Raw genomic sequence first — 143,636 nt, 5'->3', positions numbered from 1 at the left:
GACTTGTCTCTCTCTCAAAGTGCTGCTGCCTTGAAAGAAGGGACACGTGGCCCTTGCATTTAAATTTCAACCGTTTCTGCAGGACATGGAAGTTTCAGTACTTGCAGTTGTAGTTGCCACTGAGCGATTTATGCACTGCACTCTTTTCTTACCAGTGTACTCAACTTCGACTTTAGTCTTTCACAAAATCATAAGTTGCCGTCTCTCATTGAGCTCTCTCCACTATCCCATGGGATCGACAGGCACAGCAGCAAGGTGAAGTTGGCAGCAATCCGTGGTGGTTGTCGGAGCCGAGTCCAGGACTGCTACCACATCCTGACAGCCACCGCTACAGTCCACCGAATGCCAACAACAACAATCCTGGCAGTGGCGTTCAATTCTACTCTCCCTGGAACCAGCCCAGTCCGTGCCAGCGACCAGGAGGTCACATGACCACAACCAATGGCATCACTCAGGTGAGGATTTTTCCTGCCTTTGCTGGAATACTAACATATAATTTTCGATGTTGTGAAACCTACTGCACACTTCTGTTTACACGCATGAATAGATCGCGCTTCGCAAGTCTTAGAAAACACTTATGGGCGGGGCTTTTATTTTATGCTCCAGGTGTGGTCTCGATGTACTGCTCTGACGTCATCGACGTTGTTGTGACATCATGACCCGGAGTAATAAAATCAAGCCTCGATATAAAGAGGTTGTACAATTAGCGAGAAACTTCGTTATATCGTGCATTTTGTTGCATTGAGGTTTCGATAGTGCAGCACTAAAAAAAATGCGGTTAGTTCCACATCATGAACACCGTTGAAACAACGAAGCTGATGCCCCCTTCCCCAGGCTATTGCATTTCTATGTTTTGCACACGCTCTGGTTGGCCGCTGTTGAAGATGTTTAACTTCAGCTTCTCTTGCACGGGCATTGGCGTTAGTTCGACAGCATTGCGCCTGTTCCTGCGCAAGCTCTTGCTGACGCTCACGTCGGGTGGCTTCTTCCTCGGAAGAACGAGGAATCATGGTCATTACGGAAAAGCAAATTGCTGGACACTGGCACATTCACTTATACTCCTCCTAGCCTCCCCTCACCCATCTTTGCGCACCTCTCATTGGTTCAACATTTTCGCTGAGCCTCGACACTCCCCTTCTTGGCACGCCTCACATTGGTTCGCTCTTTCCACAGAGCCTCACCCTCGCCCGTCTTTGAGCAACTGTAATTGGTTGGCCTCGGTAGGCGAACCCCGTCCAGCGAGAGTGGGACTTGGTAGGAAGGGGAAGGGCTGTGTAGAAAGGTTCACCTATCCGCAGAGCCTTTCCCATTCCTACCAAGTCCCACTCTTGCCGCACCGCAAGGTCACGTAACCAGTGCTACGCTGCCAATGGACGGGCATACTTCAACTAAGAACAGCTTTGCTGTTAAAAAGCACCATAGCTTCCCATGTTGCGGAAGGAATGAAGCACCAATGAGATGAACACAAGAAGAGACATGGACAAGCGCTTACTGACAAAAAGGGCATTTCACATTAATGCAGTATTTTTGTAAGTTTGTTGACACAATCCAGGTTCTTTCTTTTTATGAAGAAGGCTTCTTTCAGCTCACGGGCTATTCCGTCTTCACTTCTGCTGTACCAATGTGAAATGTCCTTTTTAGAAGAAGCCATTTCACATTGTTGCTTCCTGTTTTTTATGCTTTCCTTTTGGGCTTTCCTTTCATCTTTAACAAGAACCAGTGGAATGAACCTGTTTGTGCTTTGTCATTACATAGCCAGCTGGCTGATTTCCACCTGGCTTATGTCATACTTTTTCCTGGACTCGTGTACGCACAGTGATTTGCTGCGTGAAATCCTATACCCATCTCTTGGTTTGCCTGTATGTGTTCTTCATCTTTGCCGTGTACTCATGCTTCTGCCATCTAAACAACAGACCAAGTGATCGTATGGCCTGGTTCACGTAGCTGTCAAATGCTCCGTCACATCACGGTATCGGCACTCCTCATGAGTTGGCATTTTCTCACTGTTACCTTTGCAAGGATAGGACGCGGCGACATTGTGAGAATCGGCCAATGTCACCGGCGTGTCACTTTTGATGAGAGAATGCTGTCTCGTGATATACACCTGTTACATTGACTGTCACATGACACAGCTTTCAACAGCTGTGTAAATCAGGACTAATATAGTGTGTACCCTGTTACATTGCCTCCTTCTCTCTTGCAGTTTTGAAAACTACAAAAGAGTACCCCTTCTGGCAAAAACTCTGTTTTATGTTGCATTTTTCCGGGCCATGTATTTTATCAGCGGAGCTCTTTAAGCTTGAGTTTCAGCCGTGGCCGGCGACTGCTCAAAAGTTGGCACAGCTGTGCACAGCAAAGTGGAACCGTAGCACAGTATAGCATAGCAAGGGGGTTGGAAACGGAAGTTAGGGTGAAGCGGAAGGATAGGAAGAAGGGAAGGCCACCAGCTCTGCTGTTTCCTTAGTGTTTCCACCACTACACTCAAACCTCGATATAACGAACACGGATATAACGAAATATCGGTTGTAACGAAGTAATTGAAGAATGGTCTTGCAGTAGATACAGTGTTAGGAATACACTTTTATAACGAATTTTCGGATATAACGAATTTATTTTCATGTAAAATTTAACTTCTTTATAATGAGGTTTGAGTGTAGTGTGTAGCTGCCCTAATTTTTTTCTGTGGTCCCCTGTGAAACGTAACTGCAGGTCTCTACCGTGTTCAAGTTCATTATGCCAGAGTTGTACGTAACGCATTAGTATAAGTAATCGATTGCTTGTAGTCGGTCACATTTTCTTCTAACTTTGTAATATAATCAGTTACTTTTTTGAAACTGTAACGTTCTTGGTAGTTGAATTACATTTTCTTGTAATTGATTACCAGTAATGAATTACTTCTTTTTTTTTTTTTTCAAAATCAAGCTGTAACCAGTCTTCTGCGTTAGTTCTCTTCCCGAAAAATATGCGACCGCTCTGTAGGGACTCCCCCGTTCTGTCATAGGGGGAGTGCCTAAAGAGCCTATTTTTTTCACCTTTTCCTGGGCCTTACCTGCAACGCCTTACCTGAGCACCAGCAGCAGTGAAGCTTCACAGAGGACATGGACACTAGCATCGAAGCACTGCGCAACTACAGGCTAATGCACAAGCTGTCCTTATGTTATAATACCACCCTTTCCTCCAGTGCATGCATTGAGAGTGTTCAGCATAGCAGCTGTTCTCTAATGAGGAAACGTGGAAGAATAAGCAACGACAGCTTTGAAATACAACTCCTGTTGAAAGTTAACATGTAACAGTGTATCACAGAAGAGACAGTAAGCCTCCCAGCCTTCACGCAAGCCTCCAGCCTCTTCTCTACCATGCAAACCACAGTAGTTCGTTGTAGCTTGAGTAAACTTGTGTTATTGTGTTGCGGAAATAAAATTTTGAAGCGAAGTAATGCAAAAGTAATTGATTACATTTCTGTAATTTCTCAGTTTCTGGGGCTGTACCTGATTAATTACATTTTGAAGGAAGTAACTATAATTGTAATCGGTTACTTATTTTCTGTGACGTGTACAAGTCTACATTACGCCTATGTGTGACTCAAGCATATTACGTCTACGTTTTGTGATGTCTCAGTTTGGCCGCCAGCAGTCAGGGGGTGACGGCACGTCGTGCATGGGAAGGCCCCCTTCGGAAGGGGTTGTGGCACTCGACGACATGGTGGCACGCCTGGTGGACGATGACCAGGGCATGCCTTACCAGCAGGTGGCACGCGGACTGCTCACCACAAGGCACGGCGGTGGTGGTGGAGGAGGACACTACGAAGCCTCCACTGGACACGGATTATCCTTGGCAGATCTTGGCAATGGCAACGTGTGAGTTTGATTGCCTGATTGACTAATTAACCTTTTCACCGTCGGGTGTCTCTGGCCATGACGCACGCCCAGTGTCAGCTTGGTTTCGGGAATATCAGGGAAGCTTGAAAAAATCAACTTCTTGCACATCTGGTTGATGACTTGCACTCGCGGACAGTCTGGAACGTGAAGCATTGAAAGGAAACAGCGTGGGCAAGAAATCGCCTTTTTTCCGCATATTCTTGGTTTGCCGTGCATTCTTCCGGGTTAATGGCTCCACCGTGTCAACATCAGTATCTGATGTCGAGATGGTGCAGGTGAAACCTGCGGCAGGTGGCAGAATGACCTTTGCACCCGCAGTCGCACCCTTGTACTCGTAATGGCAGGTGCGCCGCATGGTCGCTCAGACCAAGAGAGTAGCGCGCAAAAAGCGACCATACCCTCCAGCAAAGAAAGTTGGGCGTTGTCTCTCCATACTGTTCAATACATGTACCAACACAGCACGGGCAGAAAATACGAGTTTATAGAAAGATTTGAAACATCGTGCAACCAGTAGAAACATGCTAGCTTTGCGATTCGACATGAAATTTTCAACCCACAATGGAGAACATACCGGTAAGTCAGTGACAGCAAAAGGGTTAATAAATGAATTGATCTGGCTTTTAAAATCACACTAGCGAGGCAAGCTATTTCGTGAAGTCGAGAGTCTGATGAAATCTCGTCTGGTCAAGAAAAATCTTTCGTGAAAATGGGAAAATATGCAGACCAAGGTGAGATTTGTTTCATTTTTCAATAAAAGCTGGCCTTTCGAACTCCACCTGGGACCTTGTTCACAGTGAACAGGCAAAGAGTCTGCTTTGCCCTGCTTCATGAACAAGGCTCCCATGTGGGGCCCGAAACGTGAGTTTTTAAAGAAAAAAAATATCTTACCTTGTTTGGCATCCTGCTTTCGCCAATGAGCAGTTTGAATTATAATGGTAAATGTAGTCTTGAAAGTACTCTTGAAACCTTCCACAATATCTAAACATCTACCCTCACTGTGCAAAGCAGGCTTCATAACCCAGAAAAGATAAACAAAAGATGAGTGGCACTGCCTCCTTGAAGTCTCTGCACATGAGCTTGTCCATTACATCATACAGGGTCTGTCCGTAAAGTAATGGGACTGTGTCTGGTAGAAAGAATTTATTGATTGGATTGGTACGTATTAGTATTTAAATTCTTCAAGATAGTTTCCTTGGGTGTCTATACACCGAGTACACATGATTCCTATGCTGGAAAGGCTCCCTGAAAGCAGTGGCATAGCCAGGGGGGGTAGGGGGGCACACTAGGCACGTGTCCCCCCCTCCCCTCCGAAAAATTTTTCCCCCATGGGATACAGAGCACAAAATGACACTTGAACCCATTTTCTGCCCAGGCCCAATGTTGGGTCAAGGAGGTGTGCCCCCCCCCCCTTCCCCCCGAAAAAAATTTCTGCCTACACCACTGCCTGAAAGTCAGCTGCCGTGACCTCTATCAGAGTCTCTGTGACAACCCGTTGGGTGATGGGAACACCGTCGAAATCATAACCTTTTAGGCTTCTCTTGCACTTTCAGGATAGGAAGAAGTCTGCTGGGCGCTCACAGCAGCCCTGAGCAAGCTCTGTGATATTCTGAAACTAGCAGTGACGTCTTTTTTCTTGTCGATTGAGATTGCTTGCAAGGCACTGGCCTTTTCTGTGACATCGGCTTCCTGAATGATTGCGATCGCTTTCAATAGAACCAAAAGCTCGTTGCCCTTACTGCTACCACCTCTACTGCTACCCATGCTTGTAACTGAACACCCGGCGACAAAAAAAGAAAAAAAGAGGGGGGTGCTGACACATGGCACTCGTGGTGCAGAATACGGAACTGCTCGCGCAATGGGATGCTCCCGTGTTCCCACGTGTATGCATCAGCCTCATGCTCTCCCTTTCCACTACTCCAAAAGCGAGGAGAGCATTCACGTGCACCGTTTCCTTCCAGCCGCTGCTGGAAAACGCGCTGCTCCACTTCGGCGGCCACACTCTGGCATGTGCACACGATTCGAAAAATGCATTCACAAAAGCCGTGTGCTAGTCAACCTTATGACCACTGGCACCAGAAGATGTCTCAGTTTATTGCCTTTTAAGTAGAGCTGTGCGAATAGCAAAATTTTGGAGGCAAAGCGAATTCGAATATTGAAGTGTGAGTGCGAATCGAATCGAATATTTTTCGAATATTTCTCGAATATTTTTCGAATATTTCTCGAATATTTCTAGAATATTTTTCGAATACTTCGAAGCAAAATTGCACAAGAAAAAGTTAGAGAGGATTCCTAAGCATATTCTCATGAGATAGCAACATGAAAGTGTTTCTTTTCGCTAGGTTGATGAAGCACTGGCGGGGTGGTGTTTCATAGTTGTCTTATCAAGAATGAGGCAATGTAGAGGCCGAATTGTATTTATGTACATGATTTGGTGCAGCCAAAGTGTTGCCAACAACACTTTACACGTGATAGGCAAAGATGCCATTTTCTCAGCTTCTCCTCCTCTTTCAACTTCTGTGGAAGGCCAACTGATGTGGCGGACAAGGGTGTGCTCCCTTCAAGTTCGTAGTTCCAAATCTGCCTCGTAGACGTCGATATGCAAGAACATCTGAAATTTTGGATGCTAAAAAGCTTCGGCTTCCGATTTCTCGGACTTCCTGCCCAAATTTCAGGTCCAAAACAGCATTAATTGAGCCCCCACCTCTGCCACATCTCCATGTCGGAACCAGCGTTTTCTTGAGTTAATACATTTGCGACTGTAGCAGAGTTTGAAAGGCAGTTTTGCCGCAATACCAAAGTGTGATAAGGTGAAGCATATTGAAAATCTAGGGACCACTTCCAATTGGACGTTGACTGTGTCTTTGCAAAGTTTGATCGTAACGGAGCTTGAAAGGCAGCTTTGCCGCAATACTGGGGTGTAATGAGCTGAGGCATATTGGTAATCTAGGGACCACTTCCAATCGGACGTTGACTGTCGCTTGGCAAAGTTCGACCGTAACGGAGCTTAAAAGGCAGCTTTGCCGAAATACGAAAGTGTAATGAGGTGAAGCATATTGAAAATCTGAAGGGGTCACTTTCAATCGGCCGTTGACTGTATTTGTCTTTGGGAAGTTCGAATAGTAAAATTCCAGTGCGAATTGAATCGAATAGCAAACTCTATTTGAAAAATATTCGAAATGCCGAATATTCGCACACCCCTACTTATAAGTCCTATTCATCGACTCTTGCAGCTCCTGCAGCAGAGAAGGTAGCAGCGACGTAAACGGCCCAGACTTCAGCTCTCTGGCCCTGGCATGTGCCTCGGAAGCATTTACCCAAGACGCCCTGAGCTATCTCAGCAGCCTTGGTGGAGGAGGGCACCAATCCAGCAGCAGTGTTAGCGATGCAAGCCAGCATCAGGTGCGTATCCGTTACTTCCCATTCGAAACTTATAAAGTGTGAGGGAAACAACATACAGGAACTCGGGAGACACGAGCACTGTATGCCATAGGTCGGCAAAAATGTGGAGCTCAGTCAGACTCATTCAAGAAATATATAGGGCTCACTCGGACTTGGACTCACCCAAGTTTTCCTCAACCGGACTCACTTGAACTCAGACTCGCAGCTCGATCTGAGTGTGAGTGAGCTTGAGTGAGTCAACTCATGAGTGAGTTTGCCAATCTATGCTGTACACACAAATAACAGTGTGTACAGCTAAACCTCGATAAAATGAAGTCACTGAAATCGGCAATTTTCTTGGTTAAATCAAAACTTTGTCAAGTTGAAACTTGGCCTCCTATGCTAAGCATGGGCACCGAAAGATTATTTTTTACATGGAAAGTGCCACAATAATGTTAGAGAATTGAGCAGAACCAGAAAAAAAAACTAATTTTGGTAACGTTTAGAAAATATTGCAACGAAGATGCGCGAGCGTACGGGTCGCGGAAGAAGAAGAAGAGTAGTGGAGCCGGCGCTTGGATTGTGTGGTTGGGTGAACCGGACTAGGCCTGTCACAGAAGTACGCTGCTCTTTCCCAATGCCCTTTCACCTCATCTGTAAATAAACACAATCACTCGTAACAGTTTGTTGGAAGGTGCCGGGTACATCGATCTGGACGACCCAGCTCTACCAATTTTGCGACGGAGCAGACGCTTGGCAGGCTCGAACCGCAGCTACCAGACATGGAGGACGCAGGAGCAGGCCATAACAACCTCGCCGCTGATGAGCAACACGCTCACCCGCCAGGACAAGCTGGCTGCAGCACGTCGGAACGTCAACCAAGGACCTTTTCGGGGCAGCCGGATGACGATGTTGAGGATTGGCTCAAGCACTACCAAAGAGTGAGTCGCAGCAACCGCTGGAGCACTACTAAGCAGCTCGAGAACGTGGTGTTTTTTCTCGTTGGCACCGCGTCTCTTTGGTTCGACAACCACGAGAGTGCATTGACCACATGGGACATTTTTGTGGACGAGCTGAAGAGGTGTTTTGGTGACTCGACTGCTAAGGTCAAGCAGGCGGAGCAAACGCTTTCACGCAGAGCTCAGTTACCTGGCGAAACATGCACCACCTACATCGATGCCGTCTTGAAGCTCTGCGGAATCGTGAGTGCGACCATGTCTGACGAAGATTAGGTAGGTCATCTCCTCAAGGGAATTGCGGAAGACGTGTACAATTTTCTTATCACTAAGGAAGACCTACACACACCTTCCGACCTAAGGAACCACTGCCGAGCGTTTGAAGCGCTAAAGAGGAGGAGAATCCTACCGAAATTTGGACGTCTTGACAATGTGCCCACGATTGCAAGTGTCAACCTTCCATCGCAGGACGACATCTCTTCGATTATAAGACGAGTGGTTAAGGAAGAACTTGCTCAACTGCAAGCTGTGGACACCGCCGGTGTCTGCCATCAGTGTGCATTCGACCAACGCCCCCATGAACCACCGGTACCTCGGATGCGTCAGAGCTACTTTGAGGCTCGCCCGAATTACACCGATCGGTTCGAACGAAGGAGTGAACGGCCACTGGAAAACCAGGAACGCAGGCAAGCTGCATCACGGCGATTTACTCCTCAGCCGCCATCTGCCGGCTTTTATCAACCAACGAGGTCTACCTCGCCGGAGACTAGACGCGACACCCGTACTTGCTACAACTGCGGGCTACCTGGACACATCGCTAGGTACTGCTACCGTCGCCAGCAGCGAGCTCCACGATTCAACGTGTACACGCCCTATGTGCCTGCTGGCGAGTCTCGACCATTTCAGAGCTCTTTCCAACGGCAACACGCAGCACGTGCTGACTCGCCTTGCTCCGACCGCAGCGTTACCCCACCACCCGCACGCCAGCAGCGATCCCCGTCCCCGCGTCGCCGCTCGGGGACGCCACCACCACTGGGAAACTAACTGGTGCGACCGATGGGGGCGAGGCCGCAAAATCATCTTCCGCAAGACCCCCTTGTGTTGTAATGGTTGAGAACAAAGTGAGTGTTTTTGTAGACAATGTGAGTACTGTTGCATTAGTTGATACCGGTGCTGCAGTTTCTATAATGAGCATGTCTTTTAAAAATCGCCTTGGGACGAAAGTAATGTTTGCTTGGAATCGGAGTGCTACGTTCCGCGGCGTAGGGGGAGAAACGTTGAGCCCGGTTGGTGTTTGTTCTGTTTTACTTTCTGTAGGAAATCAAACGTTTAGAGCTGAACTAACGGTGCTTGCACGTGCGACTCACGACGTCATTCTAGGTATAGATTTTTTGCGTGAATGTGGTGCCACTCTGGATTGTGGTAGTGGTGGGATTATTTTTCGTACCGTGTTGCCCTCTCCGTTGACGGAAGATACCGTTGATGACAGGTCGGACGTGTTTTCCGTGTCTCAAGACGTCTGTTTGGCCCCGCATACCGCAATGTTTGTGCGCGTAAACTCTTCACGTTCTTGTGCGGGTTCTTACTATGGTTTAGCCGAGCCGAACTTCAGTAACGCACTTAAGAAAAACGTTATTGTGCCTCGTTGCCTCGTGCTCGCCGTCGATGGTTGTGCCGATTTGTGGACTGTGAACGTTTCCGCGCAGCCCATATCTCTGCCTGCAGGACTTAAGTTGGCAAGCTTTCAAGAGCAAAGTACTCTTACCATACGGTCACTTGAACTGTCGGCGGCCGTAAAGAAACCCCACGCCAATTCGTACCCCGACTATTCTGCCAGCATTGACCGCATGATCAACAAGTCGCTTCCTTCAACTGAACGGTCTCTACTGCAGGAGGTGATCGCAGGCTACGCCTCAGTTTTTGACTTTGCCCAAGACGAGACGTCTACCGTTGCGCCACCGTCTTCACGTACGCAACACCGCATCTATACAGGCCAAGCACCACCAATACGCCAGAAGCCCTATCGCATATCGCCTTCCGAAAGGAAAGTCATCGCTGAGCAAGTTGAAGACATGCTAAAGAAGGGCGTCATACAAGAATCGTGTAGTCCGTGGGCAGCTCCTGTCATTCTAGTCAGGAAGAAGGATAATTCATGGAGATTCTGCGTAGACTATCGTCGCCTAAATGCCATTACAAAAAAAGACGTCTACCCTTTGCCACGTATAGATGACGCCGTGGACTGCCTGCATTCTGCCTCCTATTTTTCTTCTGTTGACTTGCGTTCTGGGTATTGGCAAATTCCTATGCATCCCTCAGATAAAGAGAAGACGGCCTTCGTAACACCAGATGGTCTTTTTGAGTTTAACGTTATGCCCTTTGGTTTGTGTAACGCTCCAGCGACATTCGAGAGATTTATGGATACAGTACTCCATGGACTAAAATGGGAAATTTGCATGTGCTATTTAGATGACGTGATTATCTACGGAAAGACTTTTCAAGAGCATAACCACCGCTTGTCACTTGTGCTTGAATGCTTACGCGAAGCTGGCCTTGTTTTAAACTCAAAGAAGTGCCATTTTGGAGAATGTCAAGCCCTCGTATTAGGCTTTCTCGTGGATAAAGACAGCGTACGACCAGACCCACAGAAGACCGCAGTGGTTCGCAACTTTGAGCAACCACGAACAGTGAAGGACCTGCGAAGTTTTCTAGGTCTGTGCTCATATTTCCGCCGATTTATTAAGAACTTCGCACAACTTGCCTCTCCACTGACGTCCCTTCTTCATAAAGACACACCGTATTTGTGGGATGATAAATGTGAGGCTGCATTTCAACAGCTGAAGTTTTTATTAACTTCAGGACCCATCCTGAAGCATTTTGATCCTGACGCTTTCACTGAACTTCATACTGATGCTAGTGGCCTAGGTGTTGGTGCTGTGCTGGTCCAACTCTGCAACAGCCGTCAGCACGTCGTAGCATATGCCAGTCGGACACTGACCAGAGCAGAGAAGAACTACACCGTCACCGAGCTCGAGTGCTTAGCAGTCGTCTTCGCCATTCAGAAGTTCCGACCGTATCTACATAGCCGCGAGTTCACAATAGTGACCGATCATCACTCACTATGCTGGCTTGTGGGACTTCGCGACCCGTCTGGCCGGCTGGCTCGTTGGGCGTTGCGCCTCCAAGAGTACAGCTTTTCTGTGACCTATAAGAGCGGACGATGTCACACGGATGCCGACTGCTTATCCCGCCTTCCTTCAGTACACACCAATGCTGACGACGATGACACTGATGACTATTTAGTTTCTGTCTTGTCCGACTTCCCAGATACCAGCAGCTTCAAACGTGAGCAACAACGCGACCCTACCCTGAAACCCTTGCTCGAAGCTGCACATAACTCCGCCGACAAGCACTTTACAATTTCAAATGGCTTGCTGTACAAGAGAAACTATTCAGCCGACGGCCTCCCGTTGCTTCTAGTGGTGCCAGAAAGCCTGCGCCAGGTCGTCCTTCGTTCTATGCACGATGACATAACATCCGGTCATCTCGGTTTCACACGTACGCTACATCGACTACGTGAGAGGTTCTACTGGCCGAAAATGTGGAAGACAACAAAACAGTACGTCGCCAGCTGCGCTATATGTCAGCGCCACAAGCAATCCACCACTGCCCCGGCAGGTTATTTGCAGCCCATCTCACCACCGACATCCCCTTTTGAAAAAGTCGGCATCGACTTGCTCGGACCCCTTCCTAAGACCCCATCCGGCCACCGATATGTTATAGTGTGCGTAGATTATTTAACTCGTTATACGGAAACGGACGCACTGACATCGGCCACAGCAGCCGCTGTTTCCTCTTCTCTGTTACAACGGGTCATATTGCGTCACGGTGCTCCACGGGTTGTCATCAGTGACCGTGGACGGCAATTTATCGCCGATGTGGTTGAAAAAATTTTGCGCCTCTGTGGCTCCTCTTATCGCCACACCACCCCTTACCATCCGCAAACTAACGGTCTCACTGAGAGAACGAATCGAACTCTTACGAATATGCTATCTATGTACGTTGATGCTAACCACAGGAACTGGGACGCCGTCTTACCGTTTGTTACTTACGCATATAACACCGCCAAGCATGAAGTTACTGGACATTCGCCTTTTTTTCTGCTTTACGCACGAAACCCACGGAGCTTTCTGGACACCCTCTTACCTTTCTCGCATGAGGAAGATCTGTCCATCGCTCAGACGTTGTGTCGTGCTGAAGAAGCACGTCAACTAGCGCGCCTTCGAACATTGTATTCTCAAGAACACAGCAAGAGTCGCTACGATGCCAAGCATATCCCCGTAGAGTTTTCTCCTGGCGACTACGTTTGGCTGTGGACTCCTGTTCGTAGAAAAGGATTGTACCGGAAGTTTCTAGCAAACTATTCCGGCCCATTCGTGATAGTCACTCGTCTCAGTGACGTGAATTACGTTGTCGCCCGGGTCACAGCCAATAACCGGCGTTCGTGCGTTACGCAAATTGTTCACGTAGCCCGCCTCAAAAAGTACCATCATAGGCATATTTAACTCGCTCGGCGAGCTTCATCTGCCGCCGGGGGAAATGCAACGAAGATGCGCGAGCGTACGGGTCGCGGAAGAAGAAGAAGAGTAGTGGAGCCGGCGCTTGGATTGTGTGGTTGGGTGAACCGGACTAGGCCTGTCCCAGAAGTACGCTGCTCTTTCCCAATGCCCTTTCACCACATCTGTAAATAAACACAATCACTCGTAACAATATTTTATGTTGAACCAGATTTCTGGCAACTACGACTTGATGCTGCACCAGCAGAGTGCTTGTCACAGTGGCTGTACAACACACGTAAGGCTGGAAAAAAAAAGAATGCAGGCTCAACAGCTGTGGTAGGAAGTGTTAAGTGAAGCTGTCGTGCCCATTCTGGCGAGATGGCTTGTCATCAAAACTTCAGGTGTTGCCCAGAGCTGTGCGAAGCTGATGTTATCATGCTCGTTGAACTGAACTACTTGCTGTCTACTTAGTTTGATGATCGTGCAACGCTTAAAACCGTCGCATGTTACAAAAATAAAAAGGCTTCCACCTAAATTGTATGAAAATAAGGCAAAAACCTCATTGCGGCGCCTTAGTTCACAGTGCTCATGTTTTCTTTCTGCATGTGATGTCACACATCGGAAGAATCTAGCAAGGGTGGATCCGTAAACGTGAAACTCTTTTTTTTTATCTAGAAAGCCATTAGGCAGCTTTTACAGTTAAAATTTGTGGGAGCTTTGTTGTTCAAGTAGTGCCTAAAATTTTGCCAAGGCCTGCCGTGCAATTCAAATTATCCATGAATTAATAGGAAGAGATTTTGAATTACATTGAGATTCAACTGTATTGGTTGGTGACTGTAATGAAGCTCTTACATTGAAACGAATGTAAATGGCCTTTTTCAATAATGGCTTATCAGTCTAGGCTGATATAGATGTAATGGTGCACTCACAGCAAGCTTCCCTGCTGAGCACTGAGGACTGCCAGCCTCTACAAAACAGCGATTCTTTGGGGCCTGCTTGGGCAACAGTGGCCGCCAGTGCAAAATTGCCCCTGCCCCCACTCTGCCACCAAAGCATGCACAACTCAGAGTTTGAGCCACAGCCTTGTGGAGGAAGCTATGGCCATGCAAAACCATTGCAGCAGGTGAGGCAGGATTTTGTTAACAGCTCTCTTTGTTACTTATACCAATATTCCTTCCTTGTTAGGGTTTATTATGTTAGGACTTTCGTTCAATGGGAAACAGAAAAAAGTGCGAAATGTCCTGTTGGTGCTCTTTCAAACCATGTCTTTCCTAACAATTAGTTGAAACCACTTATAACGATACTGGTTTGAATGATATGTTGAATACAGCAATCAGCAAGTGCTGTGCCATGAACCTGTATGTGTCTTTCATGGTTAAACAGACCACTTATGTACTTCAAGGTCCTCATGCTGTGTTATTGGTTATGCCGATTACCAAATCTGGCCCCTAGTCAGTGGCGGATCCAGGGGGGGGGCGATTGGGCGATCGCCCCCCCCCCCCCAAAGCTATAAGCCAACCCAACCCCCCCCCCCCCCGCTTTTCACCTCACCGAAGGCCATTTTTCAAAACGTAGAATTTTTTCAGGTGGTCGCTGTGTCCATCCCAATCCGAGACTAGGGAAGCACCCCTCACACAGCCCAGCGCTTTTGTTAAGAGCGAAACAGGCTTTCTAGAAAAGATTTCTTCTGCGTCCTGCATCTTTCAAATAGGCACCGACGAGCACAAGCCTCAACTATTTTGCTAAAGCAACTGCTGCCTTTATGGAAGCGAGCTAAAGTTTCCTCCCCACTCCCAGGGCCATCAGCTCTTCAGCAAAGCGAGGGGTCTTCAAATTCTCCCATCTTTTTCTCAGAGACAGGAGTGTGTTCTGTGTCATTCAAACTGGCATCTTTCGTCCCACCACGGCCGGGCTAGACTGCACGTGCGCGCTTGAGCGCGCACGTGCAGTCTAGCCCGGCCGTGGTCCCACAAAGCGTGCAGAACAAGTTACCTTTTAGTCAACCTTCAGCGGCTGGTCCAAAAAAAAAAAAAAAAGAAGGAAGGCAGGCAGTGGTGCTGTGAATTATATTCGCCAAAGTACCGAGCAAGCCTCCGAGAGCACGTGCGCGGGGTATAATCGAGCGCGACTCCGAAAGCTCCGTTTGACCGTCCTTAGGCTGCGGAGATAGAAAGGGCATTTTCTGGCAACACGACCGGCCAGAAAAAAAGGCAATGGGGAGGAGGGGGCGGGGTAACAAAGGGAGGCTTACTCCGAAACTACGTTCAAGGAATACTAGAGCTCGCCGTTGTGGGAATACTCATTTATCGAGCAGGTGGCCTGCCCTTCCCTCTTTCACCCTCCTCTTACCAACAACACTGATACGTGTTCCCCAATGTTTAGCGGAAATATGCGAAATTTTAGATAATGAAATGGCACTGAGCAATGCAACTGAGAACAAAAATAATGAGCATTTGGTTACTAACGTGAAGTTTTAAAGTTGGGCAACGCCCCCCCCCCCCCCCCCCCCCAACAACCAACCGCCCCCCCCAAAGCAAGCGCCTGGATCCGCCCCTGCCCCTAGTTGTCTGCACGAAAGAGAAAAGGAACACCCAAAATGCCGGAATAGAAAAAGAAGACATTGTGACTTGCACTGGCCATCTATAAACCACTTATTCATAGAACAGAGCCAGGTTCCCAGCCTCCGCGAGCCCCTCACTTTCAAGCACCTCTCTTCTGTCTCTTCAAAATACAAAAAATCACATAGTCTCTTATGCATTTGCCTAAGACAACTCGAAGGTGAAAGCCATTTTCTTGTTCTTCTTTTTCTCCTCAGTCGATTCTTTTAATTCCGCCTCCCCCTAAAGCAGGGGTCTCAAACACGCGGCCCGCGAACCTTTCGCTTGCGGCCCGTGGCCCGCACATGACTGTCTTCGCCCCACATTTTTCTTATTTTCTCAATAAGTATGTTCGTGAGCTACACAAGCATGACTTGTCTAAAGCATCGTTTCCGTGAGGCACCACATGTGGTCACCATGTGTCGAAACATAACCATGAAACAAAAAAAATAAGGCTTGCGCTCGGCCGCGCAATACTCGATAACAGTGAAGCTGGTCGATCAAAGTAGGAGGCTTTATCGGCTAATGCTAGGTCACTTGGCTAAGGCTAGGTTTCAAACTTGGTTTGCGCAAGGCTATTTTTCAGCATTTTATGGCTCTTGGATCGACCACATCTTTCTCTTCATATCAGCCGCTTTCTTGGTGAAGTAAGCTGGGTCGAATCGCCACCGCTTATCTCGTTCTCGCTCTGCAGCTCGTCGAGCCTCGCGATAGGCAGCATCTTCTTCAGGTGTACGGTTCTTCCTCGAACGAACCATGGCCAAAAACTGCCTCGGCACGACCAGGCACGGCTCTTTTATAACGATCCCGAGGGCATGCACATGCGCAGTAGGTCTGTTTATGACGTATTTAATGACGTCAATGGTTGCTAGGCAGCTCTTTTATTTAAAAAAAACTGGGTGCGGTTATACCTAGTCATTTCGGAAGCTTCGACATGGCTCCTCTGCAGCTGTTTCTATGGCGCATGCGCGGCTTGGCGTGACGTCACATCAGCTGTCGCGGTAGCTAGGCGTGGCGGGTTCCAATGCCGAGTGCCGCTTGGCAGTGGCTTCGCCATTGCTACTACTTCGGCTCATGCGTGGCTTGTCCTGACGCAGGGGCATATCCAGGGGGCAGCACACTGGACCCGTGCCCCCCCCCCCCCCCCCCAAATTTTTCTCTGCCATGGTATGCAGAGCACAAAATTACACTCGATTACACTTGCCTTGCTGGATCCCACGTCGAATCAAGGGTGTGCCCCCCCCCTCCCGAAAAAATTTCTGCCTATGCCACTGGCATGACGTCGTACCAGCGGGCGCGGTAGCGAGGCGAGGCCAGGTGGTGCACACAACGGCGCGGCGAGGTTTCTAGTGAAGCACAGTTAACTACACTCAAACCTCGATATAACGAACACGGATATAACGAATTATCGGTTATAACGAAGTAAATGAAGAATAGCCGTGGTAATACACACAGTGGCTAGAATATACGTTTATAACAAATTTTCGGATATAACGAAGTTATTTTTGTGTCAAATGCGACTTTGTTATAATGAGGTTTAAGTGTGCTTCGCTGCCCTGGCCCTTGCGGGATTAAATTGCGTGACTGTGGCCCACTGCCTGAGGTGTGTTTGAGACCCCTGCCCTAAAGCTTTCTGCACCCAACATTGTTGTGCAATGCCTCCAGAATCAGAGGCATTGCAAGCTTTCTGCACCTTCACCTGGTTTTGCACTGGCTCCGGGATCGGCCCACCTTTGACCAAGCGATGATGTGTGATGACGTCATCAAGTGATGGTGACATCACGTCATGATGACGTCACAAGTTTTGGCGACATGTGACAAGATGACGTCGCACGGGGACATCATCACATTATGATGATTTTTTTGCATCGCTCGTGTTGATGCTGCCACAGTCACTTTTTGTGTTTGATGAGGCATCTAAGGCTTTTGCATTAAAGGGACACTAAAGGCAAATATTGAGTTGACGTTGATTGTTGAAATAGTGGTCCAGAAACGTCGGTAGTGCTACTTTTGTGCCAAGGAAGTGCTTATTTTGAAATAAAATCACGTTTTAGTGGTCTGCATCACGTTAGCACACTTCAAATCACCTGCCTGAAAGCGGTCTTTCTCACGTCTTTCTCACGTCACTGTTGCCGCGCCCAGCGTTGCCTGCCTTTACTGCGTGGCGGCATGCACTGGCGGCGTGAACCATTCGGGCATCCGGCAACATCACATGCATGCGGCATTTTGTCGAACTTTCTGTCAGAGCGACTTTCACGAGCAAGCAAAACACACGCGGCAGTGCGTGATACCGAAACTACCACTGAGACGTGACCGCGTGAGCCAAGCCGGGCGCCAGGCGAAGCGCAGTTCGGTGAAAACGGAACTTTTGAAACCATGCTCCGTTCCCCATGGCAACGCCAAAGACAGTGATGTGATAGCTGCGCCAATTGCGCCAAACTGCGCCAAGACATGAAAGCTGCTACATCCTGCTACATCTCGGCTGTTTTGCGCCAAAACTGCGCCAAACTATAAGCACACTAGCGGAAAAACGTGTGCAGCGCGCCGCCGGCAGCAAAACGCGACACTCCAAAGCTGCCGCGCGGCAAAATTTTCGTGCCGCGAGAGGAATGTGTTCGTGCATCATTTTTCTCGGCACGCTGCCCGGCACTTTCTGTGGACATAACCATAACCAACATAAACCTCTCCAGACTGCTGCAAATTGGCGTGACCCCCCCAAAAATGCACCTTGGAAGGAGCGGCTCGCCGCGAGCTGGTGTGACCGCACTGCCGCAGCAACATAGAAGTAAAATTTCAGTTGTTAGTACAGCGACGTCCACGCCTGTCTTATTTTTGCACCTCTTTTTAAGTTCCGCTGCTCGAACGGGTGTTATACCCCTGTCACACGGACAACCTTAACCGTGGTTAAGCTGACTACGGTTACGGCTGACCACGGTTAGGGGTAGCTACAGAGCAGAAATAACAGCATGGTTTTGCAGCTAAAGCGACATGCTGCACAAGAGGCACATTGAGGCCACGAAGACGCATCGGAATTCAGCAGGTGTTCTGAAAACTCCAAAGACCTGCATATCAGACGTATTTGGACATGACAAATATTGCAACCCAATCCGATCCAGGCTCTTTGCGAACCCAAGTAAACCAATTTAGGAGGCGTTGATGTAAACGTAACCGGCTGATACGAATTCGTGAAATTTCCCAGCCGAATTCCACTGTGTCGAATGGGCCGAAATTTGGATGTTCCGAACACTTTTCCGCGCCGCGGCGGGTGATACGAACTTTGGTACCGAATCCGTCGAGCGACGGCCGAGAGCAGAATGCTGTTAGCTTCGGAAGTACGCGCGCGGCCAGTGCGCACACTGTCAGAACTGTGGTTATCGTTTGCCATAACCGCTGTGGGCGAAACCGCAGTCGCTCTTGACACTATCATGTATGGCGACGACGAAACTGACGGGACTCCGAAAGTGCACATGCGTCCAACGCCCACCCAGTCCAAGTGGCGCTGCTTCCCGCAAACGCCGCCGACAAAACAGCGGCAGATGTGATTATAGATAGCAATACAGGCGACGCAGAACGTAGTTTTAAGGCACGTGCGCAGCCAGCGCAGGCGGATTAAAAACGAAACTACCGTTTGCCGCAACCGCCGCGCACCAAACCACGGTCGCTATCAACGCGATCATCGATAGCGACTACGAGCTCCGAAGGTACGCGGCTAACGCAGCGGTAGATTAAAGGCTATATAGTCGTAGAAAAAGGCACGAAGCAGTGGTGTAGCCAGGAGGGGCGCACCCCCCCCCCCCCCCCGCCGCAATTATTATTATTTTTTTTTGCTATGGCATACAGAGCCCAAAATGACACTTGACCACATCTGCCTCCTGCCCGGCCCCCACTTCAAATCAAGGAGGTGCCCCCCCCCCCCCCCCAAAGACAAAAATTTCTGCCTACGCTCCTGGCACGAAGCCTTTCGGCTTTCGTGTCGATCTTCGCTTATCACTATGGTGGAGCGGACTTCACTTAGTTTTCAGTTGGCCTCATGCGAAGCTTTGACGCGCACTTTCCCGGCAGCCAGCTGCGCCGTCCCTTATTTGTCCGTTCACGTGTGTCCCAGAAAGGCACACGCGAGTTCTTTTGACAGAAATTAACGTTTTGTGCGTATATCGTGGTCTGAAAACAGGTCTTGCTAGTCTTTTGATGATACCAAATTTTGGGCGATACGAATATTGTCGTTCCACCTTCAGATTCGTATCACCGAGATTCTACTGTAGTTGGGAAACCCTACCTGCATTGTTAGTTTGGCCACTCTAAGCCATTATAAGACCGCAACGCCACTGGCAGCCTGCATTAACACCCTTGTTCAATGTTTACGCTTACGGGGCTGTTAGGTGATCCAATGGTGTTATGCAAACAGCCATTATTGGACAGAACTTTTTATTTCAAAACAGTTCCTCCTTATTTGACTGTTTTACTTGACACAGTTTATTTTTCCCCTTGGCAGAGAGCTTTCAGCTGATCCAAAAGCTGTTTTCCCTGCTCCCAAACGCGTTTTTGGCTGCTCCAAAAGCCCTTTTACCTGCTCCAAAACGCACTTTTTTCTGCTCCAAAAACCTGCTCCAAGACAGCTTCAGTCAATCACATCACTGCAAAGAGGTTCTTTCTTCCATGAATCAAACAGAAACGAACCAGCAGCATTTTACTATGTCTTTTGATGCACGGAAGGTTCTTCTTTTATTGCAGCTAATTTGATTACTAGTGATTAATTGTAGTCGGACTCTTTCACGTCATCGGGATCATCTCGTTTTGCTCATCGTGTGATACATTTAGCGTAATTTCTCGGTAAGTAGGGCACTGCTGTTGATAATATTGCCGTTTTAGACGTTGTCATACATTGAGCTTTCACTCTGACGTAAATTGTTATTTTCCTTTAGTGTCCCTTTAACAAACTGCGCTGTCGATGTTGCGTGTAATGAAAGATCTCATCGTGCACCTTGTACTGCGCTTGCAGCACAATGTACCATCGGACCCAAGCCCACGTGGGTTTGGAGGGGGCACTGGCAACTGTGGCGGCAGTTTGACAGCATCTGCGGCTCACGAGTACCGGCAGCGGCAGCAGCTCCTGCAGCACCTACTAACCACTACGGGGGGCTACCCCACACTGCCGCAGCACATGGCTGCCGTGGCAGCTGCTGCCAGGGAACAGCAGCATTTTCCATACTCCCCTCCATCCACCACCGACTCTCGGTAAGCGGCATCCAGACCTTCCAACCTCAAAGGGACACTAAAGTGAACGAATGAATTAGGTTCATACTGATAAATTACTATTTGGAAACATTATTTTCATTATTTCCGTCATAGGTTCACTAATGACAGAGCAAATGACCGTCAGATTCTCAGTTTTTGAATTTCGTGCCGAAATTTGTGCATGTCAGCATGACGTCACGCATTCCAAAGTGTTTCATAATTTAGGCAAATGGGCGTAGTGAAATTTCTTGAGAGAGAGAAAGAAAGGTAGAGCAAGGACGGGGAGGTTAACCAGGGTCACGGAGGAAGAAATAGTTAGGAGGCGAAACTCCCATTAGAACGGGCGTCGGCGGGCGTCCAGATAATGTCACGAAAAATACAAAAATAACATGCGCCGACGGAGGCACTTCAATTGGCGGCGCCTTGCGGCGCGAAGCCACAATCGCCAAAAAAGAAGAAGAAGCGCTGCTGGCTGGGCGAGCACGCCTGTGCGCGTTCTCTTTAGCAGCGTTCGTGAGCAGACGACAGCGGTGTTTGCTTCAGCGGGCACGCGAATTTTCTTTCTGGATTGCCTTCTCAGTAACCCCTCTTGTTCTGTAGCGACCGTGGCTGTAATAACGCTGCTGCTCTTCTTCGGCATTTGCTAGCCTGAGATTTGACGCAGGTATTTTGTTGAAACCTGCAAAAGCGGGGGTAAGTCTTGCAGGGAAAAGGTTGAACAAGAAACAAACGCGGCCGAATGCGCTCCGCGTCCATGCTCCGTGACTGTGGTGGAGCGGGAGCAACGCGCCTGGCCGGATCCCTTGGAAACCGAAACGGCGGCATTTCCCTTGCGTGCCACTAGACGCCGCCAGCATGAAGTGGCTCTCCGGCAATGTGACATTATCTAATCGCCTCAAGTAGCGGAGTTGCGCCTCCTAAATGTTTCTACCTTCGTGACCGGGGTCAATCTCCGGTTGGCTACCCTGTACTGGGGAAGGGGAGAGGGGGTGCTAAAGATACAAAGATAAGGAGATAGTTTGTAACTGCAGTACTAAGTCATGAAAGTTGCGCTGTCTAAAAGCAACGCATGAACGTAGCCACCGAACTGTCGCAACGTGTCATTCAGTCCTGTTTCTCTAAGGAACTGCAGCAACGCCCTCATAGCGGCTCATGTCGACATGAAATTCGTCAGATTCGAGCCCACGGATCTTACGAATTCCTGAAACTTGGCAAGTGTCTCTGGCCTCCTTACATGACAGTGCAGCTCACTTTTACCGATTAAGAACTAAGCAGGCCTTGGGAGACATTGTTGAAACCTATGACATCATACGGTGAGTTGGTGCGGAAACTTTAAGGTGATGTCGTCAACTGCATTTTCTCCTTTCGAGTTTTCTCCCTTACCAAGCGTCTTGTCGCGGCAAGAACGGTGCTTGTGGTGTCATGAAAGGGTGGCTTAATGATACGTGAAAAATCGATTTCCGCATTAGTGTCCCTTTAAGAATCTCTTAGACGACTTTTTGAAATCATGCATGCAGTTAGGCTTCAACTAAAGTAAATCATGAGCACCATTATTTAACACTTTCCTGTCCGCGCCTGTACCTATCGATAGCCCGCTATCGATAGTTTTCAACTTGAAATTTTGCCGCGCTACGAGCGCTTACGGACAGCCAACATCATCCATTGTATAAAACAAGAGCTATTTTTCCCGTTTCACCTGAGAAATAATCGCCTAGATGTGCAGCACAACTAATAAATATGCATGGATGCACTCTCTGCGAAACACGCTGCGCAAACCTGTGCTTCGCCGCAACACGTAACTGCATTGCACGGTGGCACGATAGCCACTAGGGCTAACGTTTTCTTTTGTATCTAAATAATGACTAGAGATAAAATGCTTATATTTGCAGGGATAATGGATATGGCATTTGTGGTTAAAATGTATATTTCAAAACTTCTTTTGTGTTCAATTGGTGCAAAGCACCATTGATGTTTTTGCAGAGTGTTCTCGTTTTTGTCAAACAGTTCTCTATTAAAGTTTTTTTTTTCCGGAAAACTCTTTAGAAATGTTTGCTTAAATATAATACCATTAGAAAGCGCATTTCTTGTTCTACAATTTCATATCATATATCAGAGTATCAATGATATTCTGTGGCAGTAGAAAAATTGTTTGCTAGAGTACCCAAAATTGGCCTATTTTCCCGCCGACACGAAAGTGTTAACCGAAGAACAAAGCACCGAAGTACTACGGTCACCTTTCATATCGCTGAATACACACATGCCAACGAAACTGCACCGTGATTTCAGGTGCCGTGGAACACTGTTGAATACAAATAAAATTGCATGCCATGTAGGAAAAATGAGGTAGTTGCACACCTCAAGCTCTTAATGGCTAATGGAGCAAGGGTCTTAACTAATTCCACTCCACTATGACATGTTTGCTTTAGTAAGCTTCACCTCAACACAGTTGTATAATGTGATGAGGCATGCTAACATTGGAAAGACTTAAGCCCAATGCAATGAAGCGTGCTGCATGCGGCCTATAACTCTTGCATGCATTGAATTGCCAGTTGTAGTATAATGAACTGTACAGTTATGCTCTCCAGGTGCAAAATGTACCTCGGTTCTAGGCTTCTGCGAATATTCGAACAGTTTGAATATTTGATCGAATGTTGCAGTATCCAAATTCAATTCAAAAGGAATTTAAATTATTCTAAATTTCGAAGTGAAGGTGGTTTCACCGCAGCGCAGGAATGCAATGCCGTGAAAACACGTATTCAGAGGGAAATCCGCACTGCCGTGAAGCCTCACTTCAAGATTATATGAACAAGTTACCCTCACATCAATTCGTTGTTTTTTAAGTTTAAAAGCTTGTTATACTGGCTTATATGCTCTAAGTATGGTAAATTTTAAAAGGTAACATATTTTACAGTTTATCACTTGCATTCTACCGAAAGTCAAATCCTGCTACTATTCAAAATTGCTGAACCAAAAAGAATAAAATTTGCACATGCCTTGTTTTAATTTAAACAAATATTGTGCAGGTCAGTTGGGTCATGACAAATATGCTCATTTTTCATTGTAATATGTGCTATATGCTATTCGAATTCAGTTTGAAGCTATTCGACCAAATCACTATTCGCTTCGAACCTAATATTTACTGTTCACACAAGCCTTCTCGGTTCGACTGTAGTGTTGTATGAAGATACCTTCATTGCGCCCAATATTTATTGAAAGTATAGCTTGTTACGCATTGATATTGGCAATAAACATATAGCAGATATCCTCTGTGAAGCGTGAGAGCAGAATATTGATTTCTGGCCACGATGGCCACATTTCGATGAGGGCAAAAAGCAAAAACACTTGTGTGCTTTGATTTAGGTGGACCTGAAGGAACGGAACCTTAGGCAGTCAGAATTAATCTGGACTGCTCCACTACGCCATGTCTCGTAATCATATCGTCACTTTGACACATAAGACCCGCAATTGATTTTTATTATATATTATTATTGGCACCTGCAGCATGGCACCTAGCTGTGGGGCTCGCCCTAACGTAGGACTGCTTCGGCCTAGTGGTAGCGGCGGCGGCATGTGGAACGGCTATGGCTGTGGCAGTGGCAACGGTGGCCCATACGAGCCAGCGGGCCTGACCAACGGCCTAGCGGTTGGAGGGAACGGCTGGCCAGTTCCACCGAGCGGCGAGCGGCCTTCCGACGTGCCGGCCAGCTACCACAACTTTCCGCGCAACCTAAACATCACAGGTGGATCATCTCGACATCACCACCACTTGCGCCACCCGCCACCACCGCCGCCGCCGTGCTGGCCTCCTGCCGAGCATCCCTCTTCCCAGTTTGGATGGCCTTGTGGAAACAGCAGCATGGCTACCTGGGAACAGCTGGCTGCCTCCAGGGGACGCCTCCTGACGACTCTGCCAGCCGCGGCTGCCGTCGCTGCCGCCGCGCAGCAGGCCAGCTGCTTTGGACCCAGGTTACTGCGGTAAGGACCCGACAAAAGAAGCCTGACGCTCCCTATATGAGCCTTGGAGTTCATTTTACAATTCGGTACCACAGTAGACTCTCGTTAAACGGAACCTGATGGGACCAGGAAAATATTGTTATGGAGAGATGAAGTGAAGGAAGACGAAGAGCGGGAGAAGCTGAGTGGCGCGTGAGTACATTGGTCAGCCATTTTGACTCTTTCTAGTAATGTACTCTGTAAATACATCCTGCATATACAGTAAAAGCTCGTTAATTCGGATTTCTAGGGACCGGAAAAAATGTCCGAAATAACCGAATGTCCGAATTAATGAATGGTCGAAATAAACACAATAAATGCAAGAGTTTTTTCAACATACCTTTACTTTACAAGGTAATCGCAGATGCGTCTCTGTTTTCGAGCATGAATTCGCGCGGACACAATTTTTCTGAGCCCTTCAAGGTGCTCAGCAGCTCGCATGCTGTCTGCAGTGCCAAAACAAAATTCTTTGAGGACGACGCGGGTCTCCGTGGCTTCCTTCACAGTACGAGGAGGCCTGTGTGGCTCATAGTGTGGCTGCTCCTCTTCAGGCTCTTCGTTCTCGGATTCGTCGGAATGCATCACTTCCTTGACGATTTGCTCATCAGTCAGCGAGCCGGCAGTGGCAACGCCATCAATGCCGATATAATCGTCGAGTGTCACTGCATCAGGCATAACACTTTCGAAATCCTGCCCGTCGTCGGCACCGCCGTTCGGCGACACTTCGGCCACTGCGGCATCGCTGGAGTCAGGTACAACAAAGCCACTGTGCCTGAAACAGTTGGCAATGGCGTGCACAGGCGTGCTCTGCCACACATACGCGAAGAATGCTAACTGCGCTCAGGAGATTCACGTCGTATTGTTTGCCGACGTCATTTCACTGGAGCTACTTCTTGTCGGGAGAGCCCATTTTTCAGGGCTCGCAAAATTTCTACTTTGGTGGTGAAGTCCTTGGCCTCGTACTTGGGCCGCTTCGCCGGCGTTGCTATTGGCGGAGAGTGCGTTCACACGAGAAGTCAGCACAAAAGCACCAACAACGATCAAGCTAAAGGAGCTGTACTGAATCGTTCCTCGATAAAACGGCGTTCAACGATGCAGCACACCAACGGGAACAAAGCAACAAAAATGACACCGCGCCATACCCACACGCCCACACGCTATCACACGCAAAGAAAAGGCGTTCAACCTTCAACCAGTCTCAAGTCAAGCCAAGCCGACAATTGATGTCCATGGCGATGCAGCGTTTGAGCTTCACTTTTGTTCCGAATGGTTCTTTTTTCGTTTTCGAGCCTCACCAGCGGCCCGAAAGTTGCCAAATTATCCGATTTGCGGTCAAATCTGTCCGAAATAACGAGCGCCCGGTCTCATAGAGTGTTGCATATATTTACAGGGACCAGATGACGTGTCCGAATTAACCGATTTTCCTAATTAAAGGGACACTAAAGGCAAATATTAAGTCGTCGTTGCTTGTTGAAATAGCGGTCCAGAAACCTTGTAGTGCTGCTTTTGTGCCAAGGAAGTGCTTATTTTGAAATAAAATCACGTTTTTAGTGGTCCGTATCGCGTTAGCGCGCTTCAAATCTCCCGCCTGAAAATACGACTTTCATACGTCACTGCTGCCATGCCCAACGTTGCCCGCTTTTACTGCGCGGCCGCCGACACTAGTAGCAGCCGAGCGGAAGTAGCGGGACCCACAGAAGCAACAACGGCGCTGCGGCAAAGACTTGCTCGGATGGGCACATTCAAAGGCTTCACCAAGTTGCGGTTGGTCTCGTAATCCTCAGTACGAAAGTGCAGCGAGCACACACGCAGAGGTTTTGACTGTTTAGCACACTGGCGCAATGGCATGACACTAAGCCACTTCGAGCGTAAGGGTTCATTCCGCGGCACCCAGTGAAAAGACACACCGGTTTCCTTGCTGCAGCACTGGCGTTGTGCACCATTCGGGCATCCGGCAGTATCACACGCATGCGGCATTTTGTCGAACTTTCTGTCAGAGTGACTTTCACGAGCGCGCAAAACACGCACGAAAGTACGCGATCCCGAAACTACCACTTAGACGCGCGAGGCACAGTTCGGCGAAAACGGAACCTTTGAACCACGCGCGCCGTTCCCCATGGCAACGCCACGGAGGTATTGTTTTCCATGAATCGAGCGGAAACGAACAAACAGCATTTTATTACGTCTTTTGATGCTCGGAATGTTCTTTTTTTTTACTGCTGCTAGTTCGATTACTAGTGATTTATTGTAGGCCGACTTCCATACGTCATCGGGATCACTTCAAAAATGTCCCACTCGTGGCGCTCATCATGTGATACATTTAGCTTAATTTCTCGGTAAGTAGGGCACTGCTGTTGATAATATTGCCATTTTTGAAGTTGCCATACATTGGGCTTTCACTCTGACATAAATTGTTATTTGCCTTTAGTGTCCCTTTAACGAGAGTCGAATTAACGGGCTTTTACTGTACTCAAACCCCTTAATAACATGTTCCATTTGACTGGAGTTGTATTCACTGATAGATGAACAGGGGTGCGGAATTCAACTATGGAACCGATCATGCTGGAGGCAGTTGTTCCATTTAAGCAGCAATTCCATTTAAGATATTTCTGTCTACTGAGAGTTTACTGTATATGCAGGTAAATGTTTACTTGAAGTACCGTATATTGCCGATTATAAGTCGACTCCGATTATAAGTCGACTCCCCAACTTGCAACCCCTTCTAGGGGAAAAAAAAGTTGACTCCGAACACAGCCTCATGCTGCGGCCATAGCTCACCATTAAGCTTTTCAGAAGAGGAAGTGATGCAAAGAAACATTTATTTGCCCGTGAAATATTGCTTACGACTCGTCGCCGCTTGAGAGAAGGATGCAGTCACGGTCATTGCCATCGTGTGAGCCACTGCTGCTGCTCGCCGTCGGAACGGGTGCCGGTGGTCGTGAACCCAATCTCGAACCGCCTCCTCAATGGCAGGGTATCGTCTGGACTTCGGTCCGCGAAAGGAACGGCGTGTAGCAGCGCACGCAAAGATCTTGGTCCTTTGTTTCCTCTATTTCCTCACGCATTTTTCCGACACATCAAACTTGCGCCCTGCTTCAACGTTGCTTTCCGACTCTGCGTAGAGGATCGCTTACCTCTTGAAAGCAGCGCTGTACTGTTGCCGGCATAGCGGTGGCATCTTGGCGTCCATTTGGCAGCGTCGCAAATTGCACACACCATTGCTCGCAAGCGAAGCGAAATGCAGAAATGGCGAACAGGCGTGAGTGCAAAAAGACGCGAAGACGCTTGTGGGCGCATGTGACTGGTCATGTGGATTAGTTCCCCGCGAAGTGTTGCCAGCCCACACAGCGCTGCCAGCTTTTCTGTGGAACGCCGATGGTTTGTCAACGAATCGTTTCTATTGTATGAAAACAAAACTGCAGGGCGCATCGCAATGTAAATTCCTCTTTATTCATAGAGCATCATTCGCCCTCTATCAAAGGTTTGAAATGCTGCTTTCAAGACCGTGTTTCTCAAGCAGTTCGCATTAATGCTGTGTGGCAGTGATTTTTAAATGCGCTCCGTAGTTTTGCCTTGCGTGGTTTCGCTATAGTTTCGCAATCATCGTGGCAGATCGCAAAAATGTCCGGCTCCAGAAGCGGCGCGCGTGCGTTTGGAGATAGCTGTTGCCGCGACTCCGTTGCCTCTGCGGCTGATGTTATCGATGCGTCGAATAGCAGGAAATCCGAGGACGACGACCTTTCGTCGGACCCTACAGATAAGTCGACTTTACGATTCCGTGTATAGGTCGACTCTGATTATAGGTCGACCCCCAAACTTTGCAAGGTCATTTTATGAAAAGATACGTCGACTTACAATTGGCAATATACGGTAATTGCACGATATGGAATGGCTGAGGCTAAAAAGCAGTCCCTTGCCGTTACAGGCGCAGCGGCCCTTCCAACGAGCTACACCTGCATCTGGAGATGTGCTACGAACAGTTTCACAGCCTGGAAAAGGAGCGCAAGAAAGTGAGCGCAGAAGCTTCTACATGCAGGGGCAGTGGGAATTGCATATGTTAACGCGGCACCAAAGTAAATGCAGATAACTCACATCTATTATAATTGTGAAGTGCCTCTATTGTAAATTTATTCAGTCTTTTAAAAAAAAGAAACCAAATATTTTCGGTATAGTTTCGATTAAGTCTTCAATAATTAAACGTGATCGACAGGGAATGAGCAACAACTTGCCTTCACCATGGCGACAACTGACAAAGATAACAAACCTTTGTTACCATAGATAGCCACTGTTTGACCACTGTGAATAATTTTTCATAAGTCACCGAGACATAGCCAATGCACAGATTATGTACGTTTTTTACTTAGTTTTTGTCTGGGGTAACTTTGATGATCCTATATTATATCACCATCCTTCAGCTTTGTTAGAGGGTGTTATAGGCCAATATTTGAGGCACATAGCAAAGGTTACGTAACGCAACTTAATTCTTTTAAAAATTATTATTATTATCCAGACGGAAGCTGAACTGGCTCGGCAAAACCCCGGGAAGCGCGTGTCTAGTGCCAACAACATCCCCGTGCCGCGGCTGCCCCCAAATCCGTCCCGTGTGGATCGCCTGATTGTCGACCAGCTTCGAGAACACGCTAAGGTGAGCGCCACCTTGTCATCCCGTTCCTCTTTGGCTTGCATAGCCAAACAAAAATTGTCGCTAGGAAAAAAAAAAATTCAGGACAGGAGCCCTTGCCCGATTTGGAAAATGAGGGCAAGCGAAGCTTTGCGTCGGCGTACCTGATGCGCTGCTCTTGCACAATGCCCCCTCCTAACTGTTTCCTTCCTCCATGCCGGGAATGGGATCTTCATTCACGTGCTTAGCAGCGCAACACTTCATTTGTTACTGGCAACGACGACGGCCATGTGTTCATATCCAGGCAGCACTGATATGCGCAACGTGAAGTGTCAAGTGACCGCGATAAAGGATCAGACTACCAGAAACGGCGGATCGCCAACAAGCTCACGATTGAGAGAGCATTGGTTATTGTAAAACTGCGTTTACAAATACGCATTTGACGGGCGCACTTTCGAGGGCTGCATTTCTGTACGCTTACCGTTGCAGGGTTTTTCGCATACAACGCCACCACTGAAATCTGTGAGTTATAAAAGCTTCGCTTAAAAAATAAAAGCCATGATACTGAACGCAGTAACGTTAAACTTTCTTGTAATGAGGTCAAATCCAAGACGAAAATACCTTTTTTTTCATATCTGGCATTCTGTTGGAACTGTTGATGCTGTTATTGGCAATAATAAATTTAGTAGGGGTGTGCGAATATGTGAACTTTCCAGTATCTTTTTAATAATGTTTGCTGTTCGATTCAGTTTGTACCGACATTTACTATTCAAATTATTCAAAGTTCCAGAAAATAAATATAACAGTTTCATTTGCAAAGCATCAAATCGCAGTGCTCCTAAATGGCACTCATAAACCAAATTCTGCTTGTGAACCTCAACCTATCGAAAAAGTTAATGGTCGCCACCGTACTGTGACGCAATTTTAGACTAGAATTTGCTCAGTCAGTGCCCACGGGCTATAAAAGTGCAGCGTAAAAGTGTCATGCACAGGATCGGCTTATATCATATTTAGTTGAATGCAACAATGTGCACGCAATTTTCGATAGTTTAAAATAAAAATGCACCTGAACATAATGTTACAAGATATTTTACATCTATGGCATGACCTTATGTTGACAATCAGAAAAGAAAAAGCATCATGCACCCTCATACAGTGCATAAATTATTCTACTGGCAGTCCCTTTCCTTCAGCGATCCAGTTTTGCTGGCTTTAAGGTCACTTCTGGATATGCCTGATCGCCTGCCAATTCAAGGGCCATTACTTTGACAAGCTCGGTCTGCCCGTAGCGGCTTAAGAACGTCTGCAAGCTTGTCGTCGAGGCCCGTATATTTATGGTAGTTTATCTTTCTCACACTGTGATGTATGAGCTGGCTTCGTCTCAATGCTTTGTGGTGCTGCTGTAGATGACAATGCAAATCGCATTGTGTAGAAAAACAGGAGTGCGTTCATTGCACGAAGGAATTAAAATGCATTTGTGAGCAGGGTCACTCTGGAAAAAATATTCAGAGCCCTTCCACTACTGCAAAGATGAAAGCCAGCGGTTGCGGCTGCACGTTATGCAGCAGCGGCTTCACGTCGTTTTCGTGCTGATTCAAGCTACTGTGCGCTGGCGCTCCTTCAATTCCCGCGATTCTTCTTCCGAGCAAACGACACGCGTCCATCCTATAGCGAGTCCAAAGGGCAGCTGCTGATCAAAGCGCTGGCGGGATCTCTATGTCACAGGACAAAGGGGCACAACAATTGGTGGGAAGTGCCACTGCTGAGTATCGTGACACTTGTGAGAGAGGCGTTGGCAACGGTGAGGAGGCAAAAGGCGAGAGGAACCGAAAATTGTCGTTCTATGCATTGTCTTGTCTGTAGACGCAATCAGCCGGAACCTAGGCATATACAGCTTTGCTGTAACATTGGCCCTGTTTGGTCAGAGTTTGGAATAACATCGTGGCACGGAATGGGTGTAATTGATGCGAGTAAGCCTTATCTGAAAGTAGAGGGTACTCTTTCAGGTGCTGACGTTGGTGGCCAAGATGGAGCAGTTGAGAGGTGCAGAGATGCACCCAGATGTGTACGCCAGCATAGAGCATTGGCTGGAGACATTGCGAGTTGTGCAGGCCTGCAGGCGTGATGAGATGATGCACCAGACTCACCGACACCACCGCCACCTGCTCAACCCACCTGCCCGCTTCCAAGATGACACCGGTGAGCCTGCACTGTTTGTCTGTGGGTGCACCAGCCCACGGAAGATTTTGGAGCGTGTGATTTGTGAAAGAAGCCAAGTGGTGTACCAACCAGTTTAGGATTTGGAGCACTTTTAAGGTGCAGGAAAAATTCTATTTCGGAGCAGAAAGAACTGTGTGTGGGAGTTGATAGGGAGCAGAAATAATTGTGTTTTGGTGAGTCTGCACTGTTCGTTTGTGGGTGCACTAGACCACGGAAGACTTTGGAGCATGTGATTAGCGAAAGAAACCAAATTCAGTGGCGGCCGAGCCAGTTTAAGATTTAGAGTGATTTTCAGTGCAGGAGGAAAAAAGAAAGCTGTTTTGGACCAGATTTGGGGCAGGGGGAACTGTGTTTTGGAGCAAATGTGGAGCAGAAACAATAGTGTTTCGGAGCAGGTTTGGAGCAAACAGAATAGTGTTTGGGACCATTTGGAGCACTAGAACAGCAAGTCTCTAACCTATTGTTGCATATTATTATTAGTACAGAAACAAGAAAACCTGCTTCTATGTACATAGGAGGCAAGGTCCACAGTTAGTGAGTGGCCATTAATTGCAGGCACACCACACAAACGAATGTCATATGCTGGCTTCACCACTGTGCATTGCATTGATGTGCATTTACATTCGTACACATCAAGATGTGCATTGAGATATGCATTGTGGTGAAGCATTAGTGACAAGGCAAGCATTGCATATACAGCTCTTGCTAGTGACGACATTCAAAACGTCATTCCAAGCACAAAAATAAACTTAACCAGAAAACCGTCTACTCACCCATTTAAAAAAAGAGCAAGAAAAAGAAGTCACGAATGAGAGATCCTTCTGTTCGCAATTGCTTGCATGCACAGGCTATCATTGGCCCAACTTATTATATGGCTGATGTTCCATTGAGCACGGGGGGCCAGGTTCATAGCCACTCCTGCCAGGAAAATATATTTTAGTTTATTTGTTTATTTCTTTTTGGTAATGATCGTCTTACATGATAAGAGGGACAGACAGATGGACAGACAGTTTTCTCGTTGAGTCAGCATGGAAATGCTTGTGCATTTAAAACTCGGTTGTGTCTGTTATTGCGTGTTTCTCATCGAGTGCGATAAGCTTTCAGACTAAAGACAAGTCAACTGCCAATAACGGTGGTCACATGTACACACATGTGGCAACTTTGGTTAGGTTGATTACTATGTTATGAGAAAAGCACGTTGGTGGAAATGGGGGATGGAGGGCGTCTGCGGCAATGATGGAAAAGCTGTTGGTGTGTTTGGTGCCGGACCAAGAATATTTTAGGCCAAAAACGTGCCATTTACATGTAGGCAGACTGAATAGTGAGATTTGATGCCAGACCAAGAATATTTTAGGCCAAAAATGCCCCATTTACATGTAGGCAGCCTGAATAGTCAGCTTTGGTGCTGGACCAAGAATATTTTAGGCCAAAAACGTGCCATTTACATGTAGGCAGGCTGAATAGTGAGCTTTGGGACTGGACCAAGAATATTTTAGGCCAAAAACGCCCCATTTACATGTAGTCAGGCTGAATAGTGAGCTTTGGTGCAGTGGTGCAGCTGGTTTCCACTTGGATGAGTGCAGCAAAGTGCTGACAAATACAGTTGGAGTAAAATGGCACAAATGGTGCAGCTGGACTGCACCATTTGTGCCACCAGCTGGACTGCACCAAATGGCCTGTCAAATGTACAGATATTTACTATGACGCACGTGTGCTGTTGATGCCACCGATTTGCTGTCGGAGCATGGATGGTGCATGCATGGCTTGCACATCACAGTTTAGAATGTCTACTAAGAAATTACAGATGAACAATAGATTCGGCTGTAAAAACAACGGAGCCTCCAAGTTGACCAGCCATTATGCTCCACTCAGTCAGCTCTGCAGTGATGCTATGTGGTGCGACAGTATAGTGTACGATCGCTGCTGCATAAGCAGGGATGCAACAGCTGCGCCAATTGCGCCAATTTGATACAATTCCTTATTTTTGCGCCAAGCTGAGCCAAAACCGTGAAATTTGTTAAAATTGCGCCACGCTGCGCCAAAATGCCCGACCAGCTTAAAATTTTCTCAGTTGCGCAAATTTGGGCGAGAAGTGGAGGCCGCGTTGGTCATCTGCAGTGTGGACATTGTCATCCAATACAGACGCGCAGACCCTAACCCTAACCCCCCGCGAAAGAAAAGAAAAAAAGTCAGTTTCACCGGAAGGACGAAGCAATGAATGTGATAGCATCAAATTGTAATGCTATACAAAATGAGGCTGGCAGCAAATTCTTTTGTATCCGATCTCGCGTAACTCTACAAAACGTTGGTGTAAGAGAATACGCCGTTTCCAGTGAAAGATGCTCTTTCTGCACAGTGTATTCGTATTGAGAGCGCAGCACGTAGCAGTATTTACGAGCCGCCCGCTGATGGCTCCTGAGATATAGCGCGTGTGCCAGCGATCGCGACGGCGCCCTTAGAATCAAAGTTCAAAAGTTGCTGCTCGAGCGACAGCCCCCCGTCCCTCTCTCGCGTCTTTTCATGCTCGTTCAAGGTGGGCGGGGCGTTTCCTCTATGCTTCGTTGGCAGGCTTCCCGAGCGGAGTGGTGTTATCGCATGCGCCCTCCGAGCGACAGAGATGGACTGGCTCGTTTGATATCTGCTTCAGCCGCGTTCGTCGCATGCACATACCGTATTTATACGAATCTAAGCCGATGTTTTTTTCGAAAAAACATTGTGCGAAAGTGGGAGGTCGGCTTAGGTTCGAGTATAGATTCGAGTACAATGATTAAGTTTTTTTTTTTACTGGCCTTACGAATTTCGGGGGTTGGCTTAGAATAGGGGCCGGCCTAGATTCGAGTAAATACGGTATGTTATCAATTTGGACTTTATACGGGAGATGACGGCAAAAACTCGTCGAGAGTGTCCATATAGTTGCTATCGCAATAGAAAAGGACAGTAGTTCTCAAATTTCCTGATGCTTGTTTTATTGCTTGCTGAACGCTTTTTAAGCCACTTTTGCCGCGGTACACTGGTGTCCTGCGGAAAAGCATACTGAGATTTAGAAGGGGCTATTAGTACTAGCTGTCAGGGACACAGCACATTTTGTTCCTTAATTACTCATTCGTGCATGCGCCATGTATTAAGAGTACTAGTATCATTGCTGACGTCTAAAAAATTATTGGCAATCATTTAAAGCTGCTGTGTATGGCGTTTCTACGGTCTTGAGAAACAATAGACAAAAGCGTATGCCAGTTTTCTTTTTTCGCTACCCCCACTTGCTCCTGCTTTACGAATCTCGCAAATTTCCTGGTTGCCAGGTTCGCAGGTCCACATTATCATTTCCAGTGCGTGTCGAATTATTTGAGAGGTCCCGCAAATGCTAAAGTGGACTTAGTCATTGTTCGCACTGCGGGGTGTCTCAACACACTGCTTTTATTGAAATAGCAGTGTTCATGTGCCCTGTGCACGAATTAGCTGATGTTGAATGGTTTTTATGTAGTTTTGTTTTCTTTTCTAAAAGTAAGCCTTCTTTGTTATACTGCTCCAAATTTGGGATTTCGGGCTAAAAAAGTCAGGTTTTTTTTTCTCAACCTGCTCCAAATTTGGATTTTTGCGCTCCAAAAGCAACATTTTCCTGCTCCAAAAATTGCTCCAAATCCTATTTCGGCGGTTGCACCCCTGTGCCGTTGTTGACATTACCCAACTATGTTAACACAGACTTGCACGTAATGTGAAATAATACAAACACATATCATCGAATGCAAAATGATATCTACAGTACCCATGGATTGAAACGTGACATTGTTTTTCTTAGAATACTAACGACTGCTATGTGCTTGTCATAACTACGTCATGTCACTGCAAAATCTGGCTGCTAAAGTTAACGTCGGCTCTGATGTAAGTGTTCGAGTCAAGATTATGCTGATATGACATGAACTGTAGACACTGGAAATGAAAGTGTGCATTACTTAGCCCTAAATTTTCGCGCTTCAATCCGCGAGTAAACTGTAAGAAGTACAGCTGTGCGAATAGCAAAATTTTCGGTGCGAAGCGAATTCGAATATTGAAGTGTGTGTGTGAATCGTATCGAATATTTTTCAAACATTTCTAGAATATTTCTCCAATACTTCGAAGCGAAATTGCAGAAAAAATGTTGGAGAGGATTCCTAAGCATATTCTTATAAGATAGCAACATGAAAGTGTTCCTTTTCGCTAGGTTGATGAAGCGCTGGTGGGGTGGTGTTTCATAGTTGTCTTATCAAGAATGAGGCAAGGTAGAAGCCAAATTGTATTTATATACATGATTTGGTGCAACCAAAGTGTTGCCGACAACACTTTACACGTGATAGGCAAAGATGCCATTTCCTCAGCCTCTCCTTCTCTTTCAACTTCTCTGGAAGCCCAACTGATGTGGCGGACAAGGGTGTGCTCCCTTCAAGTCCGGAGTTCCAAATCTGCCTCGTAGACGTCGATATAGAAGAACATCTGAACTTCTGGATGCTAAAAAGCTTCAGCATCCGATTTTTCGGACTTCCTGCCCAGATTTCAGGTACAAAACAGCATTATTTGAGCCCCCAGCTCTGCCACGTCTTTCATCTCCATGTTGGAACCAGCATTTTCTTGAGTTCATACATTTGCGACCGTAGCAGAGCTTGAAAGGCAGCTTTGCCGCAATACGGGGATGTAATGAGGTGAAGCATATTGAAAAATCCAGAGACCACTTCCAATTGGACATTGACTGTGTCTTTGCCAAGTTCGACTGTAACGGAGCTTGAAAGGCAGCTTTGCCGCAATACGAGAGTGTAATGAGGTGAAGCATATTAAAAATCTGAAGGGGTCACTTTTAATCGGACGTTGACACTATTTGTCTTTGGGAAGTTCGAACTGTTCGAATAGTAAAATTCCAGTGCGAATCGAATCGAATAGCGTTTAATATTCGAATTTCGAATATTCGCACACCCCTAGTAAGAAGATGAACACGAAACACTTCATTATGTGCACACTCAATTATAATGATGTGTAATCTGTCCAAATCTTGACATTTGCTTCGACTCGATGCAGATGTGCTTGCCTTGGCACACAGTATCCAGCAGCTGAGCCAGGCATCGCGCCGTGCCCGCACCGCCCTGTGGTGCGCCCTGATCACCACGCTGCTTGTGCCCCCAAACTCTACACCACTGCCGGCAACCGTCTCTTCCTCTTCCGCCTAGTCGACATGCCTACTTCGTCTTTTCTCCTTTTACCGCGCGGAAAAGGCCGTCGGTGCTGTTGCGGTTGTGTCAGTCGTTAGTCGCTGTGTGGCCGGCTTTCTTGTGGTTTTCTCCCCAAGGGGAAAGTGCACGCCACGGCTAGAGCGAGTGGAAGAAAGGCTTGAACAAACTTGGCAGGGTTTGTTTCAAAGGTTGGACGCAAGCCAGTCTGATCGTCTAACGTTAGCACGTCCCGGAGCGTATTCTTGAAGACAAATGTGTTCTTGTTCCCGTGCATTGCGGCTCACTCACACGCATGCCCACAAGCCAAAATGAAGTCTTCCTAAAGCCACGTTACAGTCACTTTAGCCTTAGCATACATAATTTAAAGGTAAAGAAAGAAATGTTATTTGGTACGTCTGAATTTTATAAACACACTGGCAGTGTACTTCATCATGGCTGTAAAGGTCGTTTCATTTGATGAATTTGTGCTTATTTAGAACCTGCACCGCACTGCATTGCGTGCCATGTTTTTCGGGCACTCCTTGTTGTTTGAACATTGGCAAAACTTAGAAATGCCGCTGACCAAGTTGCCAGGAAAGCAGCAGCAAGCACTAAACAATGTGAGCTGGCTTACCTCGGCGAGACTTTTGCTACGCTCACCCATTGACCTCTGCCAACGGTGAGAGTTGCTGTTGCCGCTATTGGCTGTACCTCTAAAAGAAGAGATGCACATTTCTTCTGCATCGGAAGAAACAGTTCTGCGAGAACACATGCATGAACACAAAGTGCAGACGAGCTGACTGCCTTCGGAACGCCCAACGCCGTTTAGCTCAGTAGTGCAGTTAGTCTGATCCGGTGCGGCGTATTTTAATTGAGGAAATGAATTCTTCCACTTGCTCATGTAGCTTGCTGCTTTCCTCTGTCATGTTATGTGGTCAGTGCCTACAAGATGCCTGTTGTAGGTTCCCCGCGCTAAATTATGAGCTGCCGAAAGAAAAGAAGAAAAGCTACAGGAATTTAGACTTCCTTTCAATAGAACCTTTTCTTTTTTTCGCTTCTGCCACTCTGATAATTTTTCAACGGACATTTTCTGACTGTTTCAAAGCACTTGGTATTGCCTTCTTTTTTTCTGTAAGGAGTTTTGCACTGTCAGATCATTCGGAATTTGTGTCTGCTTGCACCCAAAGGCACATTCAAGCTGGGTTAAACATGAGTAATATTATCGGTGAACTATTGATGGGCAAATGTGCTTGTGATTTCCATTGGAGCTCGGTACACCTGGGCGCCTTGTAGGCACTTGACCAGGAATCCCATTTTGTCATGTGTGCCTCTCTGCGTGTACGCTTATGCTTGTGTTTTTGCGAGGCTGCGGTGTGATTATGCTCTAAGCACATTGTGACAGTTCCTGTGCATGATGTTTTACCTTTGTTGCTTTTCTTCTTTTTTTGACACAAGTGTAGGCAGACTGCCAAAAAAGCTTACGAAGACAGAGCACTCTGTGCAGCCCATGTTGTGACAGCAACCGCATTACTGGTTGAGCTACCATGTTTTTGACTGCATTGGGAAGCCTGGCTGCTAGGTTATTGTTAACGACAGCGAATGATGGGCTACCGTTTGCTCTTTACTGGTTATCTACTAGTCTGTTTTCTTTTGTTTTGTTTGGTTGGTTGTTTGGTGCAGTGGGGCATTTTGCGTATTTCACTTGTTTGCGGATGTGTTTTGGGGATATTGTACGCATTACTTGCGATTGTTTACTTTTTAAGTTTGTTTTCGCGACAGAGAAGCTGGAAAATGAAATTTAAATGTGGCGGTTTTAGCTTCTGCACGCGACGTGCGCGGTGTAAATGAGTTTCGCGGCGGGATCTTCACTCTGTGAGCTTCGGGGTAAGTTGATTGCCAAGAGAATGACACAGCAATCAGCGCTTTGCGTTGGTTTGTCTGCGAGAACCTTATTTTTTGCTGGTTGTTGAGTCTGGTTGTGAATGTAGTAGGCCTGCCGGTCACTCCTTTGACACGCACACGTTGATGGCACTGTTTATTTTTTTGTCAGCTTGGATGTGGCATAGCACTGCATAGCGTTCCAGCACGATGTACTGGTTGTGGCAAACACTTGGCACAAGTGTTTGTTGGAACCTTGCTGCCTGATCAAGAAATCTTTTTGCCAACAGCAGCACGATATAGAAGCCTTGCTCCTGTTTCCTAATTAACGTCAAAGTTTAATGAGTAGCATAAATTTTTGTTCCTAATAGGCAGAACACACCTGTTAGAAATCCTAAAATAAAAAAAAATTAGCTGAGGCTTTTTGTATTTGACTAGTCCAGTATTGTCTGTAATGAAGATAACTTGGCATTCGAGCCACAAGCCAGTGCTGCATTTAAGCTGACCCAAAACAGTAGCCCACTGAAGGATACTCATGTCGACAAATTTTGAGTAGACCGGCACGGCATCGTAGCTTTTCTAGGTCTGTGTCAAGCATATGTGTGTTAGCGTACTGGTAGTACTCACTAGATGCATTCTACTCAACTCCACGAGGAGCTTCCTTATTTTAGATGTTAACTGTACACAATGTCGTTCCTTTCGTCACCTCGTGCATTTATCTGTTAGTCAGGACTAGCAGCTTTGCCTTTTGAAGCTTTCTTGGTGCGTGCCTAATCATATCCTGAAGCTGTTTAGCTTCGCGTCTGTTTTTCGAAACCCCGGTGACTGTGTAGTTGTGTCCTACATCTCGTGTCTAGATTCTTTTAGTGTTCCTCAACCTGTTAATTGTTGCATGTCCATGCTACACTTTCCAAACGTTTGCCTCTGCGTATGTCCAGGGGAAGGGTTGGGGGGCTGGACATAGGGTTCATAATTCTTTTTCGTTTTCTTCCCACATGTGGGGCTGTTCAGATACACACAGTCGCTAGCCAACTAACGAAGTGGCACTTTCCCACGGAAAAAAAGAAGCTTTGGCACCGGAACATAACAGAAGAAATGTGTGACGACGGCATCTATACTAAATGCTGATACTCATTCCACTAGTACTTACATATTTGTTTTCAGTTGTTTGTTTGTTCGTTTTTCTAGAGATTTTGGGTTTGACTAGTCTTCTTTGAGGCAATACTTTTTTTGGACTTCGTCACACGTGACGCAAAACAATTTTTGCGGCTGTTTGTGGTCTTTCGTAATATTTAACTGTCGGCGTCTGAAAATCAGCGCCCTCAAGCTTGCTTGAGATGCAGAGGCTTTCTTTGAGGTTTGGTGCTGATTGACGAAAATGAAAAGATGCTGTTAGCAGCCGTATTAGCTTTGGGTGTGCCTTTTAGCTTTTAATTCCTCACACCTTACACCAAGAGCAACGGGGTTTCGCTTTCAACGGGCCTCGTCGGGTGCTTCTTCAAGGTGTTGCCAAAAGTGGTTTCTAGTCTTTAGAGCTGAAGATATTTTGCACAAAAGCTTAGATCTTTCTTATCAGCATCCTAGCTCCACATTGCGGCCCAATCTCAACAAACGCAGAGCACAGAGCCTCAGTCATATGTATACCTGGGGTTTTCGTAGTGCAGAATTAAGGTCTGCCAACTATGTACTAGTTAGAACTAGTCAGAGCAATAGAGGGACAAGTTGTCATTTTGCGAGGTCACATAGATGCAAGAAGTACACCTGCCTGTTGTGATAAGTGTCTTTGGGTGTGCGTGTTTTCCACAAGCGTGTCGCCATGATTGTTCCTATTCGATTTTACTCTTCTTTCGCGATAGATGTGTGCAGTAGGCCATGTAAACGTGTCGTTTGTGGCAGCTCGGTTGGTGTTGAGTGCGTATTGTTGTCGTCTTCTCTTGCCACTGTTTGAACGCGGTCGTATGCATTTGCTGGATGGTGTGCATTGAATGGCATTTAGCGCAGACCACAGGGAAAGACTCTTTCTTTCATGGTGAACTGTTGACAGTAACAACGTCGCTTCACTGTTTGTAGCTGTGTTGGACCATGATGTGTAATGTGTGTTTAACTGTTAAGAGAAGAACTCATATTGGAATGGCAGGCTGGTTAATTTTTTTGTGCAGTACAGCTTTGCATGGGTGATCCATGCATATCCACTTAAGTTTTCTGAAACATATTGCCTGGCCTTGCTAGCGTGACTATCAAGTAAATAATGGAAAAAGAAGAAAGTCAAGAGGTGGGTGCTGTTAATACATAAACTATTAGGGCAAGATGGTATGGGACACTGGTGTCAGCCACAGTTTGAGGGCCACATTCTAAGGTGGTTATTGCCTTGCATCCAACAACCTTGGAAAAGACACAAGCACTCATACTCATTTTATTTTTATTTTTATACATAACTGCCTCCTCCTGGCTCCTTGAAGTGAGGGAAACAGTTGAAAAAGAACATTGCACAGAATGTGAACTTACACAAAAAAGCTCAAAAGTGCACATGAAATTGTCACAAAGTTATCTAGTGCAGCAGTTGACCTAAGCAATTGGAGTGCGCAATGGCTCATGTAATGGCCATTCCTAGCCATGCTTTCCAATCTCGAAAGGTGTCGTATTCCCCATCTCTTTTCTTTCTTTCTTTGCAGAGTTATAACTTATTGTGTGTTGTGTTAGTTTACTGACATAACTTAAGCACAGCTTCCCTCCATACATCTTTTGCAACTGTTGGAGCCCTTCACAACTCTTTCACTGGGCTGTGTTGTGCAGTTTCGAATGTTTATGTTCATTTTTCTGGCTGCAAAGGGATGAACAACTACGCGAACTACTGAAAGACTTTCTTTTTTGTACTCGCTTTCACCGAATAGTGTTGGACCCTTTGCACAAAACTGCTGAGCCAATAAATCTGGCTGTGCATTAGGGAGATGGGCACGCAATTAAAACAGGGAATGTATTATTTTTATAGTCACCGTATTTAGTGCATGTGTGTGTTAAAAGTAAAGTAGGAATAGGGGTCTTAATCCAGTACGTTTGAATGTAGTGTAATGTTGCGGCATGCAGTACTTCGCAGCACAATGGATTTGCGACATTTCACAATACAGTTCCGAATCCTAGCTCTCTAGTCATCTCTGATGCTGCAGTTTCGCTAGATCAAAACCCGCTTTTTGTCCCCAGTTTCGCACAACACGTGACAAATTTTCTGTCAAATCACTTCCATCGTGTCAGTTTTGCTGTTCAAGAGCTTGTTCAGATGTCGCTTTTCTTTTTAATGTCTCGTACTATTTGAGTCATTACCCGCGCTTGTGCGATGACCATCTGTACACCAGGACAGCTGTTTCACTGTTCATCCCAAAGTCCCTGCAGATGCGGATGGCATGCCTCCGCTCTGCATTGGTAAAGCTAGTCCTCACTCGTCCTTAGCTTCGAACCTTACCGCAGGAAAAAGAATGTGAGCTTAGCAAAGGGCACTACTGAATTCTCTCCGGTGTCTCGTCGCCCCATCCTCGCGAGTCTCTTTCTCAGTGGCTATAAGTTGGTTTCTCATTGGCTGCAGTCCGGCAGTTGCATAACTGCAGTCGTGTTTTCGTCATGACAAAAGCCAGAGTCATCACTGTAGCCACGGGAGAAAGAAGAGAAAAGAAAGACTTGCAAGGTTGTAGCTACTACCACACAGCCAGATTTCTAGAGCCCGAGAGGAGAAACTCTTTGTAATTGATGTTTATCCTGCCATCAAAACGGCTCGATGATAGACCACTTTCCTAGATGTGAACCAAGTATTTTCTGTGTTCCGACTCTACATACTGCTACTGGCTCGTTTAATAAAAATGCGACGATGACACTAATAACAATAAGATATATATTATATATATACAGTATATATATATATATATTGCCGTATACACATTCAGGCGTACTATTACTTGATAGTGGAAGTCAGTCAGTGAAAGTGCCTCGATAATTTTATAGCTTTTACAAGGAGAGCTCGACAGCACTGCAAAGTGACGGCAGAGCTGGTCCGAGTGTCTCTGCCAACCCCTTGCATGGTCGCTAGATGTCTCCGCTAGAGCTGCTTTATTGTTGTCATTGTTGTCCGGAGGTCTCCACACTGGCGGCTTATAGTTTGGACAAACCACTGATGTCTGGTGCTGTTTTTTCTCACATCTCTACCCTGTTGGCTACTGCACTGGATAAGGTTTCCCTGTCGCCTTTGCAAGCTGTTTCAGATAGCAGCAGGTCAATCTCATAGAGGTGTCAAAAATCCTCAGTGGAGCTGTAAAGGCTTCTCCGGAGCTTTGCCGAGTATTTTGCTGCTGCATGCACATGTAAATGCTTGCACCGATGTAACTGATGATTGCATTTAGCCTTTTGTGCATAGACAAATACACTAGCCTTTTGCATTTTATCAATAGTTAAGCCAAGTGTGACCTTATGCTACTTGGTGATTGAAGAATGTTTTTTACCATTCGGGCCAATTTGAACGTAAGGGCCAGGAAAGCGGTAAAGCAATACAGAGAAGTACCACTTCATATGGGTATAAGCTGGGCATAGTGAATATGTTTTGTGATCTATGTACTGTGGAGCAGGTCAAGCGTGCACAATGACATGATAGGTGTGCCACCTGTCCGCTCTTCAACATTCTATGTTCTATGTTGAACTGTGTCACTATCAGCTCGTGCTTCACTCCTGAGCCTCTTCGTTTGCTTTTAGCTATCATTGTAAAGCATAGACTTTTATTTTGACGTAAACGATCAAGACGTGTGTGGGTTTGGACTAAACTTGCAGCAGGCTTGAGGGGAATTATACTCAAGTGGTCAGCAGCTGCTGTGTGTTGACGCATGTGTTTGTCATATCGCCAAGTGAATCCTGTAAACCATAACTGCTGATGTTTATTCCTGGCACTTCTGACCGTCAGACCACAGAGCAGTAGCAGAGCAGGTTTGCAGCCGCAATCGACCTGCCTGAACAGGTGACGGCATAACACGCTAGGCAAAGTGGCATTTTCATTCAGCGTTCTTGTCCACACAAAAGACTGCACTTCTTCGTGCAATGCACATTCACTGGAAAATTCAGTAGGTACAACGCTCTGCTTTACTTTTATCTGTTTGCTGTCCTGATTTTATATGACCGTTACTGAGCCAAAATTTCTTGAGGGGCTTGTATGAAAATGCTATAATCTTTGAGAAATGAGCATCCTTAATGCCACCTAAAATCTTAAAATAGGCTCCTGTTCAGTTTGCATGCTTTCATTCTCTGTTCCTTCACATACTGGGTGCTTTAGAAACACTACATGGCTGGCCATCATAGTTCTTCTTTCAAAGCCACCTCGACAACTTTACTCAGGGAGAACAGGGGTCGTCCAAAAGCAAGTGTACAGTTAGTGATGCTGTGCTTCAAACTGAAGACCACGCAGCATCTTCAGGTGCTGTGACAGCTGAATTCGAAGAGATTGCTTTTTTTTTCTTGCTATCAATCCTTGGAGGAAAGGCACATCACCTGTTGAACACATGCACATGCAAGCACCACTGTACAGAGTGAAGTGTTGTTTAGTTTACTCGCTTACTTCCCAAAGTGTAGCAAATGCCGCAAAGTGTATGGGAGCTTTGACACTCGGTGCAGTAGCCAACAACCAACCCATGACTACAAGTCTATTTTCTCTGTGTGCATTCAAAACTGGTGCACCATCTTCAAACAGTTGCTGTTAGGGCAGCATGCTCCTAGTGAGGTTGCACTCTTTGGGCACACACATCTTCCGTTAGCCTGCCGTGACACACGGGCTTTTGCAGGGTCCTTGGAAGCTTCACACCGGCAAACTCGGTGGTTAGCCATTAACTTAAGTAAGGCATGTTAAATCTGATCTGATTCTGTACCCTGTGTTTCATGATTGCCCATTTTGTAATATGGAACAGAGACAATGCTTTGTGCACGCTGATGACAATGTGCAGCTTTTATAATTGCCCTATGCCTCCAACAAATTATAAGGGGATTTATTTACATGGTGCTGAAAGGCCACAAAGAAATGAATTCAAGCCAGGCAATGTGGTGTCATGCCTCTCACTAGCTGGGCTCTTGTCACAGAACTGCTTGTTCTATCTTCTTATGTGCTCACCAAATGTTGCCTCTGTTCTCCTATGCAGCTTGAAAAATGTGATGGATTTGTTCACACTCCTGAAGAATGTACGTAATCTGTGGTCTACTCTGCCCATGAGACTGCAATTCTTGTTTGGTTTATTCTGCTAGTGAATTTGAGTGCTTTATAGACAGACAATATTCAGGTTGTCTTCTCTTGTGCATATATAATTAAATGTTTTGCAGCTGTATTAAGCAACTGTTATGGCCTATTCTGCTAGACATCATGTACTAGGTGCCATTTTGTTTCCAGTTTGATCGCTGATAAGGTGGTAGCCCGGGCAAAAATTTTGTTTTTCTTGTAATTGCATTTGTTAAAGCGTACTGTGTCTCATTGACACTTATTGTATGTCTTCAAACTACTCAAAACTGTATTTGCTTTTGGGCATGCAGTTTAAACCTGTGACAGTTGCATAGCACTGCTGCTCTCTTTTTTAAAAATGGACCTAGTCTTTTGATAGATGCGATGTTGCTATGGTTGTGAGTTACTAGGCGCTTTATACGTCTCTGGCAGCATTCGCAGAGTGCAGCTGGCATATTGAACGGGCAGAACTGACCATAGTGTGGTGTCTTTCTGTGTCAGCTTTGAAGCATTTGGTAACATGTGCTACTATACTATTATGACGGGCTAATTTGGTCACAAGGACACAGATGCATACGAAAAGTGTAGTTATAACATTCACACCATACACTGATTCTCTTCAGAGCTGAAATGAAATATGTTGCTTTTATAGGGTTTCAGTGTTGCATTGCTTGAAAATGCATGACAGCTTTATGCCTATGATCTTTCAGAAAGACATGGAAAAGTGGTTACTTTCTCAGTTGCTTGTGTCGCAACACACGCAACTGCATTAAAACGTGTCTCTGTGAACTGCAAAATGAGGTGTGCGAACTCTATCCGAACTTGGACACTGTCATGCCCAATAAGCCAACAATGAAACCTGCACTCGCATGCAATCTTCTGGTGCAATGCCAAGCCAGGGTGAAGTCCAAACGAAATAAACTTGCGCGTGTGCTAGTGGCCAGACATATCAGAGCGGGGTGCTCATGCATGTGCTATCGATATTGTGATACTTACATCTCGCTGTGGTGCCGGTATGCATTTCTGTGTTTGTGTGTGAACAAAGCGTGCTTGTCTCATGTGTCCCTGCACTGGTAGTGCAACGTATAAACTATGTCGTACGTAACTGGATCACGTGTTACATGAGCAGCGCAGCAGTGTAAGTCGTACAGCAATTGCTGCAAAGATGAGCAGATGTGTTGGAAGCGCAGAAGAGTGTGCAGGTAAATGTGACAGCATTGTAAGTTGCCTCTAGAGATTAGAAACTCGAAAGTTACGTCAAAATTGAATGTGAAACCTTGTGATATGCTCCTACCTGTACCTCCCGCGCCGTGCCTGAAAATCTAAATGTGTGGAAAGCGAGAGTTGTCTCTGGCAACTTGTCCTTTTGCTAAAGCATTAGAGCATAGGCACGTGGCAGGAGACCCTGTAAATTTTGGTGGAAGCAACCTGTGTACATTTAACAAAACAATGTTGACATCGGCACCACTGCCAGTCAACTGAAATCCTCTTAAAGTCAACTGGGAACAATATGTACATCTTTTTGAATTTCAAATCTGTGAACAAATGCCCCTGTCTTGGGCATCGTGCTTTTTTGCCTAGGTAGCCTAAATCCTATAAACCACAGATACATTGGTTTAAACATTACATAGTGTATCTGATTAGAAAAAGTCATGCAGAGTGGGAATAGAAGGCTTGAGAGTCCAAATCATGACGCGTGATTTTCATTCCAACAAACATGGTGCACCATATACACTGCTCCGCTGCTCAGCTGTTCTGCAGATCGTGACACGGTAACTGACGGCAGCATGAATTTTAGTGGAAGGTCGACACCTTCCTGCCAAGTGTCTGGGTCACAAAACATGCAATACAATCAGCACCACCTTCGTGCGCCACGCTTGCTCTCCGTGCAAGCGGCTCCTCCTCTGTGAACCATACATGCATCGATCGACGTTGTCTGTTTGCTCTCTCATCGCTGTTGTTTCTGCAGTGTTTCCTCTTGGCTGTGCGCATACTCTAGACCCGACACGAGGGGTGGGGTGTCTTGTTTGTGTTCGCTCGGTGTGGCATACCATGTTCGTTGTTTGTGTGTACATTACAAGAGAGATACTGTGCTTGTGACATTCACGTTTTGTTCCTTTCCTTCCCTTTTACCGGCCAGGGTCACATGTCTGTAGTTGCTCAACGTTACATCACTCTCAGTGTGACATCTTGGCAGTGGTGGCTTAGCTAGTCGTTTTTTCGAAGTGCGTTTTTCTATTTACAATAAAGCACTGTTTCAGACTGTACAAAGCGTGTCTTTCTTAACTGGCAGCATACTTTGCAGCATGCATCTAAAACTAAGTCACATCTAAAACTGACAATGCAGCGACATAAAGCTCACCCATTTGTAATCTCGAATGCTTATGTCGTCAGAGGGTACAGGTTACACATTATGCACATCACATATGCAGTCTGTATGGCATATATAATGTAGTTTAGACTGCTGAGAATGCAATGAATAAGGTAACAAAGTATTGAAGCAATGAACAGCTGCTGCGCTTTGTGGCTCATATGCGTGCATTCCTGCTTGCAAGCACTTCACTAGTGATTCCCCACATTCCTAGTGAAATCTTCGTCACTCACAAGTTACTTCTTTTACGATAGATGGTACCCATGATCATGCTCGATAGAATATGTGGTTTTTTTCAAGTCCATTAGCTTGCTCATCTCCACTTGGTCGTGTTGTTCCATGTACATTTCTGGCTCGTCTTCGCAAAACCATAACAGCATTTGAGAGTTGATTTACTTTAGATGTTGTTACAGAATATTGGCTTGCTTAACAGATATCTATGTAAAGCTTGCTGTGGTTGCGAGCCCATGCCATGTAAAACTAGGATATTTGTGCGCCATCTCACAGTGAAGTAAAAGCTATTGGTCGCTATCAGCCAATCAGGATGAAAGATAAACGTATGACAAGCTATGTCAAGTGTCAGACACCGAGAGCGCAAGCCCTTTAATCAAGGCAATGATGATGGTGTGGTCAAACTGCATGCCAGTCTTCTCCACAATATATATGCAGACTCAACACAGATGATATAATGCAACCGAATGCAATGCATACAATTCTGCTTCAGTTTATAGTGACACGTATCATGCATGTTGTTTTCTATGCTCTAGACTGTTCATGAGCTATGTGCCAGAAAACAATAATCAGTTGAAATAAGTGCACATAAGGGATGCCTTATTGAGGGAAAAAAAAGATGATGTGGAGAAGTGCATGCGAAGAGATGAAAGACACATATAGTATACATATGTAACACAGCTGTCATCTTGTATGTAATTCACTGCCAAGGAGGAAGGAAAATGTTCATGCTGCTGCACGGAGAAATGTCACCAAGACATTTCAGACAAAATGGTCTTGCAAAATATTTACAGAATTTTCCTATTCATGAGCAAGGTAAACGCAGCGTAAAATCTCAACACTGCTCGAGAACATGAATGCCAACCAACATCACTGAATTTCAGCCTTGAGTTTATTCAAACATACAAAAACAGTCATAACGCTGGCAAAAAGATGAGGGTGTCGAAGTACTAGACTACCTTGAAAACGGGCCCCGACGAATAAGCACTAGGAAACCAGCAAAACGAAATATAGAACAATCGTAAAATGCAATACAGTATGTCTCTCTCTCAGTAATGTGCATGTGTGTGTGACAAGATATAAGCAAATGAAACGGGGAATTAAAGGGCTCGTTTTTCTTTGTTAGACGCGACCTTAACGAGCACTAACAGACAATCAACCCAAGGAAAACATAGGGGACATTAGCTCTAGTCGATTACGATGTAAATGTGAGGAAATTACAGTGGACGAACGGACAACTTGCCACTGGCAGGGACTGAACCTGCAACCTTTGAATAATGTGTCCGATGCTGTACCAATGGAGAAACGGCGGTGGTCATCCTACATATAAGCAGTGTTGGCGGTAACACGTTGCTTTTTTCAGTAACTTAGCAACGTACTTGTTACAATTAGGGAACTATAGTGGGTAACATACTTATGTTAACATTTTTTGGTAACGTGAGGTGTTGTGCTACTCGATCGTTGCTTTTTATTCCAATTATCCCGGGAGTTTTACACAAACTACCTCCGTTTCTTGGGAGCCACTTTCCTGGAGCATGCCTCAACGTTATTTTGTCGCAACGGCGGACTGCATGCTTTCGGCCCACCAGGCATTGACAAAGCGATCTCGTGCGAGGTCCTTCGTTGCACGGAGGGGAAATCGCAATGGGGAGAAAATTGCCGAAATTTCTTAAATGGATCTACTGGTTTCGGCCACCTTGCTATCGAGGTTCAAGTTGTCATGAATTGTCGATGAGGTGAAGCAAAGTACACCTCTCGAAACCGTCAAAAGCGAGCTGCCGTGACTCATGGCATAGTTACCCGCCTGAGTTCCAGCTCAACGGAGAATGACTTCTTTGGCAATATTTTCTCGACATCATCGCCAACTGAAGATGAGCGACTGTCTCGGTACCTTTGGTGCCCCATGACATCGCGTTGTGTGGGCCCAAGAAAAACTTTTCGCGCGTTCACTACCTCTTACCAAGTCAATACATGAATACCATCTAGCGCATAATTTGAGCGCCTCTTTAGCGTAGGTGCAGTCGTATTCAATAAGAAGCCAGGCAAGCTGTCCAATGGCAGCTTTGAAATGCAGATGTTGCTCACGTTCAGCAAGTTGTAGTTACATTAGGAAGTCGTACATGCAGTACTCTAGCACTGTTTGTAAACCTTGTTTTCACAGTTAGTTTTGCTTCTTCCTATCTGCAACTATATTTCTGGTTATTAATTCCTGAGCGAATGAGGCTGACCTTGAACACCTTATTACACACTCGCAATTTGTTACAGCAATTATGCAGGTTAAAGTGAAATAAAATTGTTTATGTGTGTAAATACTTTTTCCTGGAATTATGCCATTTAAGCATCTCCTTAGTGCTACAAAACTTGCGCATTAATTTTGTTAGTAGAAACACGCGATCATAATTGCTGCATGTTTGCAGAGAGTTCAGAGAGGATTTCTTCTCGGAGAGCGCTGATGACGAAATTGATCATTTTTCTTTGTTTAATTTCATGTTGAGAAAAATGGCTTCACCATGTGGCACAGAATTACAAGCCCATGTAACTGTACAGGCCATCCCATGTAACTGTACAGGCAATTTTCAAACACTATACTAGCATTGCAAAGGTACGGCGCATTTGTGTAAATTATTCTCGCTCAATCAGTATTTCCGGTAAAATTGTTTGGGCAAGCACTTTTATGTGAATTATAAATACGAGCTTTACAAAATTGTTTTTGTGGGTTCATGCAGCGAAGATGCACTGAATTGGAATCTCTGAACATAGAAGTAACGTCAGCTACTTCGGTTTCGTAAACGGTAATGCATTATCCATTTTTATGGGTAACGTAGGGGGCGGTAACGCGTAACTTTTAAAGATGATAGTCTTTCTTGGGGAACTTAAACGCAGACATTTTTTTTCTTTCGCGCAACGAGTAACGCATTTAGTTGCTTTTTTGCGGTAACGCATACAACACTGCATATAAGAACTTTTCACCTTGGTGCAACAGATCGCAACACATCTCGTTACTAAATACACTGCGGAATTAGAATTCACAGGCAGTAAGCAATCACATGCTCGTTTTCCATCTTTCCTTTCTTTTCATTGCATGTTTGGGGCAGATCGCAACAACCCGAGCACCCCGCAAAAGTAGGCGGGGCGCCCCTGGGACGACCTGTGCCCCCACAAAAATTCCGACCGTATTGCGAGTACGGTAGAGCCGGGCGTCAATCCGGCTCGTTATTTTCCTTACTCATTAGTTTAAGGCACGAATAGCAAGTTGTTCGGGAAATAAGACTGACCAACGACAACCGAGCTACATGCACAAAGTCAGCAGCATACTTCTTGAATGTTTACTCCAACAACAGAAACACTTCTCTATATATTTTACGCTTATATATTTTATATTTTTAATCTAACCGCATCTTTTATTGAATATCTACAATTTACTCTATTACTTTATCTAAAAGAATTTAAAGCTTGCATTCAGAACGGCTCACAGTTTGCTGGAATAGTCATCGCACCGAGATGTAAATGTTACTTGGCTTGGCTATAAAAAAAATGTGCTTTTATAAATCTTACCAAAAATTAGTTATGGTAAACATAACGCATTATACGTCATATTGTACTATCTTTTACGGACTCTTGCACATTAATTTGGCGAATTTTGCACCCACGAGTAATACTTTTGAGATTCGATGGCGCTTCGAGCTCTCCGGCGCACGGTCACCGGAAGTTAGAGCACTCGTCCCGGAAGTTCGGCAAATGGCCGCCGTGCAAGGCGTAGCTGCTGCAACGTTTGTGCCGATGTCGTTCGCATTTCGCCCGAAATGCCTGCTTGTGTGTCGTAAACTGTACGCATTAGCTAAAGTTGTCATAAAAGCTGTAACCACTTAGCGAATCAAAGTAGAAAACTGTCGGTTTCCAATAGGCACCAATGTGCAGACTGGATTATTGTCCCTCAAAGCTAGCAATGTATGTGTTCATCCACCATAAATTTTTCCTCTAGAGCAAAACTGTCGCCGTGGTGGCTGTGTGGCTACGGGGCTTGGCTGCCGACCCGAAATGCGTGGGTTCGATCCCGGCCTCGGCGGTCGCATTCGATGGAGGCGAAATGCTAGAGGTCCGTGTACTGTGCGATGTCAGTGCATCTTAGAGAACCGTAGGTGTTCGAAATTATTCGGAGCCCTTCTCTAAGCGTGATTCATTATCATACCGTAATTTCGGCTCGTAACACCCCAGAATTATTAATCATCCAGCAAAACTTACCCTGGGTAACACTGTCGCTACGTCCTGGTTACTAATATATTTGCATAATTTTGCTTACAGTACTGCGAAGGGTTCTAATGTATTCGTTTTTAAAAGTTGCAACAAGAGCAAGCAGTGCAATCACAGCAGGTTATTTTTATTCTCAGCATGCAGCAGCCCCGTACCGAACTTCCGTGCCGGTCAGCTTCTTTCGCGTTGATATCGAACTCGCTTATCGTCTTTTCGTGACCGCTGGTTCATTGTCGGCCTAGTGATTTTACGACTGTTAGTTTATTGTAAGACGTGCATATTTACACCGGTCGTAGTGTCCGCTCGCCAGCGTGAATTCCATTCGAGCTGCGCCTTGTGCGCTAAAACCAAGACAACAAGTGACCTTTTTCTTCCTTTTCGCTGCTAAATTCTGCTTCATATTCGCGTCGCATGTCTGCAGCTAAGTATTTGTGGTCTCGAAGAAAATACGTCCTTCAAAAATTCAATGAGGTGTTGAACTACAAGCCAAAATAACGCTTAGCGGCGGCTGTCACCGCGCAGCAGAACGACCCACTTCCGGGACGAGCCCTCAAACTCCGGTGGGCCGTGCGCGCGCCCGGCCATAGGTCCGTTCGATTTACCTGCACTGCTTGAACTGGTTCATGTGGTGCCGCACTTGGCCATTCGTTTTGGCAGTGCAAGGTGGCGCCCTCTGAACTGAGGCGTTCGTTTTAAACAAGTGCAGGCATCGTGCACGGCCAGTTCAGAGAAATCCTTGCACTGTGCTTGGAGGTAGTGCAGCTCGTGCACAAGCAGCCCGCGCGATTTTGCGCGAAAAATCAACCATGGCAGCAGACGAAATATGTGTGTCCGTAAACGGCGTGCTTACGAGGTTGACGGCGATCTTGGACGAAGACGGGAACCGCGCCCGCCAAGGAAATGGCTATGCCTACATGACTGCAGTATGTTTAGGCATAACCGCATAACTCCGTGTTGCGTGCAACACGTGTGTGCGTGAAGTGTTTGTTTTGGAAACTTTGAACCGGCAAGAATTGTTCGTTGTATAAGGTTGATTGTGCTGAATGTTTATTGAGCCGCGATTTATTTCGCGACAATTTGGATATTGTCGAGGCTGTTTGGCAGACTGTAGACACGTGTTTAGTTACATTTTCTGCTTCTGTTGATCCCAAATTTGTGCTCAGCATCGTTGCGCCCACGGCGGTGGCATATACTGCGCTTTTGAGTTGTCCAGCACTGAGCATTTTTCTATTTCTTCCGCAGACGGGGCAGTTATGACTGTGATATTTCAAACGAACAGCGGCAGACTGGGACCCCGTCGCCGGCAGCAGCGTGCAGTGTACAGCTCCAGGCACCGCGCCGGCAGCAGCCTGCAGTTTACCTGCTCCAGTCACCGCGCCGGCAGCAGCGTGTAGCGTACCTGCTTCCGATACCACACTGCCAACGGCGGGCAGCGTGGACACAACAGGCTGTTGCAGATACACCGGACGTGCGAGATGGTGCAGCTGACGAGTCCTGCGAGCTCTGGTCAGCGAGAAAGACACGATTTCTCATTGCGGGATATAAGGAAAGAAAGCCGCTTCTGGGGAAGAAGGGTGGCTTCCGGTAGGCTTTATTTCTTTTAAGCAACATTGGTGCTGGCGTTTAGCGCATGTAATAAACATTCGACGAAAACAATTTGCATGTACCTCGAGAGTCCACACTAGAGTTCATGCCTAAAAGCTTTGTGGGCTTGTAGGTACAGATACATTTTGAAAACCTACGACGGAGAGCAATTACTCCATTAAACAGAAAATGACCACATTTCTTATGCTATCTTTTTAGGACCAAAAAGGCGCTCTGGGAGGCCCTTGCTGAAGCTGTGAGCAAGGAATTTTCCTGCAGCATTACTGCAGTGCAGGCCGAGAACAAATGGAAGAGCCTGGAGAGAGCCTACAAAAAAACAAAAGCAAAAAACAACTCATCTGGTCACTCTAGAGTTTCATGTTGCCATGAAGAGTGAGTACATTTCTTTAGATCAGTACAATAACAATCTTAATAACAAGCAAAGGAAGGAGGCTCACTCTTCTGGCCGACATCTTGACAAATGGACTTGTGTTGCAGAGATGAAGGCTGCACTAAAAATCTTAACATTGTGCTTTTTTTTTAATTCTAAGCACAATGTTAAGGTAATTTTTGGTGCAGCATTATCCCCTCTTGAGTTTCTTGCTAATGTGGTTTCTTGGCCTGCCATTCATGAAGCCTTCCAACATTTCTTTCAGGGAGCTAAGCGAGGTGCTGGAACGTGAACACCACATTTCGCCAACGTTTCTTTTAGCCCCAGGGAGGGTAATGGGAAATGAAAGTTCAAGGTAAGTAAGCCTGCTGAAGTTTAATTGTTGAGAAGTTCTAGAAAACTGTTTTCAATGTGAAATGTTTGTTTCAGCACACCTACACCTTCCGACACAGAGGTGACGCCCACCCACGAGGCAGAATCAATGCAAGCGGAGGCCAACGAGAACAAGGACCTCTCAATTGAGCCTCAGGATACCACACGGCAAAAGAAGCGCCGCAGGGACACCTCGCTCGACAGCGTTCTCAAAGTCCTTCAGGACGCTAAGAATGAAAGAGCCGAGCGGTTTGAGAGAAAGATGTCTCTCCTTGAGCGCCTTGTTCAAGCTGTCGAAAGAAAACCCGCTCAGGCTGAATAAATTCCTAAAAACTTTGAATGTTGTCTTGATGTCACAAGCTGTTCAAATGGTCACTGTATTATTAACTATGATTGTATCGGTCTATACAGTAAAAGCTCGTTAATTCAAACTCGAGGAGGACTAAAAATTGTTCGAATTAGCAGGCGGATGCTAGACTGAACGATATCACACCACACTGCGCGGACAGAACCCAAAGAAGCTATCTTTGGTCCTCATTACCATGAGCTAGGCGCTACTACACATTTGTGGCAGGTGATTTCGTAAATTAATTCATAGGGCTCTGACAGCAAACAGAATTTATTGATCAGTCAGGGATACGCCAGGAACAAGCACCGACATGCATTCATTGAGCAGTGAGCATTAATGTGAAAATATATGACGCACTTTATGCTCCAAAACACATTTATTTACATGGCAGAGTTAATGGAATCAAAATGTAAAGTAATCGGTAATTTGCATTTGCTTGCGTTCGTTCTGTCGCGACTCCTAAGCTTGTCCAAGTGCTCCAGCACAGCGTCCGAATCCTCATCGGCTGAGAAATGTTTCATTGTTTTGCATCTCTAGTAAGTTTGGTTTGGTTTTGCAGCACATTGAGATCACCCTGGGTCGACTTCTGCGAGGAGAAATGAAAACCAGGGGCTTCCCATTTCGAATTGACCGTTTCGGATACCAGCGCGTTTGAATTATTGGAAGTTTCCCCACAAAAATACACAGGGCTGTGCCTGGACCAGGGTGTCAGTTTCGATTAACCAAATACAAATTACGAGCTTTTGCTGTATAAACCCATAACAGAAGTTCATATCAGCTATTGATATTGTAAGTGTAATAGCAATTATCAGGTCCCTGCACATATGAAAGTGCACTTACAAATGTATTAGCACATCACGGCTACTCACAACATGAGTTTACGAACGAAGGTTTTCTGCGTTATGTTCAAGCAGGCATAGCACCTAACATGCACTAACAATTAGGAAATGTCATTGCATCAGTGATTGATTGCAACAGTGATTATGTTGAGAATAGTTTTTCCCACATGCACACCAGTTCTAACAACAGTAATAATATTTGTAAAGAATAATTCACTTAAGAAACAAGGCAACATGGTTCAAGTTCTATTGATATATATAAAAAAAAGAATTAGATGTTAACAGATGTTCCAACTGTTACATCCTTATCAAATACTGTTTTAACAGTGTTCACACTGTTCATCGAAGCTGCTGACACTATGCACACATGCTCACAACAAAATGTACTTAATGTGAGCACACGAGTGTTCACAATATCAGCACTGGTTCTTGTGCGATATCCTTCGCAGGCTCTCGCTGAAGCTGCCACATGACGGTCAACGAATATGTCGGTGTTCTCATCACTGTCGTCGTCTCATCTTGCTGAGCAGGTGCTGTAGTTCATCAAAGAAGGTCCCTCTCTTCATTGCACAGATTGTGCAGTACACATGCTCCCATGACGATCAGGACACATTGCTTAATGCTGCAGCATCAACAAAATAACAGCCGTCTAAAGCGCTGTTTTAACAATCCAAGCATTTTCAATCGCAACTCTTTGCTGCGAGTGCACTTTTGTTGAACTTTTTCTTCCACAAAGGGAAAGTTTGCCCATTGTCACGATAAGGCGTCAGTAGCCACGGCAACAGCGGGTAAGCAGAATCTCCGAGAAGATAACCACTGATGCACTTCGTCGCGAGCGTCTCCAAAAAAATGGGCTTTCGAAAGAATTCTGGCGTCGTGCGCCGAGCCAGGGAAGCCAATGAAAACGTCTAAGAACTTGTTTCTATCATTGGCAATGCCCTGTAGGACGATTGAGGGAATTTTTTTCCTATTGTAGTAGGAGTTAGGAGACTCCGTCGGCTTGTTAATTTTCCAATGGCAGCCGTCCTATGCACCCTATGGCGGTTTTGAGGCCCCTTGCCGTCGCTTTTCGCTAGGAAGCCGGCTTTGCTGCGTTCCTGCCCTAGTCTGTCGGGCCACGCAATCACTTCAGCACTCACGCTGTTCAGAAAACCAAAATCTCTCGACACAACTGTGTACGGTCGACACGGCAATGTCGAAGCGGTCGGCCAGGAGTACATGCTGCACTGTCCCACCAAGTAGCACAAAAGCACCAAGCACGTCTTTTCAGCACTGACCTTGGTCGCCCTCTTGTCGCGTACGGACAAAATGGGGACGCCATGTACCCTGCGACGAGCCTATCAAATGTCTCACGCGATAGGCGGAAAGCCTCTTAAATTCAAATCGAAGTACCTACTCACAAACTTCTTTCGCAGTAACCTAGGGATTCTGTTGCGGTTCAACCTAGTCAGTCTGAGCGCAACAATTGCGACGACATCGTCGAACTCTTCGTCTTCACTGTCAGAGTCCATCAGTTCTATAAAACTTTGAATGACGGCTGCAGATGGTGCGATGAATCCATGGCTTCCTAACACACGCAAGCACTCTAACGAAGCACACAAAGAATCACTGGAATAACTGCGAGAATAGAGAAAGACGGTGGCTGCGGCGGCGCGGTACATTAGCAGAAGGCCTGCACTGCCTGCACTTTGGCATTCGTTTCAATGTGGCGCTAGTGTCGCGCTACGCGTGCACTCACTGAACTGGCGCTGCATGAGTTCAGCTCTGGCTGCACTTTTTCCTGAACTGCCTGGAACTGGTTCACGCAGTGCAAGGCAAATCGAACGGACCTCATGACAGCAGCAAAGCGCCATCCAGCAAACCTAGTGGAGATCAGTGATTCGCACGAACTTTAGAGAGCTGTGTTGTACTTGTGTTTTTGACTGCACACGCTAGCTTTAAAGGTGAAATAAATAAAATAAAATATTTGACTATGTGTGTGCAAAGCGTAAGTTGTAGTTTGATCACGACTTAGCAACGGCCTTCAACGGGTATGAAAACTTAGATCTCTGAGGCTATGCGCAGCGACGGGCGACGGCGCGAATGCTAGCTGCACGCAGCTTGGAGTCTCTGCTAAGTTTGGGTAGTTTCCGTGGTTTCCGACTTCCGTAGTTTCTGAATGCTGCTGCAGATCCGCTATGAGTATGGTTCTATGGTTCCCGCATGCCAGGCGGTTTCGTCTGTTTGGTGTAGCTCTCTGATACCGTATTTGCCGGCGGCCACATGCGACAGCGATTGGCACAACTGAAGGGACTTCGCAAACCCGAGAACCGCGTCTGAGTATCGCGGTAACTGCAGCGATATGGTGCAGTGCTGCGTACCATTCTGCAAGTCGACACCAGGCCCATCAAATAATTACTCGTTCCACGAGTTTCCTGTCACGAAGGTTCGTTTCGAGTGGCTCCGACGGATCGCTCGCAAAGCCAATGGTAATACGCAGCTACAGTGAACTAGAATGTAAATGCAGTCTCCGTCTCTCGTTGTTGCTTTTCTCATAAACTCTATGGCTTTTCTTCCCGTTGTCAAACGCCCACAACATTCGTGACAGTTCGTTTGTCGTCCTTTCGTTGTGTTGCTGCGTGTACTACAGTACAACTTCAGTACTTCGAGTCACTGTGCATTAGAGTGAATGTTCCAAATTGAAATGAGTTAGTCTTTTTTCATGTGACGATCGAGTTAAGTTCTAAGACACTAGCCACACCTTAGAATCGCTTTTCGCATTACAACTTGGACCGCTCGAATTGTGCCCATTCATTACCTCAGAGTAGGTGGTATGTATCCAAATAGACAGGCGAGTATTCCAAGAGCATTCAGTTGCGCTTGGTTGTTCAGTTCCCCTGGTAAACAGCTTCAGAACTTGGAGTAGTGCCTATTAATCCAATGCCCTGAATGAGTTCGTGCCCAAGTAGACAAACAGACCCAAAGTAGTCAGTGTCACGGAGGAGATATGTGACATTATCTTGGCCAGTGTCGCAGTATGCCCAAGTATACATTCAGGCCAAGAGCATTAATTCAGTGGCACTGGGGACATACTACTGAATACGTGTGCCAACAGACACATATTAGCAAACGAGATTCAGTGTGCGGATTTGTGGCAAATGCCTCGTACAGGATAGCTATGTTGCCAATTACCTAGCAGGACAACAGGCAAGAATTGAAGCAGTTGAAAATATGGAAGCAGCCTATTGAGAAAAAAAGAATTGTAGTGAACAGAGTGAGACACACAAGAATTAAGAAGGGTTTCCGACATCCTTTTTTTCTTTTTTGCTTGTCCTCATCTTTTTGCATCAACTTGCCTAGTTTTCCACTCTCGAGTTTGTTCTTACACCTCGTGTCCTACTTGTGCATACATTGAGTAAGGAGCTGCATAGAATAATAAGCTACAGCTACAAATAAGTGAAGGATACAGCAGGAAATTCAAGAAGTTGGCTACAGAGATGGCTGACGCTAATTTACATTACATATGTGCCATTTTGTATGAAATTTTCCATCAGTAGCATTTAATTTTGCATAACATTTACATTTAACACTTAAGGAAAACATGAAAAAAAGTTTGCTTAACCCCGATTCTCGCATAAGCGTAGGATCCATGCAATTAGTAACAAACTTGAAGCATTGTAAATGTTAGAATGGTCACAGATAGCAGTTGAATGTGTTTTTGGTAGTGCACTTTGTGTTTACATTGTTTGGATACCAAATGCATTGATGTTGACAGCCACTCTGGGATGGGTTATGCTGGAATTTTTTTATATGTATAGTGCACGCAGCACTGGTATAGCAATGCAAGTGCAAAACTGGCCAGCTCGATTGGCATCTGTATCTGTGGTATGGCTCAATGAGGTTGTGTGAACTGGAACAATATGCACACTAATTGTATCAGTGTATGCTAAATGCCCCCATAAACTGACACTTTTTATGTATTGCTTTATATCTACAAGCACATATATAGCTTGGCTAAACATTTTACTTTGTAAAAGTGGGCAGCTTCAGCAGAATGACGTCCAGTCGTCATCGAAGAAAGCGGGTACTATTATAGTTTCCTTGCGTTGTTCATTTTTTCATTGTTTAACTTAATCAGAAAAACAGTGTTGGGTATGCGTAGTGTGTGTTCGCTCAAAAGTAAAACAAAAATTGACCTGGAAAGTAATGAAACACTGCACACCCACCTGCGTTAAGCAACACAAAATGACTGCATTCAAAATAACTGTGGGCTTTTGTTTGGTTGGTTGAAGCAAAGCTGTTGTTATACTTTGCCTGGTGTGCAGGCACGGGTAACAAGCCATGGTGCCCGAGCGATCGAAGCAAAGTATGTAGCCTGCACTTTCGTGAGGAGGACTTTCGCCGGGACCTCAAGAAGCGCCGTCTCCTCCCAAATGCTGTGCCGTCCATATTCCCGGGATACCCTCCCGAGATGCAGCAGGCCCGTCGCCTGTCGTCACCGCAAATGGGTGATGCGCCAAAGGTGCTGGAAACTAACTCGGCGATCGACAAACGCATCGCTAGGCCACGACGAGGACGCAAGAGAAAATGGTGAGCTTGGTGGAGGCTGGTGGTAAGGATAAGCATAGACATTATGAGTTTCGTTTGTCTCTGTTGTGCACGTTACTGTGCTGCAGATGCACGGGTAGGCTGAAACAAAATATGAACAAACAGAAGTAAATTAGTTTCTGTGCTCCTACTTCAAACTTGTAAGGTGCAACAATCAGGATATAAAGGAATGGTAAGTATACTCTAACCCTAGAACTCATTTTTTCTGACTGAACCACACTGGTCTTGGGAACAGCATATAGTATTGAAATCGAAATGGATGGGCTAGGTTGTTTTTGGTTCCACCTGTTCATGTTTTCTTCTGATTGACCTGTACATTATGGGCATTCTGAATGCTAATGTGTCCAATGCTGTACAAATCGAGCTACAGTGGCGCTCACTCCCCCGTCCACTTTATATAGTATCTCTGTGTGTGTAATCTTGTGCATGTCAGCCAGTGCAGCTCATATTCATGACTGCAAATGTAAAACACTCCCTTTTGCCAGCTGGCATTCACATAGCACGTGAACATTTTTGCAAGCTGGCAACTGACAAATATGCATGCTACCTGAGAGCATCAAGTATACCGTGATGAAAGCTTTGCTTTGAAAAAATGAAAGAAGCGGAATGGATCATGGGCTCATTTCATTGTTAGAACCGAATGAAACCAACTGACAATAAGGCCAAACAAGGTATATAGTGTAGTTATTATAACATAAATAGAAAGGAATTAAAGTGGCTGAAAAACAACTTGCCATCTAACAAAGAAACGAGCCCTTGAGTCACTCCCTTCTTTCGTTCGTGAGACTTATGTGACATAGTGACATGTCTTGTGTTGGATACCGAGATCACAATGTTCGTCCAACTCTCTTTTTAGGTTGGCATCAGGTAGTTTGACAGACAATACTGAAGTGACAGGTGAAGTCTCAAGCACTGTGTCAGAAAATATGGCGGCTGCCGCATCCTTGACTGCTACAAGGAGATTGAAGAGAGGTCGTGCATCTGAGCAGAAGGCACGATGCAGAGTGGCCCACGCAAATGTTGCAGGTAGCTCAGAGCCAGTGCAAGAGTTACCGACTGTTTCAGCTACCACAGGGCAACACATCCAGAGTTTTTCTTCAACATCAACTCCAGTGTCTCGTACACAGAAGCCAATCACAGGCGATTCCACCTCGAAGCTGGTTATCCACAGCATCCGAAGCTTGCAGAAATCTCCTGTGCTTTTTGCAAGCTCAGTAGATGCTGCAACAAGCTCATGTGCTGTGGAAGGGCCTCTGGTAAGCTCCACACAGCTAGAGAATAAAGGAGGAACTGTTACAGCCGCTTGTGGTGAAGCCTCCACTGTGACTGTTTTAGATTCGGTCTCCAAAACCGCTGCTGCTACTGAGGTAGTTGAAGATGCTTCTAGCAATACAAGGACACTTGTGCCTAGTTCAAGTGATGCAGCCACAAGCTCCTGCAGTCAATCACCGTCAACAACGGACTTGCAGGTGTCCCGTTTCGCTTCGCCACAGGCAGGCGTGGTGCTATCGATCAATCCCTCCTTTGGTGAGATGGTGCCACGGGGTGAGCCGTCACAATTGGATGTGACTGCTGGTTCCGCACCGTCATCACAAGCAGTTGTGGCCTCCGTAAGCACACCACCGACTCCTGCGCCACCAAGGCTGGCAGCGGAGTCTGGGACACTTTTGGTGAGATTAGCAAACAGTTCCACGGCCACAACAGCTTCCTGTAAGCAAAAGCTGGTGGCAGTCGTGCCTTCGGGGATCAAACCAGAAGCACTGAAGCAGTTGTTGCTGAGTTCTAAGCTTCTATCGAAAACTGTAGTATCGGGCAGTGCAAATCTACTGACAAACAGGTCAACGAATGCGAGTGAAAGCAAGATAGTGACAATGTGTGCATCGGGAACTACTGCGGACATGGTGAGAGCAGTCCAGTCAAAGACACCAAAGCACAGAGTGAAGGCGAGGAGAGTGGTGAACGTGAGAGGGTCTTCAAGTGATGTCACACGTGTGGTAGAGCAAGTAGACTGTTTGGGTAAGTCAAGGCACACAGTGACCCCACACTCAACACCTGCTCGCCGTTCGAAGTCTCCGAGTCAGTTGTTGATTCCTGACAGTCCAGTGACTGCAAGCCAGCACGAAGTAGGTACCAAGCTCCCTATGCGGAGGACGGTGGGGTCGCAAACACTGCTCAACAGGCAGCGGCTGCGACACCTGTGCCAGCGACTCAAGACGCTGCAACGAAAGTGCCTCAAGCTGCAGACCCACAAGCAGCATCTACAGCAGGAGCTGTCCACTGCACGGCTGGAGGCCAAGCGTGCTCAGACCATTGTCAAGGAGCTACGTCTCACTCAGTTTCAGGCAAGATAACAAAAATGGATGCTGTTGCATTGTAGTGACAATCCGAGAAAAAAAAATCTTTTAAGTGTTAGTGAAATGAAAACTTTTCCACTTTATGTTCAAAGATAGTGCAGGGACCAGCGACAACCCTGTTTTGCAAAATCTGAGTCACTGAATTTATTCATCTTTTTTGTAAAATTTAAGTAACGAAGCAAAAGCTATACAGTAAAACCTCGGTGATACGATCACGGCTTGTACGAATTTTGGGGTGATACGAATTTTTATGTGGTCCCGGCCAAGGCCCATTAGCCTGTAATGTATTGGAGTGCGGTTGTTGCGAACCTATTTGCACCCCGCGACGTTTGATACGAACATGCGCTAGCGCACAGGTACGAACAGGTGTTGCCCGCACTGTCGCGGAAGACCCGGCAATCACGCGCGGGCATGCGCGCTGCGTGACCATCAACGATGCGTCGTTGCCTACGAGACAGTGCGCGCGAATCTTGGGGGCCTTTAGGCGCCTTCGCGTTTAGATTACAGATGACGTTGACGTCGCGCTTTTTTTTTTTTCCCGACGCATTGACGCGTGCTCCTGTGCTCGACGCAGCATCGTCTTTGTACTGTGTTAACACGTACCTGCCACGTCGATGCAAGCCATGTACCCGCAATCAGACGTTCTATGAAACAAGACTTAAACTTGTGCTGCGGGTTCGTCATGAAGTCCCATTAACGGCGGACGGAGACCCCAAGAGACGAAGCGGACGGTCTTGGCGAAGGAGCTTGGCCTCTATCTATCGTGTGCAAAGCGCTTCTTAAGTCACTTTCGCCGCAGTGTTCAGGTTTCATGCAGAAAAAGCGTAGTAGGATTAGGAAGGGGCTACTAGCGGTCACGAGGCACAACACATCTCGTTCATTAATTACACACGCGCGCATGCGCCGTATGTGCAGGAGTGCAAGTATGATCGCTGACGTCTAAAAACTTTACTGCAAATCTTTCAGAGCTGTTCATGACATCGCTGCGGGACTGAGAAACGCTAAATCAAAACGTATGCCAACTTTCTTTTGTCGTGCACTAATTTTCCCTGTTTTCTAGTGATACGAATTTCGGATGATACGAATATTTTTGGTAGCCCCGCGAGATTCGTATCACCGAGGTTTTACTGTACACTGTTCATGATATGAAATGTGTTAGTTTATGGCTAAGTAAGACCTGTAATTCTGCTTCCACCGTCTTTACTTCATGTAACATAGGCATAATGTTGGCTTGTTCACTTACATCAGAGCCAACATAAACTTTAGTGGCCAGATTTGCAGCAACATGATGTGGTTATCTTGAGGAGTTGTGCATCCAAGTTGTTATACTGAAAGCTTTTATCTTGAACAGTTGCGCATACAAGTTGCCATCCTGAAAGCTTTTATGTTGTGTTTCATTCTGTGAGCACTGTACACCAGCAAGCACTGATTAACTCTTTGCCAGCAGGAATAGAAAAATGAGTTGCTAGTGCTACCGATGATTCGTATGAATTGCTCATGTAAGTGTTTATGCATGTTTGTGTGAGGATTGTGTCTTTCTTTTCCCCCCCTTGTGAAATAAAGAACAATCTGAAGTTTGCCGCCGTCCCCTTCCCTTTTTTTTTATGTAGGAACGAGTGGCCAGTGGTGATGCACGCTGCCTTTTTTTAGAAGAGCAGCTCCGATGTCTGGGCCAGACCAAGCACCGGTGGCGGGAGGAGACGCTGCAGTGCTGCCTCCTGTGGAACACACTGTCTCCCCGTGGCTACCGCCTCATATCCCAGTCTGGGCTGCTCTCGCTGCCGAGTTGCTCCACCTTGAAGCGCCACATTGGTGCCGTTGGCAACAGCACTGCCTCGAACCGGGAACCACCTTCTCCCACCGGAGACACATTACCCAGCATGGAGGACATAGATGACATTCATCAGCTCCCTGACATCGTAGATGTTCATGTAATGGAGCCATCAACAGACGAAGTATCGGATTATGCGAGTGAGGTCAGCGTGCACTCCGACACTGATGACACTGCAAGGGTGGACGTGTCTTCCGAGACCACAGTGCAGGACGGCAGTGTTGCAAATGCGAGTCCCGACCTGCAAGCAGAAAGATCTCAATGTTCCACAAAAGATGCCGCCTCGATTGTATGCCCAGAAAGCGGTCGCAAGCTCAAAAGTGTCAGGGATTCTCAGACTCGGAAAAAATCCTTGACTCGTCATTTTGCGAGGGTACTTGCAGGAAACCCTACACCACAGGAAGGAGAGCAGGTCCTACAAGTGGTCTACACGAAACCGTCGGATATATTGGATGACCTTCCGGGAGTTGACAGCGCGACGCCAGGTGCCGGAGATACCACCGCAGCTCCAGAGTCTGCCGACGAACTCGTGGAGAAGAGCGTTGTTCACAAAGCGTGCGGAGACTGCAATAATGCCGACCAAACAGATTGCTTTGAGCCCACCGCGGAGCTTATGGCGCCATCAAAATGGCTGACTAGGGCAACAGACAAGCCTTCCGATTGTGCACAATTTCTCACCACACAAACAAAGAAAAAGAATGCAGAACGATCAGCGAGCACAAGAAACAGACCTCGGCAATTGATGGTGAGGTCAAATGTACCGCGTCCCAAACCTTCCAGGACAAAACTGGTTTCCTTGAAGGTTAGGAAGGATGTCTCGGCAACTGGGTGTTCTGGTCACTTACATCAGGCATCAAATTCTTCTTGTACGGAGTCTACGAGTGCGGCAGTGAAAATGAAAGTCTTTCTGTCGGAGGACAATCTGCAGGAAGAGCTGGCTTCTCCTCCCAAAGATCTAGCCGAACTATTGAACATTGTGGGTGCTGATACTTCTTCTGAAAGGACGGTATCTGCGATCGACGCGTCGAGTTCTGCGCGGGATACCGTTGCAAACAGTGAAACGCAAAAACTCTCATTACAGGAAACAAACTCTCCAAAAGACGCAGTGGAGCCATGTGTGCTTTCTACAGTGACGGGCTCGCCTATTAATGTTGCGGGAGTGTTTCCTGGCGATGACGAGCAAGTTTTAAATGTGATCTATGCAGAACCTTCCACTTCCGAGGGTGAAGTGTTTTGTGGGGAGTCCACGGCAGATGAAAATCAGGTTTTTCAGATACTTTATGTTTGTACCCCGGAAAATTTGGAAGCAGGCCAGTGACACACATTCATTGACATTGCAGACATTACAGCTGTTGTTGTGTACAAACACTATGTAACACTTGGGGCTTGTGTTTTCCTTCCTATCTTCGTGCTCTTTTTCTGCTTTTTTTTTTTTTTCCGCGATCATATAACACATAAGGATGCGAGCTTTACTCTGAACTTGGAGGCATCTTTCTGTGGCTATGCAGCCAACGCTACAGAGCTGGAATGAAAGTGTGACAGCGCCAATGGATATGTAGCTCCAAATTTAAACTGTTGCCTTTTGACAATACAAATGCAACAGTGTTCTTGAATTGTTGATGCTGAATAATATTGCGACATGTTTTTTTGACACAAGTCTTAAGTGCGGATTCCACTGATAAATTTGCACCCTTTATGTACTTCACCTAATCTTCAACGTGCTAATTTTTTTTTTGAATTCCTACTTAATGGGGCTATTTTTTATCATGTTCCGCAAGTCAATGAAAAAGCCCAACGTATTGGCGCATACTGTGAGTGGCATATGTGTGGTAGTCGCAATGAATCGCGCCAACCAGAAGTCGGCGCAACGAAGACAGGCCATCTGAATATCTGATCTAGAGATTACGGCTTACTGAAAATTTTTATTGTAGCTGTGATGTGGGTCTCCAAGAGAAGACCCATACTTGCATGATCGGAACTAAAAGTGATAGAGCCTGTCTGCATTTCCATGTATTCGTATGTGTGTCGTAGCCCCCTCCAATAGCTTAGGCTGCATAGCCAAAAAAAAACATGGTTGATCCCCCCGTCATAGGAATCGGATTAACATGAAAGTAAAGCATGCCCTTACAGAAGTAACTGAATGTCTACTGTACATTGATATAAAAGAGTTTGCACAATGTATATTGATGTCTGGCAACTATGGCACCGTTTAACATGTATGCACCCACTTTGATGATTGGTGGTACGTCTCCATCCCGACGACTAACGTCCACGTAAAATGATTAAACAAACGGTTATGGTAGCTGTAGTAGTTGACGGTGAAAGCGTAATCGGAGGACGAGGTGTGATAGCCAGAAGAGCGTCGCATGTTGGACGTAGAACTTGGAAGCCATTCCGCGGCATGTTAAAATGTGATTGAACACCACGGCCGGACTAGAGGGAAACGCAAAGCGCGTCGTGCCGCCCCGGTAGCCTAGCCGCGACTTTTCTCGGGGCGAGCGCGTGAGCAGGGGACGCGGTGTTACAGCCAGGTGAGGCAGGCGCGCGTCGCAGAGCTATTTTTGGTTTGGATTAGCGTGATGCTATGAGCGAGGCCGACGCCTTAAGACGCTTGGGCTAAGGTCGCCACCTTGCGGTGTGTAAAGGCATTGACAAAATTGAACTTCTATTGAAAACGCGCCCTGAATGAGACGGACGTGTAACGCGTTGCAGGTGCTAATCGCGGAGGCGACAGTAATGACGAATTACCTTACTTTACTGCTCCCAGAGGGCAACACCACCCCGCCGACCGGGAGAGTGGTAGATATAAAAGGCACGTGTGTAAAGCTTCTAGAGTCAGTGAGTGTGGCGCAGTGGATAGCGTGCCCGGCATCTGTTGTTGCGGACTGAGCGGTCGTGGGTTCGATGCCAGTTGACGAACTTTTTCCTTTGCCATCTGATTGTGTAAATTTTTTTGACTTCATTTCCTTGACGGAAATACGTCACTGGAGTCTTGTTGGACCCCGGCATAAAACACTTTCGTGTTAAAAAAAGCTGTCTTGAAGCATAGATGTGTTGCTTTCAGGAAGAGAAAGCTAAACTCACCCAAATGCACACCCGTTTGACTTCCATAGGGTACACCTGTTGAGACATCTGAAGTAGACAGAATTGATGCATCGAATTGAAGTATCTGACTGTTGTGCGACTAAAAGGATCAAAAAAAGGTGGATGGATCAAAAGTCCAGTATTTTTAAGACACTGCCTTATGAAGCCAATATACAGTGAAGCCAAGGAAAGCATAGGGGGCGGTATTTGAAGCTCTTAATTGATGTGTAGTCTTATAAAATGAAGAGAAATTTAAGTTAACAATGAAGCAACTTGCCGCCAGTAGGCGCCAAACTCAAGACCTTTGCAATGTGCGTGCAGTGCACTATTAATTGTGTTGTGACGATGGTTGTTTCCCCATTTACTTTGTTGGGTATTTCTGTATGTGTAACCCTGGTAGTGTTAGCCAGCATTTCGACCAGCAGCAAGTTTCTTTGTGTTTTTTCCCGCCGTTGTTTTCCTTTATTTTATAAATACCACTCTCTCAATTAAGAACGACAAATAACCCCTCTGTTTCCCTTGACTTCACTACCTGTTGGCTTCATATGGTTGATTTGTGACTTGAGACAGTTACAAAAGCTTCGTATACGTGAGAATTTATCACCGTCAAACGTTTTAGCTAATGACATGTAGTTTATAGAATCACAATATGGTTCTGGTGCATTTTACAAACTTGCAGTGCTTAATTTTTTTTTCATAGTCACCAAGTTTTGGTAAAACCATGAAACTCTATATCAGAGTATACCAATTTCTGCAGTTGGTAGAACGTAGCTTCCTTCCTGTTTAAGATGCAACATATTAAAAAAAAAATAGATTGATCAGCCGTCTGTTGGAGGCATTTCTGCATTTCACACGCTATTCGATAATGAAATTGAAGTGTGCCCTGAGCAAACGCTTTCTCCCGAATTGAGCTCTTGAGTGGTCATGTGATAGCACTCAAGCACATGTTGCAACTTCTGTTGACAAAAAGCAGCATTTTGCAAGTCAGTTCTTCGTGCTACAAACGGGTGGCTGTCTATTTTTCCATTTCTTAAAAGCAGCATTCCCGGCAGTTATTTGTTCCACTGCCCCCCCCCCTTTTTTTTTCTTATTTTTTTTTTTTTTTTTAAGGTTGGGCTGAATTCAATTTCAGCTCACTTGCTGGTTCGAGGACTTCTCGGCACTGTTTCTAACTCACTGAAGCCAACCTTCAGGCACGGTTGATGTACTTCCTGTAGCAACACAACTTTGCCATTTTCATGGTAACTATGCAATATAGAAGTATCTAGTTCTTTTACCTTTTACGACTCTCATGGACACAATGCCAAAGCTCTGTAGCTGTGTTACACTGCTTTGTGTACTTACCATTGCGTACCCAGCTGATTACATGCGGTATTAACATTGGAAAGACCAGTATTAGTGGACGCCTCATATGTGTATGTACAGCCGCGGCCACGTCTGTGTAGAGCATGCGAGCAGCCGGTTTTTGTAGAGTTACCGTATATGCTACCTTTAGGCAGCAGAGTTGCGCATGTGTCTTCCAAATGCCGCTAGCAGCCATGCATTGCGGAGAAGCTGACCCTCGGGCTAATTTTTGTATTTCTCGACGCCGCCACGGCAGCGAATTGAATTAACACTTCTCATCGACAGCCAATATTTATCGCCGGTCTTCGACACGCTTGACATGTTAATCGGTGACACGGTAGTCATGTCGTCTGCAAAGACGAAGTGCGACTTCACCGTATAGCTGTGGTTGCTAGCCAGACCTATGCGCAACTCTGCTGCCTAAAGGTAGCATATACAGTAACTCTAGGATTTTGCTCTGCGGGGCGACACCTTGTGTCAGTTTCAAGCTCTGACGTGGTCAGCCTGACTACTAGGCCACGCATGCTTCTGACACACCACGTCGGAGCCCGAAACTGCCTCAAGTGTCGCCCCACAGAGCAAAAACAGGCTGCTTACGCGCTCTACACGGACGTGGCCGCGGCTGTACATGCATGCATGTATATTTCTGTGCATGCGAGCATGTTATTCGAAGGAATAACAAGTGAGTTAATCAGAAAAATGAATCCTATCAGCCTATAGTTAGCGGTATGTGCTATGGTTCTTGTGTAGTTCATCACTCTTTGACGTAAGTTAATTTACCTCTTTGCTTGTGCCTAATTGTTCCAGGAAAGGGCGGGTGGGCTACCGTTTTCAGTAAGCGAAACTCTCGTTTTGCTTGTACATACTCAGCTTCTTCAACTCTTGCGTCAGGTTTGTTTGTTAATTGTAATTCCTTTGGCAGTTTGTTCATTGGCATACTAAGAATATGTCACGAGCAAATATGATGTCTAACAAAATGAAACCTTCAGCTAGGTGGTTGTTAAGATTAAAACTGGAAATGGTGCTCACAGGAGATGCACACACACACAAAAAACAAGCACATGCAGTGCTGTTTGTGTGGTTTTCTTGTGCTCCACTTCTGCTTCCTCGTAGGTAGCGTTGCTTTTCAATTCTTCAGAATTGAAATGATGGCCTTAAAGGGGCCCTGCAACACTTTTGTAGCGTTAGCTACACTGGCCTAGCCGAGCCAGTTTCGCGTGGCTCCTCAAGAGCCGTGCTGCACATGCGCGAGGATCAGTGATGTCAAACAGCTGGCGCATCGGAGCTGGCACCTGCCGCGCACTCCGCCGCTGCCGTACGTGACTCGCTGCCGCCGGTCTGCGCTTTCCAGAGGAGTGACGTCGTAGCCGAGGTAAACGTACTGGCGCCAGCGCGCGTTCAGCTATTCGCCTTCGCTCTGCAGTCTCCGTTTGACACTGCGCCGGAGCCACTTAACAGCGCCTCTGACTGGCGTTTGCCAGTGTGTTTTAGCCATGGAGAAGGAGAGTGCAAATGCTGCTCAACGGCGCAGAAGACCGGAGAAGCTTAACTCATCGGATCCTGAAGTAGTTGCCTGGCAAAATAATATACATGTGCCACATAACACGTATACCATCTGTGTGTCATTGGAGCAGCAGTAAGCATGATAATCAAGCTAATCCTAGACAATCACGAGAGCTAAGAACAATCAGCTGAACCTTTGCTAACACTACGTTATCCTGGCATAGCCGAGCTAAGCCACTGCAACATTCTTTTTAAAGTAATCGATGGCTTCAATAAAAGAGCTTATTGACTTAGAATCGACTGCTGTAGCAATATTCAGAATCCGTCTGGCACGAGCAGAGTTGCAGGAATTTGTCGCATGCCTTAAAAACGCTCTCTCTCTCTTTCCGCACCAGCAAGTGCGCTAAAAGCTACGCGGGAAAGGGGGGGGGGATGACAAGGGTGCAAAGAAGATGCGTTCATTCGTCAGTGCGCATCATGATGAGCACTTTTTTTTTCGAACGTGCGGTTTACTTTCAATGTGATTGCGCGCAAGCGTGTTGGCATGTGGCAGCAGCGGTAACTGTGCAGCTCACAGTGCTCAAATCAGCCAATGATCGTGCATTTTGGGTTTATGGAGCAATCATTTGGGTTTATGGCATCATTTGTTGAGAGAAGAGGGAACGATTTCAAGCTGACTTTGAAAATTAATTGTGAATTTCGGGCTGCATGCTGCGCTATAATATTTGGCTTGCGTATTCTCAGGAGCTTCGACTACCGATCGGCAGCGTTTTTCGACCATGCTGAAAAAGTGTTGCTGGGTCCCTTGAATTGCTTACCTGAATGACGAGTGCTCTTGAAGCTTTCTTCACCGTAAATATGCCATTTAAGATTTAAGCCATGTTAAACATCAATAAAAGTTAAATTATGTTTTCTCTCTCTTCTGTAGTGGTGCCAAGTAAACCACGTAGAGAGAAATGTGTAGATATGTTCCTTGAATGCAGGGCAACATGATGCAAAATTGACCAATAAAGCAGCTCTCTATTGTTTTTAACATGTTGATCTCGAAGCTGTCAAAGAAAATCTTATGCAAAAAGCACACTGTTCTTGAAGTCAGCTTTCCTGAAGAATTCTTAAAGCAGGCTGAAGGCAGCCAGCCTTTGTTTTTGTTCAAAGTGAAGGCACCTGAGTGAGTTGGGGAATTGATCAAAGTTTTCAGCTTCTCATTGTTTACATGCATAACCTTTTAACCAGGCTTGCGCGAACAGTAAATTTTAGGTTCGAAGCGAATTTGAAGCAAACAGTGATTTGGTCGAATAATTTTGAATCAAATTCGAATAGTATATATCACATATTATAAAGAAAAATGAAGATATTTGTCATGACCCAACTAATCTGCACAATATTTTTTTTAATTGAAACAATCATGTGCAAAAGTCATTCTTTTTGGTTCAAAGGAAGTGGAAGCAACTTTGAATAGTAGCAGGATTTGACTTTCGGATAACCTGTAAAATATGTTACGTTTTAAAATTTACTATACCTAGAGCATATCAGCCGGTAGAACAAGCTTTTAAACTTAAAAAATGATGAATCTATGTGAGGGTAGTATGTTCATTGTACCTTGAAGTGCTTATTTTCCTTTGGGAAATGTGTATTCACGGTACAGCACCCCTCCACTGCAGTGAAACCACCTTTACAGGGAGTGTTACATGCAGACTAATATACACCCATTCGTTCATTTCGATAATTTCATTTCGAAATTTTCGATAATTTAAATTTGAATCGAAGCGACTTTGAATACTGTAATATTCATTCGAATATTCGAAGTGCTCTAATATTTGCACAAGCCTACTTTTAACAAATAAAAGTACTGAACATTTTACACATTCGCCAAGACTTTTCGGAGATCAGTGACGGTATAGGAGGGCACAGTCAGAAGTTTGTTAAGAGAATTGGCTACAACAAAGACACGAAATGTATGTAACACAGTTGTGAAGCAGTGAAACTGTAGCTGCTCAGTTCAGCAATGAGCAGCTAATACAACTTCACATATTGTTATAAATGCTCAATTTCCACTCGGTCACACGTGGCCACTGTGTGAATTCTCTTTAATTTCTGTACACATATATGAAAGCCTCAATTTTACAAAGCGAGCGTTCTGGGAACAAATATGGCAGTGACTGTTTCTACTGCGGGAGTGTCTGTGATCGTTTCCGCTGTGTGTGACCCCGATAAAGTTTCAATGTTTAGCTGGGTTTCCGTTTCTTGCATCTTGTCTTCTGGTTGCGTCTCTGTGTCTAGCTGCATTTTCATTCCAGGCTGTGTCTCTGTACCTAGTTCAAAGTCCTTGTCTGGCTGCGCTTCTGTTTCTGTCTGTGTAGTCCTCTCTGACGATGTGGCTACCTCCGTGGATGATGCAGTTACGGGTAGCGTGGCCGCTTCCTGGAGCGTTGCCATTTCTGGTGGCGTTGCATTTTTTATGACAAAGACAGTGGGTGCACTGTGACTGGCTTGCATGACTGGAGCCTTTTCTGATTTCACTGTACACTGCGCTGGCGAGAATGTTGACGAATTTGGCTTTGAGGCCACTGAAGGAAACCCGGATGCCACCTTTCGGAAACGAGGCACTGAGCTTGCAAACCTGCAAACGGTAGGAAGGAAACTGTGATTCAAATTCGTGGGCATTAAAGAAGGGCACAGGAGGCAGGCATTGCGTCGCCTGTTGTTAACTCTTTAGGCCTTGTAACCCATGAAGTCTTATGGCGAGATAACTTTGTCACAGACAGAATGACAGCTGACTAAAATGGTTGTATTGTTAAAATGTAAAATTTCTTGTGACAAAAGTAACAATGTACTATGCACAACGCATACTAAGCCATTATTCAGCTTTGTTGATTAATTGATGGCTCCATGAAATGGAGCAGACAATGTAGAAAAAGTGCAGCTAAGCCATTAAAAACGGTGATCTCTAGAGCCATGTTGGGTATTGGACCTTGCCGATACCTCCAAAACGTTGGGATGCTGCAGTGTACCAGTGATCTTGGATGTTGTGCTTCGACCTGGTTATGTCGCACTGTGAGCAGAGGCACACCACATGATGCGTTTTGATTACCTGCTAGCAGGCACAGTGGTGTCTCGAGGCCCCGCCGAAGTGTTTTCGCCTTTTCTGCTGGGTGTTGTGGCCGCGACGACACCGCCACTCTCCTGGCTGCCATCTCCAGGAGAAGACATGGCGCTATGGCGTCGCACCAGGTACGGTGTGGGCATGGGCAGCCAGTGGGCTACGTGTTCGTATGCAGTGCGTGAGCAGGCGTGCAGGTCAGCAGCAAAGCGCAGTGTCGTAGCGCTGTAGCGTCGCGCGTGCGGAACACGTCCGACGTTCTCGTGCCAGTCGCGCAGCAGTTCCTGGGGCAGCTGGTTGCTCACTGAAAACTGCTGCTGCGTTGGCCTCTGGGCTAGCGACAGCTGCATGCAGAATGACACGAATCAGCACGCAACACAATGCATTTTCTCCTCGTTATGATATAATTATAGCCACTATTTCAGCATCGTCTAGTTCGTGTGGCTTCAAGACAAGACAAAGTGTTTGGCCAAACAGTGGAAGTATGCAGTGCAATACAACAAACACCTAATTAAATCAAGTTGATAAGTTAGTGTCTGTTAATCCTTTTCCTTCCATGCAACCATGTCACCCTCCAAACAAACTTACTTGTGCAAGGCCAGTAAATGTATAACATTATATTAATATTACATATGATGGTCTCGTACAGTCTACTGATATCGAGTTAAACCTCAACATAATGAAGTCATACAGGCAGCGAAAAACTTCGTTATATGGTGAAACTTATTACATTGGAGTTTCACAGGTTTCTAGAATAGTCTTGCATATCATGAGCAAGCATAGGGAAGTGCAATAGCCAAAAATAAAGGGCCACATGCAACACGACTGTCTTGCTGCAAGAGCAGAGATGAAATTCAAAGAGCGTAAAAAATTGGGGCTCTCTCACATGAACGTGTGGTAGCACACGGCAAAAATACCAAGGAGCATTTCTAAAGTTTGACAGGGAACATAGTAGTGCATTTGCCAGTAATAAGCAGGTTACACTGCTGCAGTTGTTTCGCCCGAAGGAAGCAATTTTATATTGACAGGCACTGCACCATGCGTGGTTTATTGATCGAATTGCACTGCACTTCCGTCACATCTTCTTCTCTGTCATTTTACATGTATTCGTATAAAATTCTGGCTGCATCAAACTGCTTTACAATCCCCATGCCATTTGAAAACTGAGATTTGAAGGTAGCTATGGCTATATACCACTCTTTTGGCACCATTTGTGGGAGCAGGGTGCTCTCTTATCATCGCTTGAGGTGCTGTGTTAAAGGTTTTAAGCTCCGAGTCTTTTTCCAGCAAACAGCAGCGTTCTTGTTTTGTTTCTTTCTTTTTCTTTTTTTCTTCAGCTTTCAGTATCGAAAATGGCTGCTCTTGCTATCTTTCAGTGACCCATCCAGTAAGACTACAAGCATATAATGTTAAGCGGAAGCTGTTCTATGTCTACATTATCCAGAAATATGCATTTCGTGCATCCTGAAAACTTCTTTGCTGGTGGGTCTTTAGTTTCAACATCCCTAAAAATCAGGCGCCACTTTTGAACAAAACAGGATGCGATGAAAGGCGCGCAAACCTCGAACTTGAGCTCCTTGTTGGCATCTAGCAGTTCGTTGTATGCCTCCGACTTGCGCTTCAGTTTCCGTTCAACCAGAGCAAGGCGCCGTTTAGCAACCTGAAGCAACAATTTGATCTTGATCACCTCCTCTGGCTCGATCCTTTCGCCGCAATATGTGTGCAGAAATAATGCTCCCGTGGCTGTTGTTACGGGGCCCGGTTCACCAGAGTCAAGGTCCCGGTTCACTGTTTGTTCAACGGCATCAGCATGTTCTTCCAGGTCATTAGAGCTGTAATTTAAGAAGGACGGTTTACACTGTGTACAAAAGGACTTTTCAAGAAAATGATCCTGTTCTTGTACAATGTGTAGAAAAGAACTACAGTGGCAGGTGAAAGACTCCGCGTGAGGTAGGTGTGAGCCATGCACCGTACAACATGGCAACGGTCACATGGTAAACCTCTCGTGTACAATGCAACATTATTTGACAGCCATGCTACAGAATCACTTTCGAACTATCAATAACAGGATTTATTAACAAAATTCAACAACAGAAGTCTGTCAGAATTCATAGCATAAAATCCTCAGGCACTCATGGTTTTCAAGCACCTGGTGTTACGACCAGAGGCAAGGTTCTGCAACCCCTTAAAATCATAGACATCCAGCAAAAGTTCCACAATGTTACTCTCTGTTGTATGGCTGTACTTAATTGATTGCACTATGTAAAAACACTCATGTACCAAGAAACTGGCAAGTCTGTGAGATGCACTCAGAATCTCTTTAAAGCAGCGTGAGGCAATAAACTAGCCAACTATTTTATACTTCAGTATTAACCTTGTTACCACATTTCAGTCTGCAAACCCACTCACCGGTTTGACATGTTATCCCAACATGGATCCCCCTCGCTTTTAGAACCATTGACAGTAACCATCTTCGGCTTCTCAACATGAGCTGGCTCACTGGTACTAGCATCTTTGCTGCTCTTGGCTTGGCTTTCTGACTGGCCTTTGGCCTCGAGCCGCAAGTTGAACAGTCGTTTTTTAGGCAATGGCTGGCCCTCCGAGCTTGCAGCTCTAGCCTGGGTTGGTGCATCTGGTGCAGGAACAGAGAAGATTTTCTCAGTGAGCCAAACTCTAAACAAACTTAGTTTTTAGTAGCATTGATGAGTAGCTGCATGCAGCACTTTTTTTCCAGTAACAGTGAAGCAGGTGGCTCGGTAAAACATCTGCTGCATAGCTACAAGTCTGCCACATTACACTGCTCAGCCTAACTGCATCACACTGCCTAGCATTCACAAAGATGGCAGCCTTTGTGCTCTATGCTGTGCTCTTTGCTTTTCCATTGCCAATGTTTAATGATTCATTTTAGGTTTCAATGGAGGGTGGCATGCTGATCTGGCCCAACCAATCTCTCCAACAGTTAAGGAGTCCAAGGAGCCATCACCATAAACCATTACAAGATACCTAAACACTGAAGAAGTTTACCTTCATGCTACTCCAAGTGAACAAGATGACAAATAAAATGTAATACATACAGGATATACAACATATCCTGAATTCATGCATAGGCAGCACTATATTCAAAGCACATGTTTGTAACTGAAGGTGTGGACCCTGAGTTACATTTACCGACATCCTTAGTATGATTTTTTGGATAGCAATGTGCATTTTTAATTTTCCTGTGCTGCCCTCTGCTGTTGGCCAGGACAACTGGTATGGCCAGAACAAAAGCCTCCGAGATAAAGAGGCGTTTTGCTACCTTTCTGCTAGGGGAAGGGCGCACGCTCCGTGGCATCATGAAAAAGACGGATCTTAAGTGTCCTATGCCTTCTCATAATTGTATGGAGGGCACAATAGTGCCCTATTCACCAGATTAATTTTACGCATGAGGTGTCTTATACAGGTGACACACCAAGACTAATACAGTGTAGACATGCATGATCACTAGAGACCGGAATTTAGGCAAATGCCTATTTCATTCCTTACGCTCCTATCGCACCATTTTTATATATATGAGCATGAATTAGAGGCTAAGGAGGGCTTCTGTAGTGTTTTTATAGTGCCTATAAATGCCTAGTTTTGGCGTTCGTGCCTACATGCCTATAAGGGCCTATAAATGCCTATTTTCAAAAACTGGCGCCTATATGAACACTATTTACCTCAAGTTTCGCTTCCCGGTGCACTTTGAGCCTGTTATTCATGTTACCGCGCAACACTGACTGTTCGGAACTTTATGGGGTTCAACCTAGTCCTCTAGTTCAACCAACTCCCGCAAACAACCGCTAGCAGCAGTGAAACGGGACGCACCGGCGAGCATACGCTGCCGCACTGGCATGGTGCAAGGGGTTGGAGAATGCAAAATTGCGGAGAGCCATCAGGGGAGAGTGATGAGCAAAAGAGGAAGGAAAAATGCGAAGTGCACGCGACTTTTGTTTAATTTGTAGTTTACTTTTTAATTCTTTCCCTACCGAAGACGGGCTGAGCTTGTCCACAAAGTTTGTACCGCTTCAACCGAAGACGAGCTGGGCTTGTCCACACTGAAAGAAGCGTTTGCAGGCAGCGATATTAAGCTACCCTGAATAATTTTGCTGAGTTCCCTTTGCCATGAACAGATCGTGCAGTTAAAAAAATGTTTAAACGCGCTCAAAGCATGCCTTTTGGTCGAAAAGGGACTGGATTCTGGTAACCGGAATTAGAAAACTGCGTCCTCCTTTGGGCCGCGCGTGCTGGCAGCAGCGTTAAAAAAAAAACAAAAAAGAAAGAGAAAGAACAGAAAAGGAAAAAAAGAAAAAGAAAAGAAGACAGACGCTTATTTGCCGAGGTTTCGAGGAATGAATAATTTCATTGCTCCTGCGAGTGAAGCAGCGACTGCACAGAGCAGCATGTTTTTTCTAACTATTCGGACTCTGAGGAAGACCGCGTCCCAACATATCGGCAGTAGACTCCGATAGCTGTAGACAAACCCCCACCGACACGCACACAGCTTTCTTTCATGGGCTGCCTTGTCCAGGCACATTGTTTTTTTTTGTTTTAATTTCAGAGACATTTTATGGAAGGGCTGACTTCTGGCCTTGTTGGTACGACAAATCTGAAGCGTTTAGCGCAGAATTATGAAGACGGGACAAGTAGGGAGAACTGTGTACGTGTTCGCCTGTGTACGTGTTCTCCCTACTTGTCCTGTCTTCATAATTCTGCGCTAAACGCTTCAGACATTTTATGCACCGAGGACGGGTAGGTTAGGGCACTTATCGTGGTGTAGTGCAGTGAAGGCAATATTCTGCATATTTGCAGAAGCAAAAATGCATATTTTTGTGTCGTTTTTGGCCAAAAACTAGGTAGGGAAAGGGTGTTCACCGCCAGGGGAGAAACTGGTTCTACGCAATTCAACTTGGCCAATAGGAAGAATCCCCTCCTCTGCTCTTTTTGCGATCTGGACGTCTGCTCCTGCTCTGCCCTTTTCAGTCATACCGGAAAGAAAGGCACAGAGGTGTGTGTTGATTCGACAGTGGACGCTTGACTCACCATGCTACAGAATAAGCGGAGAGATCGTGTTCTGCAAAGTGCGCATGACAAAGGAGAATTGCATGGCTACGTTCAACCAATGGTGCCTGTGTGCCACCTTAAACATTAACATTTCTTGTTTTCCTGTCGTAAATATACGTCGCGTACGTCTTCCTTTGAAATTATTTGCAATTATGTAAAAATTTATTGTGCCTGTATTTACTATATTGGAGGCCTGAAACGTTGTTTCGCTTGCCTATTTTTGGCGCCTAAAACGCACTTTTTTGTTGCCTAAAAATCTGGCCTCTAATGATCACACACCTCAAGTATGCGGGGCATAAAAAAAATTGCAGAAAGTGTCCACAGAACGTCATGCAAATTAAAAAGGTTTCCTGGGCAAATACGCAAGGTCGTTCAAAAACTGCGAAATATAGCAAGACTGCTTGCCATAAAACTTTTCAAGGTTTCTAATTGATTACAGGAAAACCAGGCACTTGAAAACAGAAATTTATAGAGCATTTTGGTGACTGGTTTCATTTCATATAATCACAGTGGCCAGCAGAAGATATTTGGCAAAAGCTTAGCAGAATGAAATATAGTATTATGCACAAAGGTTCCATATGGGAGCCCTTGGCAGTGTGTTGACTTCTGTAGGAAAGCTATACAACACAGATGGATGAAATTCTGGAGCGAGATAAAGGAACGGCAGACTTGAAATATTAACAGAATGGCTTCAGTAGACTCGGCTAGTGCTTTAATCCCGTACTGGGTGAGACGAATGCACTGTAGCCTGTTGCCCACGTGTTCGTTACACTACGGTGTGTACTGCATCCATCTGTTGCATGAGCGGCTCTTGAGCATAGGTCGGCAAACTCACTCACAAGTTGACTCACTCAGACTCAGATCGAGCCATGAGTCTGAGTCCGAGGGAGCCCTAAGGGCAAAATATATTTCATGAGTGAGTCTGAGTGAGCTCCAAATTTTTTTGCCGACCTATGGTCCTATCTACTACACTTCAGCATTACTGTCAGCCTTATAATGACTCATCTTTATACTTGCATCTGCTCACACATACTTCAAAACACTGGCCTTCATGTGTCATCTCAATATTTATTGATCAGAGGCGTGAGTTACGCATGGGAGCGAGGGGAGGGGGTTTGAGCTCCCTCTGGCAAAACCTTTCACGGGTAGTTCTTGATAAAAATATCTCGTGTGAGTCATCTCTTTTGATAAAAATGTCTTTACTGGATTGTAACTAATGATAACTCGTATTTTAAGGCATGATATCAAAACGCGTCAAGTAGAACACCAGTTATGTGGGATATTGATGTTAAAGAGTATTGACACTACGGTCGAAAAAGTTAATTATACGCTAATGAACTCATGAATCGACTCACTCAGACTCAGATTGAGCCGTGAAATGAGTACGAGTGAGTCAGGCTGAGTAATATTTTCGTAAGTCTGAGTCCGAGTAAACCAGTGTAGAAAAATTTTAGTGAGTCTGAGTCCGAGTAAGTCCGGTCGAGAAAAATTTTGGTGAGTCTGAGTCCGAGTGAGCCCTAAAGGCAAAATATGTTTCATGAGTGAGCCTGAGTGAGCTCCACATTTTCTGCTGACCTATGCTCTTGAGATCCCACAAGCCATGGGATGCCATGGGAAGCAGAGAAAACCTGAGTCAGTCAGTCACTTCACAGTGAGCAGCGACATGATGTGCATACCTAAAGAAGAGTGTACAGTTCACACTAGCATATGTTTTTTTTTATGATTACACTGAGGAAGATCATCACAGTAAAAGAAAGCAGGAGCAAAAAAAAAAAAAATGTTGCCAAGGAATGCCAGTGGTACGCAAAGAAGGTCGAGAAATTGTAACGATCTCGAAGCACAGTCTAGGAGGGAGCTGTGATTTGCCTCTGGACTCCTCTTTTGAGTTCACACAATCAAAAGGCCGGAAAACGTTGCCTTACTCACCCTTTCTAGGTGACAACGATGTGTTAGTGCCGATGATCTTTGTTTTCAGTTGCCTTGCGACTTGGTCAGCAGCTTGCTGGACCTTGGTGGCTGCCCGAGTTGCTCTGCCATGTGGCTGCAATGCGAAAAGCCAGGTTATTGCGACACTCTTCTGCAGTACCATAAAATTAGATGTCGGCAAAAAAAAAACAACACAGAGCACCATGCTGTCTACTATTTTCCCGAAGTCTCCATAAGGAGACAAAAAGGGAGAGCATTCAGCCAGGCTTGAGTGATAGATTTGTGCTCCAAAATGCCAAAAGTATCTTTGTCAAGAGTGGCATGTCAAAAAGAACGATGCAAAAGTAGGAGGGCGGCCGTGACTGTGTAAACTTGAAACAATGTCCTGATGACCCCTTATGTGCCATTAGTAATTAACCGGCATTGTAAAATTGTAGTAATTGTAGTAATTAACCGGCATAGTAAAAGGACAATTGCATTGCAAGTGAATACGGAAAAGAACGCACCTTGCACAAAATTTGAATGTGAGCTCTACATATATATCCTGTAGTGAAGAGTACGAGACGACGACGAAGCAGCCAAGAAAGCAAGCCACATCGCGAGTGGTAGCCACGCGACCCGAGCTTGCGCTTGCTTGGATTTTGGACCCTCGACGTTCCTCATCGTTCCTTCATGTCTGTACGTGAATAAACCACGTGACATTTGGTGGAGGTACGTGGGTTTCCCCTACGACCCTGGATCTTCGCTCCCGTAAGCTTCCCCCCCTTCGTGATACCAACATGGCCAGCGAGACTCCTTCCCAGCCTGGCCCTTCGGCTGTCCACGTCACTTGTGGCGCCGTGTATCCTCAGCAGGACCCCCCCATCTTCTCGGGCTCCGGTGAATCGGATGTGGACGAGTGGCTGTCGAGGTATGACAAAGTCGGCGCCAGCAACAGATGGGACGATCCAATGAAGCTTGGGTATGTGCAATTCTACCTTGCCGACATAGCCCAACTGTGGTATCACAACCACGAGGCCGAGCTTCCATCTTGGTCAGCTTTCAAGACTGCTATCAAGGACGTCTTTGGACGGCCTGCGGCTCGCAAGCTTCTCGCCGAGCAGCGCTTGCGTCAGCGTGCACAGCAACCGGGTGAGACCTACACGGGTTACATCGAGAATGTCCTCCATTTGTGCACCCGCGTCGACCCCGCTATGCCTGAGGAGGCCAAAATCAACCACATCTTGAAGGGCATCGAGGGCGGCGCCTTCCAGCTGCTGCTCGCGCGGAATCCCACCACAGTCGCTGCGCTAGTTTCCCTCTGTCAGAGTTTCGACGAATTGCGCAGGCAGCGCGCGATCGCCCGTCAGGCCCTCCCGACCCCCGACACGCTCTCCAGCTTGCAGCTAGCTGTCCCTCCGGCCACTCAGCCGACTCTCCAGCCCACGATCAAAGACTTCATCCGTGAAGAAGTCGCACGCCAGCTGTCCTTACTGCCGCTCACTCACGAGCCGGCGCATCCTCTGGCTCCGGGCATTCAACAAGCCATTCGGACGCAAGTTGCTGAGGCTCTCCCACCCATGTTCCAACAACCGCCCGTCACTGCACCGCTTACCTACGCCGCCGTTGCTGCTCGGCCCCCTCAACAGCCTATGCCCTCTGCTCCACCTCGACCACTGATGCCGTCCCATGCCTTGGCGACCACCGCGTATCACCAATCTATGCCTTACGCTCCACCTCGGCCACTTACGCCGCCCCGTGTCTTGCCAACATCCGCGTATGCTTCGTCGCCGCCCATCCCAAACCCCTCGGCTCCGTCTTTCCGTCGCTCCGACGCGTGGCGAACCCCGGACAATCGGCCCATCTGTTTCTCCTGTGGCCTCGCCGGCCACGTCGCTCGCCATTGTCGCCTGGTTCCTCCAACATTCGACGCCGTGGGCATGCCAGTTGCGTCGTCGTCCAGGTCGCCCCCAAACTACGCCCCTCCTCACTTCGACGCCGACGGCAGGCCGGTCGCGTCGTCGTCCCGGTCGCCACCGGAGTATGCCCGTGATCAACGACCCAACGAGACCCACCGGTCACCGTCCCCTCGACGACGCTCCCTGTCACCTATGCGTCGCCGACCTGCTGCGCAAGAGGGAAACTGATCGCTGCAGTTCCGGAGGCAAGAACTGCATGCGAAGCGAACTGCCCAAGGCCTCCGTCTTTTTCGCCGCAAAACGTTATCGACGTCAATGTTGAAGGGACCACGGCCCAAGCGCTCATTGATACCGGGGCCGCCGTTTCCGTAATCTGCGAGAGCCTCTGCCGCCAGTTAAGAAAAGTGACCACGTCGCTCTCAGGACTCATGCTCCGCACTGCGAACTCGCAGTTCATAGCACCTTCAGCCGTGTGCACCGCGCGCGTTAATATTCAAGGCGAACTTTACGTCATTGAGTTTTTCGTGCTGCCGTCCTGCTCTCACGACGTTATCCTCGGCTGGGACTTCCTTTCACGTCATCGCGCCATCATAGATTGCGCCCGAGCAGAAGTCGCCCTTACGCCGCTGCAATCTTCTGTTTCGGGGCCTACCATATCTGACGCATGTAAACCTGTCATTGCTGCCGACGCTGACGTAGCCCCAAACACGTCCACCCTTGTCGCCTTGACTTGTCCGGCCGCTCCTGACGGCGCTGTCCTGTTCGCCCCGTCAGAGCTGTTTCTCCGCCGCCACGCCCTATGACTGCCGTTTGCCGTACTCACCGTCGAATCCGGCGCTACCATCATGCCGATTGCCAACTTGCGCACCTCGCCCGTTCGTCTACTTCGCGGGGAATGTTTGGGAAGCATACATGCCGTTGACCTGCTTCGCTTTCTGGAGTTCGCTGAAGCCCCACTTCACCACCAGCTGAATGCCATGACAGCCCCTGTTGCGGCACCTCCGAAGTCAGACATTTTTCACCCTTCTGTGTCCCCGGATCTATCATTGGACCATCGACGCGAACTATTGGCCCTTCTAGAAGAGTTCCGCTCATCCTTCGACTGCGGTCAGCCATCTCTGGGTCGCACAACGAGCGTCACGCACCATCACGCACCACATCGACACCGGTGGTCATGCCCCTTTACGCCAACGACCATATCGCGTTTCGGCGGAAGAGCGCCGTGTTATCAATGAACAAGTCGATGATATGCTCACGCGTGGAGTCATTCAGCCATCTGAGAGCCCCTGGTCGTCCCCTGTCGTGCTTGTGCGCAAAAAGGATGGCTCTATCAGATTCTGCGTCGACTACCGCCGCCTGAATAAGATAACTCGGAAGGATGTATACCCGTTGCCACGCATCGACGATGCCCTCGATTGCTTGCAAGGAGCAGAATATTTCTCGTCCTTGGATTTACGATCGGGCTATTGGCAAGTTCCACTCGCTGACCCTGACCGCCCGAAGACTGCGTTCGTTACTCCCGATGGGCTTTATGAGTTCAAGGTGATGCCCTTCGGACTCTGCAACGCCCCAGCTACCTTTGAACGAATGATGGATAACATCCTTCGTGGCCACAAGTGGAATACCTGCCTGTGCTACCTTGACGACATTGTTGTATTTTCCCGCGATTTTCCAACTCATCTAGTTCGTCTTCGCGCTATTCTCACGTGCCTCGCCTCTGCTGGCCTTCAACTTAACATCAAAAAGTGCCATTTTGCTGCGCGCCAACTCACCATACTAGGTCACGTCGTCTGCAAGGAAGGCGTTCTTCCGGATCCCGCTAAACTTCGTGCCGTGGCCGAGTACCCCAAGCCCAATTCCATCAAGACGCTCCGAAGCTTTATTGGGCTGTGCTCATATTTTCGTCGATTTGTGCGCGACTTCGCTTCTATCATCGCACCTCTTACCAACCTACTGACAGCCTCTAACGACCTGTCGGCTTGGTCACCAGAGTGCGATGAAGCTTTCATGACGCTACGGCGCTTATTAACGTCACCTCCGATACTCCGTCACTTTGACCCTAATGTGCCTACGGAGGTCCATACTGACGCCAGCGGTGTCGGTCTTGGTGCTGTACTGGCTCAACGAAAACCAGGATACGACGAGTACGTTGTTGCTTATGCGAGTCGAACCCTGAAGAAAGCGGAGTGCAACTACTCAGTCACTGAAAAAGAGTGCCTCGCCATAATCTGGGCTTTGACCAAGTTCCGTCCGTACCTTTATGGCCGCCCCTTCGAAGTAGTCACGGACCATCACGCGCTCTGTTGGCTCTCATCTCTGAAAGATCTTTCAGGCCGCCTCGGTCGTTGGGCGCTTCGGCTGCAGGAATACGACATTCGTGTTGTGTACAGATCCGGCCGCAAGCACTTGGACGCTGATGCGCTATCCCGCTCACCGTTACCGTCTGACACAGCTTCGCCGTCAGACACGTCAGCTGTCTTGACGCCCCTTGACTTCGCAGACATGCCGTCGGAGCAACGCAAGGATGCGTGGATGCGAACTCGTCGACTTTCTGACTGGTTCATTGGTTCATCCAGCGTCAAGAACTCTCCGTCGTCAAGCCACGCATTTCGCACTCCGCGACGGCCTCCTCTATCAGCGTAATTACGCACCTGACGGTCGGAGGTGGTTGCTAGTGATCCCGCGCCACATGCGCACAGAAGTCTGCACTGCTTTTCACAACGACCTGCAAAGCGCTCACGCTGGCGCTCTGAAGACTTACAACCGCTTGCGTCAGCGATACTACTGGCGCGGCATGTACACGTTCGTGCGCAAGTACGTACGTGCTTGTACTGCTTGTCAGCAGCGTAAAGCTCCACCTCAACGCCCAGCCGGTCCACTTCAGCCTCTACCTTGTCCGGGACGTCCATTCGACCGCGTCGGCATCGACTTATATGGCCTGCTTCCCCTGACTTCCTCTGGGAATCGGTGGATCATTGTTGGCGTGGACCACCTCACCCGTTACGCAGAGACTGCAGCACTTCCAACGGCTACCGCAAGAGAGGTTGCGTTTTTTATCTTACGCAACTTTGTCCTTCGCCACGGTGCTCCCCGTGAACTTTTGAGCGACAGAGGGCGTGTTTTCCTGTCTGACGCTATTCAGGCCTTGCTCGTCCAGTGCAACATCGTTCATCGAATGACCACCGCATATCATCCGCAGACGAATGGCCTCACGGAACGATTTAATCGCACACTCGGTGATATGTTGACAATGTACACGGCATCAGACCAGACCAACTGGGACACCGTCCTGCCGTTCGTCACGTACGCGTACAACACCGCAACGCACGCGACCACTGGTTTCTCACCTTTCTTTCTTTTATACGGACGCGACCCGTCCTGCACGCTGGACACTATGCTTCCCTATACGCCAGACTCGTCTGAATATACTGCGATTTCTGACGTTGCCAGATACGCCGAAGATTGCAGACAATTAGCCCGTTCGCTGACCACCGAGGACCAAGGCCACCAAAAGCTACGGCACGACACCGACCGACCTCTCTCTACTTTCACAACTGGTGACCTCGTTTGGCTCTGGATCCCATCGAGCACTCCTGGCCTTTCCTCGAAATTACGTGCCCGATATCAGGGGCCCTACCGCATTCTTTCTCGCACGTCTCCTGTCAATTATGAGGTTGAGCCTCTGACAGCATCCCACGATTTACGTCGTCGTGGTCGGGAAATCGTCCATGTCAGCCGCCTGAAGCCCTATTACGACCCCGCTATACTGACAATGCCTTAGGTCGCCAGGATGGCTCCGCTATTCACCAGGGGCCAATGTAGTGAAGAGTACGAGACGACGACGAAGCAGCCAAGAAAGCAAGCCACATCGTGAGTGGTAGCCACGCGACCCGAGCTTGCGCTTGCTTGGATTTTGGACCCTCGACGTTCCTCGACGTTCCTCATCGTTCCTTCACGTCTGTACGTGAATAAACCACGTGACAATCCCTTTAGTGGTAACATCCGCCAGAGTGCTTACATCTCATGTTTTTGCACAACCGAGAGTAAAGAACTGACACTGACAACAGAAAGACATGTTTTTATCTTATAGAGAATAGTCACAAGTGTACAAGAAGGCTGTGTCATGGAGATTCCTCTCGTACTGTTTTAACACGAAAGTGTTTTATGCCGGGGTCCACCAAGACTTCACTGACATATCTCCGTCACGGATATGACGTTGTAAAATGTATACTAACAGAGGACAAAGAAAGAATTAGATGAAAGAAGTTCCGTCGCTGGGAATTGAACCAACAACCCCTCACTCCAATGCGCGCGGCGCTAGATGACTCAGCCACAAAGCGTATGTTCTTTAGCACACTAAGAGCGAGCTATTTATATATACCATTTACCGCTGGCACTACTTGGAGCTCGGTGGCACCTCAACGTGTTCTTGTTATCACCAGTGAGATAAAAAGCGCGTTTTAAAGGTCGTCACCCCACTCGTTGCGACGTGTGCGCGCCTCCTACCAGTCCTTTGCCCTACAGAGCGTGGTCGCCCATGCGCACACGCTTATCTCGTGATGGGGGCAGTTTGTACGCCTTGTGCGTTCACCGCAAAGGTTGCATCAAGGTTACAGAGCGCGCGAAGGTGGCTTTGCTCGCTGCAGCGGCCGTGTTTGCGAAAGGAGCGCACTGCTCAAACAAAAAAAAGTAACAACGGTGACAATTGTTAGTTCGCACTCGTCCTGAGTATACTCGTGTGTTCATTTCGTGTGTCCTTCTTTGTGTTTGACGGCGCTATAGCTGCCAAGCACCAATAGACATTGTACAAGCTCTCATATATCAATGCACAATAAACGCTCAACTACCTCTGTGGAAAACGCATTTCAGTTTCGTGGTATACCAATTCCTATGATGGAGGAATCAGCCATGTTTTTTTATAGAATAGTCTTCCTTTCTGTTTTAAACAAGATTTGTTTTGTGCCCTGTCCTCTCGTAGTGCGCATAAATATAAGTATTCCAAGTCCAATCTATTTTTATTTTCAGATACCAGGAGCTAGGTATTGGGGGTGTTTTACACAGAGCCATTCATTGGATAATAACCCAGAAGCTACAACAGCCAGGCAAATCACGTCCCCTTGAAAGTTTGCAATGACATCAGGCTATAATGTAACACTTTCGCAGTACAGTTAAAGGCTCAGTTGAATAAAATCAGACAAACCACATGGTTTTTGTTTTCTGGAATTGGAAACATTTAAAAGAAGACAGTGTAGCTAACGCTGTATTTTCTACAGGAGTGAAGATTTTTAAAATTCTTGCCTGTACACACACTTATCACAGGCAAAGTGCCATTTGAGCACGTCTCGGCTCACCATCTGCGATAAGCATTGTCAGGGGAAAGTTTACATTTTGTATGTTGATATATATACACAGGCACAGACACAAACCTACATATAGGGGGAGGAGGGGGGTTGAGAAAAGTGTTACAAAGCCCCCTTTATTGACATTTCCTGTATGTGGACTTCAGAACAAAAGCTATACTCGCGGGCAACTTTTCTGGGAAATGAAGCAAAGGCTACGTACAGAGCCAAATTGCACAAATGCTATCGCGAATGAATGCAGTACCACAATTGCATCCGCATTTTCCAGGTGGAGGAGGAGGAATAACCTTTATTAAGAAGCAGCAATTTAAGTGCCTTGGCCTAGGCCTCTCACGTGGGGACGTCGACGTCTTGCCTCTTCGCCGCTTCGCGGGCTTGCTGGATGGCCCATAGCTGATCGTCGAGGTCGGAGGTGAAAATTTTTTAAAAAAAAAAGCTACTTCATTTTCTACTGGAAGCTCTTTGACACAGGACACAGCAAACACCAGTGAGATTTACTTTATACATCGTTGATTCGCATTTTTGCACGCATGACAATGTCGCGCCTTTTATGTGTACCTTGAAAGTTAAATGGTGTCTGTGTCATCAGGTGAGCGTCTCTCTCTTTCTGGCTCTCCCATCTCATCGCCTCCGAAAACTTCAAACGAACTTCACTAACGAATGGCCATCTAAGCAGACACAGCACATGCTATCCAACGCTGATTCCCCACAGTCATCATTTTCTACAGTGGTACGAAACAAGTGTCAAACCAGACTACTTCGCGTAGGAATACATGTGCAGATGCTCCGCCCTCGTAGCATTCCCTTCGTTGCCAAAAAAAGTTGTCAGCAAGTATAGTGGCTCATTTAACAAGCTCTTTGAATGACTGACTTGGTTTAAACCTTCCATTTAAATAATCTAGAACAATACAGCCGACAGCCACTGACAGACTTCAATAAATGTTTGTATGGGAAACTGACAACCACCCATTTGTAGCACAACGGCACGAGGAAATCCATACGGATATGCTACAAACTAGGGGTGTGCGAATATTCGAAAATTTCGAATAACGAATCGAATAGTACATACTCGAAATACCGAATATTTTTCGAGTAGTTTTCGAATAATGAGCGCCGACGGGAGAACCCCAAAACAATGATACTTTGGAATAGTTAAAGGCCATTTTTCTTCTTTTAATCACTAAATTACCAGTATGCATGCAGCCCAAGCTTTTACGAAACTACCGACGCTATATTGATTACCGGATGAAGGCGTTTTTTTTTTTTTATGAAAGCTCCATACTCGCTCAGTTTTTACTATGCTGCCTCTGCATCACATTAATCAGTTCCTGTCGTCATCTTGTAAGAACTGAAGGTGCACCTGCATTCAGCTTCATGAATAGCAATAGATGCAAGGGTTGTGTTTGCGTAAATTGTTCTTGCAGATACAGCTTTCAACATCGATGCCTTCAGTGCCGAGGACCAGGTTGCGATGGCAGGTTTATGTGTTTCATTACCGCCTTAGCTGTATCCGTAGTCTTCGGTTCAAAATTGTTTAGATTTTATGTCTCAGTTTTATTTAAAAGCAGGCGACAAAGCATCTGCAGTCACTGCTTTATTTCAACCTACAGTACGAAAATATTTCGAAGGTTGTGGTCGCTGCTGTATACGAGCTTACCTCAGATTTCATAACTGTGGTATTTTGAGTCAGTTAAAAGTAAGCGCAACGCTCTTTGGTGAAAGTTCGTGAATATTTCTTTCAAAAAAAAGAAAGAAAAACGCTGCGGAGTTCTAGGACCGTTTTGAGAATGGTTGTCTTACTATTCGAAAAGTATTCAATTAGTATTCGTATTCGATTCGGTGTCATCACTATTCGATTCGTATTCGATTCGGTTCCAAAATTCACTATTCGCACACCCCTACTACAAACAGGTGGTTGTCAGTTTTCCTTTCTAGAGTTACTGTATATGCTACCTTTTAGCACATACAGTAACTCTATTCCTTTCTTAACCCTTCCGCCACCTTGCGGGATTCCACAGAACTCATTTGCAAATGTCTGCATGATTGGTGCAGTGGTAAGCATGCTGCAATGTGGTAACACATTCTTTAGAAAGCTCGCGACCACAACCTCCAGCATCAACTGGCGCAACTGGGCGGTGCCACAGATAGCATTCACATGCTCAATACCTCCTGTTGGTGACTGCTGCTTGATGTCAACTTGACTTTTGCCTGTGCCCTGCATTGGCTCTCTCTTTTATTTGGTTTGACTTTTCTTGCTTTATACTGCAGAGGAAAAAAGAAAGGGCGAACGATTAATTATCTGTGGGTACGAATTTGAATGCAAGCTCAGTGTTTGACTCTACAGCAGAATGAAGACAATCGGGATGTAACTACTATTATCAACAGATAGCACGATAGCTAGACAACACAAAGGAAACTGCACAGAGCACTGAGCTTAATTCTGATTGGAAAATTTTCCGGTGGAACAAATTAACCAATGCACCAATTAGGTACGTTTTGCTGAAAGACTCAGACCAGAAAGTGCCATACTGCGACGAAAATGAGATGAAACAAAACAAAACTCTTTTCCCCTATTAAATTTCTTCATTATGCAGGCCACTTTTACATCTGCTCCTGGGTGAGTTGGTGCATGTGCTTGAAACATGAACAAAGGACAGAGAAGAGAGACCTCTGTCTTTTTCTCTCTCCTGTCTTCATGTTTCAAACATTGCGACAGAAATAACATGTTTAACCGCTTTTATATGCATACACGCAGTCGCGCTCAACATAAGCAGTAACACCGCGGCATGCCCGGCTGCGACCTATGGAAGACCAAATTAACTTTCATCGAGCCCGCTTTGGTCTTTTAGCTAGCTCTTTGATCCCGCACATGAAGTTGAACGCGGCTGCAGGATACAGAAATTCACACTGTAAACGTGCAGTATAGTTACCAGCTGCGCTGTTGGGAACAACGTTGGCATGCTCCCGGCTCGTAATCGAACCGTCTGACCGGTTTTGTCGAAGCATTCGGGCTTAAAATGTACGGAGCACAGGCGATCGCTGTCTTTCGCGGTCCAGCCGTCCTGCCGATTCACAGCGCGCGCCCACGCTTCTCGCACAGCAGGAACCTTCGGAAACCTGTCAAAGGATTGAAATTATTTCAAACACTCGAGGAAAAAAAAAAGAAATCAATAGCGCTTAATGTGTAGGATTTAACGCAGACGTCCTCGCGTGCGCGTTTAACCGCGCGACGCATATACACCGCAGTCAGACTAACTATGACGACATTACGACGACATCAGAAAGTTTCAGGAATAGCCTTTCGAACCGGAGACGTGCGAGGCAATCGAGAACAACCGAGTCAAAGGCGTTTATTGTACATACATGCAAAGGCGCGTATGATCGCAGCGTCTTAAAGCGCGATTTCAAATGCAAAACATGCAAAGGCCTCGGAGTATCATGTAGAACATACTTACACGTGGAACGTAATCCCGGAATTCTGTTTCGCGCGGTTCTTGCAGCCGGGCGCGGCACATGTGCTAACCATGGCCCGTAAGAATGTCAGCAGCAGCAGCAGCAGCAGCAGCCGAATTGCAGACGTCCTTCTCTCAGCCCCTGCCAAAATGGCGCTGGTGGCGTCGTTTTTATATTTTAGTGGCGTCATTCGTCAACGTTGCCGTCCTTTTTACTCTGTTTGTGTTCGAACTCGCTAAAAAACATTCGCAACGGTGCTTTTTTGCGAAGAATCCGTAGATCATAGAGAACGTAGCCCCCGAGATATACATAAAGATTTGCGCATGTCTCGGAGGACACAACATTCAGCCGTTTACTCATGCAAAAAAAAAAAAAAAAGTTTGCACACCCTCACACTGATCGACTGTGGCGCCCATCATTAATGAAGATCTTTGCAACATGTTTCTTTCCGACTAGCGTTTCCTGCCGGTATCACGAAAACATTCGCGGTTACGGTTAGTTCGGTGAAAGGGCTCGTAAATATGCATGTAAATGGCATAAACGGGGCCCACAGTAGGTTAGCACGTGTAGACATCGATATATAATGAATTATCGGCTATAACAAGGTACAGTCGCTCTCAATATGATTTGCAACACGGGAGCATGTGGCCTCACGAGTTAGATTTCGCATTCCTTCCACTAGCCCTTATTTCTAGATCTAAACGCTGTACTCTCACTGGGCATGTTCCCATATAAGCAAACATTAAAAAAAAGATATTAAGTTACAGAAATGAAGCAAGTTGAAGCCGTGTGCAATCATTAAACTCGTGAGGCCACGCGCTCCTGTGTTGCAAGTCATATTGAGCGCGGCTGTTACATATTGAAAACGAGTCTCACGAACAGTGGTGTGCAGTACTCTCATGATTTGACATATAATATAATTTCATAGTGGGCTGAGGAATGGGGGGGGGGGGGGTCATTACTTTTGCAACTAATAATGCACAAACGTTTCACAAAGTTTTTCTATAATTAACTATCGAACTTATCATTCACTTAGTCATACTACCTGCTCTATATATTTTTTTTTGGCACACGCCGATTAATTTAAACTTGCCTATTGATTCAGCCACTTCAGCTTGGATATTACTGTCACAACAAAAAGCAATTCACAAACATTTCACAAAGTACAGCTTTAATTACCAATCGAATTTATATATATATATTGCACACACCGATTAATTTAATATTGCCTATATAACGCTCCTCTGCCACTTCAGCTCGGTTACACGACGTAAGAGTCAATACTTTCACGACAAATACCAATTCACAAAGTTTCACTTTTACTTTTGAAGTGGTTGCACATATGATATGGCCATTTCATCGTAACGTGTATGTTGCTTGATTATCTGCAAGTCTCGGCGCTACTTGGCTGAACGCACCCGCCGAGAAAGGTGAAACAATGAACGAAGTGCGGAAAGTGGATTTGAAGAAACCACCAGAGCTGCCGCCCAATCAGCTGATCAACTCTCTGCTCCCACCCCCTCTCCCACACCACGCCTTTCCTTTTTTTTTCTTCTTTTTTAAAGAGCCTTTCTTCCTCGTTTATCAGGTGCCTGCCCTGTTTGGTGACGCTTTTTATGCCTCCAACCAGTATCTAGTGCTCTTACTACTCTCATGGGTGCAATCAGAAGCGGTATGTGTTATGATTCTTGCATAGGTTCATCAGTCTTTGACATAAGTTAATTTTGCTCTTTGCTGGTGCCTAATTGTTCCAGGAAAGGAGAGGGTGGGTTGCCGTTTTCAGTAAGCGAAACCCTGGTTTTGCTTGTACATATTTAGGTTCTTCACCTCTTAAGTCAGGTTTGTTTGTTAATTGTAATTCCTTTGGCCGTTAGTTCATTGGCATACTAAGATTATGTCATGAGCAAATATGATGTCTCACAAAATGAAACCTTCAGCTAGGTGGTTGTTAAGATTAAAACTGGAAATGGTGCATGCAAAAGATGCAGACACACACGAAAAAGAAGCACGTGCACTGCTCTGCGTGTTATTCCCTTGTACTCTTCTTCTGCTTCCTCGTAGTTAGTGCTGCTTTTCAGTTTTTCAGAACTGATGGCTTTAAAGGGGCCCTGCAACACTTTTTCAAGTAATCATCGATGGCTTCAATAAATGAGCTTATTGACTTAGAATTGACTGATCGTGCATTTTGGGTTTATGGTGCAGTCATTTGGGTTTATTGCATAACTTGTTGAGAGAAGAGGGAACGATTTCTAGCTGACATTGAAAATTAATTGCGGATTCTGGGCTGCGTGCTGCGCCATAACATTTCGCTCGCGTATTCTCAGGAGCTTCGACTACCGATCGGCAGCGTTTTTCGACAATGCTGAAAAAGTGTTGCAGAGCCCTTTTAAGAGAAAGTGTTGATGAACCCCTTGAATTGCTTACCTGAATGACGAGTGTTCTTGTAGCTTTCATCACTGTAAATATGGCATTTAAGATTTAAGCCATGTTAAACATCAATAAAAGTTATGTTTTCTTTCTCTTCTGTAGTGGTGCCAAGTAAACCACGTAGAGAGAGATGTGTAGATGTGTTCCTTGAATGCAGGGCAACATGATGCAAAAGTGGCTTTCCTGAAGGATTCTGACAGCAGGCTGAAGGCAGCCAGCTTTTCTTTGTTTTTGTTCAAAGTGAAGGCACCTGAGTGAGTTAGGGAATTGATCAAAGTTTTCAGCCTCTAATTGTTTACATGCATAACCTTTTAACTAGGCTTATGCGAACAGTAAATTTTAGGTTTGAAACGAATTCGAAGCAAACAGTGATTCGGTCGAATAATTTCGAATCGAATTTGAATAGTATATATCACATATTATCAGGAAAAAGTAGCATATTTGTCATGACCTAACTAACCTGCACAATATATTTTTTAAGATTGAAACAAGGCAATGCGCAAATGTCATTCTTTTTGGTTCAAAGGAAGTAGAAGCAACTTTGAATAGTGGCAGCATGACTTTCGGCAGAATGCAAGTGATAACCTGTAAAACATGTTACGTTTTAAACTTTAATATACTTAGAGCATATCAGCTGGTAGAACAAGCTTTTAAACTTAAAATATGATGAATCTATGTGAGGGTAGTATGTTCATTGTACCTTGAAGTGCGTATTTTCCCTGGAAAGGTGTATTCACGGTACAGCAACCCTGCATTGCAGTGAAACCACCTTTACAGGGGGAGTTACATGCGGACTAATGCTATACACCTATTCAATCATTTCGAATACTTCAAAATTTTCGACAATTTAAATTCGAATCGAACCGAATTTGAATACTGCAATATTCGTTCGAATATTCGAAGTGCTCGAATATTCGCACAAGCCTACTTTTAACAAATGAAAACTACTGAACAATTTACACATTCACCAAGACTTCTCAGAGATCAGTGACGGTATGGGAGGGCACAGTCAGAAGTTTGTTAAGAGAATTGGCTACAACTTAGACATGAAATGTGTGTAACACAATCGTGAAGCAGTGAAACCGTAGCTGCTCAGTTCAGCAATGAGCAGCTAATGCAACTTCACATATTTTTGTAAATGCTCACTTTCCACTCGGTCACACGTGGCCACTGTGTGAATTCTCTTTAATTTCTGTACACATATATAAAAGCCTCAATTTTACAAAGCGAGCGTTCTGGGAACAAATATGGCAGTGACTGTTTGTACTGCGGGAGTGTCCGTGATCGTTTCCGCAGTGTGTGACCCCGATAATGTTTCAATGTTTAGCTGGGTTTCCGTTTCTTGCGTCTTGTCTTCTGGTTGCGTCTCTGTATCTAGCTGCATTTTCATTCTAGGCTGTGTCTCTGTACCTAGTTCCAAGTCCTTGTCTGGCTGCACTTCCGTTTCTGGTGGTGTAGTCGTCTCTGTTGATGTGGCTACCTCCGTGGATGATGCCGTTTCGGGTAGCGTGGCCGCTTCCGGGGGTGTTGCCATTTCTGGTGGCGTTGCGTTTTTTATGACAAAGACAGTGGGTGCACTGTGACTGGCTTGCATGACTGGAGCCTTTTCTGACTTCACTGTACACTGCGCTGGAGAGACTGTTGACGAATTTGGGTTTGAAGCCACTGAAGGAAACCCAGATACCACCTTTCGGAAACGAGGCACTGAGCTTGCAAACCTGCAACCGGGTAGAAAGGAAACTGTGATTCAAATTCGTGGGCGTTAAAGAAGGGCACATGAGGCAGGCATTGCATAGCCTGTAGTTAACTCTTTAGGCCTTGTAACTCATGAACTCTTATGATGAGATAACTTTGTTGCAGAAAGAATGATGGCTGACTAACAGTGTTGCGTTGTTAAAATGTAAAATTTCTTGTGACAAAAGTAACAATGTACTATGCACAACACATAATTCATTATTCAGCTTTGTTGATTAATTGATGGCTCCATGAAATGGAGCAGAAAATGTTGAAAAAGTGCAGCTGAGCCACTAAAAACAGTGCTCTCTAGAGCCGTGTTGGGTATTGGACCTTGCCGATACCTCCAAAACATTGGGATGCTGCAGTATACCGGTGATCTTGGATGTTGTGCTTCGACCTGGTTATGTCGCACTGTCAGCAGAGGCACACCGCACGATGCCGTTTTTATTACCTGCTAGCAGGCACAGTGGTGTCTCGAGGCCCTGCCGAAGTGTTTTCGCCTTTTCTGCTGGGTGTTGTGGCTGCGACGACACCGCCACTCTCCTGGCTGCCATCTCCACGAGAAGACATGGCGCTATGGCGTCGCACCAGGTACAGTGTGGGCATGGGCAGCCAGTGGGCTACGTGTTCGTATGCAGTGCGCGAGCAGGCGTGCAGGTCAGCAGCAAAGCGCAGTGTCGTAGCGGTGTAGCGTCGCGCGTGCGGAACACGTCCGGCGTTCTCGTGCCAGTCGCGCAGTAGTTCCTGGGGCAGCCGGTCGCTCACTGAAAACTGCTGCTGCTTTGGCCTCTGGGCTAGCGACAGCTGCATGCAGAATGACACGAATCAGCACGCAACACAATGCATTTGCTCCTCGTTATGATATAATTATAGCCACTATTTCAGCATCATCTAGTTCGTGTGGCTTCAAGACAAGACACCGGGTTCGGCCAAACAGTGGAAGTGTGTAGTGCAATATAACAAACACCTAATTGACCCATGTTAATAAGTCAGTGTCTGTTAATCCTTTTCCTTCCATGCAACCATATCATCTTCAAACTTACTCGCGCAAGGCCAGTAAATGTATTACATTATGTTAATATTACACGTGATGGTCTCGTAGAGTCTATTGATATCAAGTTAAACCTTAATGTAATGAAGTCATACAGGCAGCGAACTTCGTTATAGTATGGTGAAATTTATTACATTGAGGTTCATATGTTTTGCAGGTTTCTAGAATAGTCTTGCATATGATTAGCAAGCATAGCGAAGTGCAACAGCCAAAAATAGAGGGCCACATACAACACGACTGTCTTGCTGCAAGAGCAGAGATGGAATTCAAAGAGCAAAAAAAAATTGGGGCTCTCTCGCATGAACGTGTGGTAGCGCACGGCAAAAATACCAAGGAGCATTTCTAAAATTCGACAGTGAATGTGGGTAGTGCATTTGCCAATAATAAGCAGGTTACACTACTGCAGGAAACAATTTTATATTGACACGCGCTGCACCACACGTCGTTTATTAATCGAATTGCACTGCACTTCCGTCACGTCTTTTTTCCTGTCATTCTACATGTGTGCGTATAGAATTCTGGCTGCATCAAACTGCTTTACAATCCCCATGCCATTTGAAAACTAATATTTGAAGGTAGCTATGGCTACATACAGTGAAACCTCGTTAATACGTACCTGCCGGGAACGCGGCATAACTACGCACTAAACGGTAGTACGCATTAACCACCAAGTACAAATTTGCCTCTCCTGGCGTACGCCATCGCCGCCAGCAGAGAAATAGAGTGCCACAGCAAATATTGTCTAAAGTACCCATCGCAAAGCCTTTTCTTTCTTTTTGCCAAAGTGGAGAAAATATCCTAGCACTCTCGCACGACCGCCCGATAGCGCGCGGTGGCCACGCCAAAGAGCATTTCGAAACTATTAGAGGGTCCGGGATACGCAGTGACCGACATAGCGACAAAACGGACAGTGTCTGCATTCCGCAATATATGTGTATGCGTCCGTACCGCGATGTGCTACAAAACGAAAACTGACACGCGATACGGCCGCGTGGAGCCGATCGTCTCCTGGGTAGTTGCGTGCAGCGCGTCGCCTGCTCGGCTCACGTACGCCGTCACTACCGGGCCGCTTGCTGTACCGCACGCGCGCATCAGTCGTGGGATTGTTCTTCGTGCCCACTTCGTTCCAGACCGTGCACAGATGCGGCGAGTAGCTTGTTCGGTTAACGCAGCGATGTCGAGCTTCCTCCGCGACGCTGTAGCGGTCCTGGCAGCGAACGGAGGCGCGTTGGGTGGTCGCCTAATAAAAGCGTGCAATATGGTTACAACAGCGCTACGCTTGCTGTACCGTACGCGTGCGTTTAGCGTGACATCGTCAATGCAGCGAGGTTTCGCGGCGTCCGCGACCCGCAATGCTCAACTCCGCAACAGCGATCTGCTTTTGTTTCTACATAGCGGTGCGCGCTTGAACACAGCCCCGCACGAGGCGGCAGCGATCGGCGGCCCAGCGCGTTGAGGTTGTCGCCAAGTAAAAGCGTGCAGTAGGCTTAAAGTAGCGCTGTGCTGCACGCGTGTCCGGGCAGATAGCTGAAGATACTTATTGTGATAAGGTTGTCGGCGATAAGTCATGCTGACGCGTTCGTCGGTGGCCGCCGCCTAGCCTTCGTTCTTTCCCGATGCTTACGTGCAAAGGCGTCGCCGCAATCGCACGGAAGTCGGAATCGGTGATCGACCGATCTCCGCACTTCTAGAAAAGACGGAAAACCTTTGGCGGCACATTGTGGCGTCGAGATTTTCAGCGGTGACGTAAAATTTTATGGCACAAAAAGTTATCTCGGGCGCAGGGTACGCACTAACCGGTAGGCATAGGGCGAACCACTACGGCTTAAGCGGTCAGCGAATGCATTGGGCTCTATGGGGCTCGGTCGGGAATTCGTCGCAACTACGTTTTAACCGTTAGTACGTTTAAAGCGGGTACGTATTAACGAGATTTGACTGTACCACTCTTTTGGCGCCATTTGTGGGAGCAGCGTGCTCTCTTATCATCGCTTGAGGTGCTGCGTTAAAGGTTTTAAGCTCCGAGTCTTTTTCCAGCAAACAGCAGCGTTCTTGTTTTGTTTCTTTCTTTTTCTTTTTTTCTTCAGCTTTCAGTATTGAAAATGGCTGTTCTTACTATCTTTCAGTGACCCATCCAGTAATACTCCAAGCATAAAATGTTAAGCGGAAGCTGTTCTCTGTCTACACTATCCAGAACTATGCATTTCGTGCGTCCCGAAAACTTCTTTGCTGGTGGGTCTTTAGTTTCAACATCCCTAAAAATCAGGCGCTAATTTCGAGCAAAACAGGATGCGATGAAAGGCGCACAAACCTCAAACTTGAGCTCCTTGTTGGCATCTAGCAGTTCGTTGTATGCCTCCGACTTGCGCTTCAGTTTCCGTTCAACCAGAGTAAGGCGCCGTTTAGCAACCTGAAGCAACAATTTGGGCTTGACCACCTCCTCTGGCTCGATCCTCTCGCCGCAATATGTGTGCAGAAATAATGCTCCCGTGGCTGTTGTTACGGGGCCCGGTTCACCAGAGTCAAGGTCCCGGTTCACTGTTTGTTCAACGGCATCAGCATGTTCCTCCAGGTCATCAGAGCTGTAATTTAAGAAGGATGGTTTACACGCTGCACAAAAGGACTTCTCAAGATTCCCATGCATGTAATACAGTAAAAGCTGTGTAAAATTATGAATTACTGACTGCTCCTAAAGATTACATTCTATGGTTATCTGAGCAGGTTGGGGTAAGTGAGGTGGTCGTCATAAGTGACTTGGCAAGAACATCTGATATTGTCTTACAGGGAATGCCAACTGAATTATGTAAGCATGCTAGGAAAGAAAACGCAAAAATGATTCTGTTCTTGTACAATGTGTAGAAAAGAACTACAGTGGCAGGTGAAAGACTTTGTGTGAGGTAGGTGTGAGACATGCACCGTACAAAATGGCAACGGTCGCATGATAAACCTCTCGTGTACAATGCAACATTATTTGACAGCCATGCTACAGAATCACTTTCACTCTATCGATGACAGAATTCAATAACAGAATTCATAGCATAAAATTCTCAAGCACTCATGGTTTTCAAGCACCTGGTGTTACGACCACAGGCAAGGTTCTGCAACCCCTTAAAGGGGTACTGACACAAAAATTTTTGCCTCGCGTTTTTTTGCTGCAATGTGTTGCCGGGGGCCTGTTAGTCATAACACGGCACATCATTTGCTGCAGCGCGCGACAGATAATTAATTACAGGCTCCTCATTACCGACCAGTGTCAGTTTCGTTTTCAAAAACGACAAGCCTCCGGGTGCAACTATCACCACCTAGCGGCTCCAGCGCTCGATCACGTCAGCACACAGAAGTGTGACGCACTTCCGCGCTGTTCGCATCGTCTCCTCGCATTCGCACGCTTGCCGCATGTGCTGTGCGATGTCGTCGCCATCATCGTCCTCGTTATCATCGTCGTCTGTTGGCGACGATTTCCTTGAGACACCAACAGCGCAGCGGCGAGCGCGTAAAAACAGAAATGGCGGCTACGACGTCATCATAACTTGTTGTACCGGCTACAACGGTTAGGTAGGGGAAGTAGGGGGGTCACCTCGGGTCACCTCGGGTCACCTCCGAGGGTGTCAATGCGACTGGTGCGGCCTAGAATGCTGGATCGCGCACCCGAACTTCAAAATTCGTATAAAATACCTTCCAAGCTTTATTCGCTGTCGATATTTTGCAGATGGTACACGCACGTACACGGAAATCGATCCAGCAGGCTATCTCGACCGCGAAATTTTGTGTCAGTACCCCTTTAAAGGGGTCATGAACCACTTTTCCAAGTAATGATCTAATGGCCTCAGTATCAGAGTGTACTGCCTCCCGAATCGATTGCCGCAAAAATTTCTCGAATCCGTCAAGAATCAGCGGAGTTACGGGGGTTTGGCGCACGCTCCCAGCGCTTTCTCTCTTTTCTCGTGCCGACGAGCGCACTGGAAGCTAGACATGGAGGGATGGCATGGGGGAAAGAAGTTACGCCAGCGCGCGTCATGAAACGCGATCGCTCTCCCGCTGTGATTCGCTTGCGCGAGTGCGGCTACCGTGTACTGAGGAGTGCGGCGCCGGCAAGTGGCGGCACCCCGCGGCAAGAAGCGCATCTGATCCGAACGCCGCTCTCGATTTACCTCGGCTATCGGCCAATAAGCATGCTATGTCTCTTGCGACGTACAGCGGACAGACGCCCCGCCCACCAACAGTGAGAACCGGCCTCTGTTTGAAAAGAGGGTGCCTGGGGAAACGGCAACTTCGCGCTCCGCTTGTGGCCATTACGCGGCGCGCACGACTGTAATATTTGGCAGAGCAGTTCATAGCCGTGTCAGCTTTCCGCAGGATGTGTTTTTTCAATCAGCCCAAGGGGTGCTTCATGACCCCTTTAAAATCATAGATATCCAGCAAAAGTTCCACAATGTTTCTCTTTGTTGTATGGTTTTACTTAATTGATTGCACTAAGTAAAAACACTCATGTACCAAGAAACTGTCAAGTCTGTGACTTGCACTCAGAATCTCTTTAAAGCAGCGTAAGGCAATACACTAGGCAGCTGTTTTATACTTCAGTATTAACCTTGTTACCATATTTCAGTCTGCAAACCCACTCACCAGTTTGACATGTTATCCCAACCTGAGTCCTCCTCGCTTTTAGAACCATTGACAGTAACCAACTTCGGCTTCTCAACATGAGCTGGCTGACTGGTACTGGCATCTTTGCTGCCCTTGACTTGGCTTTCTGACTGGCCTTTGGCCTCGAGCCGCAAGTTGAACAGTCGTTTTTTAGGCAATGGCTGGCCCTCCGAGTTTGCAGCTCTAGCCTGGGTTGGTGCATCTGGTGCAGGAACAGAGAAGATTTTCTCAGTGAGCCAAACTCTAAACAAACTTAGTTTGTAGTAGCATTGATGAGTAGCTGGATGCAGCATTTTTCCAGGAACAGTGAAGCAGTTGACTCGGTAAAACATCTGCTGCATAGCTACAAGTCTGCCACATTACACTGCTCAGCCTAACTGCATCACACTGCCTAGCATTCACAAAGATGGCAGCCTTTGTGCTCTATGCTGTGCTCTTTGCTTTTCCATTGCCAATGTTTAATGATTCATTTTAGGTTTCAATGGAGGGTGCCATGCTGATCTGGCCCAACCAATATCTCCACCAGTTAAGGATTTCAAGGAGCCATCACAGTAAACCATTACAAGATACATAAACACTGAAGAAGTTTACCTTCATGCTATTCCAGGTGAACAAGATGACAGATAAAATGTAATACATACAGGATATGCAACATATCCTGAATTTGTGCATAGGCAGTGCTATATTTAAAGCACAAGTTTGTAACTGAAGGTGTGGACCCTGAGTTACATTTACTGATGTCATTAGGATAATTTTTTGGATAGCCATCCGCATTTTTAATTTTACTGTGCTGCCCTCTGCCCTTTTGATAGGGTTTTGGTAGGGGACAGGACAAATGGTATCGAACAAAAGCCTCCGAGATAAAGAGGCGTTTCGCTACCTTTCTGCTAGGGGGAAGGGCGCATATGCCGTGGCATCATGAAAAAGACGAATTTTAAGTGTGCTATGCCTCCTCATAATTGTATGGAGGGCACAATAGTGTCCATTTCACCAGATTAATTTTACGCATGAGGTGTCTTATACAGGCGACTCGCTGAGACTAATACGGTGTAGAAATGCATGATCACACACCTCAACTAAGCGGGGCATAAAAAAATTGCAGGAAGTGTCAGCAGAACATCATGCAAATAAAAAGGTTTCCTGAGCAAATACGCAAGGTAGTTCAAAAACAGCTATATATGGCAAGACTGCTTTATATTCCCACACGTGAAACTTTTCAAGGTTTCTAAGTGATTACAGGAAAACTAGGCACTTCAAAACAAATATTTATAGAGCCTTCTGGTGACTTGTTTCATTTCAGATAATCAATGTGGCCAGCGGAAGATACTTGGAAAAAGCTTAGCAGAATGAAATATATAGTATTACGCACAAAGGTTCCATATGGGAGCCCTTGGCAGTGTGTTAACTTCCGCAGGAAAACTATACAACACAGAAGTATGAAATTCTGGAGCGAGATAAAGGAACGGCAGACTTGAAATATTAACAGAATGGTTTCAGTAGACTCGGCTAGTGCTTTAATCCCGTACTGGGTGAGACGAATGCACTGTAGCCTGTTGCCCACGTGTTCGTTACACTACGGTGTGTACTGCATCCATGTGTTGCATGAGCGGCTCTTGAGCATAGGTCGGCAAACTCACTCACAAGTTGACTCACTCAGACTCAGATCGAGCCATGAGTCTGAGTGAGTCAGGTTGAGTAATATTTTTGTGAGTCTGAGTCCGGTTGAGAAAAATTTTGGCGAGTCTGAGTCCGAGTGAGCCCTATAGGGGCGAAATATATTTCACGAGTGAGTCTGAGTGAGCTCCAAATTTTTTTGCCGACCTTTGGTCTTATCTACTCAACTTCGGCATTACTGTCAGCCTTATTATGATGACTCACGTTTATACTCACGTCTGCTCACACATACTTCATACCACTGGCCTTCACGCGCCATCTCAATATTTATTGATCAGAGGTGTGAGTTGCGGAGGGGAGGGGTTTGACCTCCCTCTGGCAAAATCTTTCACAGGTAGTTCTTGATAAAAATATCTCGTGTGAGTCATCTCTTTCGATAAAAATGTCTTTACTGGATTGTAACTATCTATAACTCGTATCTGAAGGTATGAGGTGAAAATGCGCCAAGTAGAACACCAGTTATGTGGGATATTGATGTTAAAGAGCATTGATGCTATGGTTGAAAAAGTTAATTATACGCTAATGGACTCATGAGTCGACTCACTCAGACTCGGATCGAGCCGTGAGTTTGAGTATGAGTGAGTCAGGCTGAGTAATATTTTTGTGAGTCTGAGTGCGAGTGAGTCCGGTTGAGAAAAATTTCAGTGAGTCCGAGTGAGCCCTTAAGGCAAAACATATTTTGTGAGTGAGCTCTTGAGACCCCAAAAGCCACCGCATGCCATGGGAAGCACAGAAAAGCCTGAGTCATTCAGTCACTTCAGAGTGAGCAGTGACATGATGTGCATACCTAAAGAAGAGTGTACAGTTCACACTAGCATATTTTTTTTTTTTATTACACTGAGGAAGATCATCACAGTAAAAGAAAGCAGGAGCAAAAAAAACGTAGCCAAGGAATGCCAGTGGCACGCAAAGGGGGTCGAGAAATTGGGATGATCTCAAAGCGCAGTCTAGGAGGGAGCTGTGATTTGCCTCTGGACTGCTCTTTTGAGTTCACACAATCAAATGGCTGGAAAACGTTGCCTTAATGGCTGACTCACCCTTTCTAGGTAATAACGTTGTGTTGGTGCCGATGTTCTTTGTTTTCGGTTGCCTTGCGGCTTGGTCAGCAGCTTGCTGGACCTTGGTGGCTGCCCGAGTTGCTCTGCCGTGCGGCTGTAGTGCGAAAAACCAGGTTAATGTGACACTCTTCTGCAGTACCATAAAATTAGATGTCGGCAAAAAGAACAACACAGAGCACCATGCTGTCTACTTTTTCCCCGAAATCTCCATAAGGAGACAAAGAGGGAGAGCATTCAGCCAGGCTTGAGTGATAGATTTGTGCTCCGAAATGTCAAAAGCATTTTTGTTCAGAATAGACGTGGCAAGTCAAAAAGAATGATGCGAAAGTAGGAGGGCGGCCGTGTCTGCTAAAACTAGAAACAATGTCCTGATGACCTCTTATGTGCCATTCGTAATTAACTGGTGTTATTAAAAGGACAGTTGCATTGCAAGTGACCTATCTGAAGTGTTTAGCGCAGAATTATGAAGACGGGACAAGAAGGGAGAGCGCCTGTGTACGTGTTCTCCCTTCTTGTCCCGTCTTCATAATTCTGCGCTAAACACTTCAGATATGTCGTACCAACAAGGCCAAAAGTCAGCCATTGCAAGTGAATATGAAAAAAAAGGCACCTTACAACATTAACTTGAATGTGAGCTCTACATATCCCTCTAGTGGTAACATCTGCCGGAGTGTGGTGTCCTCTGAGCTTTTGAAAGCAAGATCCAACACTACCAATGCAGTAGGTGATCCCTGTGCTTCAGTGACACACCTATGGCATACTTAAACCTGCACTGTCTGGCGACCTTTTTCAAAAGTTATAGGTCTTATGAGCCCTTGGACCAAAACTTATTGCTTTTATTATTGCCTATTTGAACACACGAGGCAGCAGTTTATCTAGTATGAGGCTCTACACTTTTGCTGACAAGTGGGCAAGCTCCTTTATACTTGTGCTCTTTCTGCAAGGCATCCAAGATGCATGAATAGTTTACCAAAATAAATACAAAGTGGGATGAGTGACTGTATGGGTGAAAAAATTCCCATACATTGATGTACATCCAAATACCATATCAATGCATGTGGCATACATACTAATGCATGAGTCTTCGACAGAAATCTGCCTTGCTGGAGAGAAGCAATAGTTTAAAATAACAGACACCAAACAAAAACCCTAAGTAAAGAAAACCTTTTACGTTAAGAGCAAAACCTGACGTTCCGTGATCAACTCAGTCCCTTCGACTGCAAGGCACCAGTGGGAGCAACACACACACGCACGCACGCACACACACACACACACACACACACACACACACAGAGAGACAGACAGACAGACAGACAAACAGACCTGGCTCCTTTAATCGGTCAGTGGGGGCCGCCATGTTTGTTCCACAATGATAACGGGAGCATGAAATGAGGTGGTGATGTTGCTGATATGTTTGCAGGGGAGACCCCGCATTGTTTGGCTTAACATGCAAACATAACAGTAAACATGCCTACAAAAGTAATACAAAAAATTACGTATAATTTGTGGCATTGTGGAACGTACAGGCCACTCCCAGAAACAACCGGTTGACAGGGGCACTACCAGGTGTTTATTTCAATGGCCTCCACCACGTCTCAGAAAACAAACAGTGAGGTTCCCACTGACAGAAGAAAGGAGCCAGCTGTTTGGTACACATCTCTCACTGGTTCCTCACAGTAAGCCCTGAAGAATGGACCAAGTTAGTCACCAAACGTTGGGTTTTACTCTTAACGTAAAAGTTATTTGCTTAAAGTCGTAACAGTGGAGCTGTTTATGCTAGCCGTAAAAACTTTGGTGTCCACAGAAAACCACAGGCAGGTATGCACCACACGAGTTGGGCGAGCCCCACTACCGAGTACAGCAGGTGCGAGTGTTATACGAAAACCGTGCTCAGCGAAGTCAAGCACGTGAAACACGTGAAAGAGTGAGAGAAATAAAGCAATAGAAAGCACGAGAAAGACATAAAAAGATAGAAAGGTGTAGAAAGAAGCAGACACAGAAAATAGATAGAAAAAATAGAGAACAAGACAAAAAGAGAAAGAAACAAAGAGAAACAACGAGCGAGAGAAAGAAAGTAGAGAGAGTGAAGATAGGAAAGCAGCAGGTAAAAAAAAAAAACGATACAAGAAACAGAGAGAAAGATAAAAGAAAGAAAGAAAAATAAAGAAACAAGAATGGCCACCCAGCTCCGCTCATGCTTCAGGCTTGGTACCACTAATATGAAGCCGCCATAGTTATTTTTTTGTCTAATTTGAAGTGATACCGATGCATACAGCTCATGTTTTTGTACAACTGAGAGTAAAGAACTGAGACTGACAACAGAAAGACATGTTTTTGTTTTATTGAGCATGGTCACAAGTGTACAAGAAGGCTATGTCATGGAGATTCCTCTCATGCTGTTTCAACACGAAAGCGTTTAATGGTGGGGTCCACCAAGACTTCGCTGACATATTTCCGTCCCAGATATGACGTTGTAAGATGCATACTAACAGATGACAAAAAAAAAGCTAGATGAAAAAAGTTCCGTCTCTAGGAATCGAACCAACGACCCCTCGCTCCACTGCGCGTGGTGCTGAACAACACGGCCATGAAGCGCATGTTTTTCAGCGCACTAACGGCGAGCTATTTATGTACAACATTTACCGCTGGCGGTACTCAGAGCTCAGTGGCACCTCAACGTGTTCTTGTTATCACCAGTGAGATGGTGCGAAGGGCGTGCTTTAAAGGGGTACTGACACCTTTTTTCACAGGCGAGTTTACTGTGCCATACAAACCTCCTGTATGCAGAGACGGCTCTGAGCAAGCGTGAAGCTCAGCAAATGCTGATAAGGTATTTTACTTTGATATTAAAGTCAATTTTTCCATGGCGCACCTACTGACATCGACACTAGCTTGACGTCAGGCTACAGTACAAATTCTGGTGACTTCACGCAGCAGTCTGGCTAGTTATGATGACGTTAGGTACCAAAACTTCCAAGATGGCCGCTTGTGCGTCATCAAAACTTCAAAAATGGCCGCTTGTGCGTCACCAACGGAGCCACGTTGCCGAGCGGCCGTGGAAACGTCACTGTATATTGTGCGAGCACGTGACGAGAAGCTCATACCGTGTTGTGACGTCAGGGTACAGTAGGAACCGAAACCAGCTTTTAAAAACATACTGTAATTACTTTTTCAGGGCAAACTCGCGCTTAGCACTACCTTTTCCAGGCTCTTGAGGGCTTGAACTTTCATTTGACGCAAAAAAACGACAACTGAAAATATTCGTGTCAGTACCCCTTTAAAAGTCGTTGCCTCGCTCGCTACGTCGTGTGCGCGCCTCTTACCAGTACTTTGCCCTACAGGGCGTGGTCGCCCATGCGCGCATGCTTATCTCGTGGTGGGGGCGGTTTGTACGTCTTGTGTGTTCACCGCAAAGGTTGTGTCGAAGTTACAGAGCACATGAAGGCGACTTTGCTCGCTGCAGCGGCCGTGTTTGCAAAAGGAGCGCGCTGCTCAAACACAAAAAAGTAACAATGGTGACAGTTGTTAGTTCGCGCTCATCCTGAGTGTACTCGTGTGTTTGTTTCTGCGTCCTTCTTTGTGTTTGACGGTGCTATAGCTGCCAAACACCGATAGACATTGTACAAGCTTGCATATATCAATGCAAAATAAACGGTTAACTACCTCTGTGAAGACAAGTTTCACTTTCGTGTTATACAGATTCCTGTGATGGAGGAATCAGCCATGTTTTTTTATAGAATAGTTTTCCTTTCTGTTTTAAGCAAGATATGGTTTTTGTCCTGTCCTCTCGTAGTGGGCATAAATATAAATATTCCAAGTCTAATCTATTTTTATTTTCAGATACCAGGAGCTAGGTATTGGTGGTGTTTTACACATAGTCATTCATTGGATAATAACCCAGAAGCTACAACAGTCAGGCAAATCACACCCCCTTGAAAGTTTGCAATGACACCAGGCTATAATGTAACACTTTTGCAGTACAGGGAAAGGCTCAGTTGAATAAAATCAGACAAACCACATGGTAATTGTTTTCTTGAATTGGAAGCACTTAAAAGAAGACAGTGTAGCTAACGCTGTATTTTCTACAGGAGTGAAGATTTTTAAAATTCTTGCCTGTACACACACTTATCACAGGCAAAGTGCCATTTGAACACGTCTCGGCTCACCATCTGCGATAAGCATTGTCAGGGGAAAGTTTACATTTTGTATGTTGATATATATACACAGGCACAGACGCAAACCTACATATAGGAGGGGGGGAGAGGGGGGTTGAGAAAAGTGTTACAAAGCCCCCTTTATTGACATTTCCTGTATGTGGACTTCAGAAAAAAAGCTATACTCGCGGGCAACTTTTCTGGGAAATGAAGCGAAGGCTACGTACAGAGCCAAATTGTGCAAATGCTATCACAAATGAATGCAGTCTTGCAATTGTATCCATGTTTTCCAGGTGGAAATTTAAAAAGAAAGCTACTTTATTTTCTACAGGAAGCTCTTTGACACAGGGCGCAACAAACACCAGTGAGATTTACTTTATACATTGTCGTTTCATGTTTTTGCACGCCTGAGAAAGTCTCACCTTTTATGTGTACCTTGAATGTTAAATGGTCTCTGTGTCATCAGGTGAGTGTCCATCTCTTTCTGGCTCTCCCATCTAATCGCCTCCGAAAACTTCAAACGAACTTTACTCACTAATGGCCATCTAAGCAGACAGAGCAAATGCTATCCAACGCTGATTCCCCACAGTCATCATTTTCTACAGTGGTACGAAACAAGTGTCAAACCAGACTACTTCGCGTAGGAATACATGTGCAGATGCTCCGCCCTCGTAGCATTCCCTTCGTTGCCAAAAAAAGTTGTCCGCGAGTGTAGTGGCTCATTTAACAAGCTCTTTGCATGACTGACCTGGTGTAAACCTTCCGTCTAAAAAAATCTAGCACTACAGAGCTGACAGCCACTGACGCGTGGGGAACTGACAACCACCCATTTGTAGCATAGAGCCACAAGGAAATCCATACGGACACGCTACAAACAGGTGGTTGTCAGTTTCCCTTTCTTAATCCTTCCGCCACCTTGTGAGATTGCGCAGAACTGATTTGCACATGTTTGCATGATTGGTGTAGTGATAAGCATGCTGCAACATGGTATAACAGATTCTTTAGAAAGCTCGCGACTGCAACCTCCAGTGTCAACTGGTGCAACTGGGCGGTGCCACAGATAGCATTCACATGCTCAATACCTCCTGTTGGTGACTGCTGCTTGATGTCAACTTGACTTTTGCCTGTGCCCTGCATTGGCTCTGTCTTTTATTTGGTTTGACTTTTCTTGCTTTATACTGCAGAGGAAAAAAAGAAAGGGCGAACGATTAATTCTTTGTGCGTACGAGTTTGCATGCAAGTTCAGTGTTTGCCTCTACAACAGAATGAAGACAATCGGGATGCAACTATTATTATAAACAGATAGCACCACAGCTAGACAACACAAAGGAAACTGCACAGAGCACTGAGCTTAATTATGATTTGAAAATTTTCCGGTGAAACAAATTAACCAATGCACCAATTAGGCACATGTTTTGCTGAAAGATGCAGACCAGAAAGTGCCATACTGCAACGAAAATGAGATGAAACAAAACGAAACTCTTTTCTTCTATTAAATTTCTTCATTATGCAGGCAACTTTTACATCTGCTCCTGGGTGAGTTGGTGCATGTGCTTGAAACATGAACAAAGGACAGAGAAGAGAGACCTCTGTCTTTTTCTCTCTCCTGTCTTCATGTTTCAAACATTGCGACAGAAATAACATGTTTAACCGCTTTTACATGCATACACGCAGTCGCGTTCAACACAAGCAGTAACACCGCGGCATGCCCGGCTGCGACCTATGGAGGACCAAATTAACTTTCATCGAGCCCGCTTTGGTCTTTTAGCTAGCTCTTTGATCCCGCACATGAAATGTGTTGAACGCGGCTATAGGATACAGAAATTCAACTGTAAACGTGCAGTATAGTTACCAGCTGCGTTGCTGGGAACAACGTAGGCATGCTCCCGGCTCGTAATCGAACAGTCTGACCAGTTTTGTCGAAGCATTCGGGCTTAAAATGTACGGAGCACAGGCGATCGCTGTCTTTCGCGATCCAGCCGTCCTGCCGATTCACAGCGCGCGCCCACGCTTCTCGCACAGCAGGAACCTTCGGAAACCTGTCAACAGATTGAAATTTCTTCAAACACTCGAAGCAAAAAAATCAACACTCGAGAAACAAAAAATCAATGAAAACGCGCACGACCTCGCGAGCGCGTCGTCGCGCGACGCATATACTCCGCAGTCAGACTAACTGTGAAGACATTATTGTTTACATAAGAAAGTTTCAGGAACAGCTTTTCGAACCGGTGACATGCGAGGCAATCGAGAACAACTGAGTCAAAGCAGTTTACATACATGCAAAAGCGCGTATGATCGCAGCGTTTCAAAGCGCGATTTCAAATGCGAAACATGCAAAGGGCTTGGAGTATCATGTAGACCATACTTACACGTGGAACGTAATCCCGGAATTCTGTTTCACGCGGTTCTTGCAGCCGGGCGCGGCACATGTGCCAACCATGGCCCGTAAAAATGTCAGCAGCAGCAGCAGCAGCAGCAGCCGAATTGCAGACGGCGTCCTTCTCTCAGCCCCTGCCAAAATGGCGCTGGTGGCGTCATTTTTATATTTTTAGTGGCGTCATTCGTCAACGTTGCCGTCCTCCTTACTCCGTTTGTGTTCGAACTCGCTAAAAGACATTCGCAACCGTGCTTTTTTGCGAAGAATCGTGGACCATAGAGTTCTGTGGACCGCTTTAATGTAACAAACGTAGCCCCCGAGATAAACATAAGGCTCTGCGCGAATCTCGGAGGGTACAACATTCGCAGACTTTCCAATCTGCTAATGAAGATCTTTGCAACATGTTTCTTTCCGACTAGCATTTCCTGCCGGTGTCACGAAAACGTTCGGTTACGGTTAGTTCGGTGGAAGGGCTCGTAAATATTTATGTAAATGGCATAAACGGGGCCCACAGTAGGTTAGCACGTGTAGACGTCGATATATAATATTGAAAATGAGTCTCCCCAACAGTTGTGTCGTAACTTCATTGCGGGGTATTCCTGCTCATATGAAATGTGAACAATCGGACTGAACTTTTGTGTGTCATGCTTCACCTACGTTTTGTGTAAATGCATAACTTGGTATTAAAAGCATGCCTCTGGGTCTGCACTATTATATCAGGAACCACTTTCAGGGAAATATGTCATGAACCCATGCATACACGCATATAGAGGTTGTGAATGGCTCTTTTTCTTTTTTGTTCATGCTCTATTTCATGCTCATGGTGCATGATATGTCTGCATGCTTGAAATCAGAAATATATGCCTGAGGCAACAGCAGTTAAAAAACCTAGAAATGAAATCGTAATACCAGCTCACTGCAATGGCAAGACAGGGCGAGGCCCGTAGCCAGAAGTTTCGGTGAAGTACGTGTTTTACCAAAAATAAATAATAAATATAGGTGTTTTTCTCAAACAGTCAGGTTTTTCATCAAGTGGCCCCCCCATCCCCCCCCCCCCCCGAAAAAAAATTCCTGGCTACGGGGCTGGTACTCCATGGCTGTGACCCACAAGATCATGGCATGACTATCAATGACAACAGAGCGGCAGCGCTCTGTTAAAGGCCAACTCCGGCGATTTTTTGGCCATGTCAAAGTAATGGTGCTTTATTGTTCCTGAGACGCTCCTGTTACGGGCCCGATAGCAGAAATACTCGGCAAATTGGAGAATAATTTTAAATAAGCAAAAAAGCGCAACACCGAAACCGAAACCCAACCGAGTGTACTGTCTACGTATCACGTAGACGTTGTTACGAACGAACCGGAAGTCGTGCAAGGCATGCCGGTCACGCTGGTGCGGAGTATGAAAACTGTGACAGCCGGGACGAGCAGGCGCACAGTGGAGAGGTGAGCACGCCGCGCATCAGCTGTAATGTCTGCGACTGACAGTGCCGCGTCTGATAATGACAGTGTCTCGGCCAGCACAGCAGACGCTCGCTGTAGCGGCCGAAGTTAGCGGTGCTCTCGGCTGCGTCACTTCCGCCACCTTCCCAATACTGACGTCACAAAGACAATGTTGCCAATAATTGTGGGACGCCAGGAGGGCGTTTCCAGACAATCTTTAAAATTCATTTGCAAACAATCTGCGCATGTCTCAAGCCTGTACGTAATTTGGCATAAATCACGGAAACGTGCATAGGAACGTACCCAGCGAATTTGATTGAGATCCATCGACCTAGAAAAATCGCCGGAGTTTGCCTTTAACACAAATTATGCACTGTTGATGTGCACTTCCTACTTCTTATCAACAAAACAGGCAAGTAACCCACCCAAGTGTGGTAATTAAAAATTAATGTACCGAAGTGTGTTATTAATAGTCTAATGTTTCTTAGCATCATATTAAAAGGCATTCACGGTAAAATTCCACCTCCGTATGACTCACAAAAGCGAATAAGCTGGTAGTTTTGCTGGAACCGTTACGTGTGCCATACTATTTATGCAACATTCAGTATTGTAATGGAGCAAACTCACCGTTTTGCAGGCTGTTATCATGCACATATGCTAAACTTCTTCAGCAAACAGAAAACAAGCCACGAGAAGTGTATTCAATGTGTACTGGCTTTTCAATAACAATGTTGATCCAGAGCCTCTACATTACAGCACTCTCGTGCATACAACCACAACGCACAGTCACCTCTTATTCTAGGCAACTCTGAGAAACTCTGCAACATCTACCACCGCTGGCATACCATTCTGGATGGAACTTTGAAGTGACAGAGCAGGAACTGTGGTACACACGTGCTTGATACTGCAAATATTTCACACTGGCAGAGCAAAGTTGGGCCACAAAACTAATATTTATGTCATAACTCCCTTGGAAGAAATGCTTGCTATAGACCAATGAGACCTTCTTGTGTATGTATAGAGAAATGCTCCACTTATGCATTAGAAAAAAAAAAAACTGAAGAGAAAGAATTTCCCGAGTGCACGGACTCACCGGGCTTGCAACTGACTCGACAACTGGTGACGTAGCGGGACTAACGTTCTTCTTGGCATTGTTACGCGCCCATTCATGGCAGCCAGAAAACTCTGTGGGCACGGCATCCGGCCTTAGGCATGCTCGATCAAGGCCCGCGTAGAAGCAGCTTGCTGTGAAGTGTTGTGAGCAGACACGGTGATGAGTCTTTGGCTGCAAGTCTTCACGACCAATGGCCCGCAGCCAGCGCCGCAGCATCTCCGCGTCACGTGTAGGAAATCTGCAAAGACAAGAACGGGAACAAACCGTAAACACATCTCAAATGCTGACTTTAAGCCGTCTTAGCAAGCGCATAATGCATTTATGTACCAAATTATGAATGGCAATAAAGCAAATCAGCAGTTGGTGGCTGTAAATTCTTATATGCAGTGGCGTACCTTGCTTAACAAAGCTTAGTGGAGAAATATGGCAAGAAATGTGCATCAGGTCTACCCCATGGTACCTTGAAAAATTGTTCTTTGCTTGCTTGTTCCAATGAAATGTGCAATGAAATAACAAAATAAATGCTTGCTAGTGCTGTAGCCAGGAAAATTTTTTGGGTAGTGGGGGGCTGGGCAAGTGGATGTCGCCTTGCATCGTTTTGTTCTAGGTACCCTATGTGCTAAAAAATTTCATGGTGGGCTGAGGAATGGGGGGGTCGTTACTTTTGCAACAAATAATTCACAAACTTTTCACAGAGTTTTTCTATAATTAACTATCGAACTTATCATTCACTTAGTCACACTACCTGCTCTATATTTTCTTCGGCACACGCCGATTAATTTAAAATTGCCTATTGATTCAGCCACTTCAGCTTGGATATTACTGTCACAACAAAAAGCACTTCACAAACATTTCACACAGTACAGCTTTAATTACGAACTACCTGCTATATATATATATATATATATATATATATATATATATATATATATATATATATATAACCCTCCTCAGCCACTTCAGCTCGGTTACACGACGTAAGGGTCAATACTTTCATGACAAATATCAATTCACCAAGTTTCACTCTAACTTTTGAAGTGGTTGCACATATGATGTGCGGAAACAGGATTTGAAGAAACCGCCAGAGCTGCCGCCCAATCAGCTGATCAACCCTCTCTCCCCCCACCCCCCTCTCTCACACCACGCCTTTTTTTTCTATTTTAAAGAGCCTTTCTTCCTCGTTTATCAGGTGCCTGCCCTGTTTGGTGACGCTTTTTATGTCTCCAACCAGGGCAAGGTAAAATTTCGCTGAGAGCGGTACAATTTTGGAGGAATTTGTGATAGCATGATTATCGATCACGGCGAAATGCGGGCATGACGCGCGCTAGTGTTGCTTTCGCCCTCTCACCAGAGCGCTTCTCTACTTTATTGGCATACAGTCGCCACTGTAGTACAGTGGTTACAGCTGTCAAAAATGTGCAACCCGAAAGGAATTCGTAGTACATTGAGATCAGCTCGGCGCGGACGAGCGCAAATAGGCGATCGCCGCGTGCGGTAAGGAATGCGTGGAAGTACTTGTCATCGTTTGCCTCTGGCGCGGTAACAAGCACCGCCGCCTGCACTGTTCAAAAGCCTAATCATTACTTTTAACGAGCGACTGAGACATGCAACAAGGCAGTTTCGGTAGATGATGACGCGAAACTGACTGCGTCCCTCAATAAACAAGCGCAGATCGTTGCCAATGTCAATGCTCACGCGTGGAAGGATACGTTGACGCCTTTTTGATGCCTTGTTCCGCAACCTCTTACAGCGCAATATGCAGGCATTGTTAGTTTAAATGTTACTCGCGACACTTTTCGTAGCCACAAAAGACAAAATCAACATTCAGTGGGACTGCTCGCACCAGAAAAAAATGGCGCCTACGTAGTGCGTGACGCTGGCGTCACCTTTTAGTTGTTACGCGACAAAAATAAGATGAACTATTCAAATAATAATTTTTGCTTGATTACGAGTAATAAACCAGGCGGCAACACCGCAACATTTTTCTTTTCGTTTGCGAGCCGTGTGAAAACGAAAAACGAAGGGATTGAAGAACACAGAAAGCCAAGTCTAGTCAACTTTTGTGCCGTCTGCTGAAGTCTGTTGACGATCGTGAGCATGCGAGGTTAAGGTGATGCGATCTTCCTGAACATTTTCCTTCGTTGTATCGCTATGGCGGACAAGATGAAAATGACATTGGTGTCCGAACTTGAAGGACACAAAGACCGTGTGTGGTGCGTCGCGTGGAATCCTGCGGGAACCGTGTTGGCTAGTTGCGGCGGCGACAAAAGCACTCGTCTCTGGGCGCTCGAAGGTGGGACATCCGTAGTTCCTCGGTTCACTACACTTTCTTGCCATTTTAGATAGATGACAAGCGGCCAAAGTGTTATGATCTTGTTCGTGATGGCAGCAACGGTCCTGTTAATATGAGATGATCAAAACTGAACAAGCCAAATCGGCGCAAAGAAGCGCCACAGCTCCCTACGTTGTCGTTGCGGCTGTGTTGGTGCCGCTTTGTTATTTGTTTAGGTTGTCTGCCACGGAATAAAGCTAAATGATAATCTATCAGAGCGCGGTAAACACTTCGGCCCAAAATAAAACTGCGGCCGCCGAGACGTTGAAACTGCTGTGGTAACCGGTGTATTACGCGACGGTTTCCTGATCTAGCAAGGAGAAAAAATACTGACACATTGCGACGAGAGACGCGTTGCTGGTTTCAGCGACGAGCGCGTACGTAACACTTGCAGCGATCATCTCCATCAGCCAGTTGGCGTTGGAACAATTCACATGCACATACGATTGGGGCTTTTATTACAATATCTTATATGACGTACACTTGCCAATATAACCTATGCATATCACCTACCATCGTGAGACGGAGGATCAATCTTCCCTCCGGACACGAATGATAATTTTTTTAATTGCTGGCTATTTCACATGACCAAGAAAGTCCAGGATGGCTTGTTAAGAAAGCATCACTTAAAAAAACAAAGATCAAAAGCATTATGCTGCCATTATCTTCAATACAATGCTCTGAGACGTTAACACCGATTGAACATTTTGTGGTAACGGGAGCAATTTTAAGCGTGAAACGTGATGAGATTTGCTGTTGCTGGCCTAATTATGATCATTGTAAATGATTACAGAACCATTTGTTGTTTTCACTATATTGATGGATTCCTTGGGGTTACTGCTTGTAATCTAGAATGCGGTTGCTTTTGTCAGTGCCAGCACAACCACATCCAGCAAACCTGGGACGGGCACTGAAGCACTTGCAGCCACCGTCCACATTAGTCGCTCATTACTGCCCTGCATGCCTCCAGGTGGTGCATGGACATGCAAGGCTGTGCTGCTGGATGGACACCGGAGGACCGTGCGTAGTGTCGCGTGGTCCCCATGTGGCAGCCGCCTTGCCTCAGCAAGCTTCGACGGCACTATTTGTATATGGCGGATCGACGGGGAGTCGCGCACTTGGGAGAGTGTGGCCACTCTGGAAGGACACGAGAGTGAGGTGAAGGCTGTTGCATGGTCCCCCTCGGGACGCCATCTGGCCACCTGCGGCCGGGACAAGACTGTCTGGATATGGGACGGTGAGCGATTGGATATGTGACTGCGGCCGCAAAGGGTCTGACAGATAAGAAAATGACAGCATATAACGCAGCGGGTAAACATAGGAAAAAAGGGACAGAGTAGAAAAGAGCGCTGGCTTCCAACTGATCTTTACTTTGCAGAAGAGCGAAATTTATGTGCAGAAAACAATAAGTACAAGCCTAATAAAAACATTGTCAAGTCAAAGCACTTTTAACACGTGCCCAGTATTTCCCTACAACCCGGCCAAGTAATCACGCTCAAGCAGTAACAGTGAAAGAGCTGTGACAGTTGCACTGTCACGGTTTGAGTGTGATTACTTGGCCGGGTTGTAGGGCAATCGTGGGCACGTGCTAAAAGTGCTTTGAATTGACGATATTTTTATTAGGCGTGTACTTACAGTTTTCTGTACATACTATATATTTTGCTCTTCTGCAAAATAAAGATCAGTTGGAAGTCAGCGCTGTTTTTCTACTCTGTCCCTTTTTTCCTATGTTTGCACGCCATGTTATACATCGTCATGGATCAAAACCAACTTGCCCGACCTTCTACTCTTGTACGGATAATAAAAGCAATGCATGTTGTACTTTGTCAATCATGACTGTTTTGGAATGGCGATGTCACTTCTGGTTACCACTTTGTTTGGTTCCAGTTAGTTTCGTGCGAAACGTACTGTGCAATTTGGTGATATTGATAAATGTCACCAGTTGGCACTAGTGCTATGCTAAAGTACCAGTCTCCCACTGTAATGCACGTCAGCGCGCTCGCTGGTACAAAAGGAGAAAGAAAGCACTTAAAGCGTGTGGCAAATCCCTGTAACCCCTCTCGTACTTGACGGATTCTAAAAATTTTTGCAGCAGTCCACTCGTGAGGCGATAAGCTCTCTTAATGAAGCCATTAGACGATTACTTGGAAAGTGTTGCAGGGCCCCTTTAAGTTGCCAAGACATCATGTTGAGGCGCTAGGGCAATAATGCTGTGGTGACCAAAGAGAGGCTGGGCCTCATGTATCAGAGTGGTAACAGGTTTCAAATTACCATAAGGAGACCTATCAAAACATCACATGCCAAGCTACACCTTGGGAGTAGTGAGCAGTTCTGGTGGATTTATCCAGTTGTCGCCCGTTGATGGTGCACACTCAGCCACCACTGCCCAATGCAGTCATCTGCTTGCTAAGACCAAAGGCATTCCATAACATGTTGATGTGCCCTCCTTGGCCCTTATACTGAGCCGGTACATGGGAAAGGAGTGCTTGTCCGGTGCATTTTCTTAGAGAAATGTATGAGCATTTGTACATCTAGCTGAATTGCTGAATATGTCTGAAGCTGACTTGCCCAATGGGAATGGCATACTGGAAGCAAACAGTCGCGGAATGGCCACTGTGGTCGTGATTGGTATAGTGCATATTTATTTCGTCTGTGAGAGCCGACTGCTGTTATATACAAGCTTGTGCTGCATACACACTGCTCACACTAAAGCAGTGAATGAGCAGGTCTCTGTGATAATTTTTATGCTTTGACTGATCAAATCTGTGCAATACATTTTGTATTAGGTAACACAGAGGACAGCACTCCATTTGAACGAAATTCATGCAAGAGCCCATTGCCTTTCATTCATTGAAGGCTGCAAGGGCTTCCCTTTTCTGTACCTCTCAGAAGCCAGAAGAGGTTGTTCATGATGAAGCTCCAATCAATGGTGCTATTCTTCTATCATAATTTTTTTTATTTCATGGGAATGCCGAGGGATTAGTCACAATACCGAGAACGCAGCCTCTAGTGACAGCCTTCGCGCATGCTGGGAAGCCGCGCTGCTCAGCTCTGCCCTCGAGGATCAGCTCTGGGCTGTCGAGCGGGCCGAGGAAGCCGCCAGGGTTCAAGGACTCCTGGCCGTCTCAATGGCCCCGCCCCACCAACTCGCAGGACTTGGAATAAAATTATTTTCTTCCTTCCTTGGCAGTATGCCTACCATTCTGCTGAGATAGTGTGCCAGGCTTTGCTTTGTTTAGAAGTAAAACAGATCTGCGATAGTGGTCAATCAACATGCACTGTTGTCGTGGTGGATAGTTAGGTTTATGACAAGCTACTGTGATAAAAGGAAAGGAGGGCGAATGGCATTTTTGTTTTATGCTTGCGGAGTTGCAGATCTATAAAGTGCGATCACCTCTTTGCTCTCTGTTTCAGTGGTAGACGATTTGGACGAGTTCGAGTGCGCATCTGTTCAGACATGTCACACCCAAGACGTCAAAACAGTGATATGGCATCCGACAGAAGAGGTATGTGAGAATACTCGGAACTGAATTTCACACTTTAATTCACACTTTAAGGCATTATACCTATTAAGTGCCCAAACTTGTTATTCCAAAGACCTCCGCTGACTGTATTATAGTGGTTCTCTGTAGTCGAATGCAACTTTAGAAGGCTGTGGCATTTCCTCCTCAAAGGCAGGTGCACACAAGCCTGCAGCAATGGACGTGCACTCCAGACTCGCGTCATTAGCCTGAAGGCCAGTGACCCTGCATTTGTTTGTTGTGTATCATTTGTTGTGTCAGTTAAAAGCAGTTGTGAACCACCTTTAACTGACAGACCAATGTTGTACCGGAATCTTAATAAGGTGTCCAGAGAGATTGTGGAGGCTTTTTTGATTCAAAAGAATGATCTCGAGTGTGTCAGCCAGCCTTCCCTGAGCCTACACCCCTGTGAGTAAGCATTCTTTACAGCTAACCTGGCACCTACGCTTTCAGCGTGAAAAAAAAGTCTCTAGTCTGAGCACGCGTTCCGTAATCGCTTGTGTTCAGTTAGTGGCTCATCTTGACTGCATTGCCTTTTCCTTCTATCATTTTTTGTGAGGGCCGATCAAGACGTTGTGGTGTCATGCTATTCATTGTGGGATGAGATGTACTTCCTTGGGTGACAATGGGGTGTTTTGATCTTTGCTGGTTGATAAATAGGTGTGTATTCTGAGAATAAATTTTAGTTTGAAGTTAGCACTCGTCTCGTGTTTATGTTCCTGGCTTGTGTCTACGTATTTTTTGCGCTACCTGCTCTATTTCTTTAGGCACGGAGGCGATCGGCTGCCGCGCTTTGGTCGTCTGGGCAGGGCCTATCCGGACTTCTTAAGTTGTATTCGACTATAGGGTGTAAGAACTACTGTGTCATTAATCAAGTCATCGTTGTGGGGCACTTTCTGTATTTCTTGTGAATGGCACATGGGTTCTCAGGTATACAGTGTACATGATAAAAGGTGCACTGCAGAGTCACTGCAATTCAAAACTGTTCCAACCTTTTCTATTCCATGTTTGCTGTTAGTGCCCTGTGATTGGTCAAATTTTTTCAGGCAGTACTCACTGTGCTTCTCTGTCTCATAATGTAATGAAAACAGTGAGGCCAAACAGAGAAGTTAACAACAGAGTCTGCTGATATTTTCTGTAGCCACATTGAGGTGGTGCCACTGCCTGTACGCAGTTTTTTGATCATTCACCCTGTTGAAAACATATATCGACAAGTCAGCTAAAATGTGTCACATTTACCGTGGCAAAACAAAGTGAAATGCGGTCTCATCAGTACATCTGGTGGAACCATATGTGTTTATGTTAGCATTACCATTTTCTTCCCTCCGGCTTTACTAAAGGACTAGCTTGTGCCATACCCCATCTTAGCATTAGCATTGAGGCTCACGTTAACTTTAGTATTTTATACTATAATACTCCCATGTGTATTTTATACTTTATACTCCCTAGTGTATTTTATTTATTTTTTAGTAATACCACAGGCGAATCTCTGGTCCAAACAGGAGGGGCATTATAGCAAGGAAAAAGAAAATACAGACATGCATACATAATGTTGCATAATATGAACATACGGCGTAATAAGAAGCGGGGATCACACTTCAGCATTGCTAAAGTTCAGAACACTGGTTTACCGATAGAACCATGAAATCATTTGACTGAAATACACCAATGGGAAGTAAATTCCACTCCATTACAGTACGAAAGAGTATGCTGGGAGAATGAAATAAATGTTAAGTTGAGATTAGTATCCATATGGATAGTCTGCCTGTAATAAACAAAGACGCATGAATAATGAGGCACAGGCAAAGGGCCTGTCTAATTGTTTCACATGCAGTACAGTTGTCAGTTATTCTGTGGCAAGTCGAAATTTTGTACACTGGTTTACATGCTTTTGGCATTCCATAAGCACAATGACTCTACGTGATCACTCAAAACGATCAATTGCAAGCCACTGCATGTTACAAACCATAATCGCAGGAGCTCGTGTCTGCCAGCTATGACAACAGCGTGCGTGTGTACGCCGAGCAATTGGATGACTGGGAGTGCGCGTGTTCAATGTTCAAGCATGAGAGCACCGTGTGGTCAGTGTGCTTTGATGGCCGGGGCCACCGCCTTGCCTCTGCCAGTGCTGACGGCAGCGTCCGTGTTTGGAAACGACTCCAGGGAGCACCATCAGGAGACGCCCGCTGGGAATGCGAGGGCACGATTGGCACGCTGCACCCACGGCCCGTCTACAGTGTCTCTTGGTGAGTGGCTGAAGTTTGAGAGCCTCCAGGTAGTCTCTGCGACGCGACTTGCCACAATGTCTCAGTGGTCGAGTGCGTGCCTAGGAAGCAGCACTGTATTAATTTCTGGCCATCTTCAGTGTTTCTGCAACCGCTCATGGCACTGAGCAATGCATGTGTCGGTATTGTTATTGTGCAGAAGCAAGTATAGTCAAACTGTTAGTTAAGCATCAAGCTGTTTGTTAGGTGAACTTATGCCCATATTAGCAATGTGCAAAATACAAAGATAGTGACAAGCACAGTCATCAAACCTGTTCCCGCAGGTGAAGTTTGTCGACATCTTATATATGTATATCACCATATGTCATATTTCTGAGTAATTATTTACTGATGCTCGCAAACATTCGAAAATGTAGAACAGTGTTTGAGTTGAGCAAGCAGTGTTATTTGACAAAACTAGGTGACCGTGATAAAGAAATTTCCGACACTACGTGCACTTTGCACAGAGCAGCAGCGTGATAGCAGGGATAAAACAGTGAAGATGGTCACTGCACCTTGCCCCTCTCCCCCCCTTCCCCGCCAAAAAAAGAAGAAGAAAACATTTTGAATGACAAAGCTGCCACCAAATTGTTCTAGTATGGCCCTGTCATGGCCGGTCTAGAAGCCTAGAAGGGGGAGATGCGCGTCGCGTCTCCCTTCTGGTATGATCCCACTATCCACTTTTGCTTATTCCCTTCGCTAGGCTGCGCATTCTGGCGTTGCAGTCGTATGTGTGGAAAACTCCAGTGCACAGGGGACTCTTGGCATCGAGACATGCTCAATACAATAAAAAAAAAAAAGTTCAGGGGCCTTCCCCTGTTAAGAAAATGGGGAAAATGGGGGCAAGCGAAGCTTGACTACTTCTCTTTCTTTCTTTCTTTTGTTTCTTTCTTTCTTTCTTTCTTTCTTTCTTTCTTTCTTTCTTTCTTTCTTTCTTTGTGCACGATGCTACGCAGTTGGCATCGTGCCAATGACTCACTTTCCGGCGCCGGCAACGGAACCTGAGTTCATGCGTTCATATCCAGGCAGCAATGAAATGCGAAAACGTGAAATGACAAGTGACCTCGATAATAGATCAGATTGCCACATCAGGAACAGCTGATCGCCGATAAGCCCCGATTGAGACAGCGTCAGTTATTGGAAAACTGTGCATCATACGCACTGGGCCTTCGAGGGCCGCACTTCTGTACACTCAAAGAATCGATTCGTTCCGGCGCCGGGTTTTCGCATACGACAGCGCCGCCACCGAAATTAACTCATAACAAGGATGACTTGAAAAAAAAAATGCTCTAGTTTGTCCGCCTTGCCTTGAGAGAAACTAGCTGTTGCAGACAAACGGACTTTATGGTTTGCTACTTCGGTTTAGCTAAATCTAGTTAGAGAATAGGCGAAACGTATCATAGCGACATTTATACATACTAGATAACATCAATGTGTAGCGCTACCGGTGCTACTGCAGTGCCAGTCCGATGTATGATGGTGGCAGTTTGCATTTAGACATTGCTACTGATCACCCAGCCCACCTAGCGGACAAATCAACCGTCATTCAGTCACAGACAGTTCGCCCCCATATATGTCACCTTCTTAGATGCGGAGCAGCTCAAGGTGGGGGCTTTGTCCATCTCTCCCGCGGCGTCCACACCCCCACTGCGTATGCGCGTCCCCTCCTCCCCTCTCTCCTCTCCTACGCTCTCCCCCTATCGCACGCCTCATTCTCTCCTGCGCAACGCCGCGATGAGCGCCAGCGTCAACGCCGCCGTCAGCGTTAGCGCCAGCACAAGCACGCTAAGGGAGGCGTCCACACCCCCACTCCGCATGCGCATCCCCTCCCCCTCTCTCTCCTCTCCTACGCTACCCCCCTCGCGCGCCTGTCAACTGCGTTCCCCGCTCGCCCTGTGAGAATTAACGGCCAGGCTAGAGGGAAGACACGACGCGCGTAGCGTTCCTCTTCGCGTTCCACGACGCTTTGAATGGATGGATGCAGCTTACGGCGCGGGACTTCGCCCCAGCTTAAGAACCTGGCGAGCCAGCTCCTAAAAAAAATTATACCATCTCCCACTCAAGCGAACCATCTCCCCGCTGCTTCGCATCCACACATGGTTCCCTTTAGCGGGAGATGGTGAGTGAGTGAAACAACTTTATTGACGATCTGGCATAAAGGGGGGAAGGGGTAGAGAGATGGTGTAATTTTTTGTCATTTCGATTTGCAGGTGCCCGCTTACCGGCTTACTAGCCACCGGTTGCGGCGACAACGGAGTTCGCGTGTTTGTTGAAGAGCAGTCCGGCTCCGGAGAGCCTTCTTGGCGGTTAGCGTGCCACGAATCGCATGAACAGGACGTCAACTGCGTCGCCTGGAACCCGTCCACGCCTGGTCTCCTCGCTTCGGCTGGGGACGAAGGTCGGGTGCGCATATGGCAAATCGAGCCGCCGCCGCCATCGGCCATTGACTAGAACGTTCTGTTAATAAATATCTGTTGTGTTGTGTACATAGCTCGTGTGTATTCTCTTCCAGCTCTCCTCGCTGCCATTTGGAAGAATTTGTCTCACCTGCGCTTCAGAATGTGCCCGCGCTGTGCACACGTACCTATCGCGAGTTGCATGCGAGGCAAACCCATATAGATGGAACACCCCAAACCAACTCCTGGCTACGCCACTGTCGGCAGGCATCCTGGAACCTAACAAAGAGGGCGAACTTCGGATTTCAATCGCAAATTGCAACCTGAAGGCTTCATACTGCCTGTTGCCCTTCGTTTCCCACACCTTGCACATTTGAAAACGTGTCTGTGAGTTGAGTGCTCCTAGATAATTGACGTGGGCATCATGAGTAAGGCAAGTGAAGTGTGCTAAACATGTTTACAGGGAGGATGCCGCAGGGCCGCTTCGAAAAGCCTTCTACAAATGCGCACAATGCTGCTTATTTTCGAGCGCGCACGCTTTCGAATGTCGACGCCATCGCGTGCCGCTCACATGCGCGCCAACCTTTGTGTTCGCGCCATCGTGGCGCAACAGGAATTCCTTGTTTGTGTACATTGGCCGAGTAATGAGTCCAGGATCGGGGCAGTTTTAAATGCGTGGAAGCACTTTAAGGGCCAGGCTTGTAGTTTATCCACTGTCTCATCATGTCGCATGGTTGGCATGGTCACGCAGTGCTCAATACAGGCCTAAAACAAGGCTAACAATGCTCAAAAGCAGTTCAAAATAAACTAGCAATGTCTAAAATAATATGAACTACAGAAATAACCAAGAATTAATCACAATAATTTACTTAATATCGCGAAAAGCGCTTCTGAAACATCGGGCTGAGACCCGTGCCGTGCAAGAGAGGGTGCCACTGCCTCGGCAAACGCGCGATTGCCGAGGCGGTGGCAAGAGCGCGATTGCCAATGAAATCGCTGTGTTGCCCGTGCTACGCACATCCTCAGGTTCCTACGCACCTTCCCATAGCCTGGACAAGAACCACATTAGCGCAGAATTGTTTCTTTTGCATTTCGTCTACAACTCGCTGCGTGCATCATGCTCTTTGGTTACATCTGGCACTTGTGCCAACAAACGACACATTATCATCCACAATATATAAAACCTTTGGCAGGCCGTCACCGAGACGTCGATCGAGAACAGCAATCCCGAATTGTGGCTACTGATTCATCCAGAGGCTGCGACACTTACCTGGTTGCGTGCCATGGTGGCGACGAGGCTTGCTGCATCCGAATGCTAATGGGTTAGTGGCACGTTAGTGTAACAGCACGGATGGTCAACGTGCCTCTTTTCGTTAGTCGCCTAGTCACGGTGTGGTTGTTATGAGTTACACATTTCAGTGGCGGCGGCGTTGTACGGGAAAAAAATGAAATGTGGCGGCGTTGTCACCACATTTTGATTCGAGTTGCGACGTGAACGCATGACCTTCGTTGTTGCCTGCAGCAACTGAAATGTAGCGCTGCTAAGCACGTGGATGTAGGTATGGGAAAAGGAAAAAAAAATTAAGAGGAATCGTTCCGCATGGCGATAGAAAGAAAGAAAAATAGTACGTCAGGCGCGCGCACGAGCTTAGCTTGCCCCCATTTTCCCGGTAGTGGAAGGTCTCCTGGATGTTTTTCTAATGTAGACGCTCAGGCACCGTTCACCGGCGGCCGATGCATATAGTGGCGTGGTAAGGAAAAAGTTAGCATTAGATGTGTGAAAAACCCGTGACAGTGTAGAACACGAAGTTTTATTGAATAGATCAAACAGCCCTGAGATTCCAAATTATATATCGAGGCGCTTTAGTGAGTTTTTTTTTTCTTCATTTTAGGACAGTTTCATTATTCACATGGACATCGACAGTCACGCGGGGTTCCTCAACGGGTTGTCACCTTACCACTACTGTTTTATACATTGCTATGCTCTATTCCCAGTCATGGCGGTGTATTCGCGATTCCAATTTAGCACTCGCCTGGAAGCAACAGTTCCAAAGCGTGGCCTCAGCGATTGGCTGCGGCAAAGCAACGGCGCGTTGCCGGAGCTAATCGCGGAGGCCATGTCCAGGGTCAACCTTGAAACGTTCCTTTGCGGCGCAGCACGCGGAGAAGCTTCTGTTTTCAAATTATTGCCTGCCGTTGCGCACAAGGCTGAAAAAACTCGAGATCATTCTACTAAGTGAAAGTTGTTGACCAGCGGAGCTGACGGACGCAAAGTCTTTGGGAGTTGCCTAAGGGATGCGTAATCGTACATTTTAAACTGCGGCCTCCCGTATAACGCCGTTTTCAGGCGGCATCGGCTTTGCGTCTTTTATCTAGCGTTCGTCAGCGTCCTGAGCGGCATCTTGCACTTCTGGAAAGTGAGGCTGTGCAATTTTGCCTTGGGTCGTAAAAATTCGTTGCCGAACATCTCCTATACGTAGAGGCATGATTGCCCTCCCTTTTGCGTAAATAAACATTCCTAAACATGTATCAGTCTCCTGTAGAATTTCCAATCTTTTTAATGTCTCAGCCTGCACTATTCATCCAATATATGCACTGGCCTCGGTTTCGTAATCCACATGTTGTCTACATATATGCGCTGGTCAGTTTACTAGACGTACGAATGTGCGAAGTCCTACCTCTTGGCAGTGAGGGAAAGCTCATCCACGCTGTCCCCGATTATATATATCCGAACAAAGCAAAGCGTGTATTTGTATTCCTTTAATATTACCCCTACATCGGCCTTTATAGTAGAGGCTAGATTTCGGAGGCAAATGATAATGCGAGAATTCGACATACCATCTCTAAGAAATTCGCCGGATTTTAATCACCTATTGACACCCTGGGAAACTGCATCATGTCATAATGGAGGTCTTGAAGTTATAATTACTAGGTTACGCTGTCGTATACCACTACTGAATTTTTATTTATACAGAGCTGGTCTGGCACCCTCCCCGCTTTGTTCTTATTGTAGTGAAGAAGAAACAACAGCGCACTTTCTGATCTCTTGTCGAATGTTTTCCGCATTGAGAAAGAGATCTCTAGAAACACCGTTGCGCATCATTGGATTAGATTTAACACCTTCAAATTTACTATCCCTAGGTGCACTTATACTCTTGGGCACAGCAACGAGAAAGTATGCGAGGCCGTTCAAGATTCCATAACACAGTCAATGAGATTTGCACAATAACCACGATTACAAAGGTTCATAGTTAACCAAAGTAGGCTCCATCAAGTTTTCTTATGTATTACTAATTTTATTCTTATCCGATGAGACTAGATTCGACCCCCCTTTTCATTTTCAAAATAATAATTCTGAAATGATCTTTTTGTTATACAAAACGAGAAATTATTCTCTTTTCTAGCTTTTAAATATTTTTTCTAAGCTACCCGATTCTTGGCCATTCCCCCCAGGGTGTAGTGAGCCAAAATTTTAGGATCTACACCCACAACGACATCTACAGCATATTCCAAAGACTGCTTCACTCCAACTTTAAATCTATACATGCACAGAGCTGGTCTGGCGGTCTCTTCTTTACGTTCCTTTTGCAGTCAAGTAGAAGCGCTTGAACACTTCTTGCTGGACTACCGACATTTTCCCGCCGTCAAAAGAAGAACCATTGGAATTATAATGCCTGTAGGGCTGTAACTTGGCGCTTCTGTGCGGGGACCCTCGGACGGGAATATATGCAGTGCTGTAGAGAAATTCATATGTGAGTCAAATCGATTTAATAGTTACATCAACCGCTAATGGCCTCCTGTCATGTTGATTTTTTTTGTTTGCTTTAAAGGTTACGCAACATGCTTTATTTAGTAGTCTAAAATTGAGATTCATTAATAATGACTCTTCTTTCTAATTGACGCGTAACTTGCAGTAGGATTTGAAAAAAATATGTAAAACCATATGATCCGCCCGACTCTTGGCCGATCCCCTTGAGTGAGTAAGTGCCAATCATCCCAGGGGAATTATAATCATAATAACCATCATCATCCCTAGAGTGTATGCGCAGCATGAATTAACGACGCAGTCTTGCAGACGTCCGGTTAATTAAACTTGCAGAATGCACGGCCGCTTTTTCTGTCGAACCTTGCTTCAGTTTCGATGAACACATTGGGGAAAATAAACTTTATTAAAACGAATCAGGCGTGGGAATGTGGGAGCCCCGCTTCCCTGTGTTCCAACCCAGCCTCCCCCCCCCCCCCCCCGTCCAGCCTGGATTCTGCAAACACCTTGTGCACTAGTTTCATACTGCCAACGCCCTCTTGACTCAAATAACCCCTATCGCTGTGATTAAGCAAAGAGGTTGCGCAACTGCCGTCATTGTCTTCCGTTTGCAGCAGTGGTCTTTGAGTGTGTTGTTCGGAGCGCGCATCTGCGATCACCGATAGCTCTTATCCATCGCTAAGTGCGTCAATGGATGAAGCCTATTGTTTCCGTCCTGGAATATTTCTCGACACATCCTGCCTTTTCCACCTGCGGTTGGGGCGGTTGTTCTCCTTTCAGGTTTAGTAAAAAAGTTCGGCACACTTATACTACGAAACTTGAATGATTGCATAATGATCGTATTGCGACTTTTGAAAAGTATTTGCGCCATTAGCGCTATATATGCTATAGCTTTGAAATAGGCGGCTGGCTTCGATAGCCTCCTAACAAGTCAAGCTAGAGAGATACGTCAGTGTGCGTTCGTGCATGTCCGTGATCAGTGTGCGATTGTCACGGTAACGCTCACATACAGTCGATCCAGCATATGTCGAACCAACATATAACGTATAATTGTGTACTACATCGAACAGTTGCAAACTGCCCTCGAATATATTTTCGATATATAAAATATTTTATATATCAAATTACTTATATATAAAGAGCTGTCTTTTGATCCTCTTCATATTCGATATATCCGGGTTCGACTGTATATGTCTCACGAACAAGAATTATAAGCACTAGATGGGCTTATTAGCACGTCCCAGTGGTAAGGCGACGCACGGAGACTAAACGTGTCCGTCGGCTGCTGTTGTGGAGAACGTTGCGTGAAATGCATGTATCTTGGCTCAAATTTCAGTGGCAGCTAATTTTAAAAAGGAAGCGCTGTTCTCAGTATGTTTCAAGCAAATAAACATGACTCTAACATAACGTACGAATTCGCTCTATCATCTATTTTAAACGAATAGGGGTACCTCAATTGTGTAGCCACATGCGAGCTGACGAGTAACCTTACACCTTCATCTGCAAGTAAGCGTGTTGCATGTATAGAAAAACTCGGCTCTAACAAAGAAATGAGATGACAGGTTTTATTTTTCATTCATTATTCACGAGAGCTTGTTGGGCTAAGTTGTTGAGCCATAGTTGGTACCTATGGGACAGGTTGGAATAATTGGAACACCTTCATCTGCAAGTAAGCGTGTTGCATGTATAGAAAAACTCGGCTCTAACAAAGAAATGAGATGACAGGTTTTATTTTTCATTCATTATTCACGAGAGCTTGTTGGGCTAAGTTGTTGAGCCATAGTTGGTACATATGGGACAGGTTGGAATAATTGGAACAGTATAGTGGGAAAGGATTGAACAGTATAGTTGGAAAGGATTGTTCGGATATAATTGGTACATGATGCTAAGTGGTGAAACAGGACAGAAGAGAAAGAAACAACAAAACAAAGCAAAAACAAACAAGAACGCGTGGGTCAGGTGGCAGTGTCGACGCTGTTCGAGCGACTCGCCTTAACCCCGTGAAGCGGAAAAGATTATGTGAATGAGGCGGAATGTTGGTGCGCCACTTTCTGCGCGAAGACAGTGCTGCGTTATTTGTATTTAATTAAGTACATGCTTCCTGTGGTTGTTTACTAATGCACGATATCTGATCCCACGGCAAGGTCAGACGCTGTTGTGCCAATTATTTCAATGCGATCGAGCGAAATAGATGGCTCCAGAGGGTTTGTTTGTGTAAACGAGTTCCGTCTCAAGTGAAGCATCAGCTATAGCTTGCTCAACTCTTGATTAACTGCACGGCCAGTACAGCAGTGAGATACATCGTTTTGCGCCAATGGAGTGACACAGCCATGGTGACTCGGCCTCATCGCTGTGACTGTCTGTTACTAAAAGTGTTCGCTTCTTTCACTATCACGAAAAGCTCGTCACGTGACCGCCTAAATTATCAATAAATTTTACGCTTCGTTAAATAAGTAACTACAATAAATATGAACCGGTTGAATATACCTGACCCGAAGGTCGCGGGATCGAATCCCGGCCGCGGCGGCTGCATTTTCGAGGGAGGCGAAAATGTTTGAGGCCTGTGTTAGGTGCACGTTAAAGAACCCCACATGGTCGAAATTTCCGGAGCCCTCCACTACGGCGTCTCTCACAATCATATCGTGGTTTTCGGACGTTAAACCCCAGATAATATTATTACTCTTGAATTTTACCGATGAAAAAATAAATGCTGCGGATGCGCCTATAGCTCGATCGCGCACCCGTCTGATTGTGCATATGTCTGATTGTACACCTATCCCAGCACAAACGTGCATCTAAGATCTGTGTGTGTACTAGATGTACACGTAGCAATGACATTCACTGTTTGTTTTGTTAGAGCAATCGGCAGTCTTGTGGAAACACCTATTTTGAGATGAAAAACTCGTGAACAAGGGGTGTCACTGGAGGCAACGTTTCGACAAGTGGACTTGTCTTCAAGGCTGCAACTGCTTTCTTTAACATCGTCATGATGATCGTTAACATTCTTTTCTTGCTCTCATTTGTCCAACACGCAACTTTATTGCCGGGTGTTTCACCTTAGGTGGTGTTAAAATTATATTTATAATCGTTTCTAAATTGCAAATATAAGTAGCGTGTTCACATTTTAAATTCACGTCCTCTTCAGGCGCCTATTAGGGGCACTGTAGATGAATGCGCCGAATTTCAAAAAGAAAATTACTAGACGCTAGACACTTTGTTGCATCAGTGCTAAGGTGGAAGATTTTGCTTCGTACATAATCTACTTAGCCATGAAAACTACGGATTATGAAATATCGGTTTTTGCATAGGTGCTGAAATTTTCTTCCTAGATCAAGATTTTTGATTACTGACTCCAAACACGTGAACAATTTGCTTTTTGTCTGCAAGCGTTACGAGAAATGGAAAAAAAAATTTTTTTTTCGTAGTTGCTGCCTTTAGCGGAACGTGAAATATCTCGTCAAACGCGGTAGTGTCTCCAATCCCCATTGAAAAATAATAATAAAATAAATCAGAACAAATTAGATATCGAGGGAATTGAACTTGCTTAAAGCTCAGTAAGTTTCTTTTATTTCGTTTTATTTTTTGCTACCACTGCTCACAACCGGCAAAGACAATTAAATACGCAGATGTGCACACGATACCTGAAGAGGATTTAAATGTGAACATATTCGACAGAGATCTGTCTGGCTGGGTGAAAAATTTATACGAAAAATAATAAACTCTCCAGCCACTTGGCTAAAGTTAAACTTTAGAAGGTTTAAAACTGACCCGACGTTTCGGGACCGATTCGGTCCCTTCCTCAGGGGTGACTGTTCGGCCGGCTCCGAAGCTAGCGAGTTTCTTTGGTGGTGTCCCCCTCTCCATTGTCCTTCTTCCCGCCGTTCTTGTTGCCGCGGTGTTTCTTCCACTGGTTCCATAGACCGTGCACGTACACACTCGGCAAGGTTCCAGTTGAGCGGTTGACATTTCCCGGTGTTGTTTGGATATGCCAGGATTCCAAGAACTGCCTTTTTGTGTGGTTGCCTTCCGTGTCGATGACCCGGGCGTCGTCAAAATTGATGCGGTGGTCCATCTTTTCGCTGTGTTCAGCGAGGGCGTTTCGCGCAGCGTTGAAGCTACGCACGTCGTTTCGATGTTGCCGTATCCTTTCGGGGAAGTTTTTTGTTTCACCGATGTAAGTGGCGTCACAGTCCGTGCATGGAATCTCGTAGACCAACCCGGGGCATCTTTCTTTTGGCAATCGGTCTTTTGGCCGTGGCAGGAGACGCCCGATTGTTGACACGGGCTTGTGCGCTACCTGGATGCCTTCTCTTCCCAGCACCCTGGACAGTTGCTCGCTGATACCCGGAACGTATGGGACCGAGATGCGGTAGGAACGTTTGGGGGAAGCCTCATTGTTAGTGTCACCCATTGCAGAAGAATGCGGATGGGGGACGCTTTATGTCGACATGTCAAGTGTCATTCAACTTCACCTCCACGTAAATCGCTCGCTCCACCTTTTAGTCCTGCTAATAGAAATCACAGGGCAAGGAGCGCATATGCGCAACTCACGCCATAAAAAAATAAGAAAGAAAAAAGGTCGCGCAAAACCGTGACGCAGTTTCGACGCGCGAGGCTGGCATTTATGACTCGCGAACGAACGGTATACGGGTGCGCGCGCGGTGACGTTCTGCCGCTGCGCGCTTTGTTGTCGGTCGCGGGGCGGTCGTTCTTATCGCTGTGTAACGGACAAGTGCGTCAAGCCGAGTCGATAGGACGCCGGTGCGGAGAAGAGGCGTTGCTCGACGGCACCTTCCGGTCGCTACAGTCGGTCACTGTGCGCAAAACCGTGCATCTACGACGAAGCAAGCGTCTGAAGCCCCGTGCTGCTGCGACAACAGCTGACAGTGAGATCCAGTGCTCACACACCGCAAGCGTCAGGTGGAAGCGGCGATGCGTAGTAGCATAGCTTCGTGTTTGCTCGCGGCCTTGGTTGCCGCGCTCTGTTCGCCGGCATGCGGCACCGTACGCGACCTGTTAGGCATGTTGGACGTGCCAACGCACGACGGCGTTATTCGGGTGTGCCGACTGGAGACTAGCCAGGCCCTGGTTCAGGCCGCGGCCGAGACCAGCGGTACCACGCTCGTGGTTCGTGTGTCCAGCGACGCCGGGGCGAGGAAGCAGCCGTGCGGAGCCGAGGACGCCTTCGAGGTGAGGTTGCCGGATAAATGTTTGCAGAGAGAAAGCGTATGTATCCGGTGCTCTTTAGCTTGTGCCATGCGTGTTGAGCGAATGAACTACGTAGTTGGCTTGTTAATCCTCAGTTGCCGCAGTGCGAATCATTGCGAACGTGATTTTGTTGCTGTGTTTTAGCATCATGTTGCTGTCTATGTAGCTTGACCTCCCACTACCGTTCCTATCGTGTAATAGAGTTGTTACTCACTTTTCAGGGGCTATGGTTCTGCTGGCCTAGCAGGAGAACGCATATCGGTCGTGGGTTTGATAACGTCCTGCCTTGGTTAAAGACTCTTAAGACTACATGCAGATAAAGTCGCTTAGAGTTCCCTAACTACCCCGTCCCTTACAGAAACAGACATTATGCCCTACACATGTTATAGATAAGGCCCTTCGGGCTTTATTTTTCAGTTTATATTCAGGGATATCGAGCTTTTTCGGAAAGCACTACAAAATTTCGTTTTTTCGGTTTGTATCCCAGAGAGGAAAAAAAGCACAATAAAGATCTCAAATTAATTTCACAAAGCACAACGTCATTAAAAGTAACGCTCTTTGAAGCTTAATTTGCGAGCTGCAAAAATAAACGAACGTTGCTTTTATTTTTGGGAGTTGGAGTGTTTCCTGGGAAAGCAATGAAAGGGCCTTTTGTCGATCAGATTTCCAGCAAGGCACATTTACGGGTGGGTAGGGTCACAGAGGATATTGTAACCTTCATAACCTATCGCGCCTCACGCTGCTTTACATTCCTTCAAATTTCATTTAATAAACGACGTACCGCTTTATGCGCAGGTGATGGAATTTCGCCCACGCGTCTACGATAGACAAAAAACAATCGATAACGGCGCGCAATCGTTCTATGCGTGCTAGTTTTCAAAAACGTTGTTTGTTGCATATGGGATAAGAGCTTCAGGTGCAGCTGTCAACTTTTGACGACATTCGCTGGCACTGGCCTGACGTTTCCCCTGTTTTGCCTCGTGCTGCCGTGCTGTATGTGTTCTGTATCCTTCAAAGTTTGACTGCTGCGTACTTCGCGAGTGTCGTTGCTTATTGTTTGTCACTCTGCATTGCTGCTCACTGTCGCGTAACCTCAAAATAACTGGACGGGTTGACTTCTGACCTTGTTGGCGTGGCATATGTTGTAGTGTATAGCGCAGAAATATTTAACAGAGCGGCACGCTCTTGTGTCTCTCCTCTTGACCCTGTATGTGTAAAATTTCAGCGCTAAACAGCCTATAGGAAAACTCGGAATGACATTCACGTTTAAACTGAAATCTTTCCGAGGTGCCTCTGCGTTTCGCTGAAGTCATATCTGTTTAGTATCACTGCAGAGGCGACAGGCCAGTTTTATGCTATACCGTATGACTGAGTCTTTAAAACCATTCTAAAAAGACAGGGCGTGCAAACACGGACACAAGAAAGAAGTCAGGACACCTGGTGTCCTGACTTCTTTCTTGTGTCCGTGTTTGCACGCCCTGTCTTTTTAGGATGAATACTTACCAACTAGCTCAGCTCTCTGTTATTCTAATCTTTAAAACCACCTCAATAATCTTATAAACACTGAAAACCACCAGTAAGAGCACCGACTTTCTCTCTTATGGCGCTTTAGACTGGTCTTTTACGAACGCCCCCAATGCGCTCTGTTGTAAAACGCGTAAAGATTTCTTTCTGGGCTATCGTTGGTTCATTGCAAATTGTTACAGCGCAAAAAAAATAAGACGACAATAGAGACCGAGTGAAAAGAGCGCCGACTTTCAACAGTTTATTTTTCTGATAACAGGTATCAGTTAACTGCACACTGGCGAAGCGCCAGCGGATAAGGAAAAGAAAGAAATGCAAAAGAAGGAACAACATCAGTCAGCATGAAATGCACAAGATCTGTGCAATCAGCTTGTCAGCGAGATAATCAAGGCGGTAGAGATTGCTCCTGCGGTATACGAATGTGTCGGTATGCCATCGCTTGTATTGACCGCCAAAAATGAGCTAAGGTGTTTAGAAGATTGGCGATATCACCTTGTGCACTTAGTGCAGATTGACGTTGTTCATTCTTTTGCCTTTATTTTCCTTACCTCCTGGCGCTTCGTATGCGTACATATACCTGGTTTCGTCAATAGAATGAACACATGGAAGACAGCGCTCTTTTCATTCTCTGTCATCTTTTCCTTCATTTTTTTTTCGCGCTGTTTACATGAGCTGAATGATTAAGCTGTATTGCACATACAAATTATTTTTAATAGCATGTCGGCTTTATAGCGAGGCTTGTTGTCGCTTTGTTAAACGATCTTTATAGCAGGTCATCTTAGTCGGGCTGACGCATATTTCCCAGATTACATCACTTTGAGTAGCAGAAGGTTGAGATAATTGGTAGGGATCTACCAGAGAAAACCGTTAGGCGTGCATGCGCGGACAAGCGTATATAGGGAAACAGGCAACACAAACGTATCAAGTGAAATATCGTACTGCGGCGGAAAAGAAGGTATACGCAAAAGAACTTATCTGCTCAAATACAGCAATGACAGCGCCACCTGTCAATCGAGGACGTGCGCGGACCTATACGCGATAAATGTGCAAGCGTGACACTTCATCTTTATGTAACGCAACCGAAGGTCACACACGCGCAGTTCCGCTAATATTTGGTATACGAAAGCTTAACTATATAAAGCGCACTTGTTCATTTTTTAAGCCTGAACAAAACTGTGCTGTCATGAAATTTTGGGTTGCATTTACAATCGCGACACTGAAGTCAAATAGTACACATTAATGCTTCAATTAAGGACCTCTTACGGTTAATTTCTGAATTATACAATACACGACCACAATACACGACCACAATACACGGCCCACCACTTAGGTGAACTTAATAAGCTACAAGTGCACGGTATTCTGCAACCGTATTAGTGCGTTCTTCAAAACATACGTCAGGACTTGCCTTTCATAGTTAAGCTACTATTTCTCCGCACGTCCGGCCCTGTGGGAGAGTGGTTACGGTGCCCGGCTGCTGACGCGAAGGTCGCGTGTTCGATCCCGGCCGCGGCGGTCGCATTTCGATGGAGGCGAAATGCTAGAGGCCCGTGCACTGTGCGATGTCAGTGCATGCGTTAAAGAACACCAGGTGGTCTAAATTTCCGGAGCCCTCCACTTCGGCGTGCTTCATAATGGTATTGTGGTTTTGGCTCGCAAAACCCCAGATATTATTGTTTCTTTGCACGCGTGGCGCACAATTTCCCTAAATATTTTCCGCTGTCGCAAACACAAAGTCAACCCCGTATATACTTCTTACTTTCTTTAACCGGTGCGCCAAGGAATGGGTAAAGCAGAAATTCATGCACGACTGTCTTCTCGTTCTTATTTATTTATAGAATAAATGTGTGAACTAGATGAAAGTAGGACCTACTCTTCGTTAGTTTTCTCAATGGGTACCTCGAAGCTTCGTGTTAGCTCTAACGACGGAGTTCGGTTCCCATCTCGCGCCCGTTGACCTTCAGTGCTGCTCCGTATTCGTACTCTTTCTCGGCCAACATCGCGTGCCGCCGCATCATTGCCGCCGAGAGACAGTCAGATCTCCTAAGATTTATGGTCGCGCCTTCGAGCCCAAGTGACAGCAAGGACACTGAACCGGCAAGCACAATAGGGTGCTGCTGGCATCTCCACCAACGGGAAATCGACTGGAAAGGCATTCAGTAGGCAAGTCGTTCGGCCATGTCCATGGCTGCTCTATAGTCTGGCATCAGAGACATTCTGCAGGATCGTTGTGCTAGGGATGCCACATTCATCTGAATGTCGAGTTAGCACCTTCAGTGACCAGATTTGCCGAAACACCTAATTGATTGGCCCGAATATTAATACAAAGACAAGGAACACAAGACGCGGACAAGCGCCTCAGCTTCAAATTCAACTTCAAATTCAACTTCAAGTTCAGTTTCAGCTATATACCAACTAGCCCGACAGCAGACGCTACCAAGCCCCAAAACTTCCAGCATACGTTACTAAGTCGAGCTAGAAGTTTAGGAAAATTCGTGTAGGTGGAATGACAACTTACTTTTGGGGCTGCAATGTCTTGGCAATGAGAACAGCACCTCCATCTTTGACGGGACGCGTCGGATTAAATGTTATGGTGAGGCACGCTGCGCGACGGCGTATTTCGAGTGGGACGAAGAACGACCATGTACGTAGATTTATGTACACGTTAGAGAACCCCAGGTGGTCAAAATCAATACTGAGTCTGCCGCTACTGCTTGGTTCATAATCATACCGTGGTACTGGGACGTAAAACAACGGAATTCAATTTTTCTTTCTTTGTGACTCCTTAAGTTACATTGGTTTGTTTTACATTTCTGAGGCGACCTTTACGGTTACGCAAATAACTCTGAGGTGTACTTTTGGAAGCAAGTCTAGCAAGTCACTTCGGAGTTGCTAGAAGAGCGTTAGTTTTCATTCTGTATTGTCTCGCGATAGAAATGTTTAGGAGCTGAATTCTCTCCATGAGCAAAAAGGCGAATGTTGTTGATAAATTATGCCCGTAGTCAGGAATGTTTTTCATGGTGAGCCCACTTGCTGAAAATCTTGAATATTTGAAGAAAACACCTATTTTTATTATTTATTTTTGGTAAAAACACCAACTTCACCAAAATTTCGAGGGGGGGGGGTGGCTACGGGCCTGATTGATACTGTTGTAAACCTCGATAAACATGTGAAACAATGTTGAGCCCGAACAAAATGAATGTACGCTACTGCCTTCATTTGAGCCGCCGCACACAGACACCTGCACAGCAAGAAGTTAAACTGTATTTGCTGAATGTATGTGATGAATATTTAAGCCTTAAAGCCAACCTTGATTCGCGTCAAGTGGTTTAGCTGACCTAGATCATGTCCCAAGGCAGCAATGAATGATGATAAACGTGCGCTTCCCTTGTTTTGCAGACTGCAGCCCAGCTGTTGGAAGGAGACAATTTTAAGTTCTGCGATGTTCCCGAATCTATCGTCAGAGAGACCGTGCCGACCGCCACTGGTACAGCTGATTGATTTAGTAGCTCGCTGATTTTATTTATCGATCGGTTGCTTCGATGGTATTGAAAATGGGAACCACTTATGTGTGTGTGTAGCTTTTTTACAACAGTCGTCATATGTTCATGTAGATATGACTTTTCACGGAAAATAAGGTCAGCAGTTTCGTGCTAGATCGCTTGCCAAGTGCAAAATATATCCGCAGGTTCAATACACGCGCTACTGTTTACTAAGAAATGCGCGTCCTATCGCACAGAAGTCCAGTCGATTATGCTCTGCAACTGCCGTTTCTTTTTTTTTTCGACGAGGTGCTCAGCCAAACTCACTGTGGAAAACACTCATACCGTTGACCATTGCCTTCAGAGATGCACCTCCTCCGTATACAAACGTAGACGTGTGCTCAATTGCGCAGATTTATAGTATTTTGTCACTGCTAAGTTCTTGCGTAGAAGCTTTAGGCAGTACGCGTTATACCTGCAAAACTAATGGCAAAAGTCGCACTAGCATTACTGCTGAATTGATTTCAGAGTAAAACATTTCAGTTTTTTGTAAGAGAACGCTTGCCACGTTAGCTCTGTGTTGGTCGACAATCACTCTAATGTCGTACCAAACGCGTCCACGACAAGGTTTCACGTCTTCGAAATTGCCTTTTAGTTTTATCTGATCCAACCGACTTAAGTTGCCTTACGCTTGCGCATTCTCAGGCATCATTGCGCATACCTCAACAGCACCGTACGCGCAGCACTTCATTGTTTAAATGAAGCAGTCTTATAAGGCTTGCACACTGTCGAATGCTTTGACTTGTGGCTGTTCCAGTGGGCAGCTGGTTCCTCTTCCGCCAGGGCAGGGCGGTCCCTTACAGTGGCAGGAGAACGTCATCGTCTCTTCTGTCCTGGTTACAAAAGGCAAGTTTAAAAAATCTATCTTCGCAGAGGTGCCGGCCGTGTTTGCTACGTCGTGTTTCCTTTACAATATCAACTGCAAACTTCAGGCATCCCAACCCAGCGTATCGGTGATTACGGGCAAGGTGGACAAGACAGCCTTTGATCAAGTGCACGAAATCAAGGTTGTTGGTTTCTTCGTTAATGGCGCCGCAGGTGAGACTTCTGCACTATACATAGAGACGCAAAGTGATATTTTTTGAGAGATGGGGGGGGGGGGGGGGGGGATAAAGGAAATTGAGTGATTTATAAATTACAATTGTTATCACCAGTACACCTCTACGTTATCATTCATTTACAACTGTATACTGACCTGCGAACGCTATTTTGACTGCTCGTGATCTGAAACTTTTGAAACGTGTTGCTTAAAACAAGCTGACAGTATTTGCGATGATATCACTGCTCCATTGTCGATTATCGTTTCACATCACTGGGCAGTCATTGCTTGAATGACCGCTTGTGGTTTCATTCTTGGCGGCTGCACAAATACGTGCTGTTTAAATCGATTTCAATTTCATAGCATCAAACGCCTCGTGAATGACTTCACCACACCTTTCTCACATTTACATCATAATTACTACAAATAACATCCCCTATACTTTCCTTGGCTTTACCCGCCGGTCGCGGGATCGAATGCCGGCCGCGGCGGCCGCATTTTCGATGGAGGCGGAAATGCTTGAGGCCCGTGTGCTTAGATTTAGGTGCACGTTAAAGAACCCCAGGTGGTCGAAATTTCCGGAGCCCTCCACTACGGCGTCTCTCATATTCATATCGTGGTTTTGGGACGTTAAATCCCAACAATTATTATAATTACTTTCCTTGGATTTCTTCTGTCAGTTCTAAACAATGTTGTGTTCACCAAATCTGTAACACGTATTTCCATTAGAGTGAAATGCAATTACCTCGCGAAAAATCACGCTGATGCCTGAAACCGATTTTCCGTTCTACTTACTCCAGACTACAAGCTCTTTGAGGAAGCCTCAATTACCGAAGGTCACCACGCTCGATTTTATGCTGTCTTCGATAGAAATGTGAGTTCATCATATTTCAGCCTTCCAATGTGGAGGCACATATATTTGTTCTTTATATTGTTTGTTTATACATACACTCGTAATTCGTGCTTTCGTATTGGTTGAGCGGGGCTTTCCAGTGTTTGTGCTTTTTGCAATTTGGTGCCAGTCCACAAAATCACTTTTTGCGGCGAGATACCCCGCATGTGACTCGTGTGTTAGATACCGCACCTCGTACATCATATGCCCTTAGCCACGAAATAGAAAAACGGCTAACTTGAGGAATGGTGTAAAGTTTGAAAGCGATGACTTCGGTTTTCCTGACAGTGGTAAGCATCAGGTTGTTCAATTTAAAGGAAAGGCAGAATTGCAAAACATTCCACCGTTATTTTGGGAATTACCAGGCAATGTGCTACGGCACTCAACGTACTTGGTTCGAGATCTCAATCGGGGCTTTTGATCCGTGATGGTCTCAGAGGCCGGATGATTCTTGAGCGTACCAAGCTTGATACCATGCTCCACTCGATTTGAGAACGACAACGGCGTCTTGGCAGAGCATATGGTACAGCCTGCTTTACAGGAACTGTCTGATTTCGCGTGCCAAACTTAAACGAAAGCTATTCGTGCGTGTAATACGCGTTGCTGTGTGCTAGTGTCGATAGGCAAGTTAGGCGTGGCACAGTCTGTTCTTTATTGCGATAACAATTATATGGATACTTCAGGCGCACTTTTGCTGTGGTCATCATGTTCAGCGTACTTTGGCAAGGGTTGTGTACTTTGACAAACCGGGCGTGGCCGCCCGCTGTCTCTCCCAGGCGATCAGTAGATGGCTCATAGCTTTGTACGTGTTGTGCTCTCATCGCAAAGTTTACGTTGAAGCAATAGTGAGCCATAGACAGCTTCGCTCGCTGCAGCAGCCGCGTTTCTTACAGGATAAGCTGCTAGCCTTAATTCGTATAACACTCCAATTTGTTGCTATCGCATTCGTTGCTTCGCCTTCGCGGCGAAACTGACTTTTTGTTTTCTTTAGGTGGCCAAGCATATGAAGTTGGACATGGTTGGTCAGATCGCCCTTTACAGTCCGTTTGTCAAGCAGCCGGTTACCTGCCCGCAGAACGTGAGTCTGTTTTTGGTGCACCTTGTGAGCTTCACCCGTTCGAACGGCAGAAAGATCAAAACAACTTGCCCACATTCTAGAAGGTTATTATTCAGTATTATTGAGCTTGTAAATAAATGTCTATATATCTAACGCACGGTGCTCTGGTACACTGGCGTGAAGATTCAGAACTCATTCTGGCAACGTAGTCGTTTATTTTTTTTCATATCTTTTACCTCTGAGCATCATGCATCTAATATCTCACGGTTCTAACAACGCCCTTTTTTTCAACAGCCGGCAAGCTTGCAAGACATCCGCGCGTTCATACGTCAGCACAAGCACGTTGTCCTGACCAAGGTTGACGAGCACAATCTGTACGACCCTGAAGTGAGTGACCCTACTTAGCAGTTTTGCACATTTTGAAGTTGCTTTTTCGGTATTCAGCGTCACAGAGCTTCAGTGCTAGCGGATTCACCTACAGCGTTTTCCTTTGGGCCGTAGCGCTAGATATGTTATTTCTAATACACTTTGCTCGCTATTATTTCGCTAACGAATTCGAAGGACATTGTCTGATTAGATGTGGTGGTTTTATATGTCAGATATGAGCTGGGATGAAGTCCTCTTCGCCTTGAGCTAGTTTTCTTGTTATACAAAGAACTGGCACTCTTCAAGAGCATAAAAGCAATGAAGGCATGTCCTCCATCACTTTTAAGAATTGTGGATTACACGACTTCTCATTAAGGAATAGAAAAGCGCGTGTGTATGCTTATCTCCACGTACTGCGCCATAGTCCTTAAATAAAACGCTTAAGCCATCATTTCACAGCGATGAAAGAATTCGCCACAACCTTACTTTACGATTACCGTGTATCGTTCCACTGAGTGTGCTGTAGTGCCGGCGTCGCTCCACTTCTATAGCTGAACGTGAAGGTTAAAATGGATCACTGACGTTGTGGCCCACGTCATATATGCAATCCGTGACGCACTTTTTGCGCAGCTGGTGGATCCGAGCCGCGTGACTGTGCTGGCCGTAGCCGACCAGGCTTCACCACTCGGTGGCTACTTCCTGCGGCTCCTGCATCGCACACTGCGCAACGTCACCAACACCACCGCTTCGGCCGGCACCGTCCCGCACTTCAACCTTCTCTGGGTGGACCCCTCTGTTATGCCCACGGCTCACACGGTGCGTGCATTTAGACTTACGCTAGCGCTCTGGATACCGAGAGCCTTGGTTTAGGCCTGGCCTTGAGCAATCATATCCGGAAGAAGTTGTGGTGCGTGACTGCAATATATAGGGGGTCACCTATGATGAGATGTGAGAGAAAGGGAGATATAGGCGCCAGTAAAGGTCAAGGATATCCAACAAGGAAAAAAAATGCTTGTTTTTCGTCTCAATGAACAGTTGATACTTTGCGTGTCTCGTGTGTGTCTTTTCTTCACTTTGTTTGGTATACTTGCAGTTTCACGCAAATATCACGGGTCGATTCAGAAAAAAAATCGGGACACCCGACGTGTTGTGGGAATCGATGCTATGCGAAGCAGTCTGCGGGCGGATGCCTATGTCGTGCTCTTTGACGTTGACCATGCGTTACGAGGCGGGCGGATGTCTGTTGAAATGGAGCTGTGTCCGCGACGCGAGCGTGCCGGAGACGCAGACTACGCCATGATGGACAAATGACAATTTACAGCCGGCACTCGCGTGTGAGCACGTACATCACCTACATAGACGCCCCAGCGCATTGATTTCGTTTCATTTTCTCTTTACACATAAAATGTAATGTCGATATCTGCGACTTCAACTAAGCGTGTCACGCATTTTCATGTTACGTGCGGGGTCATATCTTAGAGTTCCTCGTTTGCGAATTGTGAAAGGTGAACGGTCGGTACACTGCAAGCGGTGGTGTCCTGGTCGACCGCATTTAATCGCGTACAAGCAGCCTTGGCTTATGTTGACAAATGTTTGCTGTAGTGGTGGCTAGTGTTGTCTAAGTATGGCTAAATTATTGTAAATGCTGGCTAGTACAAGTTGAATGATGGTAAGCGTTAATGTGGGCTACTGTAGGCTGTCCGCTGTTAGAACAACACTGTCTTCATTCATTCTCAATCCATTAATGCTATTTCAGTTACAGTCAGCGTCAAAAGATTAAGGAGCACGAGACCCAAGAAAATGCTGAATGTTCCCGGTGCTTCTGTAGGCAGCCCTGAATTTAGATTTACGGCCTGTTCTAAAACGCGCTAACAACATCTCAGCTCGACCGAATACAGTCACATATTGCTGGGAAATTCCAAGTTTTCTCAGACATAGTGGTCTCCAGACTTTTGACATCGACCGTAAATGGGCAAAAATTGAGTTGGTTCTGCCTTTTTTTCCCTCCTCCCATTCTTTGCAGATGCTCAAGCAAATTGGCCAAACGGGACCTGGGCCTCACCTCGTCACGGTAATCTCGCATTTCTGCTACTTCACTCTTTTATGGCATCCTGCAGCTACGATGTGCGAGATCACAGTCTTAATGTCACGTCCAAATACCTATGTAGTATTCCGTAAAGTTCGTTTACAGCGCTGAAGAGGGCAAGACTTTCGTTCCGGATGGATGGACGACGACAACACAACGTAATTTGCCGTTTCTTCTCCATTAACGGCGCTGCACTCGATTATCGGTTATTAGAATCAAGAATGAGTGTGCATTGGTGAAAGTGTTTAAATCAGCACACCATTCGACATTAATTGCACCCATAAAGATAGCAGGCCTTTTTTTTAGATGCGAAAGCATCTTATGCTCGGGGCAGTGTCCGTTCTGCGACGTCCGCACCCGTACTGCGCATGCGACAATTCTCGCCCCTCTCCTCGCGTGAGTGCGAGGAGGTGGGAGGAGGTGGCGTGAGCGCTGCCTCCGCTTCGTTTCTCCTCTCCCGTTTCTCTCTCTCCGCCACAGCTGTGCGCTCGTATATAATGCGGCGCGCGCGCTCTCTCTCCCGTTGCACTCTCCTTCGCAACGGCGCTATGGACGCTCGCGAAGCTGAACGTAAACGGTAACACCGGCAAGCGAACCTCGGAAGCCGCGAGGCTGCGAAAGCGCGCGTTCGCTGTGCTTCCGTCATTCTCTCTCTGTGCAACGGTGTGCGAAACGCCGTGAACAACGCCGGCGCTAGTTGCAGCCAACGTTGCAGAGGCAGCGCCATGGACCGCCGCGGAGCAGAGGAAGGCTCGGGAAGCCGAGCGTAAGCGTCGGCAAGCGGTAATTCAAACGCCTCGACAACGACCGTCTCATAAGTCACATACCATATTTATTCGAATCTAAGCCGATGTTGTTTTCGAAAGAACGATGTGCGAAAAGGGGGGGGGGGGAGTCGGCTTAGATTAGAGTACAATAATTAAGTTTTTTTTTCTTTCTGGCCTTGCGAATTTCTGAGGTCGGCTTAGATTCGAGTAAATACGGAGGAGAAACGGAAACTCGATATAGCACGATAAAACTACACATGTCCAGGAATTCGGGACATCGACAACTAGCGCCATCTGTTGTGTTGGCTGCTAAGTGGCACCGTCACTCAATGGGAAACGACCTTTGGACATTTATTGTAGTGTAACGCTTCAATGTACGCTTAAATCACTTCGTCCATATAATATGGGTGTCATTATGCCACAGTGCGAGAAGTTTTGCTTTATTCCCATTAACTTCCTGGGTTCGAGAGCCACTTTTATGTGCTATGCGAAACTCCATAGGAGATAATTTAAAAATTTATATAAAAACAATGCGCCCTCACCTGCTCAAATCACTGAAGGGACCCAATCTCGATGAT

General features: G+C 46.2%; 5 protein-coding genes and 1 non-coding gene across 7 annotated transcripts in view; 3 read left to right on the top strand and 3 right to left on the bottom strand.

The window, feature by feature from the left end:
• Positions 1 to 50,408: 50,408 nt before the first annotated feature.
• On the bottom strand, positions 50,409 to 50,563 carry LOC119395205 (U12 minor spliceosomal RNA). The gene has a single exon (XR_005184209.1). It is a non-coding gene; the product is annotated as a U12 minor spliceosomal RNA (small nuclear RNA).
• Positions 50,564 to 57,251: 6,688 nt separating this feature from the next.
• On the top strand, positions 57,252 to 67,467 carry LOC119393967 (mucin-17). The gene is made up of 4 exons (XM_037661171.2): positions 57,252 to 57,574; positions 59,411 to 59,675; positions 60,550 to 62,035; positions 63,658 to 67,467. The coding sequence occupies exons 1-4, from the start codon at positions 57,448 to 57,450 to the stop codon at positions 65,194 to 65,196; spliced, it is 3,417 nt and encodes a 1,138-aa protein (XP_037517099.1). The 5' UTR covers positions 57,252 to 57,447; the 3' UTR covers positions 65,197 to 67,467.
• A 4,463-nt stretch (positions 67,468 to 71,930) lies between these two features.
• LOC119394810 (uncharacterized) lies at positions 71,931 to 90,794 on the bottom strand. Its single transcript, XM_037662114.2, has 8 exons — positions 90,631 to 90,794; positions 90,106 to 90,292; positions 89,342 to 89,437; positions 79,918 to 80,032; positions 75,319 to 75,541; positions 74,471 to 74,741; positions 72,901 to 73,253; positions 71,931 to 72,429 (listed from the first exon to the last, which is right to left on the bottom strand). The coding sequence occupies exons 1-8, from the start codon at positions 90,699 to 90,701 to the stop codon at positions 71,931 to 71,933; spliced, it is 1,815 nt and encodes a 604-aa protein (XP_037518042.2). The 5' UTR covers positions 90,702 to 90,794.
• Positions 90,795 to 94,223: 3,429 nt separating this feature from the next.
• LOC119393965 (uncharacterized) lies at positions 94,224 to 114,164 on the bottom strand. Of its 2 annotated transcripts, XM_037661169.2 has the most exons (8): positions 109,740 to 109,906; positions 109,223 to 109,409; positions 108,453 to 108,548; positions 103,196 to 103,310; positions 100,464 to 100,686; positions 98,152 to 98,422; positions 95,244 to 95,596; positions 94,224 to 94,773 (listed from the first exon to the last, which is right to left on the bottom strand). In XM_037661169.2, the coding sequence occupies exons 1-8, from the start codon at positions 109,808 to 109,810 to the stop codon at positions 94,275 to 94,277; spliced, it is 1,815 nt and encodes a 604-aa protein (XP_037517097.1). In that variant the 5' UTR covers positions 109,811 to 109,906; the 3' UTR covers positions 94,224 to 94,274. The 2 variants fall into 2 exon arrangements, with proteins under 2 accessions (XP_037517097.1, XP_037517098.1); XM_037661170.2 differs by lacking the exons at positions 108,453 to 108,548; positions 109,223 to 109,409; positions 109,740 to 109,906 and adding exons at positions 112,281 to 112,539; positions 113,997 to 114,164.
• A 204-nt stretch (positions 114,165 to 114,368) lies between these two features.
• Positions 114,369 to 122,908, top strand: LOC119393964 (probable cytosolic iron-sulfur protein assembly protein CIAO1 homolog). Its single transcript, XM_037661168.2, has 5 exons — positions 114,369 to 114,594; positions 115,604 to 115,870; positions 118,048 to 118,139; positions 120,132 to 120,400; positions 122,629 to 122,908. The coding sequence occupies exons 1-5, from the start codon at positions 114,453 to 114,455 to the stop codon at positions 122,867 to 122,869; spliced, it is 1,011 nt and encodes a 336-aa protein (XP_037517096.1). The 5' UTR covers positions 114,369 to 114,452; the 3' UTR covers positions 122,870 to 122,908.
• Positions 122,909 to 131,243: 8,335 nt separating this feature from the next.
• The window catches only part of LOC119393963 (calsequestrin-2), a 25,777-nt gene continuing 13,384 nt past the window's right edge, over positions 131,244 to 143,636 (top strand). The window contains exons 1-9 of the mRNA XM_037661167.2: positions 131,244 to 131,767; positions 136,709 to 136,796; positions 137,609 to 137,697; positions 137,784 to 137,889; positions 138,691 to 138,764; positions 139,774 to 139,860; positions 140,134 to 140,226; positions 140,836 to 141,021; positions 142,229 to 142,276. Of these exons, the coding sequence (XP_037517095.1) occupies positions 131,510 to 131,767; positions 136,709 to 136,796; positions 137,609 to 137,697; positions 137,784 to 137,889; positions 138,691 to 138,764; positions 139,774 to 139,860; positions 140,134 to 140,226; positions 140,836 to 141,021; positions 142,229 to 142,276 (1,029 nt within the window). The 5' untranslated portion in view covers positions 131,244 to 131,509. The remainder of the gene's footprint in view (positions 131,768 to 136,708; positions 136,797 to 137,608; positions 137,698 to 137,783; positions 137,890 to 138,690; positions 138,765 to 139,773; positions 139,861 to 140,133; positions 140,227 to 140,835; positions 141,022 to 142,228; positions 142,277 to 143,636) is intronic.

Source organism: Rhipicephalus sanguineus, chromosome 5, assembly GCF_013339695.2.
Source record: "Rhipicephalus sanguineus isolate Rsan-2018 chromosome 5, BIME_Rsan_1.4, whole genome shotgun sequence".
NCBI lineage: Eukaryota > Metazoa > Arthropoda > Arachnida > Ixodida > Ixodidae > Rhipicephalus > Rhipicephalus sanguineus.
Note: the sequence above shows the minus strand (reverse complement) of the source record. Positions and strands in the feature narration are given on the sequence as shown.

Bases quoted from the DNA above. Each gene is read 5' to 3' on its own strand.
- LOC119393964 (XM_037661168.2), top strand. From the start codon at position 114,453: ATGGCGGACAAGATGAAAATGACATTGGTGTCCGAACTTGAAGGACAC. The intron at 118,140-120,131 runs GTATGTGAGAAT...CCATAATCGCAG, and splicing joins TATGGCATCCGACAGAAGAG to GAGCTCGTGTCTGCCAGCTA. The intron at 120,401-122,628 runs GTGAGTGGCTGA...TTCGATTTGCAG, and splicing joins CCCGTCTACAGTGTCTCTTG to GTGCCCGCTTACCGGCTTAC.
- LOC119394810 (XM_037662114.2), bottom strand. From the start codon at position 90,701: ATGGTTAGCACATGTGCCGCGCCCGGCTGCAAGAACCGCGCGAAACAG. The intron at 75,542-79,917 runs GTGAGTAAGGCA...TTCCTGCACCAG, and splicing joins ATCGTTGTCACCTAGAAAGG to ATGCACCAACCCAGGCTAGA. The intron at 72,430-72,900 runs GTAATCAAAACG...TACCGTTTGCAG, and splicing joins ACCACTGTGCCTGCTAGCAG to GTTTGCAAGCTCAGTGCCTC.
- LOC119393967 (XM_037661171.2), top strand. From the start codon at position 57,448: ATGGTGCAGTGCTGCGTACCATTCTGCAAGTCGACACCAGGCCCATCA. The intron at 57,575-59,410 runs GTAATACGCAGC...CCTGGTGTGCAG, and splicing joins GATCGCTCGCAAAGCCAATG to GCACGGGTAACAAGCCATGG. The intron at 62,036-63,657 runs GCAAGATAACAA...TTTTTTATGTAG, and splicing joins TACGTCTCACTCAGTTTCAG to GAACGAGTGGCCAGTGGTGA.
- LOC119393965 (XM_037661169.2), bottom strand. From the start codon at position 109,810: ATGGTTGGCACATGTGCCGCGCCCGGCTGCAAGAACCGCGTGAAACAG. The intron at 108,549-109,222 runs GTAACTATACTG...TTTCCTCTGCAG, and splicing joins TGTTCCCAGCAACGCAGCTG to TATAAAGCAAGAAAAGTCAA. The intron at 95,597-98,151 runs GTTTGTGCGCCT...TTCTGCATGCAG, and splicing joins ACAAGGAGCTCAAGTTTGAG to CTGTCGCTAGCCCAGAGGCC.